The sequence below is a fragment of the Micropterus salmoides genome, unplaced genomic scaffold (assembly GCF_014851395.1).
Source record: "Micropterus salmoides isolate LMB-PRFRI ecotype aquatic unplaced genomic scaffold, ASM1485139v1 Ms_hic_scaffold_22, whole genome shotgun sequence".
Taxonomy (NCBI): Eukaryota; Metazoa; Chordata; class Actinopteri; order Centrarchiformes; family Centrarchidae; genus Micropterus; species Micropterus salmoides.
Window position 1 is genome coordinate 16,343,425 of NW_024041373.1, and position 112,693 is coordinate 16,456,117.

Consider the following 112,693-nt stretch of genomic DNA (forward strand, 5'->3'; position numbering starts at 1 on the left):
GTCCCAGAAGGAAGACTCTTCTACAAGAAAGCGCGCAAACAGTTTGCTGAAGACAAGCAGACTAAGAACATGGATTACTGGAACCATGTCCTGTGGTCTGATGAGACCAAGATAAACTTATTTGGTTCAGATGGTGTCAAGCGTGTGCGGCAGCAACCAGGTGAGGAGTACAAAGTCATGTGTTTCTCACCTACAGTCAAGCATGTTGGTGGGAGTGTCATGGTCTGAGGCTTCATTTGGGAACCATGAATGCCAACATGTACTGTGACATACTGAAGCAGAGCATGATCCCCTCCCTTCGGAGACTGGGCCGCAGGGCAGTATTCCAACATGATAACAACCCCAAACACATCTCCAATATGACCACTGCCTTGCTAAAGAAGCTGAGGGTAAATGACTGGCCAAGCATGTCTCCAGACCTAAACCCTGTTGAGCATCTGGGGGGAATCCTCAAACGGAAGGAGGAGGAGCCCAAGGTCTCTAACATCCACCAGCTCCATGATGTTGTCATGGAAGAGTGGGAGAGGACTCCAGTGGCAACCTATGAAGCTCTGGTGAACTCCATGATAAAAATAATAAACTCCAAAATAATGGTGGCCACACAAAATAGTGACGTTTTGGGCCCAATTTGGACATTTTCACTAAGGCGTGTTTTCACTTTTGTTGCCAGCAGTTTAGACATTAATGGCTGTGTGATGTGTAATTTTGATGGGACAGCAAATTTACACTGTTCAAAAATGTAAGCAGTGTACTCACTTTTGCGAGATACTGTAATACGTAGGGTTCTAATGTCCATTAAAGGTAAATGGAAATGCGCTCCTTGTCCACATGTGTACTGTATGACAACCCAGACATCAACTCATTCTGAAGTAAAGGCCAAATCTATGCTGTCATGAGAATGTAAAATGTGCACCAGCAAATGAGGAGAATGAGAATCCATGATGCCTCAGGTTGTTTTTAATTGCACCTAAGATTAATCCTTATAGTAAAAAAGTGCCTGACTTATCCTGTGATGGAATGATGTTTCTAAATAGGAAGATGATTCATACCTACTTAAAGTCCCCTTCCTCCTCCTCCACAAAAAAAGGAGGTGAGTTCATGAATTTTAAAGCCTCATTTTACATGGCACAAGATAGCAAGATGTGTTGAACCGTGCCATGATGATGAGCTGGATGTGGAGGTTTACAGACATGACTGCAATGGTAAATTCATCTTTGAAATTCTGTGTATTTATATAAAAGTGGGTGGACACAAAAACAAATGCCTTCCATCAAAGTGAATATTTCACTGTAGTCTACGTCAGCCTGATCTATGTGCGGTGGCTGAGGTCAGTAGCAACAGCTCTGACCTCGCTGGTCCATTTCTCTGACAGACATTTGTCACTCTGCGGAGGGCTGTGTGCCGTAATAGATTATTGACCACCTCAGCAGTGCCATCACTCCACACAGCTCAGATCCCCAGCACAGCCACCTTTATTGCCACACGGAAGCCAGAAGAAAAGACAGAGAGCATCAGCATGAGAAACAAATGTTATGATGAATGAAAAGCTGATACTTGAAACTGAAGCGTCAGTGTTACATTACATACATGCAAATTATTGTGTCTCTTTGTGCCAAACTAGCAAGCAAGCAAAACCACATACAGTACAATTAGATGGCTTTTCAGTATTAATATAAATCTCTGCATTGTTGTACACAAGCAGAACGTTTATTTTAACATTTCAAACTTAACTGCAACACATCAAATAAGCATAGGTGTAATTATTGAGCTAAAAAATCAAAGCATGTTCCTTTTAAAGATGATGAGACACTAGTCTGACTGATGAATTTGGATGAAAGTAGGTCTTTCCACCATATTGTGTGTTTTGTGTTTTGGCACATTCAGGGGTCCTTAATTGTATAATTCATCTCGGAGCACTAATTTACCCCCTGCCAGTCACTTTAAATGTTGGACCATTTTGTGAACCAGCACTCAGAATTAGAAATGAGCCGATGTCTCGAAAAAGTGTGTCTTCCAGCAATGAAGCATATTTGTACCCATATTCTTCAATGCTTTTTCAGCATTAGGGCTTTGGGCATATGAGTGCCCATATGTGTTATTTACTGGTAGAACAACATTGTTTTAATGTTTCATTTTTCATAATTTGTCTCTCTTCCCTCTTCACAAAAAAAGTTTAACAATGAATGTGTAGCACAAAGTAATGCTTTGGCTTTTCACAGTGAAGCGTGTATGCTGTGAAATAATTAGTTATTTAAAAACACTGGTACACAAGAAGGCAAGGCAGGGCAAGTTTATTTGTTCAGCACATTTCAACAACAAGGTAATTCAAAGTTCTTTACATAAAACATAAAAGCAAAGAGGCAAATATTTTGCAGCAAATGACAAATGTTATTTTCCACTGAAACATACCACGCACACATAATGATTCAAATCCAGTGTAGTGTGATGGTTTTGATGTGGCATGTTGGGTCTGCAATATGTCCCACTCCAACAATTCATAAAATAACTACCTGCTGTTCAGATTCTTGGGCCCTGTCTGTCATGCGATTGGGGGACATTTAGGCTTATTTCGCCATTGCTTATTTAACCACGGGAGGCCTATTAATTTCAGCAGGCCCTGTCCTCTCCAGGGGCGATCACTACCCGCAGCACGTGCGTCCCATTGTTTGGATCCATTTACATCTGTGGTCAATGAATAATGACAGCTCCAACACAGCACAACACATACTTGCACACAAATATAGAGAAAACCGCATAGACACAATCTGAACACAGATTTCTCAAATGTAGGGTTAACAAAAAAGGAAAATAAAATTTCTGGGATTGCTTCGCTTTATCTGTAGAGAATCATGATTAAAAGCTGTGTAATGCCAAGCGGAGCTGTAACTTTCCTTTGTGATTCTCCACCCTGTTAGAAATTCTGCTGCTACGGCTGTTATTTTGGCACCCTCCCAACCGTCTTTTGACCCATTAAATTAGCCACATTGGTTGATATGGTGCCATGCTAATGTTGAGGGTTTCTCTCCATCGGGTGCACAGACTCCTGGCACCCGGTATTTCACTCTGGCTGTGCAAAAGAGGCTGTGCCACTGCTACCACACATCATAGAATATTAACCCTTTTCTGTTCCCTGGCAAATGCACCAGATGGCACAGCACAATAACAGCTGTCAATTTCAAGGCAGTGCCTCTTTGGTGGATTTTTCCCCCTTGCTCTTTGGGACGCTGGGAGGATTTCTTAAGACATAATAAGCGAATTGATGTGCTGTTTCAGATCGTAATGAATCAAATGTTACAGCGGAGCAAGAAGCGTGTTTCCTCCCTGGGAAACCAAAGAGGTGTTACAGAACGAGTGCAACAGTCAGCTGCAACACACAAACACACACACACACACAACCAGTGATGGGGCTGTGGAAGAGATCTTGCACATGGAAATGTACTGCGCCAGGTTGAGGTTTCCCCTCCTTCCACCCGAGCGATCGTTGCAGTCATAAGATGAGGTCCCTGGTGCCCCCTCAGCTGCCACTCTAGTTAAATTAAAACTGAGGCCTCCAAATACATTCCTCTTTGTGGGCCTAAATTGCAGGAAAGTTGTATTTGGCCCAAGTGGCAGCTTGGGAATTGTCCCCCCAACCCAGTCCCGTTCGCCTTATTTACATGATAAAAGCTGGAGTCAGGAAGAGCCACAGGCCCCGGGTTGTGGAGGGGGGTTTTTCTTATGTTTTTTCCATTTATTCATTTCTTTACCAACATCACTTCTCCTTCATCAGAGGCGAGTGACAAAATGATAGTAGCAATTTAGATTTAGTCTAACACACTGTGGGAAACAGGACAGGGAATTGCCTCTGTGCCTGTCACGTGTCTCCATCTCCAGCTCGCCTTCCTGAATGAGTAGAAGGGAGTGTGTTTTACATACCTCTGACTGCCCTATCATTTTGTGATATGCCCATAGCAGGGCTTTTCCAGTCACATTTTTAATGGCACCCTTTCTCTAGCACTCTTATTCTCAAGAGGACTCAACCTGCCCAAAGATTATAAGAGTATAAAAAGTAATGTGTATTTTTACCTTAGTCTCCCTTTCAGTCTTTCTTCAGCTTGAGTTATGAAAGGCAGACACAAACTCTATAACTGTCACAGAGGTCATCTATCCCTCTCATGCTGTGCTTTGTAACTCAATTTCCCACCTGGCTTGAGCTGAGCGCGACACACAGAAGTCAATTCCAATAGCGACTCCTCCAAAGTGCATGTCCAATCGAGAACTGCAGTTTAACCTGAACGGACTTCATCAATCGCAGAGTTGAGGTAAATCAATTTCGAATTGACCTAAGTCCCAGGGCTCTCTCAGGTGATACTGCATTGTCTATATGTGCTAGCTGTCCCCACCTGACTCTGCTAAACGAATCTGACTTAATGACATCACACGTATAACTACCATGCTTGCCAGCTATGCCCGCACTCATTTCTTCCCAGAGAGTCTTTTATGCCACAGGTTTCTGGCCCAAGGCTAAGAGGAGAGAAGTGCCATCAGCAGGAGGTAAAATCCATACACATCTCCTGAGATCTCATCACACTCATCAGTGTAAGAACTCATATAATCCTGTTAATGTCTGGGTGCCTGTCAATAGCAGCTCTCACTGAGACAAAAGTATACTAATTAGAAAATGAAAGTGCAAACACACTTTTTATGTCTGTGTGTGTGTGTGTGTGTGTGTGTGTGTGTGTGTGTGTGACGGAGGGAGAGTTGGAGAGAAAAAGAGGTGATGAAAAGCTAGTTAGGTGAAGAGAACACTGGAACACACACATCATTGAATTTGCATGAGTTGATTGTCTATTTGTAATTTTCATAATTAGCAGTATACCTTTCACATCTACAAACGCCCTCTTCATATCCCCCCTGCCATTTCTCCTGAATGGTTTCCTCCCCCTTAAAGATTAATTGAAGCTGGGATAAAACAAAATGGTTCCCAGGGGGTGGCCCACTGTTTGTTATTCATGTGGGTCTGAAAACAGCAACAGTAAATCCTCTAAGTTGTTGTTAAGCTGGGGATATTACCATATGTGTGCCATTTCCATAGACTGACAGCTCCCTCTGGATCAACTGGGGACTATTGATCTTGCAGCACTCCATTTCAAGTTAATTGTGCTTGAAATGAGGTCCACACTCCCAGGCATACCTTTGTCTGAAAGGTGGATATTCATTTTTATTTGGCAGGATGTTGATATCAAAGACACAGGATAAATTCTATATTTACTTTATGTTTATCCTGCAGAAGCAGTTCCTCTTGCAGTGATTGGTCAAACAGTCAAACATTGATAATAAGTTGAAGAGCACTAGCGCTCAGTGTTAGTCGTATGTTTTTCTCAGTTATGATTGGACAGAATTAGTGCTCCTCCTACACTGATAAAGTAGGCAAAGGGAAGAGGAGAACGTTGTTTTCATCATGCAGTAGAAAATATACGCCCCTGTTTGTGTAACAGAGAGGGAGTTAAAGTGAAAGCAATGATTTCTTATTGACTTCAATCATGGAGGGTGGATCTTTTATGTTTTGAGACAGAAAAATGCATGGAGATCATTTCCATGGTCCTAATATTTTGTACAGTTTGCAATAATTAAACATTTTTGAGAACAAATGTACACATTTATTTTGGGTCATAGTCTTATTTCTGGTTGACGTGACCATGCATTTGTGTGCTCGCAATTGCTTTTATTTGCAGGTTTCATAAAATGTTGTTTTGTAATAAAGAGTTTGGTTTAGATAGTTATTTATATGTAAGTGCTTTTCATAAATGTACTCTTTTCCTCCACTGTGAAGTACATGGCACGCACAGTTTCAAGTAAAGGAAGCTAGACTTTCCCACTGACTGGCCAATGCACAAACAAACAAACACTTGAGCCAGTATTTCATCTACTCATTTGCTGTGATTATTCAGAGAAAAAGCCTAAACAGGGAGCCTTGAAAGCTACTTATGTAAAGAGTTCTTAGGATTTTTCTTCTCCTAGCCTTGTTTAGTTTTAATACCTAATCAGAGACAAACTGTCTGCCCTGCAAACTTGTGCCAGACTCACATGAAGGTGAACTTTGCTGCTGGAAACACTGAAAGTTTCACAGCTTTTACTGTACGTACACTATAATCCCTGTCATGATTAAGTGCAAATCGGATTAGCATATGTGACATATGTGTGTTTTCACAGTTACTTTTGACAGCCCGACAGGAACAGAGTGTGGGATGTAGACTTCCAACGAATGAAGCAAAGTACAACCTCATTAAGACAAAAGAGAAAATGGTGAGGTAAGCTCTGTTACGGCCCAAATACTGCCTTCCTCGCTGATTAATACTCTCAGTCTCAACTGCATCATAATCCTGCCTGGAACTCATGAAAGCGGATTCTTTTAGAGGAGAGAAAAAAACATCCAAAGAGGATACCAAACAAGTGTCAGTCCCAATCTGAAGACCATCTTGGACTATTCCCGTTGCTTGTTCCTCCGAGGCAAAGAGCACTTTGCCGGGATGAGAGAGGATGCAAATTCCATCTTCCCCAGTAATCACTTCCATACCAGTCTGATGTCCCCGGCTGTTGCTGGAACCATATCTGTTTGCAATATCAGACCACAACAAATAAAAGGTGTGTAATGGAGGACATTAGAGGGGCCAGTGCACGGAGGCAGGATTTAATTTGCATGGCAGATTAGCCTTCTAGTCCCACTGCTGAGGCCACAGCCTCAGGGGCAAAGTCACCCATTTTCTTCTTTCCTCCATCTCTTTTATTTCTTTATTAATAGGATCTAGTGTCTACAAATCTATTAAGTCCATTGAGCAGGCCCATATATAATTTGATTTGAAATACAGCATTTGCTTAACCAGTGGCCCTGGCTCCATGCTGGTTTTCCTCTTCAGGCTATTGGAATGTCATGTGAGAGATGAAAGAGATGAGAAGCCGAAGAAGAAACTGTCACCAAGAAAAACAAGTTTTAATCATTTTAGCAAATGCCCCAAAAATAACATATACCTCCCACAGAGGGACAATGTCAGATTTCATAGATGGGTCAAGAAAACATGATCCACAACCCTAACCAAGTCATTTTCATACCCAAACCTAACCAAACCACAACCTTCATTTTTTTTCTTTTTGCATTGGTGATTTGTAACTGTTTTGGAAGGTACAGACAAATGACATTGTCCTGCTGATATGCATGTAACATCAGAAATGGGGTCTATGCTTCTATGTGTTGCTCTGAAGGAAACAGAGTCATTAAAGAAAGCTTGCTTGAGTATTGTGAAAGTGGCCAATCTTATTGAATCATCCACAAAGTTGATCTTTCTTCCTCCACCAGCCACTGCACTGTGAGTAAAATGTAATGCATGTGCATTTACAAAAGGGTAAAGAATCCCTGAGTGTTGTGTACAAAATAAATACATGTTACATCTTCCGGGCTACCTATTTCTAAATCCCAGTGGATGAGAGAGCTATTGAAAGAGAATGAGAGAGAGCGAGAGAGAGAGAGAGAGAGAGAGAGAGAGAGAGAGAGACAGAGAAAGCACGGCTGGAGGCTTTTTGGTCTCTGCCCTCTGCTCACTGGCCTGACTGGGGCCAAGTTTCGCCTCAGTGCCCCAGCGAGCCTCAGCTTTACACAGGCAGACAAAACACACACACACACACACACAGCTGGGGTTACCAGTTATTAGACAGCAAGAGGAGAGAGCCAAGTACACACCTTCACAAAATCATGCATTCATAAATCCATTTACACACCCTGAACTCTCCTCTCTACAACACATAACTGAGTGACATGGAAGCAACCGGCTTGACAGCTTGAAATGCTGCATAAAAGGTGCAGCGATTACAAATACAGAGGGCTTGCATTGACTTGCAAGGGCTTTCTGTGTCAAAATGTTACCGAACATATGTATTTCATGAAAACAATATTTGATTTCATAAAAAACGTTTTTGATATTAAAATGTATGTATCTCATCTAAAATCATTTTGTCATCATTTATCCAAACTGCCTCATGTGAAATTATCATCTGCAATTGACTGCACGGGTAGGGTCTTCTGTATTGACTCAAAAAGTTCTGCCAAATTCATGATGTCCCTCACTATAGGTGCATTATGAATCTTGTGATGTCAACCTTGAATTACATCTGTGCGCCCCCCATGCTGCCCACCCCAATCCACGTCTTATTAACATAGAAGGCAACAGCAGCAGCAACAATGTTTTGCTAACAGTTCATGCATTACTACTCAGGGGAGGGTTAGCACCATGCATCCCTGCATCTCAAACACACACATGTTCCCCAGTGTGATTCGGTGTGAAAAAAAAATAACACAACACTGCTGATCAGAGCTGCTCAGCCCGCCTGCTCTGCACTTGGGGCCCCTGACAGAAGCAGTGATGTTTGAGATGCAGGGAGCCCTGAGTTTGTCCATCACTGATTAGTAAAAACTTCAGTTCTTGCTGCCGAGCTGCACCCGATATGCGCATATTTGGATCTTGACACAAGCTCTGAAAAAGCTTATTTTTACAATAAGACATAAGTGGACGCACACACCAGCACATGTAAACAAAGGCACACAAACACACGTGCGTGAGACGCGTGCGCACAAAGACAAATGCTCTGCAGTGTGCAAGAGCTGTTGTTTAATTTGTAAAACACTGCCCAGCAAAGCTGGAGCAAAGCAGGCAATTAGAGGCTCTTCTTCCTGAGCACTTGACTGTATTCCTTTAACCTTTACGCAATGATTTATGTCAAAGGATTTGTCACCTTCGCAGTGGGACCTTCACACACAGCTTTTCAAAACCCACAATAGGGAAAAAACTTAAATTCCTCCTGTGAGGATTTTGGAACTTATATAACTCCCAATTATCAAAACTTCTTGCAGCCTTTGCAGGCCTCCCCTCTGTTTGTAAGACTCACAAAATATCTACAGTGCCACTGAAGAGTGTATAATGCCTGTGTGCCCACATGACTGGCGAAAACACTCCTGCTCTTTCTGCCCCGCTGAGTCCTGCTGCATAATGGGGGTCTTGAAGGCTCTGGGCTCAGAGCAGGCCTGCCTAACAAAGCCTTGGTGGCTTGCAGCAGACAGCAGAGTGTGTTTGCGAGCTGGTTGCCAAAAACTAATTTTCAGGAGGTTTTCTGTGGGATGCAGTGGCAGCAGCATGACAGTGTGAGGTTTAGATATCTTGGTGTGCGGGGAGGGCTGGGGTTGAGAAATGTAGGTCTTTTGTGAAGGTCCAGGGACTTGGTTCAAGAAGAGGAAGTTCACAAATTGGTAGTTTGGAATAAATTTCAAAAGTAAGTTAGGTTTGTCTTTTTTTTCTTTCTTTTTTTTTTTTTTACTGTTTTGTTGGTTTCGTTGCAATTTCTACATTTCCAACACTTCATCAAGCAGTTTTTGGAATTAACTTCAGATTAACTGCGCTAAGGAATTCCCTTTCACTAGCCTGCCAGCTAGCCTCATATACATTTCACTCACCCTGTATCCATCTCTGGAGAGTATTTTTATCCTCTATCCCCTCACCATTCACTTTCCCTTTTGCTCCACAGTAATGTACCTGTTTACCTGTTGGGTGGTCTTGAGCCGGGCTAAACTAAAGCCCCAGTCTCTGCAATCTAAGTGTAGAGTAGCTGCTAATCCGATTTCAGGAAACAGCCAATCCCCCCCCCCCCCCCCCCCCCCCCCCCCCCCCACCCCTACACCATTCCAGTTTACCCCTTTTCCTCAGAGAGTAAAGGAAATAAAAGAAAAATGAGTGACAGTGAAGGACTTGAAGGTACAAATATTTAAACTGAGAGTTTGGTTATTGGAGTATTATTCAGCAGGTATAATAGTACTAGATAAAAGGGGCTTTTAAATGTCTCTGGCCCTTTAACAAGGTGTGACACTGAAGACATATTACCTGCTCACTGACTGGTCTCTCCTCTGAGTCCACTATGCCCCCTCTGGGCCGTTACCGAGGCCAAGCATAAAGCAGTTTTTCATGATGCTGGGGCTTATCTGGCCTCTGAAAGTATGTGAGACATGCCAGGAAACAAAGGAGCGTCTCTGCGCCCACTAGCAGGGTGAGCATATCCCTTTCACAGGCCACACATCTCCCTGGCTTTATTTATTTGACAGGCTCATGGTGGTTTTCAGTGAAGAAGGCCTGCACCTGGAAAGAGACTGGCCAGCACGGCAAATGGACCACCACTGCTGGGGGAGAGGCAGAAACCACAATCAGTGTCAGTCTCCAACACACAGGTAGTATTAAATATGTTAAGTGTAAATACATCATGTTTGTGATGCAAATCAATGAAATTCTAGTTTCAAACACTAAAATGGCCAAGGTTTTAAAAAGCAGTGCTAAAACCTGAATTCCAAGAGGTTCATATTAAACATATATCAAGCTATATATAAACTTCTTATTTGTTGGAATGACTTCTTCATTCAACAAGGACAACAGTGAAAACAATTGTTGAATCCTTAATATAAGTGAAATGATCAACATAATAATAGACAAACTCCAAGACCTGCATTCAAAATTTAAATGAAGTAAAACACACATTTGCACTAAAAATGTAAGTATACATTCTGAAGAATGGCCTCTTACAGATTGTTAAATTATTCATGCATCAACCTGGAAGAAGCATTTTCAGGTGCAAATCATCTTATTTTTGTGAGCGTAGCCTACAAATTATTTTTCAAATAAAACCATATTCTACAAAGAAACTAGTAACTATAAACACAGAGGGAAAAAAAAAAAAAGTGAAATGTAAGTCTAAGTAAATGTAAGTCTAAGACAGTAGTCAGTGCTTCAAAACTTCATACTGTACTTTCCACTGCTGCCCGAACAGTATAGATTGCAATATGACTGCACAAATGCTTCCAACTGCATGACCCATATGGGTATGGAGCTTTGCTGTGAGCAAAGAAGGGGGCCAGAGTGACAGAATATGTGGAGGCTGGAGTCAGACTCTGCTCACCCTGAGGAAAGCATGGCCTCAACTGGCCAAACATGAGCAGTACAACTCCCAGCACCTCACCTTCCCCTCTGTTTGTACAGACACTGAGACAGTATGAAACCTTGCAAATCATACAAACAAAAACATTTCTTTATCAAATGTATTCTTCAAAACACTCATATTAGGGATATTAGTGTTACAGAAACATTGCACTGTGAAGGTACATAAAGAGACAAGAAAGTGTCACACCACTGACATGAATAATTCTACTGTAGTATATTTGACATGATGAAATCACGCACATACACACACTGTGGTATGAGGACAGCATTGTGTGTGACATGAGGGGATCGGTGTCACTGTGTCACAGCTGATCCCCGGTGTACTGTCAGACAGCAGAGACCCTCAGGGCCCTCCTTCACTGCTGAGAATACAACAGTCCATACGGCATCTGTCGTACCCACTGAAACACAAGCAAGTGCGTGTTTGTGGGTGTGTCTGTGTTTGCCTGTGGGCACATTTGTGCATGTGTGTTTGTGTGTGGAGGGGGGGTGGTCTGCATTTTGTCACATTCAAATTTAGCCATATTTTTTCCCATACCCTCATCCGACCTCCTACACCCACACTTTTTCCCTGCTCATCCTGCCAGCCACCTGCCATTGTGGCTACCTACCTGATTAGTCCCATTCTCCCGAGTTCCTCCTGTGTTTATTTGTTCCATCTTTAACAACAAGTCACTCTGGTTGCAGCCACTGATGACCTTGGTCTAGCACTGCTTGACACAGTAGGATTGCTCCATAAACGGTGAGTAAAGACTGAGTGTCTGGGGGTTAAAAGCCTCCACTGTCACAAACAAAGGTAAGTAACGGTGACTTGGTTGTGACTGTGGTAGGGCTTCTGTTTTTTCTGGTAAGCCTGTTTCCTCAGATTCTTTTTAGGGAGAGTGAGGCTTTATGGCCAGATTCAAAGAGTTACCCACTGCTCTAAAATCAATAATTTGCTTTCTCTATAAAGGCTAGAGTGAGAATTGAACACCATAGATGTAAAAGAGAAGGAACTGGTTTTGCTCCCGTTTGTTTTACAGTTAATTTCATTTAATACAGTTTGTTTTTACAGTTTTAATATGGCACCTGTGTTTTATGTGTTCTTGCAAAATGCTGGTGCCTCAAATTAATGTTCATTCATGTTAACGGCGTGGTCTGAAGATGGCAAGGTCCAGACTGAAATATCTCAACAACAATAAGATGGATTGCCATGAAGTTTCCCCAATGCTGAGAGGAAGAAACCTCTGGGGATTGTTTTTAAAATTCAGGAATACTGATTTTGGTGATCCTCTGACTTTTTCTCTAGCACCACTGGCAGGTCATGTTTGGCTTTTGGGGAAATATCTTTACAGGTGTGGATTGCCATGAAATTTGGTACATGTGGGAGATTCATGTTGATTAAGTGTAATAACTTTTGATCCAGCACCATTATCTGGTCAAAACCAATACTTGGTTTATGACTATTCTGCAAAACTTATGACATCAGCTGTACTTTGTGTTTTACCTTGTGTTGTTGGGTGCTAATGCTAAACTAAGATGAACATGATAAACATTACATGTGCTAACCGTCAGCATGTTAGCAATGTCATTATTAGCATAACATGCATAACACATAAACTCAAAGCATGTGACAGACTGACAGACTGGCTGGCCACACAATCTGAGTTGTCATGTTACTTCACCATCAGTACTTAACCTTTCTTAAATTTGAAAGGTACTATGACAACACTTTGGCATTTGAGGGGAAAAGGGCATAGTAATAAACAGAAATTATACAGTAAATAAATGTGTAGTTCATTGATTAAATCAGCAACATTTTAAAGCCATCAAACTCCATAAAAGGCTAACTTCTCATTTGTTTAACCACTGTGTCTTCGTAAGGACAACCGAGAAAAGTGCTGATCTAACACTTCTATAGTTGCTGGAAAGAGAAGCCTCTTGAGAAGGCACCAAGGAGCTCGGTCCACTCCCTGGGTAGACACAGACAGAATGCTCCAGATTAACTGGTTTTCTTAATGTCTCCTCTCTGGCGAAGTTTCTTTCAGAGGGCTGAGAGGCAAACAGGCCCCGTTGAAAGACTCACTCCCCATTAGTGGAGGTAAATGGCTCTTCTGTGAGCAACCGGTTAAAGCAGGGTGGGATAAAGGACCTCTCCACACACTGCTTCAGCCAGATTAGAGAGGTGACTCTTGTCTCGAGGATGTAAATGTTTATACGCACACAGGGGAGCAGTCTACCGTATGAGCCGCAGCGGTGTCAGTATTACGTTTATCATCAGGAATTCACGAGGCTCTGGTCGTTATGAGCAATGAAACAGTTCATAATAATGCATTTCATCTTACATTCAATAATCTTGCATGAAGCTGTTTTGTTTTAAGCTACACTTTAAAAATATTCAATCTACTGCTTTAGTATAACACGTTAAATTATTTTAGAATATAAAATATGCCATGCAACACTGTTTGACCTTTAGGTGCTGTAACAACTGTTACAAAATAATTCTTGGAAAACATGGGAATGGAAGAATTTCACATGACTTGAGGGTAAAGTTAAGATTTTACTGGCTTTCTAATTTTTTCCCCTTTATGTAATGTGCGGTATAAGTTCATAAATGTAAAAACATTCATATGCAGTTCAGTGTGAGTTGCCAAACTATTACAATACATTTTCTCATTCCCAGTTTTTTCAACTCAAACTGTTCTTTACTTCTGGAGAGGTGGGGTTGGGGGGACTGCACCTAATCGCAGGCTCATTGCTTCCTTGCCAGCTACCAGCCCCTGATTGCATTTCAGCCGAGAAGTAAATACTACATGCTCAGTTACCAGGTGAAATCAAGCAGGCAGATGTGTCTGCAGCCTCAGTAGACACTCGCTGGACCCTGTTTCTGCCTACCTGTGCCACAGAGTTTCTAGCCAAGTCAGCTGATCCATGTTGCTGAGTAGGTATATGAGTGTGTGTGTGTGTGTGTGTGTGTGTGTGTGTGTGTGTGTGTGTTTGAGAGAGAGAGAGAGAGAGAGAAACTAGAGAAAAGGTAAGAGTAATTTAGCTGACAAATAAACATGGAATATGGATTTAAGGCAATGAATTTGTAAGATTCAAGAGGCCAAATTTTAAGCAACTAAACCACCTCCCTTTAATCAATAAAATAATAACTCAAAGCAATACTGACAACCCGCCCTCTGCAGATCATCCACTAAGCCTGTTTGTTATGAAGAGTGTACAAAGGACAAGAGAAGCAGAGGTATGTTTGCCAGAGAAGGGGTGAGAATACAATAGCCCTCCTTCCAAGGGTCTGTAACCATAGACTCTAATAAAGTCACTGCCTGCAAATAAAGAGCCACTGCTCGCATTACAACAACAAGGACAGCATTATACGACACGGCTCTCTTTTGAAGCACACCACCAAATGTTAGAGAGCAACAAACAGAGCACACTGCACATTATCTAATATTGATGACCCAGTAATATCCTAAACTATTCTCATAGTTAGAACAGCTGATAATGAATTGATATTATTGACGCTACTGTCGAGTGTTGGATACTTTCATGGGACAGCCTACTGTGTGAGGTTTCTCCTTCCTTAGAGGACAGTTTGTGTGTTATTCTTGCACTAAAAGATGGTTCAGCAAGAATGACTGTGTGAACTTTTACACCCACATGATGTCAGATCTAAATCTTGAGGAATAATCTGACCTAGAAAAATGCTCACAGTCATTTTATTAACCTTTACTCGCAGACTTTCACAGACAGAATGGATTGTGTAATTAAAATGTAATTTAACTGAACTACTAACTAACAATTCTTTGGATAATTGACAATTACATTTTAACACTTAATATTTTTGAAAGAATTTAAACATCAGACTTTAAGAGACTGACTCAGTGATCTGTGTCGCAACAACTTGTCAGAGCATTTGTCAAGATATGTATCACTTTACCACAATATTGAAGTAGCATTAAATTTTGAATTTAATAAATCTTACAAAAAGTTGAAAATTGAAATACATGTTGAAAATTAACCAGCAGCACATTTTTAACATTAATAGATTAAAACAATAGTATTAAAACTTAGTCATCTTTTCTGTGTTTCTTGTAATGTCTGTATTACATTCAATGAATATAACTGAATTAATGTAAAATTAAGCGCTAAAGCAAACAGAATTGGTTGAGGTAAACCCTAAAATGTAACAATGGCTGGATTTTCCTTAAAATGATAACTTCAACCCTCATAATGTGTCTACGTTGTGTCAATAGTTGCAATCAGCCAAAGTATGAACGAGCTTCTCTTTGCAAATTTCGGGCCTCCCTGTTGCTAAAGGTTGTGACCCCACTTTTTATTTTTCCCGGGGCTGTTGGGTTAATGAAGTAACAACAAACTGGGGCTGCAGCTAATTTGGAGTGGCACTTCCTGACCCCTCCTGTCTCCACGAAGACGCATTTCATTTTCTCTTATCTCTCCCTCGGTCATGTGGCTTTCCGCATGGACGCCCATGTCTCCCCCAGTTGCACGACTAATGGAAACTTCGTTAATGTCATTAATCTGCAGACCAGGACATGAACCAAACACATTTAACCTTTCTGGGCAGGCCTCTGCCTCTGAACCTGAAGTGACTGTCCGCACACTCTGTACTTGTGGCTCAGTGTGATGTGTAACGATATTAGATACTCTTGTCCACATCAATTTAAGCCACTGTGTGGGACTAAGATAGGACTAACATCCACAGCCTTAAACAAAATAAACTTTCCAAAATGTTTTGAATTGGTCTGCTGACACTTAAGTTTCACCAGGAAAAATGCTTTCTGAGAAGATTCCTGCATCTCTCAGTTTACACTGAATATCTATCTCTTCTAATCAGCCCCACTTGAGTGAACGGGTGTTTTTAGATGACAGCTCTCTCACTTCCACCATGCACATTTAAACAATGGTAAAGTCAAAAGACTGCTTAATGACTAATCAGGTGGCTGTGATTCATGCCACAGTCAAAGCCCATATTCACACATTCCACCAGCTCCATGAATGGACACTGTCAGTCCCACATGTCATATACTTTCATTCATAAAGAAGAAAACAGGAGAGGGGGGGGGCAATGTTGAAAAAAAAAAGGAATCTCTCTGGTAGGATGGGTAACCCAGGGGACATTTTCTTTTGTGTGGCGCTCAGCTTATGGGGCCAAATGCCAGCAGGCTTACCTCCACACTGTCTGTCTCTGTGTGTCCCCCTTTCCTTTGCACACAGTAATTAGGAGGATCTTAATGGAGAGAGGGTTTATTAGTGTCTGAGGAAGGCTTTAAAAGTCACTTTAATTAAGGGGGATTCTGCAGACAGCTTGTGTGGCGATGTCACCCGTTTTATAAAATCCTTGTTTGGGCACAACAGGAAGTGGGTCTTTAAAAGGAAGGGAAAAAAAGGCTTTCCAGAGGACGGCTGTCTAGACCTGCGGTAGATACTCTGACCCTGGCTCAGCATTAAGATGACAGTCATTATCTGCCAAGAAATTCCACATGTGTTCATGCGGGGAGCACCCCCTCACCACCAACACCACCGCTCCCCAAACAAACTGCCCGCCCCTCTAAAACTGTTTCATTCAAAGATAACCTCACTGCTAACATTTTGGGGGGGGGATTAATTTATTCTCAGCATATCCTATGGCCATTCATGCAGGATATAAAATCCTAGATTATTTCCTGCTTGGTTAACCCGCATCCGGCCAGTCCCTCTCACAAAGCCATTCTAATGTTGCCATTAGTTATGCTCCTCTGGTGGCCAAAAGATTGATCCCAGAGACTTGGAATCCAATAAATGTGTACATGAATGGCAGAGGGAGATAACAGGTTTCCCACAGATAGTGCGAGGGACCGATCAGTGCTGAAACATGATTGGAAAAAGATGATTTATGATATAATATTTGAAAATAATCTTGTCATTAAATTCTGCATTGAATTCTTCAATATACCTTTTATTAGATTTAATTTGATGAGGATAAAAAGAAAGATCTTGTCAGTAAAAAAACAAAAGGAAACTATAATCCCACGACTACAAGACAACATGCATTCACTCATAAAAGCTAGTGTTGTCACAAACATCATGGGGCTATAAAAGTAGAGTCTTCTACAATAACTGCAGCTGCTGGGAGCATACAGAGAGGATCTGATAATGGGCCCAAGGGGAAACGACAGCGTGCTCAGGGACCTGGGATTGTCAGGAAGACAGATAAGAAGACACAGGAACAGGTTATCAGCTAGTTTATGAGGTGTCACTCTGCTCAAACACTCACCTGTTCTGCAAGAAAATCATAGAATCACAAACAGGCATCCCCTTAATTCATGCAGGCATCTTGCCGTTATAGATCATATAAATGTAGATATCTTTTACATGTTTTAAACCAGGTCTCATACTCATATTTATTATAAAGAATTAGCTACATTTTGTTAAAAGAAGTTTAAAAAAAAATCTAAATAAATGTGCATTTTATTTTTACTTTATTTACATATAAAGATCTATTAAGAAATCAAAAACTGGCACCTACACTAAGGCATGTCATTTACTTAATGACTGAGTTAATTTAATAATATTTGAAAAACACTCAGAACAGGCTCTTGGGAATCACAAATACATACATATATATATACTGTACATTGTACAACAAGTCAGCTGTCACAATGCACACAAATTCCTTAATTGGTCCCAGTGATTCAAAAATGCAAATTCCATGCTGTATAAAGTCCCTAAAACACTGAAAAACATAAAAGCATGCAAATATCATCTGTCTGAATGCAATCCATATAATTTTATATAAAGCACTTAATTATTTTGGAATGACTTTATGTTTTGAGTGGACAATATACTGTTGAGCAATGAAAATGAATTAGCTGAAAGAGCAGTTTCACTGAGATAAATGGCAGCTGACCTGGGAGTACATGGAGGATTATGTGCCTTGTGGCACTACTGGACAGGTGCTTTCAAAACACTTCCTGTATAGGGGGAGAACAGTGGTGTCACCGCACACTGGGCCATTCTGAAAGTTGACAATAAATTTCAAGGACCTAGACAGCAGCCTTTTATACTTATCACTTCCTAAACATGGTATTGTACTTGTTTGCTGACAGAATGGATGACAACAGCAGATATTTTATATTTAATGTTTAAGAGAAATTGCATTTTCTGCAGTGAAATCACTCTAAACAGATAACAATGCCAATGTCTCGTTTTAAATGACTTCCTCTATACATGATAACAATCACAGCATCATGAATAATTAACGAGTATTTTTTGTTATCATCTTTAAGCAGCTTGTCCATAACACTAATATACAGGAACTGCTTACTGAAATGGTTAATTGCAAAATATTTTTGAAAACTTTGTCCTCTCACTCATAGTACATTATACTAGTAGTTTACTTTTAAATTAAACAACATAGTTACATGATATGCCTCAATGTGCAAACAATGAAGACACAAAATCCGAGAGAAATGTTCCTCTCCATTAAAAAATATATGCACAGCCTAACTGTAGACTGCTCAACTGCATGGATACATTCTCCAGATTTTTTATCATTATTCTTTCACCCACATAAATGATCAAAACAAATGACAATCTCTGTGCAAAGTAGATACAGAGCCCACAAAAGGGAGTCTGACAGCCATTTCCACAACAGATGTTTTTACAGAGGGGTGTCTTCTCTCCGCTGAGCAGTCTCACACATGAGAGACCCCCAAAAGCTTCAGAGAAACGTCCAGAAAACCAACATGTAAATTTGCAACTGCCATGTCTCAGACTAGCAGGCCCACGCCAATTTTATTTACTTCAGGGGGGAAAAAATTGGAAAACGAGAAATAGTCATAAAAGCATGTCCAAATATACATATCAGTGGGGATGATTGAAAAAAGGCGGAGGGATAGAATTAGAACTTCAATATCAGAAAAAGACAACAGACAACATCATTATGTGTTATCATGAAAAGATAAGTCCCTATTGATCCAGGTTGTGGGAAAAGGCTGCAGTATTGACAGGAAGACAGAATATGTTGGAGGGGCAATGTTTCATACATTTGACCTGTTCACTCCATCACTGTGAGAGGGTGCTTTTCTGGGCTGTATATAATAACACGTGTGCTCTTTATTTCCCTCAGATCAATGGTAATGCGAGGGAGGCCACACAAGATGGATGCCACAGGCAAGTTAACCTATCGACAGCTGAACAGAGACACACAGACCAAGACAGGGGGACCATCCCATTTACTGAGATGGACCTAAGCTAGTGGTGTTTTGAATCACCCCACTTATTGCACCCATCTGTTGTACCTTATCATGCCTAACATAGCTGTTGCTTTCATATTTTTTCTCTGATTATTCATCCACAGTATAGTCTTTTTTTCTGTATTCAATATTTAATTGTGGGGCTGGGGAAGTTGAAGGGGAGGGGGAAAGTGGCAATGGGATGCCTGGTGACCACTTCCTGGAGACAGTACAGGAGGCAGAAGGGAAGGCAGTCTAGCCCACACAGGTGGCCCGGATCTGGATCAGGTCAGCCTCGCCCTCAGACAAACAGCCAGCTCATCTCATGCTCATGCTCCAAGTCCCTCAAAGTCACTAACCTAAAGCCCCTGCTAAAGAAAATAAAAGTGTACGGGTAAAATTTAATTAAAAACATATGGCAACTTTGATTTAACAAGTGTTGTCAATACTGTACTTCTTTAAAAAAAAAAAAAGAAAAGAAAAGAAAAAAAAGAGAGGTGAAATTATTAGTGACTCTTATATTTGATTAAAGATGAAGCATGATTGTTGAGGAGGCCTTATATTGTAAAAGTTTCAATTAATTAAACTGTACTTTGCTTGAATTCACTCTGTAAATGCACCTTTTGTAATGCTCTGGAACAGATGTGTTAAGTGTTAAAAGATTTTAACAAATTCTCTCTCCAAATAATGTGCTGATCCCATCTCTGCTGCGCAGGTGATTCAACTGTCAGATAGTTCTGGGCCTTTCTATTGTAGATGCAATGCTACACATTCACTAAGAAAATACAATAAAATCTAAATATGAAGTCACTCTGGCTGAACTGCAAATCGAAAGTTAATAGAATAATACTGTTCCGACAGAAAGCTCTGAGCATTATTGTCTAAAGTTGGGTAAAAGGTAATTAATTTGGCAGTAAATCATTCAGTGTTTTGGTGACTCTGATGAGAATTGTAATTTTTCAGACCCCCCCCCCCCCAACCCCCAGTCCCTATTGTCTGTGTGAAAATGGAAATCTGTGCCACCAGTACAATATCCACATTATGTGCCCTGCCTCAACATTGTTGCATGACATGCTTGATTGTACCCTGGAATATAGGAACAGAAATGACTAAACATACCATTAGCACATATTAAGCTTTGTCTTCCACTTATGTTTAATGTATGTGTTTATAAGTTTTGAAATTATTTCTTCCGTGTTTGAATAAAATACCTCATTTGCAGAATAGACTTGTTCTTAAAAGCAGAAGAATGGCAATCACTTCCACATTAATTTACCTTCACACATACTGTATGCTTTGCAAATCGATGCAGTCCATTTCATTAAATGCATTTTATAAAAATATGCAAATATATTTAATTATCTGTTTTACTTGCAAACATGCACAAAACATTCGCAAGGATATGACACCATTTTAACTCAGCCACTCTACTTGTTTGTGCCTCCCTCAATGGCAGTTTTAAATAATAACGTAGCTTGAGGCTAAAGGTGAAATATGTTCCTTGTTATTATTGAAGGTGTACACCATTTGTATACATTGATTTGACTTGCTGTGTGTGCGTTTATGTGTGATTACACAATGATTATACAACTGCGTATCAGTATGTTCCGTAAGATGTTTGTTCCTGGTGTTTGAGGAGGTGTGCAGCAATGGCAGGAAACCAAAACAAACAGCCTAAAAGAATATTTTAACCTTTATCATTAAATGGTTTTATGGTTTTATCTTCAAATTGAGTTTAGGAGAGATATTTGTTCTATGTTTGTCTGAGTTAAACAACATCAGAAATGTCCTCTTTTGCACAATGTTACTATGCACTAATTTAAACATAACAGGAATTACTTGGATTGGATAAGTGCATCACTGACTGAGGATGCTTCATTACAGTCTCCCTCTCTTACACACACAGAAGCAATGACTTAATGTACAAAGTGCTTAGCCACTGCAAGTCAAATCAGAAAAACCAAAATGACTGCAGCAATCTGACAGTAAAAATGAAAGATAACAATTTTCCAACACAACATGGCAGCTGACCAAATTTAAGCACAAGAATGTTGCCTCTATACTGCTGAACTCTACTCACAGCTTCTGTGTTTTAAGGTTTCGGTGATTTACACAGTGAATAGCATTCTTGTTGTCATTAAAAATGACAATAAGAGTATTTTATCCCAAGATGTTATAAACTATTGTGGATCTGATATTAGCAATAAATCATGATTTGTTTCTGCTGGAAGAAACGTCAAGAGCAAACCGTCTATCACAGCCATGGATGAGTTCCTGTTGTCACTAATAACTCAATGTTGCCACCTAGTGTTGGGACATCTTTAGCTCTAAAAAGAAGAAAAAGGGAAGCCAGTTTCAGCTTTATTAGGTCTGTCAACATGAGTTAATATTTACAGCTGGATCCTGAATTGGAGAAGATGAAAAACATAATTATATAGAGGATCCAGGGTGGCTTTTAGATCAATCGTTTTTGTTTTGAGGCTAAATGTGACACTGCAGTTATGAATTTGCATTAGATGTGTAAGCAAATGTTGCCTGTTAATTTGCAGAATTAGATTATTTTTGCAAAATATAAATCAACAAAAACATTTTCATTTATTATTATTTGTTAAGCTACCAAGCAGTATATGAAGTAATTAAAATTAGCCCCATTTTTACTAGCTGTCACATTAAAATTATTTACATATTAATACACCAATAATTATAATCCAGGAATATAATGCATATGATTCTGGAATAGGCCATTCTGCATAATGAGTACATTTTGATGCTAATTTGTATTTTAAAAGTAAAACATCTGAATACTTCGTCCACAGGTGGTTATAAGACTTGCAGGCTGTTCTCGGTGTCAGCTGTTGACACACATGGAGAAAACCGAGATGCTCTCCTTTGCTGTAGATTTTACACGCTCTGCCCCGATACCTCAGCCCCACCTGTCTAGCCATGAGCTCAGAGTTGAAACAGAGTTCAGCCAAGTTAAGAATTGTTCTTGCTTGTTTTATCAGTAGCGTGTACCATATTTCCAGATGAAATACTACTGCCGGCAAGAGATACTGCCAAGGGAGCAGGGAAACAATTGAATGGGCATTAATGATTTACAGGTACATATCTGCTATAATACCAACACAGGCGGAGGTAACTGAGAGCAGGATCTGATGACATCATTGATGATGCCTCAGATAACACCTTGATCATCAACTATGTATGATCTGGCAAAAGATATAAGATAATGTCCAAGTGAGAGTAGACTATTTACTGGCCTAATGTAGCCTAGACCAGTGTACAGACACTGAGTCAGGAATCAAAGATGGGTGACAGAAAGCTTTACAATTATTGAGGACAAATTCATAACTAAACGTGTTAGCTGTGAATTAAATTGTAAATGCCTAGGTTTTCATGAATGTCTGGCAGGTATGATGTGTTCATAGCTTTACAACAATGTTGTTGTGACATATGAAATATTGTTGTATAGAAGCTGCATTTTTAATAATTTCAGTTAGTTTCTTTAGGGATTATCATAAAAAGAATGGAATTTGGGGATGACAAAATGGTCTTGAAGGCACTGTGGATGTCCATGGTGTCGATAGCTCTCAGATTTATTTGTCCACATAGTGCAAGGCAGCAACAAGCAGTTATATTTTCATTTCATTATTAACTAGCCGTTTGTTATATTTTATTACTCTATCCATCAGACGTCTTGTTTTGTCCCATCAACAGTCCAAAAGTTATTCAGTTTGGAATCATAAAACGTAGAAAAACAGAAAATCATCACATTGTCGGAGCAGGAAACATTTTAGTTTGGAAAATAACTAAGATGATTAATCAATTGTCAGGAGTTTGAGTTGTGAAGGAGTCCCGTAGTAAGTATGCGGTATGTGCAGGACAATAAATTGAATGAATAGTCCAGTAATTCGACAGAAAAAAACACGTGTTCTGTCGAAAGATAAGTTGATAAATCAATTATTTAATCAATTAATTAAATGCAGTGCTTTAGTGTCTAATCTCAGTATTGAAGTGGTGTAACGTTATATTGGAGTTTTCTTTCAGACAATTTAAAACTTCCAATCAATAAAAGAAGATTTTAAATAAAAAGCATTTCAAATCCATGAAATCATAAGATAATTTATGCATTTAACCAGGATGTTTACAACCAGAGGAAATGACGTGCCAATGTTTTGAATCGTGCAGGCTAACAAGCAGCACGGCTAGAAAGCCTGTAAGCACTGCACTGAGCAGCCTTCCCCGAAATACACTTGGGGAAGACTTTAAGCTTCATGTACCTATAAGTTCTGTCAGGGTAAGTTTTACTGTATTAAAAGGCTTTCCGATATATATAACGGTGGTTGGTTTGGCATTAATCGTTAGCTAGCAATTGTTGTTAGCTAACAAAAAAACACAAAACATTTAAGCTAGCGCCAGTTCGCTAACACCATAACCTCTCACCGTTATTTATCTTCGAGTATGCGTACCATAAGATGGTTAACCTTGTTGATGGATAAACACTGATGAAGTTGAGGAAATGTGACAGGGCGTGGAATAATTGACCGAAGTGGATAATCGCACACGGGTGTCCTGCAACGGGTTAGCTAACGGAAGCGTAAGGCTAGCCGTGGCGTTCGACTATTAACCATGAATGTCCGAGTATGTTAATAGCTGCAATGCTAACGTTGGGCACCAAAATTAACGTTAGCAAGTTTATTGTACTGCTGTAGTTCACGCCACACGAGTGTGATGCAAATGCACTGTTTGATGGCATTAGCTAAGTTACATAGATATAGGTCAACATAAGCGAACTGACTTTGTATAGATGTTAAGGAATATCGGCTTCCTCAACGATTTTAATGTTAGTTGTCGATGCATTCTGGCTAACTAGACTGTCAATCCTTGCAGAAATGAATCGTGAAGTCTATCAACTGATAAATGCTTGTAGGTCGTGCATCAATGTCAGTACTCTCCCCCACAAGCGTGTTATCATGACAGCGATGCGGCAGCTGCAAGCTTTCGTAAGAGATGCTTTTGTAAGTTAAAATGTCCATGTAAGTCTGAGCTTATGGTGTACCATAAATGTACATGGGTACACACAGTTATGTATGGTTATTTAAGGTGTGCAGTCACTGCTGCTCATAAGAACAGCCCGGCCATCTGCTATCACCCAACTCCAGCACTTTGACTCTGTATTTCCTCTGCTGGACAGTAGGAGCACGCAATGGACCTCCACAAAATCATCCATAGTGCGCTGCACGAATTTATTCAGGCTTACATTCCTAATGCAGATCTCAGGTAAACAATTCCTCAACATTTTTTTTTTGCATTCTTATAAAAAAGGTCTAGTTCAATCAGTTTTACAGTAACTTGTTTTATGCCATTTAATGCAGCACCCTGGATGATGTTCTTCTCTCTTACATCACGGGAGTCCTGGAGGATCTTGGCTCCCAGCAGAGTGTTGAGGAGAACTTTGACGTGGAGGTCTTTGCAGAGATGCTTGAAGCTTACATACCTGGCTTTGCTGCAATTGACAGGTAAACAGTAACCTTTTTCTCTATTGTCTGTGATAAAGTCATTTGTCTTTTGTTGATATTACAAATGTGTTTTTTTAATTTATTTTGCAGTGTCAAGGTCTGTGAAATGATGTTCAGCTTGGCTTCAAAACTAGCCACTGCTCGTACCTCAGGTAGTGTTTTTATTATTATCTCTAATACATACAGTATACAGCAATCTCACCCTTTAACCAACTGGTTTCTTAATTTTCATAATGTTGCAGGAGTCATTTAAACAAACTAAATGTTTTGCACAGTAGGGTTGGGTATCACTAAAAAAATTTTCCAATTCTGCTTATCGAATTCGGTTCTCATTGAATCTCGGTTCTGCAAGCGTGACATGTTGCTACTGTTTTGCATTAGCCTTATCCGGGGCATCATTGTAGCTGGGAGAACACATTGAACACAGTGCATTCCTTCAGATTCACGCCATGCTGAAGTAAATGCTTCGTCATATTGGAGCTGCATCCTCCCTTGCACAAAATATCTGCAGGTGTAGGGTTTTGTTGTGTTCTTTTTTTAGTGAAGCTAAGCCAAACTTTTACTGTGGTTCAGAAATGTAAACAGAAGTACTCTCTTCTCGCATGCTTTGTTGACGTATTGCGTAACAAATGACGTGACATTAGGCCTGCGTACCAGGTCCTGGCAGATAAGTGAAACTTGGACTGTAAAATACTCACTGACTTATAATTGGGAGCACGGCTGAAAAAAGTTAAGCAGAATCTAAATGCACTTGTCTTAACGATTCCACGTTTCTTGGAAATTTGGAATAGGTTCTCGATAGATAGATAGCGATCATTAGCCTAACATTTATACTACAGTATATTAATGTTAATTAATTTGTGTTGTTTCCTGCTTTAGCCGTTGAAGAAAACTGTGTGCCTAAGGCAAGGACAGAAGAGATTTCATTGAAACTCACCACCCTGCACAGTGAACCTCCACCAGGAAGAGAAACGCAGTGCCTTAAAACACAGACAGAGGGCGCCACTGCCAAGGTTATAAATTTCAGCACACATCATCACATTATTTTCTTTTTCTTGATGTGTCTGAATTTTTGAATTACTATAATTTCACATGCTCATTGTGTGTCCTCCTGCTGGTAATATTGTTAACATCCTAAATTAGAGGTAACATAAATGTGTGTATCTCCAGCTACCAGTGTCTGAGTGGGAGGCCCAGGAGCAGCACCTGCTGGAGATGTTTCCCAAGTGTAGTCTGTCGGAGGCTCGCAGCGCCCTGTCTATTGCCAAAGGAGACATGGAGGAAGCTGTGCGCCTTATCATAGAAGGCGACGTCCAACTCAGCCCTACTCCTCTTAATGTGAGTCTCTGCTACACTCAGAAACATTGCCACTGTGTTTCATGTCAGCTGCTGCCCACCTTGTGTATATTAGCAGTCTGATTTGATGGTATCCTGTTGCCTCAGGTAAACCATGGGAAGAGTATTTCCTCCCTGGCGGACCAGAAACTTAAAGAGAGCATTCTTGAGAAGTGAGTAAGATTGCTGTTATCCTGTGGAAAGCAGAATTGGCCTCACTTCTTTATTTCAGTGTGTTTGTGACTATGTTTCACCTCCACAGGTACATGCTTGTGGACAGTGAGGATGATAACAAAACACACCGTCCTGTCGCCCCAAAAGATGTAAGTCTCAGGTTATACTTCACATTCACACTATAGCTTCTTCAAATGTGTTAATGCAATAAAACTTTAAATAATATAAAATTAAAATTTATTTATTTATACAGGCTCCAAAGAAGCTAGTTCGCTACCACAGTAACCAGGTGGTAACCACAAAAGGGGAACGATATCAACTTGTGAAGAAAGACGAGGCAGAGGACATGAAGAAGACATATGTCAACCTCAAACCCGCGCGAAAGTACAGATTCCATTGATGACGAGCACAATACTGTAAGAGCAGCTACTGACAATATTGTTTACACTATTTTTTTTTTGTATTATTTAGCCTGCATTTGTTAGATTTTTCCCAAGTAAATGAAGATATTTGTTCATGTTACAGTGGCTTATTTTTAAAAAACTGTTACCGTTATATGCCTTGGTTGAAATTACAGTGTTTTAGTTGCATCCCTTCCTTGAGGAGCTTTTGAAATTTTGTGATATTTTGGTGCGGATGTTGTAACTTGTGTTCAACCTATCTAACCTTTCTACTTTTTTGTCATCTCAGCCGGTCTGATGTTGCACTGACAATACTGTCATATTTTCATTTACCTATTTTGTTTGTTTGTCATTTTTTTTTACTTCAGTACAGTATTGACCCAAAATTATGACATGAGTTTGTAGAGATGAATCAGTTGTCATTTCTGTAAATATGTTCTAGTGGTGCTGTAGAGTTTCTTCTGGACATTGACGTGGATGAGTCTCAACTGCTTTTCTATGTACATACTAAATCACTGATGCCAATTTCATTTAAAGTTCTATTTTTACATCATACAAGAATGAAACAGTTCTGTGTTGTCAAATGTTTGGTCAAGCCTTGTGTTTGGACATTTGTTGTGCTTCAAAATGGTCTTAAATGAAACTGACGTATAGATTGCCCTCATAACAGTAAATATTCTGCTAGAAGTCCACAAGAGGAAGGCCATAGTCCCGATTGGTTTTTATCACCTTCTATCACTGCCCTTACAGCAAATAAAGGGTTTGTGATAATATGCAATGTTTTACATAATATATTGTTTTTATTGTGTACAATTTCTATAATGGAAAAACCTAATTTAAAAAATGTAAACATGACGACCTTGGCTTAAAGCTATCAAAGTGAGAATTGCTAACCCGTCGCTATGACCCGAGAGACCCTGAGCAGCACAAGAGGAAGTGTTAAATATTTGTCAGTGACACGATTAAGCCCTGATAAAACAAGTGTTGCAAATATTTTGCTGTAATGGAAAGCACTGTATAACTCTAGAAATTCATTGGTAATTTTCTAGCACAACAAATTTAATTCTCAAGGGGTGCACAAACTATTACAGCACTATAATATTTTGGCATAATGAGGTGGAGGACTGCGGTTGCCCCCTAAATTTTAGCGAAACATGTCGCTGGAGGACTTGATTTTAAAGTTCATCTCAACAACATTGTCTTTATTTTTGATATAGATGTTTAGAGTTGACAAAGTCTCAGATCATGTGTTTATTGCGAAGAGGCCTGTTGCATTCAGGGTCTGTTTACATGATGTCACCAAAGTGGTCCTCTATCACGACTCCTTTTATCTCATCTTGTGGTGTTGTGAGTTTTGCTTCGTTTGTGATCGTTGATTGTGGAATTTTTGACTGAGTGGATTCTTATTTGACTCTTGTTAGTTGTATATTAGGATAAATTGGTTGGTCAGGTTTTTTTTACTAGTATATACTGTTGTTTATTATACTATTGATTATTTGTGTTTCCCGCTGCATCCATTTGGAGCAGATATAAGCAATTGTTTTTGATTGGTGGTATAATATAGTTTGCCCTGAGTGTAGGTGTAACACAAGTGTTGAAAAGATGTGTTGTTACTGATACTTGTCTTTATCAGCAGCAATGTCGTCTTTAAAGGGAAAATGTGGCACTTTTTATGTGGATGTCCAGTCGGTGTTGATAGTAAATGTAGTCAGTTGAAGCAGTAAATCCCTCTGTGTGAGTGCTATATTGACCTAGAAAGCAGAGTTCTCCTGCTCACGGAGCATGTGCCTACATGTATTTATTGCGCACGAGCTTCTACTTGGCAAACTCTGCTTTCTCGGTCAATATAGCACTCACTGAGGGATTTTTTGCTTTAGTCGACTACATTTACTATCAACACCGACTGGACATCCACATAAAAGGTGCCTTATTTTCCCTTCTACTAAAGAGCATGGACTGGATTTAGTGATGCTGTTCTGTCACAACTGAGTTTTAACTTGCGCTTTGAGAAACCGCTGACGCACAATTAATAGTAAATAAATAAAACTTTTTATAGATTATTCACATTGTATTCTTTGATTTATTCACTTATGTTACTTAAGATACTAATTCAAAACCATCAAATATTATTTCATAGCTTTGTGTGTGAGAAATTGCCTTTCAGTAGTCATTCAGAACTGCAGAACTTTGCAAACAAACTTTAATCGGAGGAACAAAGACAGCACGCACTGTGTTGAAAACAAACCAGGCATCCATTAATACAAACATACCGCTATCTCTATGAACCCTTAATAGGGAAAATAGGGAAAACCCTTAATTAGCCGTTTAATGAGTGAAAACAAACATTTTGACCATTTAAAAAAAAAAAGTTAATCATGTCCTTGAAACATTCAGTGGCACACCATTGTTAAGCAAGGCACATGTAGTAAACAGGGTTAACTTAGAAAAGCCATACATATCAAATCTTACATAAGGTCAATTCTTTTTTTCTTTTTTTCTTTTTTTACAGAGGAATTAGCCCTATTAATTGGGAGTTTTATAGTTCATCACTTGCTGATTCATTGAGTGTCGCAATGGCAGACAAAGCTTTCTGAATGTTTGTATGTTGGTTTGGCACATACAGCACAACATATGAATTGATCCTCCCTTTTTGTTTAATGTACATTTTTACAACAGCACTTCCAAGATCTTCAAAATATGGCTGCATGTAAGTAAAAATAAGTGCATTTCTGAGGATTGTTAACCTACAGTAACCACCAGAGCAAGTTTTCAACTTGAATTAGACTTTTGTACACATTGGAGCATTATATTATCTGAGATCTGCTGCATTTAATACAACATATTGAATATTTGTATTTTGCAGCAGTATAGTGCATGGACCGGGTAACAATACTTAAAGCTTAATATGCAACTGAAAACCTGACCTCTAGATGGTACATTATGTTGCACTGCAATGGCTGATACATGAGCAACATCCCAGCAGTCAGCTAGTTCAGACCGTTAAAAACATGTTAACATGAACATATCATTTCAGCACTTTGCTTTAACCACTTTTACACTCATGACCCTCATATTCCCAAGACCAGATCGCCTGTACGCACTTTGAGAAGTTTCCCCAAAAACAGTAACTTGAAGCATTTCCTTTTCATTCTTAAAGTTAACTGTATTTTCTAAACTAAAATTGCAGTATGTATTTATGTACATTTTTAGTGCTCCCTCACCTATTACTATAGCGCATCCAGTAAAGTCCTTGAAATATAAATCAAACAAGCAAGAGCATAAATTAAAACACAAAGTAATCACTCAGCTAAAATAGCAGTCACATATTCCTTCAACTGAATATATGAGCCACTTTTTCCACACCCACACATATTTCATCAGTTTTTAATCACGTCTGTGTTTTATTACCGTGCCTATGCGGTCTTCTTTGCAACAGGAAATTCTTGCAGATCACTCCCAAAGACCGTGTAGGTAGAGATAATGCAGATTACGGGGATAAATATTTCAAAAACGCATCATCACACTCACTCTTATCTTTCGATGTATGAACCAAATCAGCTGTCTTAGTGATAAAGATGGAGAATATAGTATGGTCATTCCACATTTAGTAACCTACAATGATGTTATTACATGTCCTGTATTTAACTGATGTACTGTATATAAAATACCCCTTGACTCATCCATTAGTGGTCAAAATATGTAGGCTGTTCCAAAGGTACCGATCTCACAACTTCTACTGACTGGGTGAGCAAATGCACCCAAATAACCTTTAGCTTGAATTATGAGAATGTTGAAGACACTGGTTCACATAAATCCATCCATAAGTCTATAAGTTAGGCCTCCTCTTCACAGACTTCATCAAGTAGGGCGCATTCCCATAAGCCAGTCAGATGTGTCTTCTGTAATTGTTGTATTTGCAATGACCATGGCACTCAGAGATGACAGCAGAATGGTTTGAAGATGGCTGCTTATTGCCATGCCGCGATACGTAGATCCAAAGTAAGAATGCGCATTACACACGCAGCAGTCTCACTTTCACACACATACAGTTTTCCGAAGCAGTTTAGTCTACAGTTTGAAGGGTGTGGCTCTAATTGTGATCCTGGTCGTATCGTCCCGTGATCATCGTTTTCAGTAAAGGTCCAACCTACAGAAATGATAAAGATAAGCTTCTTCATAGGTTCAGATATAGTGCATTGTTTTACTCACTGTCCCAGACTGCATATATCTTTCCTTTGTACTAAATCCAGTAAGCCATAAATATTCGCAGTAATTGGGTTGCTGGGAAGGGTCAGCATGCCCCAGGGATTTCATGCAACAGGTGACCTAAATGTGGGTCTGATTTGATGTTCTAGAAACTGGCGGTGTGACATTCATTTGTGACTTACGCAATCAGCACACTGATGACAGGAAAGAGTTTGTATTGCAAAGAGGACATAACATCAAGTGCTTTTACCTCATGTGGGTCTCCAAGTGCTTCTCCCAGCATCTTCTCAATATTTCTCATGATGGCCACCTTCTGATGAGCTCGCAGGGGGTATTCTATCCTCTTAGGTGTGGGGGCACCCTGAAGCAATAAGTCAAAAAATGGGTCATGAAATGAGTAGTCATGAAGAAACATGGAGTGGCAAAGACAGCACAAATGTGTGCGTAAGTAACAGTTGTAATGTATCAAATTATGCGTACTTTATACCAGAAGTTTACAGTGATCGTCACTCCGCCATTCAACAGTGATTCAATGTGATGCCACCTGGAGAAAGAAGAAAAATGTTAACTAAACTCATCAAACTCTTGCTGTCAGACAGCAACTTTCTGCAGCTCTTCCTTTAATTTAATGTCAGCATCATACGCGCAAGCAAGAAATTGATCAAGAAACTACAGGCTGAGGGAGGAAAATGCAGTATAGTAACTAGATAACACTAGAGCTGCAACAATTTACTGATTAGTTGTGAACTATTCTGATTAATTGTTTTAAGTAATCTTTTAAGAATATATGTCCAAATTCCCTGATTTCAGCTTCTCAAATGTGAATATTTTCTGTCTTCTTTTGTCCTCTATGCTAGTAAACTGAATATTGTTGGGTTGTGGCCAAAACACGACATTTGATGACGTCACCTTGGGAAACACTGATCAACATCAACGTTTTCTGACATTTTATGGACCAAAAAACTAATCTATTAATCGTGAAAATGATCGACAGACTAATCGATAATGAAAATAATCATTAGTTGCAGCCCTAGGTGAACCCCAGTTGTTTTGCAGTTTTTCTTAGTGGTGGTACATATTCATGGTGAAAACTCCCAAAAATAAATGCCAACCCAAGGAAATCACTGGGTGCAGTGACAGCTTCCAGGCCACCTTTGAGCTTTATGTACATGTAGGTTAATGCTTGAAAACTGCAATATGTACTTAGTTAGCAACAAACCATGTTGGTTAGAAGCCATTACTGTAGTGTTAACAGAACAGAGTTGTACATTTTCATCACCAAACCAACATAAATGTAGTTTATTCTTGAACTATAGCTTGTGCAAGCTTAATATGAAGCCCTCCCAGTAAATCAGTAGCTAAGCTGCTTTTTCTTACCTGTTAAGAGTAGTTTAAAAATATAACACCCGTGCCCTGTACTCATGCTCCAACACATAAACTTCATTACTAACAATTACGACTGCAATATACATTAGTTAATTTTGACAGCACAAATTTCTACCAATTCTGGGCCAACCAATAAGACACAGTTAATACTCAATAATAATAATAAAAAAACATTGATAAACAGCACAATGAGCTGTTAATCAAAGAATATCATACTGAAATACAGAGAGCATGAAAACACAACTGACAGTACATCCAAGAAACTCAATGCTAGGGCTTAAATATAAAACTTTTATTGAAACCACTTTATGGTCTCTTGTGCAATTTTCATATGGCTGGAGGCGTTAAAAGGTGAAAAGCATGTAAAAAATACCATTTAAAATTAAATACTGTCATTTTGCAAAGATGTCCTGGCCTACACATCATATTCTACTGACAGAAAACATCTTTGTTTGGTACCAATACCCTTAAAAATCACACTATAATCATTTTAATATGTTTTTCAATAAAAATGAGAATAATGATAAATATTGTTCATCCCTTCTCAATACACTAGAGATAATCAGCGGATTTGGTGGTAGAGCTGTTTTTTTTACCCAAGTAATGTTGGTATACATAATTTCTATAAGAAGTGTAATTTCTTACCAATACATGGGGATGTAGAGTACGTCTCCTGGGCCCACAACAGCCTCACAGCCAACAACATTTTGAAAATTGGGAAACTTCTCATAATCGGGATTATCAAAATCAACCTATAAATGAAAAGTATAGATGTGTTACAAAACATGAAGAATACCTCATACATCTGCAAAATACTTTTAATTCCTTCCTACTTTTCTGATAAATGTTTGAAAATAAGTACAAATGTACAAAATGTATGTCCTTATTTCAAGTAATCTTAACACAACATCTTAAAAATAACTTTTTTTAATGTGTAGAGACCATTGTATAATGTCTTTGAGGGGATTCCCTCTGACATCTTCACTGTGAATTATCTCTACCACTATTGATGAAGGTAACTGAACTAAATTACAAATGTGCAATTACATGAATAAAGTTTTATGGCTTACTTGGCTCTGTCTGTCACAGGGGTGATGCACAGGGTATGGATAGAGACACTCAAACTGGTCTGGGGGGAAGAGGATGCATCTCTTGTGGCCTTTGATCTGTGCAAAGAAGTTCTGCTGCTCATCGTAATGCGCTGGTGTCACATTACCTATGGTGAGAGAGTATTAATAGAAAATGTGATGTGAAACATTGAGGAGAATGAAAAGTGAGGAGCCGTGTGATCGTACATTATACAGCGGAAACCATGAAACAGCATTCCTTATGCCAGAACCCTTACCCTCCATGCCTATGAGCAGCAGGTTGGATGTCAGCTGTCCCCAGTTTCTCTTGGCTTGCTGCTTGTTGATCCAGTTCCAGTTGAAACCAAGGAAGTCAACAACAATCTTTTTCCCTACTGTGTCATTCAGGGTCTGCTGCAAATATACCCTTGAAATGCATGAGAAGAGAGATGTGAAAATGTTATGCGCCAGTTTGTTCTACGTGAAACAAGTTGCAATTCTGGTAATTTTCCAAAGTCCTATTAATTTGTCTGCAGGATATAAGCAATGTGCTTTGAAGACTACATCTCCTTCAAACCACAAACAATATGACATTGAAGGAAGCAGACCATGTAAATCTAAATAGATATCACCCACTGTGAGCGTCAGCGTGTCAAACAGCGAGTTCACTTTAGTAAGTGATCTGTGTTTGTGCACCAGGGCCAAGTCCGGTCACAGCAATGACCGGACTTGGTCATTGCTTCTCCCCTGATTCTCCTGTGTAAATGCTTAGTTATTCGCTCTACTTTCCTGTACCGCATTACATTTCATGAGAAAAATAAAAACACCTTTCACTGTCAAGAACACCCGCAGCACAACCACATTGTGGTCTGGCACACTTGGGTTACTAGCCTGTTTGAGCTTCCAATGATTGTGTTTAGATTGAGCAACAGCCCAGGCAGGGTTAATATAAACATAACTCACATCATATTCCTGTTCCAACTAAAATAAATATATCTTACCTCTCCTCTCCTCCCATCTCCTCTGTTAAATGCATTTTTTCCACAAATTCGGAGAATTTCATTTCCACTCGTTGTGACTTGGGGACAAAGTTCTCATAATTAGACATTTTTTTCTCATCATAGTAGAGGAATTTGTGTTTTTCGGCGATGTAAACAGAGAAGTCTCCATTTCCAATGTTCTCCTGGAGGTAGTCAATGTCCCATTTGAGGGCTGGATAAACAAGGTTTGTGTCTGTCAAAACCACCGGTTCCTGAAAACAGATAAAAGGACATTTCATTACAGTAATATTACAGAAATGTGTATTTTTTATAGTTTATGTCAAGTGAATTAGACTTGTAAAAACAAGCAATTCTCTCTAAAGAATTAATCACTGCAAGACTGGTTTCCTATAATATTTTAGTGTTTTTTTTATAACTATGTATTATCTCATGATTATAGCCTATTGTAAGATTTAAGTGTTGTTTTTTTCAATCTACAATTAAGTTTTACTTTAACATTTATTACTATTAATGTGGTTCATAAAAATTGGTGAAAAGAAAGTCCTTTAAAATGTCATTGTATTATTTTAAAGTAAAAAGACGTGTTACACAAACATTGCTGCATGTGTGTCATCTTGACTGTTTCACAATGCTTTTCCCTCACCAAATCCCGGAACTATTTATATTTTTGTCTAGAATAACCTTTTAATCAAAAAGGAACATAAACCCCCGGCACACACCCGCGCAGCACATCGATAGTGCAGTGTTTGGACACACTGAGCTCCGAGGGCTACGTGACTAACTGAACGTAGACCGGTGGGCGCGCTCCCGCCGCCTGTCTCTCACTGCACCGGGCTCTCGGTTTCACTTTCGCCGGAGAACGCGGGCACTGTTCGGTCTCGATAAGTTACAACGGCGCAGGAAACACCCCGCCGCCGTCGTCGACTAACTTTAGCGTGGCCATCGTTTAATTTGCGGCGTCTGGGTCAAAGAGACACGTCAGATATCAGTCTTTGTGGCTTTCACGTATTGTGTTGACTGTAAAAATCGGTTTTGTGTTCTGCCTTGATACGACGCGTGCATGCATACGGGGACATGCCCCGTGTGTCCTCGGGGTTCAGAGCTCCACACTGTTATCGTTTTCTAATGCTGCTACAGTATGAACAAGCCATTAGGGACTCGAAATTAAGACCGATAATTCCAGTTCTAAACTAAAATGAAAACATGAAGAGGTCACTGAATGTGAGCCACAATATCACTTTTATTTAGTGCGACGTATTTATTCATTCATGTATCAGAGTTCATGTTTGAAACTGACAAATTAGATTGCCTACAGCTACTGCTGAAAGTGACCATAACCTCTCCAGTTTCCTCAGGCCAAACAAATAACACTCAATTCCAGCTAAATTATAAATATGCAATAGTGCAAACCATAGTGTATAAATGGATCCATGGCCCACACATGCATGGGTTTTAGTCTTTCATTTTCCTGTTCTACAATAATATTAATCATACACTACAACAAACCATTATTTATTTACCCTCTGACTTCTTTTGTTGCCTATCACAACTTTTTTGTATTCATATTCTATATTAAGTGTAAATCATATGAATCTGTGTTTGCAAAAATAATAGACTAGCAAAAACCATTCTTAGTGTTTTAAATTATGTAAGAGCAAATCCAGTCAAATCATCAGGGTGTCACTACATAAAACACATTTATACTTTTGTTTTAGAAATCACATTCAAAGAATTTTCTTTCCTTAACATGTTTCACAATGAATTCACATTTGAATGTCACAAAGTTGCAATATGGCGTGTGGGTTAGTTTGACAAGACTGCTGTGTTGCTGTTCTTGTAAACCATTTCTCAAGAGCTGGCTATTGTGGGTTGGTGCGCAGTAGATTCAACAATATCTGAGTGGAGAACAGGAACCCGGTCAATTTTGAGAAACATTGAGGATGACGCATTTCTATTCATGTCTAATGACAAGATAGAAGAGAAAGGTTTTCTAACAAGGAATCTAATTTGTTAACACTCCTTTTTGGTCTGCATCTGGGTGAGACGCACTTAAATGAACTCCTGAATGTTTCCATTTTTCATCACACATTAATTACTAAGGTGAATAGGTTCCCTAATCATAACACAAACTAAGACTGTGGCTCTTTAATGGAGATAATAACATGGTCTGTACAGCACTAGCAGGCAAATGCAATCATAAGAAAACAAGCTGCTTTTTCTCCTAACCAGAACAGCATACCTGCAAAGCAATCAATTGATATATTGTTTTGTCATCAGTCAACCATCACCAATCAGATGTCAAAGGCAGCACTACCTGACCTCACTAATTGGAATACCCTTGAACTTGAAACCGAGTGCAGGCTTGCAGTTTTATTATGCTGCCATTACCAAACGTACAAAAAGCCCACTGATAGTAACCAAAGTCACACTTTTACAAACTAGTCACAGGTGGGCTGCTTATTTTAATGTATAGATTATCAAAGACTGAACAAATGCCTTTCTCTTGTTAATAAGCCTACTTTGTAGTTCACTGTCACTAATGGAGATTTGCCAAATCCTTCCAGCTGGGAAGCTGGAACTGAGACATTCATGCTTGAAAAATGACTTAGCCTAAATTATTAATATAGATATAATATTACAATAGCTATAGATAAGTATAAACATAGCTACAGAGAAAAAGTTCCAGCCCTACAGATTAATCTATTTTAACATTAGGTTAGGGTGATATCACCATTACAAATTGAGCTACTTGACTTCTAAAATTAGGATCCATCTCTGAGTAAATGTCCCTGGGATGATTTAACACCAAGTCTGAGAACAGGCTAAAAGAAAATGATACAGTTTACTGTCACTTTCAACACCTCGCTGTACATACATAAGATAATGTACACTAATGACTGTTGTTTTTTACCTAATATAGTTTCGTTTTGACTCATACTGTTTGTGGTGCAGGTCTATCTGTGCGGTTCTTGCCATGAAAAGCTCTGAGATCCCTTCACTGACAGGGCAAGCAATGCGTGTTCAAAGTTTCCGCGAGCCAACTTAGCCGGTTTACCTCATTGTTTATTAGTATCTCTGCCCTGGGGTCCGTATGAGACAGTCTAGGAATTGGCTTGGTGGGGAAAGAATATTTTCGGAGCTGGGACTCATCCCAGTCCCGGTTCTGGACGCCACTGAAAGCGGCGCCGCCTTCACTCGCCGCCGGCTCAGCCTCCGCTGCCATGGTCGTCAACAAGCGCTGATTAGCTGCCTCCGTCCACCTTACAATAAAACAACCACAGACTGGCTTTATCTTCCGGACTCTAACCTGCTAGGACCCGGACTCAGCAGCGGTGAAATCACAAAATCTTTCCCATTCACAGTTATTAAATTAATGAAGGGAATCCGCGCCGTCCTGGCGATAGCTCTCCTTCGGTTCCGTGTGGTGTTTATGGTTTACACACCGTGTTGACAACACGAAAACAAACGACACAAACTAAATTGTCAGGGAAACACTTCCATAATTGTAGCGCCAGAATATCGGACAGCGACGCATAGTGTACTGGGTGAGTAAATGCTTATGCTGTAATACTTTCTCTATACCACTAGAGGACGCTATTGCACTTACTTTGTATGCAGTTTTTCAGAAAATGATTGTCAAGCAAATAGGCTACAATTCCAGCTCTGAGGGATATTGGGCTATATTGCGCTCAGTGAGCATGATAAACGCATGCAAGGTTTGAAATTATATGAGGAGATTGTATCAAGTACTGTATTTGAGTAAAGGTTTGAGGTACTTGCAGTTTACTTAAATATTTCCATCTTATGCTACTTATTATATCTACTCTATTACATTTTTAGAAGGAAATATTTTCCTACTTTATTCTGAGTGACAATGCACATTGTACACTCATTTGAAGAGACAGAGTCAGAGAAACATATCTTAAGCCTTTTTTGCTACATTTATTTAGGCCTGTAGTAGAATAGTAGTTTATATAAATTTGTATTGGTAAATTTTCTATATATCTATTGCATTTTCATAGTTTAAACTACTCAAAAGTATATTAAGCATTTAAAATAAGCTCCACCTTTACCAACTACATTTAAAAAAAATTAAACTTTTTAAATTTAATTTTATTATTAAAGTCCAACAATGCAATAGTAAGACTTGGAGGGATCATTCTGTATAACCAGGCCTACAGTAGTATAATTTCTACTTTTGACACAAGGCCTGTACAAATTACTGATAATACAGCTACTACTTAAATAAAATATTGAATACTTTCGCCTAAAAACAAAGCAATATGAACAGCGCTCACCCGACAAAACGTTTGTATGGGTGGATTATTTTTTGGACATATATTTACTTTTTTTGTTAGGCTGAGACCTCTAATGGCAGAGGAAGTCATGTGACATCAACCCGTTCTCACTCCCAAACATCACGGGCGAGTTCAATCTCAAAACGTTTTGCACCGGTTTGCAACGTTTTCAGATTGAACGACATGTTTTTCCTTGAAACGTTGCGCAACGTTCTGCAACGGGCTTCGGGGTATGTTTTCTCCCGTTTGGTGGGCGTGTCTCATGTGTTACCCAATCAACTGCAACAAGTTTGTAAACACAACGGCGTTAAAAAGCCAGGAAAAAGTATTTTGGGTTAAAACGTGTAGCCTACATTGAGTCTACAAAGCCTTACTTAACTTGAAACATGTCACCTTCATTTTCTTTCATACAAGACACAAGAAATCTGCAAGATTTCTCCACTCATTCACTACTCCCTACCCCCTATGTAGGGAGTTGTATGTAGAGCACTATATAGGGAGCTCACTCGCATTATTAAAACAACACTTTCGGACCACTCCGATCGTTATTTCGTCGCCGTTAATTACGTCATTGCCGTCGGACAATCAGTTTTTTTCAGCACAATGCATGACGGTATATATGGCTTGGTTAGTGACCATCGGTTGTACGCTACTTTTCAAAATGCATTCTGGGATACATTGAGTGGACTATATAGGGTATAATATCGCTTACTATACATTCGGACAGCACTACAAAATGGCGAGCTCACTATATAGTTCACTATAGAGTGAGTAGTGGGTGATTTTGGACACGGTGTGTTCAGGGCCACCACCGTTTCCGTTGAAAAAAACGTTTTGCTAGGTTTTGTCTGTGCTGAACTCGCCCCACATATGGAGGCAGACCCATCGGCGTAAGTTTGTAACGCCCTGGGGATCCCTATAGCGTCATAATTCAAGGCAGTGGGGGAAGCCCTGTAGCATCAGTTTTTGAGGTAAAGGGCGGTATATGAGATTAAACAGAAAAGAGTGAGTATGCAGGTGGGTGGGTGGAGGGGCCAGAACCTGGACATTGAACCAGGAAACCAGGTCTGTGTCCTGTGTGAAACAAAAAGTTAACATTAATAATTTTTATTGAAGTTTCGGAGTTAAATTGCGTAAGTTATGTAAGTTAACAAATCTACGTAGTGATTTTAAGCCACACCATCATCTTTTCCTAACCTTAACCCAGCAGGCTACGTTTTGTGCCTAAACATAACCAAAGTGCAATTTTTCACGACTTTAATAACCTGCCATTTCGAATTGGTGATGTTTCGAAACGCTAGAGTCTTATTTTGAAAGTCTAACCGGCCGTTGCATATTTATTGCTGCTAACTTTACCGGACGTTGCATATTTGTTGTTGCTAAGCGTTGCTAACTTGACTACGAAGCCTTAAACGTATAATAATTGCGCTAAAGGGGTACCCAGGGCGTCAAAAAGCAACGCCAAAGGGCCTTGACCGAGTCGGGAGTGAGAATATGCTGGTGACATAGCGACATAGTCCATGTACTGTGGTTGGTGTGATAGATGAGTCATTCAAGAGACTGAAGATTTCTTGTGTCTTGTATGAAAGAAAATGAAGGTGACATGTTTCAAGTTAATTAACGCTTTGTAGACGCAATGTAGGCTACATGTTTTAACTCAAACCACGATCTCTTCCTAAACCCAACCAAGTAGTTTTGTTGCCCAAACCTCACCAAACTATGATTGTTTCGTGGCTTAAGTAAAGTAGAAGGTCCTGGCCTGTCACTGGACTGGTACAGGAAACACTCATGTGTCATTTTGGAGAACGGTCTGTATGGTTCTTCCACACGCTTCTACTGACCTTAATATTTGTCAAATGAATAAATTGTTTAATTGCCAATATGTCTATTTTCTTCGGACTTCAATCATCCAATCCACTAAACAACACCAAACAAAGTCAACAGCGAAGAAAAGCGGTTTGGCATTGTCAGAGAAGATTTGGCACATTTTTCATGGGAAAAACCTACTCAGCTCTGCTGCTCCTACAAATGCATGTTCCTTACAAATATGGCGCCATTTAAAAGGGACATTAACAGGCTATCCAATAGTATAAGATTTATTGACAAGAAGCATTGTTACAACAAAGAAATAATCACAAGTTTCCTTACTTTTTGCTTGTAGTTTATGTTGTTTTGGGACACTTGACAATCGATGTCTAGGTATGAGGACATGATCTAAATACTTCCTCCACCAGTGCCGGTCTGAACAATGCTCTGTACAGCATGAAGCAATACTTAAGAATTATAATAAAGGACAAGCCACATTATGTTTTAATCAAACAGGCTGAGAAGTTGTCACAGCTGTCATTCTCTTTATGAAAGATATGGTAATAAAAGACTGAGCAAAGACTTTTGAAATCATGAGCCAATATTTGATTTTGGTTATCTTTGCCTCAGCATTGGGCTACTGTATTGATCAGTGGGCGATCATTCTTCATGAGATAGCTGTGCACGCTGTACCTTGCTGGGTGGACTTAATCAGTCGATGGACCCTTGCTCTGTTTCATCAACATCACACTGGCATTGAACTAAATAGAGTGCATGTATTCTATCACTTTGATCACTGCTACTTTGTAATTTTTAAACTTTTTGTGACAGCTTTTTAAAGCCACACACAGGCATAATTTTAGCTCAAAAGTCATAAAGCATCTCCTAAAACATTGGTAAAACTTGATACATACATCTTGTATGTTTTCTCTTGAATCAGGCTTTATGAGCAGATTTCCACTGCTAGGACTAGTTTGGGCTCCCTGGTGGGTTCCCATGCTCTGTGTTTCCTGTGCAGATCAGTGAGCTGAGCTGATCCCCCTGATGCTCCTCTCTCCCCATTCTTTGCAGATAACCACAGCCAGGAGCTTGACCACCCTGGTGAACCTCAAGGAGCTTGTATCTCAATCATGCTGATAGCAACAAACACACACACCACTGCTGTCTTCTGCCCAACAGATTGACTGCTGTCAAAACAAAGGCCTTCTCAAGGAGCTACTGTTACAATGAAACAGTTGTTAAGTGAAAGCAAACATGCAGTTTTTGAGCTTACAGGTAATGCCATAATGATACAACACAGGTAAATACAGACTTCAGTTTTGTTAACCACTTTAAGAGCACATGGTGGACGTCCCATTCATCTGCACTCATCTGTGTTGGCTTTCTCTCACATTCATACTGACCCTCGCACCTCTACGTGTTGTAGGTCCGGAACTCCTAAGCCATAAATCCTATTAGTCAAGGATTCTCTGAAGTATTTTAGTCCTTTTTCCCATCTTTTATTGATTGCATGATCACTCACTACCTGAGAGACATCTGATCCCTTTGTGTATTTATATGTTGCAGAGCCACAAAAGTATTAATTAAAATAATACTCGATTCCACCTCACACCAAAACATCAAAACAACCATCTTTCAATGATGCCACTACTGTATAGAAGAAGAAAAAAACACATACACATTTCTGTCAATAATCTCTGGTGTTCTCCACAGAAGTTTAAATTGATCGGTCAAGCTCTGTGAGAAAGCATCTGCTTAAAATCCCTACTCTTCCTCTGTGGTGTCACCTTTCTCTCCGCCACCTTGAGCTCATGTGTTATCGCAAATTCAACATGGCAGGCCCAGCTTGAGAGACGGAAGTTCAAACCCATCGGTCGAAGGTCGTGTCACTCTCTGGATAGGGGTGGGGGTTCTGTAGTCTGAGTCACGATCAACACTATGTGATATTTCACACAGCATTATTTCATTCCGTGCATCTCCCCTTTTTGCATTTGTGTGTTTGTTAATTTGAGGGAATGACATCAAGAGAGAATGCGGGTAGAAAATAAGAAGCATAGTGAAAAAAGGTGATAAAGACATGTTGGATTTCTTTGTATGTCTGTAATCCAAGTTTTAGCCTCATACTGTGGTCTCTGGTTGTCCATGTGAATCTCATAGCCTTCTAATCTCATACTCCATTTTGTTATGAACATAAGAACACATATAGAAAACTGTAGTACAGCAGGGTAAAGGGTAAGTGTTACAATAACCTGATACTGCGCCCCCCCCCCCCCCCCCCCCCCCATTTCTGCTGCTGGTGCTCAACTGATCTTGACTGAATAAGCGAACGGTGTCACAGGTGTGTCAGATTGTTGAACTCGTTTTCCTGTGTTTTTTTCTTTTCCATACATTAACTGATTACTGTGTCAGCAGGCTTTCCTTTTGTGGGATTTATTATTTACATGTGGGTATACGTGGGACATTTTCTGCAGAGGGTGAGCCGGCGCATGAAAGCATGACTCATAACCCCCCCCCCACACACACACACACACACACACACACACAAAAAGAAAAAAATTGATGCACCAAGTTTAAAGTGGCTTTGTTAAATTTTATCCAACATGCACATCCAAATGAACATTTTGACGTGACTCTGTTGTCCTCCCTATCTGAGTAAATTGCAGAACATCCACAGAGCCGCGGGGCAAAAGCTTGGTATGCTGGTTCTTTTGTTGGTGAGAGGTTTTTGCTGAATGCCAGGCAGAGCAATCCAGCCAGCCCACAGGGGTCATCAGAGGAGGGAGGAGTTTTGATTATGATCATTATTTGGTAAATAAGATGTCAACAAGGTGTTTCCTTGACACTTTATTGAGAAAAAGGAGGAAGGTGCAGAAATGAACGCCCCCTTCTCAATGGGACCTCTAATCTTCTCTTTCATGACCCATCTCGTCTAAAGGGTTTCGGTGTTGGCTGCCATGTGCTAGTCTGCCTGGGCCTGGCACTTCTTACTTGCAGGTGGGGTGAGTATCCTGGCAAGCATGTGTTTATAAAACCCACTTGTTTGGGCACAATACTTGAACTAACTTCTTTTGAGAGAACAGTGTGAATCTGTGCAAAGCCTTTTCCCAAAGTCCTTTAGAAGGCGACAGCCCATTGAGAGTAGAGAAGAAGGGATTACCTTCCTCGACAGTGGTGCATTTCCGAGAGAGCTGATTAGCTCTGCATTCATTGTTAAATCGAGCAAAGGAAGGCCCTAGAGGAGTGAAAGGATCCAAATAGGTGGGCCCAGAAATAAAACAGCCACAGGAAGCCCAGCACAGGCAACCCAAAGTTTTCCCAACATTTCTTTCCCCCACTCCTAAGGAGGTGCGGCGTGAAAAAGGAGATTAGCATACAAAATTAGAGGCGGGATGATTTTTAAGGGCAACTTGCCTCATGCCCTCCACCCCCATGGCCCTACTCTGTCTGGACAAAGTTAATTAAACTAGTATTAAACAGTAAAGAAACTTCCAAGCGCTTGGGAGTTAGGGGGCTCTTTGAGGATTACCATGATGAGGGAGAGAACGGGAGGCATTTGTTAAGGCGAAATTGAGAAAGGCGTGATGGCGCGAGGAAAGATTTTTATTCTTGTTTGTTTGCCCCAGTATCCTAACCCCAATGTGAACAATGTGAAGAGTAAGGTTGTGTTTACTGCAAACCATCATGTATTACTGTCTCAAGGGGTATGTTAAAGAAGGATGAACACTTTCTTCAGGTCCAATGATATATGATTGACGGATTTATTATTATTTCATTACATTTTATTAGAAAACAAACCACAAAGGCAACTAATAATAAAGCAAAACTAGGAGATGCTGTGCAATAAATTAACAATGTACAGTACAAAGTGCTTGATTTTATATACAATTAAATACATCAAGAGGGCAGGAAAGGTCAGGGCAAGCCAGATGACGGGAGACCAGAGGTTCCCCAAAAAATGTCAAAAAGTTCGGCAGTGATAGTTGGAATAGACGAAGATTACTGCTATGCTGACAGTCTTAGGCAGTCGTGGGAATACAACCTGATGGGTTATTGAAAATTATTATTTTAAAAAATAATTATGCCATTGCTCCAGTAGTCCGAATATCTATCGCTCAAAAACTAACTAAAAAAATAAATAAATCTTGTTGGAGAATGTGTAAGTCAGAGAAAATACTATTCAAATGCCCAGTGACTTTTCAAAATGTTGTAAAAAGTATAAAAATATATCTTAAATACATTTATACCAAAAAAATCTACAAAGTTGTAAGCCCCCCCCATGTTCTCTTTCTTGTGGCTTTGTGCACATCACACAATTAACTTCCTAATACAAAATTGACAATGAAAATGCTGAAGTTGCATTTTTGCTAAGTTTCTGTCTATTTGAAAATGCACAGAGAGTCTGAGTGCTGACAGGAGCTGCAGCGGTACAGATATGACGACAACAGGGGAGAAGTGATGAAGATTCTCAGTGCTTCTTCCTCAGTCTGAGGTTCTTCCGGCGACTACTGGCACTTTCGTTCCTTCCCCTCTGGCCTCCTCTCTTTACACAAAAGTACTTGGTCACTGTCTTCCTGCACTGCTCACACTTGACCGCGCAGCACCAGTGGAATTTACAATTACAGCTCGACACCATCTCAGCTTTGCGCTCCTCCACAGCCAGCCCGCACTCCCCGCAAAGCCTCTTGCAGCTCCGCTTCTCCCATTTGGTCAAGTTCTTGCCCTTCTTAAGGCACTCGCGGCCCTCTGTGCCCGGCAAGCCCAGCGTGCGGTTTTCCAGGCAGTAATCGGGGGAGTCTTCGAGGTGTACCAGCTCCTTGCGAGAGATGGAGCTAAAGGTCTCGGCGATGGCCCCCCTGCTGGCAGCGCTGTTCCCGGCTCCTCGGAGGAGATCCACCTTCAGAGCCCTGTGGTACTTCTCCTTCAAATAGTTCCCCACCTCCCTGAAATCTGGCAGCTGCAGCCAGCAGGTCTGAGTGGTGCAGCTTCCTGATACCCCATGGCACTTACATGTTTTCTGCATGGTCCCCTTCACAGCCTGGAGACACAGTAGGGAGGTAAAGACGGAAAGGTTCATTTTATTAAAATGTATTTGTAGTTCACTGTATTGAAGAATATTGGTGTCATGTAAAAGACAGTGTCAGTTTCCAAACATGCGTACATGTGTGTCTATCTAATATATATGAGTAAAAGACAGGATGTCCATTGTCTCTTGATTGATGTGTTGTCAAATTAACTGATTGTATTCTCAAAGTTTTGAAGTTAAGTTTAAGAAAAGGTATGAATACACTGAAAGGAAGAAATGATAGCTTCAAGGCCCGTTGCTGATTTTCTTTGTCGTCCGCAGTGTTTCCTGACTTTACCCGAAACAAAGCAGCTGTCGGTTGAAAAGGGACATTTCTTTTCGCGAGGAGGGGATGAACTTTCTGCTGAGGTTAGGCTGAATCAAAGTTTCACATTGAGTCCTATTGTCCCCCCAGAAGAAATAGGAGTATTTATTTAGCATGTTCATTATCAACATGTTTTCTAGTGTGAGAAGACCCAATGGAGAGTCCCATTGAGTGAAGAAATGAAAAAGGAGTTTTTCTCTCTTTCTATCCTCATTTTTTTCTGTTACAATGATGCTCCAGGTGCCATGGGGATCCTAGGGCCCAACAGGGGGGAGCAAAGGCACCGTAAACAAAGAGCACTTCAGCTGCACGCCTGTGGTCCCCTCAGACTCCCTTGGGGCCAAACAAAGACCAACATAAATGTGGGATCCTTATTGCAAGAATAAAACTAAACACTTATTTTAAAAAGCAGCATAATACAGAATGCTGTGCAATGTCTGGCTCCCCAGGATCTCTAATTAAGCCTGCACCAGCAATCCTGAGATTCTTGAGTTGAGGTATTGTCATAAGGGGCATTCAGCACTAGTAAATAGGCCCTTCTGGTACACCGAACACACTGTTATTATTGGGGACGAGTGGCACCTCACTTATAGCGACGTGAAAAGGATGCTTGGGTGGCACACTCAGTGTAATTCTGAGCAGGGAAAAATGATTCAAAAGATGCTTTACACTGTGCAATCAGTTGGAGGGCCCACAGAGATTCCCAAAATTTAAACCAGGCTGCCACCCAGTTTAAATACTGTATGGTTCAAAGTCGAGACCTTATACTTAAGGCCCATCTCTCATTGCCAAATGGATGGCATGACTTAAGAGCACCGACTGTACCTTGCGTCCAGCCTCGTTATTATGGAGATTCATAGCCGCCCGTGCATCCTGCCCAGTCTCCAAGGCATCCACAAACTGTTTGGAGATGGCCTCGCCAAAGCCAACATTGTCACTGCAGCCGCCCCAGAGCCAGCCGTGACCACCTAGGAGAATAAAAAAAATAATTAAGTAAAAATCCACCTGTGTGTCAGCCTCTGCTGCTGTGGGTATTCATGTACAGATTTGTCTATTTTTCTGACCCCGCTGTCCATTCCTGCTGTCATCACAGCCGCAGTTGTCAAAGTCTCCAAGACTGCAGTTCCTGGTTAAAGTGTACATGACTCCAGCGGAGCTGATGGCATGGACGAATGCTGTCTCCCGATTTGCTGTCAGCAGAGAAACTCTTTAACCATCTTGTCTCATCACACAGATCACTCATTGTATGTTAGGAATATATTTTAATACCTTTCTCTCAGTACCTGCAAAAAAAACTTTAATTATCATATTTATTATTTAGTTGTACTTTTAACTGAAAAAAACCTTAATTACCTATATTCTGTTCTGACCATGAAACCAGCGTCATTGGTGTGCCTACATGTTCACTTTGTATTGCCAAACATATTGATTCTTTCATAAGCTGCAAATACAGGCAATGATTATGGTGGGCGGGGGGGGGGCATGGATTATTGTGTTTGTTATGCTTCTAGTGCCCGTGCCAACTGTAACTAACCCAAGGGGTGGTGAATGTTTTGACTAAGCAAACATCCCTATTTCACAAAGGGCAAAAACAGCCCCCTCTGACACAGAAACTTGCAACAAACAGGAGCAGACAGTTACAAAACACTTAAAACATCTTTAAAATTCCATTAGGCAATTCCCATTAGTTTCCCATTTAGAAGTGGAACGTCTGTCGAGATGTCTGAGCTGGTGTTAAGGCCAGCTGGTCTCTGGGGACTCTAGACTTACCGCTGCGGAGGCTGCTGTGCGTGGACAGCTGCAGAGCTCGCTCGGGGCAGTTCCAGCGGTCCCATGCAAACTGGTATTTGCACTCCTCAATACCACTCTGTGCTCCTGCTGCCACACTGCTGGAGTAGATCAGGTATGCCTGCAGCAGCAAAGACAGGGATAATATTAAACTCATAAGATAATGCACAGGTACCCCACGTCTTGCAACAAAGACAACACGATTTAAGATGTTGAGGTGGTTGCTGGCATGATTTGATACTCAGTTTATCCACCTTAGATTGTTAATTAAAATTAGATTAAAATGTGAGCATTTGCACCCTAATAAACCCAACCCAATCAATCTAATATAAGTGTGACATTTTAAATAAATGACACAAGCCTGAGCCCAGATCACAAACAGATGTCACTTTAAGAGAGTCCTTTGTCACAGCTTCACTTCTGGTGCTTCTGAACAGACTCAGGGTTCACCAAATCAAAAGTTATATGTGAAAGAAAAGTAGGAATGGTGATGGGAACCAGTCTCAGGCTCTTTTACATTTATATCTTCCTACTGGTGAGAAATGCTTTACTCTCAAGTCTTTCACGTACCTTTCTTGACCAGGACATAAAGCCCAGACTGAAACACTATTACTACACTAGGAAGTTTTAAAATGTGTCTTGGCACAAGTGGGTAATATATCAATAAGTACTTAATGTTCTGGAGACTGACATTTTTTTCATGACAAAAACATTGTGAAATGCATTCAAACATTGTACTTTTTAAACGATGTTTCGTTGAGTTGTCTTTAACCAGTACTCTCTGTCCTTGCCTTTCGCCCGCCTCTCCGCTGCCTGTTCAAACTGTGTGAACGATAATATAACTAATATGTCTCAAGTGGCCTTTGGTGAGATGGAGTACCACCTCTTTCACAGGGGTCTGGCTCACTAATGATGACCACCCACTACAGCAATGCCAGCCCTCAGCTCTTAAAACATTCAGCCTGCTGATACACAGAGCCTCTGAATAAGGTCAAGTGTACAGAGGGGGGGGGGGGGGGGGGTTCCAAAGGGCTAAGAATATCACTGATATATCATTAGTGCCATTGTTGCATACAGACAGGTACCAGAGCTTGTCCATACACTTGAGTTAAGATATCACAAGGACAACAGGCCTTAAAAAACACAGAGTCCATGTTTTCACTACCTCTCTCTTTTGGGCAAAGGACAGGGAGAAAAGATCAAAAGAAAGTTGGCTTACCTTGGGTCCAGTCATCAAGAAATTATTCACTGACCTGGAAAAGAAGACAGCTTATTCACTCTGGGAAGCTCAGTGTCCTTCACAAATTCCTCTGCTAACATCTCTCATTAGTGCGCTTTGTAACATGTTAAACTGTGACACCAGTAGGAATCCAAACCTCAGCAACACGGCTGAATTTGTTAAAGCGCTTCTAGAAATGTAAGAACTAAGGGTAACACTAATGTTATTAACACTTGATTACTTACATGTTGGGTTGCCAGGATTGGAAAAATCCCATTGGCTGGTGTTTATCCTTTCTACTTGGAAATAATGCAGCTCTATTATATAGGCTATAGAGGGTAATCTATTTATAAAGGCTTATAGGTTTCTCACCTTCTAATAAACCATCAAGGCTGCCATTATAAATGTTAATAAATCATTAATAAATGGTTTTAACCCATCATGTCTGCAGTTTTACGTGTTGGTAGGTTGTTAAGAAATTAATTTTGTACCAGATTGTCTGCAGCCCTTTTCCAGAAATAAGGAGTCAGACCAGTCAAAAGGAGTTTTTTACAACCTGGCAAACCCAAGTTATTTTTTTCAAACTGCTTACAACTGATGTATAAAGCATTAATAAATTATGTATTCACCATTACTAAATAAATAATAATTAGTTAAAACCTATAAACCCTTTATAACAGGTGCCTTATTGGAAGCTGTAGGCTACTGGTGAAATTAATAAAATATATTCTTTTACAATTTCTGTGAAAAAGTATTCCTTTTGAATAATACTCTAAGTCCTACTACTGATGAGAGAGATATATAAATAAGGGTTTACAAACAATTTTATAAATGCTTGTGTTGCATATATTGCCACCACCATGAAATGAAATGTTTGGAGATGAACATCATCAGGACAACAAAATAATAATTCATAATAAAAACGGGGGGGGACATAATAAAACCAACTTACCAACAGCAGTATGACCTCATGTGAGTCAGGAGAATGAAAATGTAATAAAAAACCTCCAAATGCATGAACATCCTGTCAGCTGAGGGTGATGATGGTGACTCTGAGCCTGTCCAAAGCCTGCAGACAGTCAAACGATGGAGAGGAAACTGAGCTACCAGCACATGAAACTTCACCAGGGCTTCCAAGATTTAAGGAGGGGACTCTGAAATGGAGCTGCTCTTGTCCCAACAAGAGATTATCTGCTTAATTAAAGATTTTCCCCCTTCTTACTCTCTCGGCCAATCAGAAGTATTGTACCAAGGAGAGACTGAAATGATCAAAAGGGCACCCTGGGCCTTCAGGGCCGGGCAACGGTAGGTTCCCTGCCTCCTTTCAAGAGCAAAGGAAGATCTGTTTAATCCTATAGGAAAAGTGTAACAGTGATCCCTTGAATTTCTGGTCAGAAAACTCGGCCTATCTAATGCCCAGCTGATTGTGGGGGATTAGTGGATGGCAAATTGTCAGTTTGATAAGAGAGAGAGAAAAAAGGCCCATACTGCTTGCTCTTGGGGAAGAAATTCATGTTTTCACAAAGTGATTGAATCAATATTTATCTCCCTGAAACAGAAGGACCATTACTGAGACGGAAGTCGACAGGCATTGCCTCAAAAGTGTTATTTAACAGTTTCATTTAAAATGGGGTCACACTGCCACGACAAGTATCGGAAGATCATTTATTTAGGGATCAGCTGCCGGTAGATGCGTAGGCCTAACTTTTACGATGATCAGGGATATTATTTCCATTTTCCCACATCTGTGCACCTTTAGTCGCAGAATTAGATGCGACGATATAGATACCTGCAAATAAGAAAGTGACAAACTTGTAGTCTAATTTTCCATTTAGGCTAATTCAATGTATGATTTAGGTCGCTGATAGGATGCTATCAGGTCATAGTGAATCATTATTGTAATTTGCACACTTTTTCCTGCATTTTCAATCAGCTAAATATAAAACAGGATGACTTTTGTTTAGTTCCCCGGATCATTTCAAAGAGAGAATTCCTCCGAGTCATGTTCCTCCATCAGAAAATAGAAGGTGGATTTTTCCTAGCCATTGATCAGATAGCGTATGGGACATTTGCATCACTAATCCAGACGGTCCCTACCTAACGCTGGATGAAGAGTTATTCCCCAATAACCCTGTCTGACCCTTAGGACCCTTTCCTTCGGCACAGGCAGTCCTTTAGCGATCTTCTTGTGTGCAAATTAGGATTAGAGAAGAAGGTGATTTGGAGTTGGGGGGGGGGGCTTCTGAGGGATGTTTTTGGAATAAGATTTAAAGTGGCATGACAAGTAAAATAGTAAAATGAGACAACCGCAGGACCCACTCCACACTTCATGTTGTTTTAGCATTTCATATAGCCTACGCTACACAATAAATGATCCCTTCACAGAAAGCCTCAACTAAAACGCGCAGTCATGCCTATTCTCTAGGCAAATCAACACTAGTCATTTCTCAAGAGCAAAGTATTAACGTTAGGCCTATGTGCTCTATGTTTGAAACCCAGTTTTTACACAAATGCAAACGCCTGAGCATAGGCTGCTGGAAAGTGGGCATGATGACAATCAAAAATGTAAATCCTAAGCACATTCATCCTTTTTCTGAATCATTTCATTCTACCAAATGATCTCCTGAAAAGCGGCCAGCAACAGCAACAACATCAGGCCACTGTAGTTAACAAGTCCTCTGTGTTGCACATGTTTGCAAGTGCCGAACTCAAACAGTCTGGCAGGCCACAGAGACGTGTCTGAGCTCTCACTGGGAGTGTGAACACGCTGAGGTTTTACATGTCGTGAAGAGGATGGCCTGACAGTCAGCAGCCAATGACCAGAGAGAGGGCTGATGTCACGGTTGGGGCAACCGAGATCAGCAGTGGTGGGGCCACTTGCAGCCTACATTTGGACCGGACTCAGACTGTTGGTGGCGCCGCTCTGTAGCAGACTCCAGCATTTTGGCACAAAATCACCAACTGCAACATGCACGTAATATTTTGTGACTTACCCAGAACAGAAGGATGATGCACCGCGTTAGCCGTTTATTTGACTTGCAGTAAAGTAATTCTCCAGCAGAGGGAGCAAGTTCACAGATCCTTACAAAAGTGGAGAGATGTGATCACAAACACTGAAGCGTCTTTGTTGCCCTCAGCAAGGAAATTGTTTTTTTGGTTGCCCACCTCTAAGCAAATTGGTTTTTAAATACTGGGAGCTGGTGCTTTGCTCAAAGGTACTTCAACAGGCCTGGTAGTGCATGGAGAGGAGGAAATTTTGAACTCAGCGCACCTGACCTCCCTGCTGCTCCAATCATGGATTACAGACATGACCACAGTTAAAACAAAAAACAAAAGCCTGTTGTAACATTTAAGTCTTGCAGTAGTGGAGATTTAAAGCTGTAAAACATTAAGTACCATATCTACAGAAAGCTGTCATCTTTGGATCCCCAAGGAATGTTCATACTATATCTGCACATATTTCAAATAGGTGTTTATGGTGGTGTGACAAGTTCGGCGACCTTGCAACAATGTTAGATGTACGTAAGACTGGTGAGCCAAGCATGAAAAGCTGAGGTGGCCTAGATCCCCATCAGTACAGGCATGCAGACAGGAGACAAGGCTTTCAATTAGCAAGTACAATGTGTGTTCACAAACAGGAAGAATGGGAGATGGCTCAATTATGACAGCAGAAAGATGAAGATAAAAACGTGCAGACCTGTCGGACCAACTCATGGGATCACTATATAAAAGCATGTTGTGCACATTCAAACCCACACAACTGTCAGTGATGCTCCAAAAATGTCACACACAAAAAAAGTAGGCCTATGTCAATGCAGCATCTCAGATCATTAATTTACATACTCACGCTTGGTGGGGTGGTATGTGTCATCCTCAAGCTCAGGTCCTCCAGAGGTCTGGGAGTTGAGGGTTCTGCACAATCTCTTAGCTGTTCCAAGCCTGCACTCTTCTGGACAGAGACTTTCAATGTTGTACCTGGAATGTGGTGGAGCCACTCTCCCAGTTTGGGACTCACCCCAGTGCTCCGATTATTACTGGCACCACTTCTGTATTTACCTATTTTCCTTTAGTTTCTATGATTTTTTACAGTGATTTATGTTTTATTCTTTAGGGCACACTTTGTTAACGATTTGATGCTTTTGAATAATTCTTGATAGTATAGGTAATATACTAACTTTAAAATTAGTTTATTATCATTATCAGTAGTGGTTGTTATTCTTGTAGTATCCATAAGCCTCTGATGAAGAATGTAACAGAAATAGTATGGTCATCATTTTTATTCAGTATACGAATAAGGAGTTTTACAGAGTTCCAGCAAAAACAGTAAAACATACCTTTGTCACAAGTAGAAAATTTGGTTTATTTATGGTACATACAGTGGGCAAAAACATTCTTTGAAAAAAAGGTGCCATTTTTTAAGGCATTTAAACTCCCAGAAGGTAACACTGTATACAAGTGTTGCTCTGTAAAAGATGGGGTGTGAAAAATACTCTGACAGTATCATTAATGATATCATGACAAGTTTGGATCTTGGAGCAAAGTATTTGTTTGGTTACAGTTAAGTTAAATCATAGTAACCCATAAATGTTTTAGGAATTGTTGAGCGGTCCCTCTTTTTTCATTATAAATAAGAGATCAATTTTTGAAGTGTTCCTTAAAAACAGACAGACGCCACCAACAACCGTGAATCTAAGCCCTAATTTAGTTCCATAACTTGCACTTATAATCTTTTTTAACAGGTGTGCAACCTACATAAGGCATTGGGTAAGAGTCCTGACACATTTCAGTAATCACATAGCACACAAGGTAAATTCACCTAGACATGCCTCATTGGCCTTATCTGAGGGAGAGGAATACCTTCAAATTTGAGCGTGTGATGTGATTATATATATATATCACAAGTATTTGAAATTAATACAAAACATCTGAAACTCTCCTTTCAGATTAAGAGTGAGAATTCTGGTTCTATGTTTCAGTCCAGAGGCGTCTACATGAAAAGGGTTAATGATGAAGTCTGTGGCGGCTTCACTACTTAACCAGAGGTATAGACTGCGTTACACCGGACACCTTAATCCTCATTCGAAGCCCCATGGACAGTTGGAGACAGTGGGTGTATCCCAAAAGTTCAACCCATCTGAACTGTATTCACCCATGCGTTTCTCTGGTATGATAAATGGGGAAAGTTCAGTAGAGTGTTGACAGTCTTGGTGTTGGCCTTGAACACGGCAGCTTATGGTTTAGTAAGACTACTAGCTTACCAAAAATAAAGAAAACCTTACATTAAACACAGACAAACAAATATCAAGCTGAAACGCCACTCCCTGTGGAATGAAACAAAGCACTACTGACAGAAATTAGAGCAAAAGGCCCTCAACCTTGCCTGTAAAGAAGCCTCACTGTTAAGGGTTTCAATAAAGTGCCAAAGACTACAAATAAATAGCACATTAACAAATAAGACATACAGTAAATTTTTCTGTAATTACTGCTTAAACACACCGCTCACATAGACCTGTTTGGTTGTCCTACTGGTGCCAAAAGAGACTCAAATCCCAATTAGCCCTTTTCATCCTCTTCAGTTTTATATTATGGTGAAAAAGCTGTGCTTGAACATGTAGCCAAGTCGCTGTCTGTGGCTAACAGTCGGTGAAGACACTTCAAAACTTAAATAGAGACCCAGACAATTTATGGAAAGGCCTAAAACTCTTTAAAAGCCAATATTAGTTTCAGGAAGAGGTTTAATTTATAATCAGAAGTATGGTAATCACCCCCTTGTCACTGAAATGCTGCTATCCCTGTTGCTATGTTCTGTCTTATTTCCACACATCAGTATCAATTGTAGAGTTTGGAGCTCGTGTGACTCAGCCACTTTTGTGGCTGCCGTCACCCGTCCGCTGAATGCGAGCAATGATCAATTCCTTCGACACCTTCTTGGGGTCATTGGCCAAACCCAGGAAGCACATTAAGTCTATAAAGGCGGTGGTGATATTGAGCTTGCAGCCAAACTCGCTTGTGGCGTAGTCGAAGGGGAATGTGTGATGGTAGTTGTGGAAGCCTTCCCCTGAAAACCAAAAAAGAAAAACTTGTGTTTAGTGTTTTGCTAAAGCGCACAGGCATAACTTGAAGGAGTGGCAAACAGCTGTGGGCAGAATGCTGTCTGATGAGTGAATGTGATTTGATGCTATGGGAAGACTTCAAGGCTGACTGCCCTGTGATTAGATTTACAAGCAACCGAAAGATCTGTTAAGTTACTCTTTGTTATCGTTATGATGCTGTTCGGTCGTCAGGGTCACAACAACAAAGTGTATATATATATATATATATATATATATATATATATATATATATATATATATATATATATATATATATATATATATATATATATATATATATATATATATATATATATATATATATATATATATATATATATATATATATATATATATATATTTATTACTTTTTTTACATCTGATGTTTACATTTTTTATATTTGAAGCTTATTTTACATCTCTATTTATCGTATTTTTATTTATACTTATATTTTATTTTTTATTGTAGGCATTTGAAGTGGACAGCAAAATAAGAATTTCAGTGTAAATGGAAACTTGAACATCTGACAATACTTTGAATCCTTGAATGGTCACAGCAAAGGCGTGCCCACAGCTCTAGGAGAGCAACTATGAATCCCACAGATTATTGCAGTAGTAAACATTCACAGTGCATAGTTGTGCTCTAGACTACAATGACAAAAGTATTCTGAATATGCTACAACTTCTGATTCACACCTCTGGTACCCGGAAGTAAACAATCCATCCTTGTGTTGAAGAACATTGAGGTTATCATCAGAAACTTTCAAATGTGAACTTAAGTGAAAAATACTTCCAGAACAAGCAGCAACAGACTACTCCATTTACTAAGAATGCGTTTACTAAAGCTGTTCTGGAGGAACAAGCAAGATGGAACATGGAAAAACGATTGTAACTAATTAAAATGACACAGATGAGATTTAAAAGAAGGTGAAAATGCTAGTGCTGTTTTGTAGCCAACTATGATCAGTGCTGTTAGCAGCATTATGCCCCCGTGGTGTCAGCCACCACAAATGAAGTCTTGACTCGTAAGAAATGATGACACTGAAAATACCATCAGTGGCCAACTCTAAAATAAAATGGCTAAACACACAGATAGAAAGCTGACCACCAAATTTCAAAGCTAAAACTGGGCCAGCTGGGACAAAATAAACCATCAGCCACTGGATTAGCACACTGTCCCACTACAAATGCCAGATTGAATCAGCTCTGAGAAATACTCCAGCGTGGTTGACTTGATAAGCTTTCAACAAGTGATGAAAAGATCATTCAAATATCCATCACGTGCATAAAGACACCAAATAACATAATTACGTAGTCACAAAACAGTATCAGCACATTTTGGCGGGCCTAATATTAGTGAATAATGAACTTGCTGTTTCCTTACCTATGGCACTGAAAGCAACCAGTGGGTTTTCCCTCGGGTTAATGGTCTTGTCATAAGGCCTATTGCCCCATATGTGTGCAGCGCTGTTGACCAGCCAGGTGGCATTGAGCACCACAGCGTATCTCAGGAGTCCAGGGATGAAGTATGCCACAATCAAGGACTCACCCCAGAAGTACCAGGGCACCAAGGTGGGCACGAGGAAGCAAAGGATCAACACAGAGAGCTTGTAGTGCCTGTAATGAAATAACAAAATGCATCTCACACAGATGCTCTGCCATAATTCAATCTGAGACTAAATCAAATAAAAGAAGATATTTAAATAACGTAAATAGTTTGTTTGTTTGTGTTAGATTAAACTGACAAGAAATCATTTTTTGTTCTTATTGGAAAAGTCTATACATTCTGTAAGCCCACAACACACTGGAAATGGGAGTGTAAAATCATACTGCATCTCGTGTTTGATTTAAACAATTTGACAATTTGATAAAAATCAAAGTCTGTACCCACGTCAGAGTAAAAGGTCCCACAAAGGCCACAAATGTAATCCTACATTATTTTGAGGGCAATTATAAACATATTAACATGATTAACTCCAGACGATTTGCACATTAATTCACTGTACGCAGTTGATGGGGCATTCTTATTGGTTGGCTCTTGCTGATGTTAATCCCCTCTGGCTGAGAGCAGAAGTGAAAATCTGGGACTGCATCCAGAAGAGCAGAAATGTTGACAAATGACCAGTCAGTGGACACTACAGAGGCATGCTCTGATTTGGTCCCTGATGCAAAAAGCATTACTTATCTGTAGATCTGTAGTGTGCTATCATGGTCACTATAAGCCCAGACTACAACATCCTGTTCGGGTTGAGCCAGAGGGAAAATTACTTTTAATAACAAGACGCAAAAGAACAACGAACCCTGCAAATACCTTTCAGTGTTTCCCATTAATTAACGAGACCATGGCGGCCCACCACAGTCCCGAAAATATTTTTACACATCTCATAATAACATTATATCTAATGTTGTGTTTTATGGGCGCTGCTGTAAGCTCGCTCGCTCACACACTTTGGCATCCGACTCAAGACAACCACGGCGATTAACCTAGCCACACCTAAATTTTGAGTGCACACATATTAATGCCTTTATGGTAAATCCACTGAAACAGACCAGTGCAAGCTGACAAGCAGGTTCGCGACTTTATCCTGTCATTTTCTCTCTTTACAAAGACAAGTGTTGCAGTTTGAGTGACCTACCTGAAGAGAGGATTTGAAATCTTCATGTTACGCGATACGAAAACCGCATTCAATATAATTTATCAAATTGGGTCGGACTTGATGAATTTAGCGCAAGGATACACAGTGACAATGTCCAGTTTTCAAAATAAGGTGTCTCTACAGTATGGAAATAATATTAATTATTCTATTTTCTATTCTTTGATCTTTAATTTGATGACTTTTGTTGCCGTTTCATCACCATTATACAATGGGTTTATGATCAAATAGTTTACTAGAGCACAACACTGTTTACAAGAGTGCAAAGTTCTTCATAGGTAGCCTCTTAATTTTGCACCATATGAATGCATTTAACTTTAAAATGTACAAAATTTTCCTCGCCAGCGGCATGCCCCCGGAGCCCCTGAGAGGGGGATAAAAAGACCACTCATCACATTGTCACACTATTTCCTGCATAGCAATATTTTCTGTGGCAACATTCAGTGCTAATGCAGGAAATAGTGTGACAATCATGAAGGCTTGAAGGACAATGTGATGGGTGGGCATAAGTGTTAGTTGTAGGGTTAGGGTTACGGTTAGTGTTATGATCAGTCTCAGACTAATAATCGGTTTTGACATTTTTATTTTTGAAACTTGTTTTCTATTCCAATTTCTAAATTAGTTGGGAAATTAAGATATCAAAAGTATGAAAAATGCTGTATGAGCGTTTCGTGTGACATGTTGAAGCAAGATCTAATGCAGGTAGTATTCATTTTTGCAGATGAGTTTAGCAAGAATGTCATATTACAGGTGGTATTTCATTTCCACCAAAAAACATATCTTGCTAATGCAACAGAACTGCACAGGTGACAAGATTACAGTGAAACAATGATGATATACCAGGCCTTGGACATAGCCTGCAGTGACAGCACCTGATTACATGTGGACTTTTGTTATGGCTGGCTAGAATCGATTTAGTAATGTTTGCTTACCTTCTCTGGAACATGACCACTTTATCTGCCTTCAGGTCTGACATATCCAGTTTCTTGCCTTTTTCAATGACGTCGGGATGTTTGCGAACCAGCAGCCAACCGATGTGAGCGAAGAAGAACCCCCGTGTGGCATTGTGGGGGTCTGCGTCCGTCTCTGAGTACTTGTGGTGGACACGGTGGTCCCTTGCCCACTCGAATATGTCATTCTGCTCACAAAGAGACAGTCGATGAAAAGGATTACAGAAAGGCACCCATAAATATGCATCGTAATTGCCTAATTGAAAATTGTCAAAAGTATATATACATACTCCTTGTTTAGGGAATATAGAATCTGTAATTATGCAAATATTTTTCCATTTCAAAAGTTTAACTGCTGGACACAAGATGTCTCTGAAAACAGTTAGGTCCATTCTCAATGTTTGTATACTGGACCCCGATTGACTATCAAACTAGTTGTGATGTCACGAAATCCTGCTCATATATCCCTGTGTTAAACTCCAATTTAAAGGTGACGACAGGGAAACTTTCCACCTTCAGTAGACGAACGTGAAAACAGCCTTCTAGTGTCAAACTCTGCACATTCAGTACACCACTCTTCACAGTGAAGCTTTAACATTCACATCACAGTCTAGGAACAATAAGCAAATCATAAGTTTGAGTGGAGGACTACTTTAAGATGAGGCAGCAACTTGGAATAAAGGGGAGTACTGTACACATGGAATATTTACATATTTGTCTGTTTTACCTGAAAGGCCATGGAGTTGGCAAGAGCGAGGAAGACTCGCAGTGGATTAGATGCCTTATAGGATCTGTGGCTCCATAATCTGTGTGCACCAGCAGTCACGCCAAGAGCACTGATGAGGTAGCACACGACAGCTGGAAGAAAGAGAGGTGGAAAGAACAGATATCTTAGGGGAAACTGTCACCACTACACAGAGATTAATTTTACACCCATGAGAGCAGAGTCACTGGGACACCATGTTCTTTCCATGACACCCAGGCCTCTTTGTTCAGAGAAAAGTCACTTATGTGGAGAGATGGGATGGTGAGGGCACGCAGGTCTGCCCCCTTGTTGTTCTAAAACTGCTGAATGTGTTTCTATGTGAAGCCTAGACAAGACTACCCAGGATTTGAGGACCGGGGGCTTCTGACTGGCAACGACCAGTCTGTTGTGGTGCCACGCAGCTCACAATGGGATGTCTATGGGAATGGTGATTGTGCTTTGTCTTCCCCAGTGAAATAATATGCAGCTCAGCATTGCAAAGAGAGGGAGAAATTATGCAGTGCCAGAGTGGAAACAAAGTTGAGACTGTTCAGGAATTTGAGCTATGCCTCAACTGTCTACATATATAAGACACAATCATAACAAATTAATTCCAATTATTCAGTATTAACAGTTTGGCTTTTATCACTCAAATGCAAATTTGGGAAATGGTGCACAAACCAACAATCCCAATTAGTTCAGCCACAGCAGGGATGTGTATAATGAAAATTACAAGAGTCAGAGTGATTCTTTCTCCCATTATTCCAACAGACAAGACCCCTCAGGCTGTATGTACTGTAGTTAACAGTGATCACACAACATCAGCACATTCTGTTCTCTGTCTGTGGCCTGGGGGGAGGAAATCCCTAACAAAAAGCTGCGATAGTATTTACTAAATACTTACACCATGCAAGAGTTGAAGCCGATGCGGAAGGAAGGAGAATCAGTCCATAAAGCGCAGCGACATGTAGGAGGGCCATCAGTATGATATTTCTCCACACCATCATCTTCGGCGGTTTGGGACCCTCTTTCTCTTTATAGGTGTCGTCAAAAACATCCTCCACTGTCGATATTTCTGCCATGGCACCTCCGTTCTGTTGCTTGCCAGCGTGGTGGTTCCTGGTTTCCGTTTCAGTCATTTTTGCCGAAGTGGTTCTGTGGGAGCAGTGCGTTGTAGGGAGAAAAAAAAGAGAGGGATGTTGCTCAGTTAAGTGCGTACAGCGGGATGCAGAAACAGAGAGGAAAGTACGGCGGCTGGCTGTGTACATACAGCAGTCTGCGTTTTCAGCATGCAGTCTTGTGTTTTTTTTCCAGCAGCGCCGAGATCGCGATCTAGTGGCATACTCAGTCATGGCACTGTTGCTTCATGGTATTTCGCTGCCGCTCTACTGGTTTATGATACTTACTATCTTATCTCATCTTATGGTACTTATAAACGGTAACGTTATGTATCTTATGTGACACGGCCATAAATATAACCACATCCTACCGCCATATAAGTTACCGATTCATTTTGGCATATCCGGGGGTAAAATGAGTACGCCACCGCTATGTGCGACACAGACTCATGTTTCACTACTTTTACCGGTTGTTGTGTCTGTCTTTATTAATATCATATCCTGAATCATAGCGGCATGCTGTTCCACTTGTAGATGCACTGTACAAACAGGTAGCTAAGTTACTGTGTAACACTTGTAGCATGGTAGCTAGTTGCTACAGAGATGCCCACTTCCTGTAACGATGATGTTATTAACAGTCATTGGTTTACTGAACGTTATAATTATTTTAGTGGTGGCTAAGCTAGCTGGTTATCATATTGGACAAAGTTTGACCATTAGCTCGAGCTATGGGCATGACAACCCGTTATTTCTTTTTAAATGAAATTTAATAAACAAATAAATTATACTTCTTACATTAATTTCAGTAGAACAGCACCTAATAATAGGTTAAAATGACTCGTATCCCGGTGTACATCTGCCAGTAGCGACATACTTCTAGTCAAATACCATGTGTAATTTGCATGACATTCGGCGTCTCTCTGAAAAAGTCCATTCAAATTCGAGTTCTTTTAAATGGCTGCTGAAGGTACCCAGGTTGAGCCTACTCACCGTGTGCTTTCCAACCGCTTCTCACCACAGAGGACCAAATCTGCAAGGGGGATCCGGGCGCTCGTGAGATGTAACCTGGAGGTAAAGATGCAAAAATTAAAGGGAACACTGGTGCGTTGATCCCCGGTTAACTTACTGAAGTCCTCTATCGCCTTATTCCGAGGTCGTTTTAAAGCAATCGGTGGATGAGTCAAGTGATGCCACAGGGTCTGAATATCCCATTGGCTGTTTACTTAACATCCTGTTTACCACCCTCCGTTTTTTTTCACCCTCATAAAGACCATTATATGAGGGATCAATAGATGTTGCCTAATTGTTCCAATCAACTTCTTGATCTTTATATAACTCTTTAATCTGATGAAATATTGCAAGATATCGCAAATACATGTCAGCTCATCTGAAACCGTGATGTCCGTTAATGACAATCTCAGTTTGAGGTGGGGCGACAAAGAAGCAAGGTGCATTCACAAGACATTTCAATGGCAGATTTTTGATTTAGTTAACAATTGCAAGGGTGGTCTGACATGGTTGAGAACTGTGAACAAATATCCAAACTTTTGGTAGATACAGTACATTTTCCCAGTAAAACACATTCTTTTTTTTCCAGTGTCATGTAGACATCAGCAATCAAAAATAGTATGGCCGAAAGCTTCTTACTGAAATTGAAAAGTGGGAGTTTTTTTTACAGCCATGGTGTGATTATAAATAACAGAGTTTTTACATCAGCACATGCTTTTGATCAGTACCCTAAATCACAGAAATGTCGCCACAATATATTTGTGTGTAAATTTTGTAAAATGTCTTTCAAATCTTGCTAAAGTTGCCAGAACAGAAGCACAGAGAAGTAAAATATGAGACTGAATATGAGAATACAAGTTCATTGACATGCACTTACAGCACCCTGGCAGTGCTGTGGGGGGTAAAATTAGTTCATTCCCCTGTCTTTCTGCTAACCCTGGCACACCCTAGATGTTTTTTGTGCACGAGTAGCATCATCCCATTACTTCACTCAAGAGATAAAAGAACATCCTATGAGCCAAGGCCTCCTTGTTGCAATGGATTACCTCACATAATGGTGGTAGCCTCTCACAAACAAAACTGGGTCACTCATAATGTGATGTTATGACCTGTAGTGAACTGGAATAGATGGGATGTTGCTTAGTGGGATGGTCATTCTAGAAGTTGTAATACCGCCATCTACTGCACAAATATAGGTACTGCTTGTGAATCTGGCTCAATGAAACTACCTATGAAAACAAAACAAAAAATCAAAATCAAATCAACATTTCTTTGACAGTGTTAACAAGTTAAAACTATACTTTAAGCCTGACAAGAGTATTTGTCACAGGGCTTTTGTACTAGGCTGCATTGTACTGTCCACCTTCTTTAGTAAAGCACAGTCTGTCAGAGCAGAAGAACATCCCACTGTTTAAAGTGTGTTTAAAGTGTTTTCAGTCTTTTTTTAATAATTACCCCTCTGAGTATTAAGTGAGGTACTACTAAAGGAACTAATAAGATTACAGTTTGTTTGGTTTTTTTTGCTATGGTACTATTCACAAAAGTATGCAGTAATATTTAACCACTATTTCACAAAAGACACAACAGATCAAAAAAGACATTGGAATACAAAACACACATAGGAAGACATGCTTTACATTGAAATACATTATGTTCATAATGTAAAAACAGTGAGATTAACTAACAGATTACCTTTGGCACGTCAAAGAGTCTTTTGAAAAGCAGAAAATGTTGCTGACTTCAACTTTGGCTTGTGGGTTGGACAAAACATGCATGTGAAAATGTCACTTTGGGATTCATTTTCTGATATTTTATACCAGATAAGTGAAAAAAAGAATTGACAAATGAATCGATAATCAAAATAATAATTTGCTGCTGCCCTACTACCAATCAAGGTCTAATCAAGTAAATAAGTGAAAACACCTGTGTGGGTGAACCATGGGTTTAAGATTATTGTAAGCATTTACAAACATTTGCATTATCATCGAGCATACAATGCATCATTACTCAACTCCCTATTCGTTTTCTAAGGCAAACAGAGTTGTTGTTGAAAGGATGGAGTCCATCTCTATACAAAAAGTATGTGCTACCTCTCAAAAAGTAGCACCAGTTCACAATGAGGAGTATGTGGGAACATATCCACAGGCACAGCCAGAGTTGGAGCAAATGCCTCTCCTGTGAGTTTCTTCTGCGGGTCAGGAGCACAACAAAGTTCCCTGAAGTTCCTCATAGCCTCTCCATCCGGTTTACAAGACACATACACCAGCCTGCGGATAGCAGGATGATTTCGTAAAGCTCGGACCACTCTGTGGTGCAGGCCAGCTCGAGCAGGGTTCACGACAGCTGCCACGAGGCCTCCACCTGAGGAGCTCAGCTGAGACATAGGGCCAGGAAGCACCACCTCTGCCTTCCCATGGATAAACTCACAGTTCAGAACATTATTGAGAGCTGCGTTGTGTCTAGCATCTTCCACTGCCTGTTCTATGAGCTCTATACCAATAATTCTATCTACTCTGGGAGATATAATAATGCCAATGGCACCTGTCCCACAGCACACATCTAGCAGAGTACCACCAACTTTTGTCCTCCCTCTACCTTCCTCGTGGTTTGGTACGCACAGGTCTCTCACTGTGCCATACAGCACCTCAGCAGCTGCCTGGTTCACCTGGAAAAAGGCATCGGCAGAGATGCGGAACTTGAAGCCCTGCACCTGTGAATGATAAAACGTAGGGACAGCAATTAAAAAACAAACATTATGTACATGCATTTTGTGCTGCACACTCTTCTCTGTCTATTGCAATCAAAACTTCTATGCTTATAGGGACATCACCAAAATTAAATACAGATGTGAAAACAGCTGTATAGGCCTACTGGAATATACCACGAAATAATACTACTCATCTGTAACAGAAAGCCTGAATTACAGTGTGAGGAGAGATTATAGAGTTGCAATGCTGGAATGTTACAATGTGTGCTGTGTGAAGTCCCTTACAGATTCTCATTCTCATTTTTCCCTGATGGTGTATATTACCTCCTCATATATGTGAGGCTGACCATGCAGGAGCTGGTAGGGGGATTCCTCATGAGTGCAGCGAGTCATGGTGCTCTCCTGGAAAAAAAGTGAGTCCAGCTGACAGACAGATCCTGGCCCCCGCATGAAGTAACCTGTCAGCTCAGCCTTATGGACTGCCACCTCTTCTGGGGGGAGCGTCTGTGGATGAAAGTACACTATAGCCATGGTGCGGCCCTCTGCGTTGGTCCTCACTGTCACCTCTCTCCAGTGACCCCCAGTGTGGAACAGCAGGCAGGGCTCTAGGGGAGAGAGCCGGATGAAGTCCTGGTAGCACCTGGCTACCAGTTTGTGCTTCTCCGGCATGTTGAGCAGATGGTCTCCATTGACGCAGACGATGTTTCCCTTCTTGCCTGTGCCCACGTAAAATCCAACAGTTTTTGGATTTCCATCCACTCCTCTGTTGACAGAAAACGTGGATTTGTTGCGGTAGCCATCCCTCACTGGCGATGGCATTATAGGCAGAACAGGGAACCTGAGTTTACTTCTGACAGGTGACGAGTATTCTGATTGTAGGTCACCTGAAAGATACCCAGAGAGCTGACACAGTATCTTTTCCTGATGCTTTTGCTTGAGCTCAAGTTGCTCATCATAATTCAGCCTCCAGAGAGGGGTGACCACATCGGCCAGCCTTTCCTCCCAGGACAGATGATCAATCCAGGGAGATTTCTTTAGACGTTTTCTCCCCTGTTTCTCTGATGGTAGTCTCCCACCGTGGTCAGCTAGAATAGTGTCATTAGTTGAAATGAACAGACTGGTTTGCCGCAAAGTATGCAGAATCTTGCGTCTGACAAATATGACTGACCTGCAGCATGTAGCTGCCAAAACCATTTTGAATTTCGAAGAAGAGGTATTATGGCCGAGGGTGATGCTGGTGTTAGCTAGTATCGCGAAGAAGAAGCTCGGAGCTGAAGGTTCACTCACTTTGTTGAAAGGAGTCATTATTTTCTGAAGCTCATGCTGAAGGTTCAACTGTTGTGACGTGTTATTTACGTGCCAGATAGCTCCCAACGTCGTTTCCATGCGTCCCGGGGCAAGTAAACATTTCCGCTGTGTCGCGATGGACTCAAACAAGGACGAAGCAGATCGGTGCATTAAAATAGCCCTAATTGCGGTCAGCAACAACCAGCCGGACAAAGCCAGGAAGTTTCTGGAGAAAGCACAGCGCCTGTTTCCGACAGATCAGGCCAAAAGTACGTCGAATAAACGTCTGTTTCGGCCTTTATTTTATGTCAGATAGTGGGCCATCGCTGTGAACCCGAATCAGCTACCGTTACCGTTAGCATAGACGTCTTAAAGTTACACAAGCTGCTCCCAACTGACACTGGTATTTGTAGTTTTTTCAGCTCCCCCACCCGCTATTTCTGTTGAATATTTGGTTACTTAATGTCCGACATTGGCGCTTGCTTGTCCGCATTTACATCTTTAACGTCCTTGCTAGCAGCTAACGTTACAGTGCAGTGCTACCCGTTAGCTCACTATGCTAGTGAAATAACTAATTGGGGAAACATCCTCAGGTGGCAACCTTGAATAAAATGACACCACTTCTTTTGCAGACTTATTGGAGACGTTAGCGCAGAATGGTAAGCCGCCGGACGAGAATGGCGGTCCTGTGAACAGAGACGGACCCGCTATGAGGCACCGCAGCCACCGAGAGGAGGCTAATAATTCCGCACAGGGGGCCACAGACTCGGCCAAACCATACACTGCAGAGCAGCTGGATGCCGTCAGAAAGTCAGTACACATGTGGATCTTTTGTTTTAGTAATGTTATATTTTAGTGCTATAAAGGACACAGTGGAGCTGACTAAATTAAATATTATAGCACATTCAGTCTATCATGGGGTGGGGGATGTGGTCTAAAATAACCTTATCAGTGTGTGATGATCAAGCTCAGCTAGACCACTCAAATACATTCATTTTAGTCCTGGCTATAGTGAGAAAGATCATTTGTATTGCGATGATAAGGAAACCCCTATTCGAAAGCATTTAATGTTTTAGTTATGATTTTTGTTGAAGGTTTAGAGTCAGAAATACTTTAAAGCTGCACAGGTTGGCTGTAATAATTTCATACTTATAATATGGTTTGCTGATGCATTGATAAGTGTTTGTGTCTTTAATGTTAGCTGAATTAGGTACTTGATTTCACATTCATTACTCAGGGATGTATCTCTATGTTGTTTCCAGTGTGTTGTTTTTTGATTTTTTTACTGCAGGATTAAGAGCTGTAAAGATTATTACCAAATTCTGGGAGTTGAAAAGACAGCCTCTGAGGAGGATCTTAAAAAGGCTTACAGGAAACTGGCTCTGAAATTTCATCCAGATAAAAATCACGCACCTGGAGCCACAGAGGCATTTAAAGGTAAAATTAAAAGCAATCTCCTGTGGTGTTCTATGGAAGACATGCAAATGTAAGCATACTAAATGCAAATTTGTGTGTGGGGGGATTATGTGTCTTTCAGCTATTGGTAATGCCTATGCAGTGCTGAGTAACACTGAGAAACGAAGGCAGTATGACCAGTATGGAGAGGAGCGATCCAACCCAAGCAGACACAGGCACCATCGTGATTTTGAAGCGGACATCTCACCCGAGGACCTCTTCAACATGTTCTTTGGTGGCGGCTTCCCATCGAGTAAGTAGAAGGCAGATGAATTGAGGTTATTGTTGCAGTGCTATCAAGGCCCAAGAGTATTTTGGTTTTCATGTGTAAATGCCATGTAAACCATTTAAACCCTTCTTAAATATGGTCTGCATGACCTGTGACAATGGGACTATGCTGGCAGTATTGCTTGTTTTATGCCATTACCTACAAAAACTGTATACCTTACAACTGTAAAAGTTCCAGGGCATACCAAACATTTTTAGATTCCCTTTCTGCCTTTAAAACAGCAACAGCGCATAATACTGATATGGTATGGTAAACAATGTATTTACACATTTGTCTCCATGTAATGCATTTGCTAAGAGGGACTGCTTAGTGTGTCTGTCTGATGCCCTCATCTGATGCCTATTGTTCCTGTCTGCCGCCCTTATCAGCGGCCAGTCTCTGGTCACAGTCAGTGACATAAACCTGTCTTACCAGGTGTTCAGCCTTGAAGATTTCCTTATTTTTTTGACTCTGCCTTTTCTTTTCAGCATACACAAGCAAAATAAAGACAGTCTTTTATAGTGACATTATCTTATCATTGACATCTTACAAGCACGTGAAAAAACTTTGTATCAGATTCACAGTTGCATGAACATGGTTGGCTAGTTGCAATGCTTTCCCCTCTGTGATGTTTACTGGAGTGAAAATGCTCACTGCTTAGTAGTTAATTCCTTTCATTTCTTCTATAATTACTACATCCATTGAACTGCAGTGTATACACACTATTTGGAGTGAACAGGCTAAAACCAAAGGCTAAACAAATAACCAAAAAATGGAACTCTGCCTGTAAACAGGCTAAACAGTACCTAAATACTTACTTCTGTCGGGTGGAATATATGATTATTAGTGAAATCAGCTGTTGTAATTGATTGGGTTAAAACCTGCAAATTGTTGGGCCTTGATTTCACATGGCTTAGAGTCACAGCACTACTGAGTGCCCTGTAATCTTTCTTTATTATGTTTTTGGGTTCTTATCTAAGAAACTCTTTGAGGGAATTTCTTCAAATTTGAAAACATCTTCTTGGACTCAAGGAGAATTTGGTATTCAAGGTCACTGTGACCTCATGTCCGTCCCATTCTCGTCTCAGGAACATCTGGAACTAATTTCTTCAAATGTGGCACAAATGAACATGGTTGGCTAGTTGCAATGCTTTCCCCTCTGTGATGTTTACTGGAGTGAAAATGCTCACTGCTTAGTAGTTAATTCCTTTATCCTTTAATTACTACATCCATTGAACTGCAGTGTGTACACACTATTTGGAGTGAACAGGCTAAAACCAAAGGCAATATCCTGAAAATAAATCGGTCTAAACAAACTAAAGGACGATTTGTTGGTCAAAGTCATTGTGACCTCACAAAACACATTTTTGGCCTTAGCTCAAGAATTGATGACCATATTTTCCAGTTGGTCGGACAATAAATTGGTGTAGGGCTGGGACAATTCATCAACATAGAAAATGTAATCGATTACGAAAATACGTTTATTCGTATTACGTGCATCGAAGAGTCGCTGCAGATACAAGACCGTTATATATCAGCTGTGCACGTTTATAGGTGATAGATATTTATTAGTCCTTTTCGGAGATTCATAGTGTGTCATACAGCAAATATCAGACCAACAACCAGACAGCAGCTTTACAAACACAAGCATCACCCCAGTGCCATACAGGTTATAGGCTCGTGCAGACTTGTATATCTTGCCGTCATATGACGGCAGTCTTGAAGTCGTTGTGGCGTTCACACTACGTGATCCGTGAGAGGGATACACACACTACAGGGGCTGACAGCTGGTCTCCAAACCACGTTTTGCCAAGAAAACAAACATGAAATGTGAAACGGGAAATGAGCGATCCTGCACATGAAACAGCTTACTAGTTATTATAAAGATGGCAAGTATAAAGACAAAGAATCTGGGTGAAAGGACGGATTAGCACACGCAGGTAGCAGGGATTGTCTGAGCTACAGAGGGAGCTGCAGGTGAGTTAAAAGGTGCAGCTCCCCGACACCCAGTTAACTCATGACTCTGAGGTTACAACTCACGGCCCAAAAAGACAACAAACGCACGTGTGCACATTTTCAGCTGAGGTCTGTGGCTTACTTTGGCTAGCCTTAAACTCAACAATCAATCATGATTTCAGTTAAATGCTAATTTGCTGTTACTGTTACCTTGTCTGTGGTCCGCTGGCAGAACACAGGCTGCTTTTTGTTCAGGTGCTGTCGCCAAGGCAACATAAGTTTCGTTTTACGGTGGACGGACGGTAACATTACAGAGTTGTTGTTATTGTTGTTTTCTTTAGCTTGAAATAATCCCATACTTTGGACACTTTCTTCTTTGTCCCTTGCTATTTTCTCTCTCTTCCTCCACTTTGCAAACAGCTCCATTATAATCACGTCTTGTTCACAGCGTAAGCGCGATGTGCGACAGTAATAAATGTCCGTGCGAAACACTATGCTGTAAAGTTAAATGGATTAAACGAAGTAGCGATGCAAAGAATTTGTGTCAATGCATTTTATTAATCGATTTTATCGATTTAATTGTTATATTAATCGAGTAATAGGCTACATTTTTTTTCTTTAGAATACACACAAATTACTCGTTCAATCAATAGACTAATTGAAACAATAATTAGTAGATTAATTTATTTGAAAAATAATCGTTATGTGCAACACTAAATTGGTGACACTTTTGACTCGAAGGTCGAAGTCACTGTGACCTCAAAAATAATCTTGACAAACAACTCAAGAATAGATGCGGTATTTATGATAAAATCTCACACAGATGTTTTACGGGATACAAGAATGATACAATGACATTTTTTACCTTAAAGGTCAACTTCACTGTGACATTATAATGTCCTGCAGAAAAACTATTTAATGTTTTTATTTAGATCCTTCCAAGTGTTTACTACATATGAGTCTGTACATACATGTATGTAAACTGCAACTTGACTGGTTGGCGGATGCATACAACCGCAGAGCAGTAATCTTTATTTTCTTTAATTCTTTTTAGGTAACGTACACGTTTACAGAAATGGAAGAATGCACTTTGCACATCATAATAGGCAAGAAAGACGAGAACAACAGAGAGATGTAAGTCCTGTCTGTAATACTTGAATTACACTTTAATTTAATACCAGCTGATGTACTATATGATCTGTAATCAAACAGTAATTAAATGTTTTTTTCCCTCTATGGACAGGGAGGTCTTGCTCTTTTTGTCCAGCTGATGCCCATCTTAATCCTCATCATTGTTTCCGCTCTCAGCCAAATGATGGTCACCCAGCCTCCCTACAGCCTTAGCTACCGCCCGTAAGTGGTTCGCCAGTCAGAGAGCTTTTCAGAGTTTGTGTGAAAATGCTCGACATCTGTCTCACTCTGTTATTGTATCCCCTCTATTCCTCAGGTCAGCCGGACATATTCACAAAAGGCATACTTCAAACTTGAAGGTGCTTTTCTATGTGGGAGACCGTTTCAATGAAGAATTTTCTGGGAATAACCTGAAGAATGTTGAGAGAAGTGTAGAAGAAGACTACATCTCCAACCTTAGAAACAACTGTTGGAAGGAGAAGCAGCAGAGTAAGTTCTTACTCGACATTATGTTCCTTACGTGAACCTCAGGAAGAGTGGGTGTTGCCTGGGGATCCAAAAGAGCAATCAACAACAGGGCTCCACCCAACAATTATTTTAATTATATATTCACCTGCCTCTTTTTCTCAATTAATCAGTTAATCATTCGGTCTATAAAATGTCAGAAAATGGAGAAAAATCTCAATTTTACAGATCATCATTGATCCCAAAACCAGCAAATCTTCACATTTATAAAGCTGAAACAAGTGAATTATTTTGTTTTTTCTTCAAAACTCACTTAAAGAGGTGGTTTATGCTTTTTGGCTTTTTCCCTCTCCTTTATTGAGATATATATCTTTTTTGTGCATGTAACAGGTTTGCAAAGTGAAAAAGCCCAAAGTCCAGCCAAAAGGGAGTTCCCATCTCCGACAGAAAGCTCTGCTCTGAACTGCTTGAAAACAGCTCGTTTGTAGTCCAGCCCTTCACTTCCTTTACTTGTGACATCACAATGAAAACGCATCATAAATCTAAATCAGTTGTGTGTGGCGTCGCCGTGACGACAAGCTACGTACTATCTGTGGGTACTATCTGCAATGGAAAACGGAGCAGGGCAGAGTAGAGTCGAGTCTATCGATTTGCGCTATGGTAGCATTTTTTGGCAAGGCAGCAAAGATCGTCAGAACACCGGCAACAGTTCAACGTTTAGTCCTAATGGTAAGATGTGGAATAATGATGTTGTGGACTTGAGTAACTTATACCATCTGCTAGGTTACGGTCGCAGTCTGAAGCGGCTTTGATTTGGATCACACTACCTTGTTTCTTACGACCCGCCCTTCTCTGCTTCTGATTGGCTAGTAGTCCTTACCTGGGAACTGCGCATGTGCAACTCCCAACAAAGATTTTGTACAAGTAAGATGCATCACTCTGTAGCTCAAGATCGGAGCGTACAACACATAGGATGAAAAGAGGAGCTGCGGCAATGTGCAGTATGAGTTGTATATATGGTGTTTTTTGAAAATTAAACCATGTAAATCTGTTCTGGTACAACCCCTAAATAAGATTTAGAACCTGAAAATGAGCATAATACCACCTCTTTAAATAATGAATCTGTTATCAGCATCATTTTGATTAATTTTCTGCTGATAAATCCATCAACTAATCATTTCACCTCTAGTTTAGAGTACTGCAACTGGACAGTATGCCGCCTAGATTTAATCTGATCTGCCTAAGTTTGGTATGGACATATAATATATATGTATAATATATAATAACACTTAGGTTTACTGTGACATAACACAATAATCTAACACTTGAACTGTGTGATTTTGTATTTAGTTGATTTAGTATAGAGTAGTTGATTGAAACCTAGCGTACTTACACAATGTCCTCTTGAACTTTCAGAGGAAGGCTTACTGTATCGTGCTCGTTACTTTGGGGATTCTGAGTTGTATCAAAGGGCACAGAGAATGGGGACTCCCAGCTGTTCCAGACTATCGGAGATTCAGGTTATGTTGGATGGCTAGAAACCACTCGCACACATACGGGTAAGTTTCCACATCAAAGTGACCTTACAGTACAATTGCTCTTCAATACAGTACATGAACTGCAAAGACTCCAGAGTTTGACAATATTTATTTATCCCACTGTCTGCAGATCAGACTCTTGATTACAGTTGACAGTTTTCCAAAGCATACCATATGTTTTTGGAGTGATACCCAACCTTCCATGGTGGTGTTGCCATTCATTTGAATTAAAATACTTATTCAGTCCATTACTGCCAGCACTTAGTCAGCTTTGTTTTTGTCCGTTGACTTATTCACACATGTTAATACAGTTGCGAGCCGGGACTGATACCTGATATTCAAGAGTCAGCTGTGTTTGTCTCAGGTGTCGATGTTTTCCACAAGCACGTCACTGCACCAACAAGAAGAGTTTTTAAAACAGGCCCCCGCTCACAACCGCATTACCACGTGAGGACAGACGTTTGATCAATAAAAAGGCAACTGATAGGTAATCCTTGACAGTGGACCATCTTGAGCAAGAGTCAAGTCTCTGCAAGTTGTTTTTAATAAATAAATACATTTTTTTTTAAAAACATATTGCACTATTTTAAAAATGTTGAACAGCTATGTGAAGTTTGAAATAGTGATAGATCCTAAACTTGGCTAAAACATGCAACATTTTCAGTATGATCTCTTTTTTTTTATGCTGAGCATTGCACGAGTGATGGTGATAATGAATGATTTGTGTAGAAGTTGGTGTGGAGTTTTTTGTCCGTGCATGTATAGTTATCCAGTAAAAGACTGTCCTATGTAGAATAACTATGACTGATTATTTTTGTTTTTAGGTTCGTCTGTACTTGAATCTAATTAGAAGAAATCGGTCGGAGCCCACTCAAATTGGAGCATTTCTGCAGCAAACCAAGAGAATCAAAAATGCCTTACGTGCAGTGGGCAGCAGACCTCATCAGGGAACCTCTCTGCAGCTTGGTGTAGATTGACTTCCTGTAGAACTGTGAGAAGCTTTGAGTTGACTGCTGACATTTTCTTACTCTAGTGTCTTCAGGATGGTGAGAGTCTGCTTGGCGTCACGGTAGAAAGTAAAAGCATAGTTGTGTATCTGAACGGTAAACGAAGCTGCTAAGATAAGCTGTCCCACTCTTTTTGTTTTCCTTTCAACATTTTGAGAAACCTCATGGCCTTCTCAAAGACAGACGTCTGAGCCACTCACAAGGAAAGTGTGTAATTTTTATAGTTCTTACCAATGTAAATATTCATTTTACTTTTAACAGTGCAGGGTTTGTTGGAGTTAATATCATTTACTATAATGTTATTATGTGGATTTGCTTGTAGCCTGTTGGATCATAAGTATTGAAAATCATTGCACAAATGAAAGTAAACCATATTTATTAAATTAACATGCTAAAACTGTATGGAAGTTTCATTGAATTAAATTTGTCTGATGGTTGACTGGTGCATATTTTCTCCTTTTAAACAAGACTCGGACTGCAGCCATACAAGCGGCTCTTTCAGATAAATGCTGATGCTAAGCGTTCTAACAAGCATTAAGCCCAAAGTACAACAGAAGCTGTTGGAAATGTTAGTTTTGCAGGTATTTGTTCAGAAACTTTGTATATATTTTGACCTGGTGCTGGCACTAGATGAGGGATCAGTCATCCTGAGAGGGACTGCAACCAATAGTTGTTGAGACATTTCATTCATAACCACAAATGTGAACCTGGCGCCACAAGAAAAGTTATGGGTCATTAGGATTCATCCTCTGGCCCTGTCATGACAGGCCAGTAGTTGTTGAGATATTCCCTCCCATCCCTAGAGCCACACAGGTAGCGTTGCAAACAAACACACACTTTGTGTGTACTTGTATGATACTGAGTCATAGTCATTGATTGCTTACTAGTCAGAAGAAAACACTTGCAACAAATTTATAGAAAAATAATTTATTTGTTCATGTTCTTGAAGTCGTAAAAAAAAAAACAGAATGCACACTTGAGGTAATACATATACATAAGCCATTCCTATAAAGGTTGGAATTTCACATTCATAGGAAAGAAACTGACTCATATTTAAAGATGAGCCAACCAGGTGAGCAGCTGCCATAAGGCATATAAGTTGGTTCCAAGGAAACCATGATACACAAATAAAGGCCGGTACACCTCAGAATTGTCTGAGCCGTACCATATTACCATATGGTGTGTTGGGAGTCAAACCAGCCTCTTTTCACAGTACGTATGAATTCAGTTCAGCTTTTCAGAGGCAGCAGCGGTTGGTCAACAGCACTCCTCAATCAGCAGATCCCCTGAACAATACAGTTTTCTCTTGATAGCCCTGAAGCTCGGGCTTAGCTTCAGCATGTTTTGGTGCTTTGCAGATGCCTGTGGTGACTTGCTAGCATTGAATAGTTTCTGGACCTTTGGCCACAGTCCACTGGATTCGAGCCTCAGTACCAGGGTCACATGAAAGGTTGGGACCAGGGTGGCATCCACCGCTATTTGGTCCACAGCAGATAGAGAGCCCTGGTCCCCCCTGTCAACACAGAGGTCAATGAGCGCACCCCTGAGGCCGCAGGGCTCGCTGACAGCCAGGTGGAGCAGCTCTTGGCTGATATTGTGCAGTAGGCAGTCGGGTAAGATGAGTTTGGAGCAGCCCAGGATGTGTGATGCATCGTTGAGACTTTGTGTTACAGTTGCTACAACCTCTGTAGCCAAGGTCTCCTCCAGGGGATAACAGAAGAAACTACTGTCTGATTCTGACAGGGAAATGTCTGCCACAGATCCTAAAACAAAAGAGAACATAGGAGACAGGTTAAAGTCTTGTCTGGTAGTGCAGGAATCACTGTAAAAAAGGAGCTCATCAGTAAAAGCCTCTGACAAACCTAACCCATTTGGACTTTGTCAGTTCATGCTCTCTCTCTCTCTCTCTCTCTCTCTCTCTTTCTCTCTCTCTTTGTGCAAGTCAGCGAAACTAAAATTGTAGGCTAATACTTCTTGTTTAAAATCTGAATCGACCCAACAACAAAAGGTAACAGAGCCTCCTCAGACAAAAGACTTACCATTTTCACTCCTGTTGCACTGATCTGCTGCGACCCTCTGATTGATCCCCTTCAGCTCGGTCAGTCTCTGCAGCAGACTGCCCCAGGACAGCCGATTTGAACTCCTATCCTCCGCTGGAGAGGGGGGGGAAACTGCCGTCCAGAGACTGATTGCAAGAAAAAGACATATCTTCAAACAAACAAAAAGATCTGACTGTAAAATAAAAAAATAAAAAGTGTAATGGTGTCCTCAAAGAGTACGTCCCCCCTCTCCTGAGCCAGACCAGCTGGAAAGCACACTGCAACAATGGAACAAAGCGTTAAATACCAACGCCGGCATGCTCCGCCCACTGTATTTCGTAACCAATGAGGTTTCAGCGCACGTTCTCAGCTCTCTATCCTGCCTGGTTTCATGTCTTGTCCCTTTGATGAGGCAAGGGCCAGGACCTCCGACCCCGCAGACTCCCTACCCCCAACAAAAGTTGTTTCTCTAAAGTAATTGAAGTTCCAAACATTAAATTAAACAGCCAAACCGACCCGCCAATTAAGGCCCGTCGCAATAATGCCAGTGAAACAATGAAAAGACACTCCCTCCCCGTTTTAGGACAAAAAAAAGACATGTTGAAAGATGTGGAAAGAGTCATTCCAGTGAATGGTAGTTCAAACGCACAACACGTATCTCACGTAGACCTTGTTCGCAAGTGCTGACCATGACTTTTGGAGCTTTAGGCTACTTCTTAACAAATACATACAAAGTAGATTCAGTTCATAACAAAGCCCCTGTTTATGACCCTTACCAGCTCCAGACGAACGAGTGAATTAATTGATATGGAGGATTGTGATGTATTAAAAAAAAGAGAGTTCCACCTTCTATTTAAAAAGATATTGGTGTTCTTGCCAGAAGTTGTTACTAAGGTAGGTATTTGGGCTACATGTGTTAAGTCAATAATTTTGTGTTTGTGATAGGGTGTGGGCGACCATTTTTATCAATTAAATGCTTATAAACATTTTCTAAAATCAGTTTAGATACTGAATTCCAGACACATACAGTAGCCTAGCCGAACTTTGGGGAAAACTCATCTGACTCCTGATTTCAAGCACGTACACACACACATACCAACCCCCACTCCTTGAAAAAAAAAAAACTTCATTCTTGCTTAGGATCGAAGTTAACATCACCATCATCAGTTGTTTGGTCCCGACATGTCATCAGTAACCTGTGTGTTTCTTGTTTTTGTAGGATATTTTAAATTAATGGTATTTCATATAGTCTCCCACAGCTGAGCCATTTTTGCAAGGAAAACATTTTCAAATACTGGTAGAAATGCTATAACTTTATATGGACCCATTTAATACTTGTTTAAACAAGTAAAACTAGCTTGTAGGAAAGGGAAAACAGGACATCTAGAATAGCGTATTTTTGTAGATTATTTAGGGTTTTATTATATATAGGCCTATATGTGTGTATATATGTATAGGCCATAGACTGTATATAAAAAGGTATAGGCCTATATTCTTCTCTGAAGCGTGGTCAAATAGTCTTTCTGGGTGTGTCCTAAATGGTGTAATGCACTGCATATGCAGATGATGGCGCCACTGCACCAGCTTTAAATTAGTAGATTAGACAGTGATGTGCTTCAGTCAGTTTGGTGTGAGTGCATGAATGCATGTCAAATGTTTATGTCTGAGTGGCCTACTGTGATTGAATGTGCCTATGAAAACAATATTTGACATTTATTCGTCCATTTGCACGATAAGGGTCATGACATTTATTTTGCTGTTTTTTATTATGTGGCTCTGCACTCTGCATATGGATGGGAAATGTATCATTTACCTAAACTTAAGCCAACACACCACACTGTTTGGGGTAAAGCATTATTTGTGTCATGTCATTGAGGAAAAATGGGAAATGGAGAAGAGGAAATAAAGCGTGACATGCGCTGTGTTTTGCAATTCAAACAGGCCTGAGAGAGCTGTTAGGCTGGCCAGCCTCAGGCTATGTAATTCATCTATAATAAATCCACTACCAAATGAATTGTTAAGAATGGATGTATTTTTTTTCTGGAATAATTTGCTTTAATCTGAGGTACACTGGAGTGAATCACGAAGAAAAACTTTCTGTATATTTCATTTCAAAGAACTATTTCTTTCAGTAACTAGTGTGAAAATAACCAGAACAATTATGCGGCACTTAAATGGAGAATGCAATATATTTACACCTGAACTAGCTCACATACAACCTCCTTCTCCAGATGATTTCAATATGCTCATGTTAATTAATTCAGCAAGAGGTAAAAGGGTCCCTGAATTGTGTTTGTCAGGCTGTAGCTATAGCAACAACACGCTGTTGTGAGCAGGGGCCATCTCACTGAGATAGCTGAAATGTTTTGTTGAGGCTACTGTATGACAATCTTGGTTGCCTCGTATTTTTATCATTGTTCATAACATGAGAAGTTGGGTGTCAGCCACTCAAACAACATGATTCTAGCAAAAGAAGAAATAAAGTATCATTGGTAAATATCCCTGCATGTCGCCCCTCATTGCTCTATCATTCTGAGCCCTGTGTTTATCTGGAAACCCTTTAATTCTGCGTGCAGGACTCTCTGTTTGGCTTCATGCGCCTGCGTCACCTGAAGTTGGAGCAGGAACAGCATTTAGGTTTTGATTTATTGCTGGAGGAAGCAGAAACAGACCTGCACTCTCAAGGGGAGGCAGGATAAACTGTGATGTATGGCAAGGTTTGCTGAGACACACTCTTCTTTATCTAAGCATTAACACTTTACACTCCTATTTCAAATATTCTATATTTTGAATATTGGCTTAATGGAAATGTAGACTGAATTAAAATGAAATTGTTTTGGCACATTAGGAAAAGTGGACAATCACAATAAACCAAATGAAATAGCTCTTTAGACAAATTAACACTCAACATTACACTTTTCAGAATAATGTTTCCAAGAACACCGAATACCAATTTTACATTAAAAAAAAAGGGCACAAAAAAGCAAATTGCAAAACTGCAATTTCAGAAACTCAGAGCGATATAGTGGACTGATTGCATGAAAACTGTGTGACATGTTAAGATGCTGGTTCTTTCAAAAGTACAAGAGGTAGTTACGACCGTATCTCATTTATATTAACTTGATTCAGTGAAAGTTACCACAAGTGATGATGTACTTGGGTCATGAGATGTGATGATGCACGAGAACACGACGAGAAGATTTTTAACACTATTTTGAAGAAACAGGAAATGCTGAAAGATATGAGTGGGGGGTCTGGGGGTCCTCCCCCAGAAACTTTGGACCATTAAACACTTCCTGCATTCTGGAGACATTTTCGGCTCCAATTATGGTGGAAATGTCTTTATTTATATGAAGAAAAACAAGAAATTCACCTGGCAGGTGACTATTCATAAATATAAAAATATTACAGAATATAATGCAGTTATCAGCATTTTTTTTTTTTTTAGCTTACTTTTTTGGGGCATTGCACATTTGTTTCTTCTATATTTAAATTTCATTGCATGTTTTATTATTGTGCAAATAAACCCTTCTCAAAACATTTGTTAGTTAACAACATTCCTTGGTGGAAGCTATTTTTCAGAACATTTTTAACAAATGCTTTCAAAATGTGATGTGGACAAAATCATCCATTTCAAATGTGGTGGGGACATGTCCCCAGCATGTCCCCAGCGTCCCCAGTGTAAATGACACCTATGGTTGATGCATTGTTATACACCTTTATTATGTCTCATACTAAGTTGTTTTGTCTTCTACATGCACTTTACCATACTTTATAAATGATAAAAATACAATATAAAATCTGTCTTTTTTCATTGTTGTCTGTGGCAGAATATGAGAACTGAATGCAAATGTTGTATCGTTTACATTCACTGCCTACAGACTTGATATAGAACACCCAGAGGAACTGGATTATTTGTAATTTCCAGTTTGATTGTCGTGTCTGTGTATGAGCCGTATTATTGATATTGATTTAATGTCATTAGGCGCAGAGACTGCATTGCTAAGTAAGTAAGTAAATGCATGATGAACTACATGATATCAGACAGAAAAAAGGATCCAGAACATTATTTATTTACTCTTACCGTGACTTCTCCCAGAGTGAAGCTATCTCTCATTTTAGATCCACGTGCATTATTTAGCAATGCTGCCAATGTTTTGCTTTTTGTGTTTGGTTTTGAATTAAACAAGACTTGTAGGGCTGTTGTGACTGCTATTTGAATGTTAAGGTATTCTGGATATCAGTAATGTTTACCATATTTAACAGGACCTTAATGTTAAACGCACATAATAGTTAGTATTATTTTACTATAAAGGAATAGTTCAACATTCAGCCAAATCTACTTGTTCATTAGATGAGTCGATTGATACAAATCTTACATTATTTGATTATAGCTGCAGGAAACACTGCAAACAAGCAATCAAATAAACAAGTAAACTGCATTATTATTTATATTTTGAGTCTAGAGTCTCTACCATGATTCTGACAATCATATCAAGGTTCATCAGAATCTGCCACTGTATACAATTCCACTTTATTGACACAATTTCACAATTTACACACATAGAATACTCAGTAGGATCACCCAGATCAATATTATAAGTTTTATCTTGTATAACAAATTGACATTGTTTTCATAGTGAGTTAAAACTGTTCATGTTGAGTCTCCTTTTTTAAATGCATTTCTCTCACAGTGTACCCCCTACCCCACCTCTTGCCCACATTTGCTGCATATTTTCTGTTAGCTAGCTTCTGAGGTGTAGGTAGGCGTATTTTGTCGGTCATGTTTCCCCTTTTCCAATCTTTGTGCTACTCTACACTAACCACCATACATAATGGAGCTCCTAACAAAACTAAAGTCTGTCAAGTAATGGCCACTGTTATATCACCTGAGGTTTGGTGCTTACCAGGCCGTTAGAAATTATGAAAAGAGTCTACAACCATGCAAGCGTCTGTACTGTAGCCTATAGCTAACTGCTAACATCAGCATGCTGATATGCTCACAATGACAGTGCTAACAGTGCTAACATTCTGATTCTTAGAAGGTAATGTTCAACATCAACATCTTAGCTTAGCATGTAAGCATGCTAACATTTGCTTATTAGCACCAAAAACAAAGTATACCTGAGGCTGATGGGAATGTCATTAGTTATGCAGCTATATGGTCAAACCAAAAAAATTGGACAAATTAAACTTCTGATGATGGCGCTAGATGAAATATCAGTGGGTCAACAAAGTTATTGTAATTTATCCTGGGGGTAACTTATTAATCTATATTTGTACCTAGAAATTTCTCAACATAAAACACAAAGCATTTTTAATAAAGGTAATATTATTGAGGTTTGTGAACTTTAATGAAATGTACAATTTTAAACTGTGACAGCCCTACCTAAACACCCAACTAGGTAGGGCCACAGTGGGTTATCATGAATGGCCCATGGCAGATATTATTGTATGTCTAGGCATCCAAGGCACCTAGTAATGACAGTAGCCAACATGTTTTTTTAATGAGCATCATCTGATCTTGACATTTCTCCACCCTGCAGCCATTCCAGCCTTAGCTATGAGATTCCCTCTTTGCTTCACAAAGCATCATATCGAGGGGAAACCACGCTCACATGACTGACAGGAGTATTTTCCCCACCTTTTATAAGGAGATTACCTGAAACCCCCCATGGCGCTGTGACTGGATTACTCAACCATTTTCTCTTTAACTGGCTCCAGTAAATGAGATGGACATTGTTGGCCTGCTATACGCTGCCCTCCTCCCTCTGGATCCCTGCTCTGTGACTGTCACACCGCGTCTGTCTGTGGGTTCATGACCGGGCCTGTGCCTGACTCCAAGTGTAGAAGCCTCAACTTTTTCATCTAAGATGCGTAATGTTAATCACACCGCCATATTGCTTCATTTGACTCTCTATTCTTATGTCACACGAGGATGAAGCAGGCTGATTGTAGCAGCTGCAGAGCACTGTGTTAAAATGCATCTGTATGAGTATATGTAGCATTAGTTTATAGCAGCGAGTACAAACTGAGGACAGTCAAGTTCAAACCAACCAATTATGCAGATTTGTTGTTTGCACACAAATCATTTGTGAGTGTAAAGCTGTGCTGTAAAAAAAAGAAAAAGAAAATATACATGAGCACACTTGTGTCCCACTTGCTGTATGTATCAAATACATGTGCGTTTGTTGCTTTCAGACACTGATTTTTATCACATCCCTGCATTATGTTTAATTTAAACAACTTCCTCTCTCTTTATCTTTGCTCGTAAACTTGATTGAATTCAGCTGAGATATTAGATGACGTCCTGTTTCATGCCTGCCTTTATTAAGAGGGCCTCAAAGACACTCTTTTCAGGATGAAGTAAAGATGGCATCAATCCAGCATTTCAATTACAAGATGTCATTCAGTGTGTCTCTCTGGAGACTGGCTGAGACTGCAGCAGGGAGAGATGCACAGGCAGGGCAGATACTGTAGCAAATGATCTGCATCCCAGTAATGTATCAGGCAGTACTGACATTATCTCTGGTGCCATCTGAACACAGCAGAACGGAGATCAACAGCTACTTAATCCAGATCCACAAACCTCCTCTTTGTGTTTTCTCTTAATTAATACAGGTAACAATTCTTTTTGGTTTGGATAAGGAGAAAAGGGAAAGTTATTCTCTTTTTATGCAGAGGTGGACATACTGTAATAAATGTAATGCCTGTATAATCTAATGCAAATAACAATCCAGACCACAGGTTCTCAGTAACATCACAAACCAGTACAATAGCCCTGGAGTTAATACCAACAAATATGTGATTCAATAAATGTGCGGTTTTTGCTAAAATTGTGTCAGAGGGGTGTTGATTTAGCTCAATGATGATAGGTCTGCATGTGATAGCAGGAACAGCATGTGTGTAATTAATAATATTAATTGTGGTTGCATTGCACTTAACTGTTCCAGTTCCAGGCCCTTGATATTATGTATGGGACTTACTGGGACACTTGAATGGAACAGAGCCATCGTTAATTATGTTATTAATTGCACATGTGCTTTTCCTACTATGACAAATCTAAAATGTCTGCTTTGAAAAAAATGGTGGCCATACAGTACGCTAAATAAAACAACGGTCTGATGTGATCAAAAGAGTCAGAGTCTGTTTGGACAGCAAATATTATTCTATGATTTAAATTTAAATTATGCAATCTATGTATATCATGAAGCCGCTTGTCCATGAAACCACATGACTTTTAAAAAATGTTTTCTGTTTGATATTCCCATTATCTAAACATGTTACACACAGTGGAGAAGCTCTTCTCGTGTAAATTTGGACACTTTCTACTATTTGTGCAGTTAAACCTCAACTGTAATTATTGTAATGTTACTATTACAAAGCCTAAAATACTTGTAAATAAGATGTGCAGCTCTGATGTCAATAGTTTAACCTGTCACTAGATTGACTGATGAATTATATAGGGAGTATATAGTCTTAAAGAGGTGGTATTATGCTATTTTTCAGGTTCGAAATTTTATTTAGGGTTGTACCAGAACAGGTTTACATGATTTAATTTTCAGAAAACACCATATTTTTGTCATACTGCACATTGCCGCAACACCTCCTTTCGCCCTGTGTGTTGAAGGCTTTGTTTTGCTATGGAGTGATACATCTAGTCTTTAAATGATCTTTGTTGGGAGTTGCACATGCACAGTTCCTAGTTTAGAACTACTAGCCAATCAGAAGCAGAGAAGGGCAGGTCAGTGAGAAGCTGGTAAACACAGCTTTGGTTCAGCTGTACATATTGTCAACTCAGCTAGACTGGAGCAAGAGTTTCAGGGTGGTGAGTTGTCAATCTGTACAAATGTATTTTCATCCAAAAAGTTTTAACTGAGCTGTTTCTCTACATCACAGTAACAACTTTATGTCCATTGACTGCCTGGAGGGTAGCTAGTATTTGGGAGGGAGAGGAGGTGTGTGCTGCAGCTCAGTGTTTTTCCACCTGTGTTTTTGAGGGTGTGTCAGACTAGCTGCTTGACGTCACAGGGATGAAATTGAAACTTCTGGACTACAAAGGAGCTGTCTTCAAGCAGTTCAGAGCAGTGGTTTCTGTTGGAGATGGGAACTCCATTTGGGGTGGTTTTTCACTTTGCAAACCTTTTACATGCACAAAAAATGTAAATAACTCAATAAAGGAGAGGGGGAAAGCCAAAAAGCATAATACCACCTCTTTAAATGAAGTTTACAGGTGCACAAGACAACACATCTGACATAGGCTACTGATGTGTTACTTATTATTAGTTGAGTATTTGTGGCATTCACAACAAGAATGTACAAGAAAAAAATATCAGAAAAAATCCTCTGCAACTAAACTGATTTAGTGACTCAATTATCAAGACCCAAATACTAGGCTACTAGCTAACTCCAGCTTTTGATGGCATCACCTTGGAGTTGTAATGGGCATTTTTCACAATTTACAGACAATGCAGACCAAATGATTGCTCAATTAATTGAGAATAATTACTCAACAATATTGGAAACAATCCTTATTGCAGCCATAATAATAATAATAAGCAGAAAACAAACTGTCCCACCTGAACACGCGTCACGTGACATTTGAAGGCGAACCATGTAAACACCAACTTCCAACATTAAAATGCAAATAAGTCTGTGACGTATTATACAAACATACCAACCAGTGTCACAGCACCAGGATTTACCCTAAATACTATCATCAAATAGGCTTCCTCTCTCTCTTTATCTCCACCCTCTCTCTCTCCACCTCTCTCCCTCTCTCCCAGTAGCAGAAGGAGCATCCTATAGGCTAATCAGTTGGTAGTTTCAGTCCAGCCTCAGCATCCTCCCCCTCCTACAAGAAGAAAGCCGACAACCGGTGTGCGCGAGGAGTTTTTGCCCGCTACCATGGTGGAAATTACGGATATTGTGTGCCTTTTCGTCCCTCTGGTGATGCTCGCGGGGTCTACCTTCCAGACCGACGTGAAGAGCGTCAAAGAGGCGGAAAAAACTGGGAATTTCATGGAAGACGAGCAGTGGCTGTCCACCATTTCACAGTACAGCCGCAAGATCAAGCACTGGAATCGCTTCAGAGACGTAAGTCCGCCGTGTTGATTGAGAGATGCGCGGTATTGCGGTAGATGAGATGCGCTGATGGGGAAACACTCACGGCCATTTGGAAACGGTAATAATAGTTATCACATACTTTCTTGCCTATAGCCTAATGATAGAAAGTTGGTGCTGTTGTTGGAACATGGCTCACACTGAAGAAACGCACAAGCTTTGAATCAATGTCTCAAAACAACAAAAAAAAATCTCACTTTATATTTGGGTGGCCAAAATAGCACATATAGGCCTAATGGTATAAGTAGATGGATGTGTTTACGGTGTAGGCCTACAGGTTTTACCTGATTTGTTTTGTTTTTTTGTTTGTTTGCTTAAGAATTACTCAAAATATATTGTAGCTATATTATGTGTGAATTGGATAGTTTGTTATAATGGTGAATGTAAATGGTTGTCCTAATGCCAAACACTTCCTCCTCAAAATTCAAAAAGTGATATTTACCTGGAGAGCTTCCATGAGGGAAAACAAGCTTGACCAGGAAAGCTAGGTTAAAATAAAGCTACAGCAAACACAAACCATATATATATAGGCTGCTGCTCTATGGGCCCTTGGTTAATTATAAGCTATTCATGTTTTAGCCCCACTTGCACAGCAGGAGCACTATAGACCTATTCCATCATACTGCCCTTAATATGGGTTACCTCAGATGTATTTCCAGACATGTCCCAGGAGATTTGACAAACAAGAGATTTAAGCAATTAGATCAGACTGGCGGTGATTGATTGATGTGCATATTCACCTACCGAACAGACTGAACTGGGTTGCATGGATTGATTAAAGCCTGCTGGGTATCCACGGTGATATATTGCTGTGTCTGTGGATGTATGGACGTACCTCTGCCTCCTGCTGAAATGATTACTGATGATCCCAACTGGATTTGGACAATAGTGCAGTTGGATTATGTGTCATATAACTCCTGCTAATCGGGTTTTAATTGATCCAGGGTGGTTACTAGCACATGATAGGTATCTTGATTGGATTTGAAATGTGAGCAGTTGGCTTCAGCTTGAGCATCTATATGAGAACCATATCTTCTGATGAGGAGATGGTGAGCCTTTCTAAATAGTAACCATCCCAGAAAGGCTGTGGTGTCTTTTTTGATCCGCTTTCTTGCGCCTCCTTAAATCATGGTTCATGGACGTCCCTGAAGAAAATGTCAAAATTGGCAGCAGCCCCTCCTGGGGACAGATTATTTTGACTGTGATTACTTAAGAGAATCTCCTCTGGAACTGTACTTAGGGAAGTAATGAAATTGTGGGCATAGAAAGATTTAGTCAGAATTATTGTGGGATTATCACTCACTGGATGCTGCTCTATATTTACACAGCTTTAATCCAAAATGTTAGTTACAGCAGTAACTTCACTCTGAATTCAGCTCATCATGATTGGCTGTGCAAAAAGAAAAAAACTCTTCAAGAATGAATAAAAACACTAACACAGAATATGTGAGCATCCCAGGATTTAAACGGTACAGGGAAATTGGGATCCTCTTCTTAACATTGCTTAAAGGGTTGCCATCCTGTATGAAGATGTCACTTGCTCTGTTTTCCCCCCTTTTTTCCTCAATTTAACATCAAAGCTGCTGTGGAACACAAACACCCCCTACAGTTCCACACTGTATCTCTTTCATGATCATTACTCCCAGAGGGGATCATCCTAATGTGTAAACGTGTATGAGTGCGCTTACCCACATGCACATGTGTAAGTGTGATTTTTGTCAGGGCTGTTGCATCTGTATGTGTGCGAGTGTGTTAAAGGGCAGAAGTGGTGGTGTCTCTGGGGATGAGGAGAAACATCAGAGAAGCGAACCACTGAACCTCCCAGTGGAATCGGCAATAGAAACCACTTTGATTTCAGCATGCTGCCGTAGCAACAGCAGTCTCTGTGTTATGGTTGAAATGGAGCATGTATCACTGGGGGTGTGATGACTCTATTCCCATCACCAGGGCTGCCAGTCCTGCTTCAGGGCGGAGGAATAAGTGGAAACATTCTTTATTGGGATTTTTTTTACATTATTCAATCTGTAAACTTATTCAACTCAAACACCATTTGCGCAAACAACTATTTTCTTGATGATTCTTAATGAGAGCTGCTGAATATTGAATATAATGAACATTTAATTGGTGTTGCTTCATGTTGGTCTTCGAGCTAAAAAAAAAAAATCTGAACTAGAAAATGAGCAGTTCAATTTTTGGTAATTATTTGGTTGGTGTATAAAACACTGCCATTGACACAATTATAGGTATTCAGATTACACCACTTGATGTTGACTTGCACAGTCCTCTGAGAAATGATTGTTGAATAATAATCCAACACTGGAAGGCAATAATCAAAGCTGCACAACATGAAAAAATGATTTTTTTCATTCTCCCCTTTGTGTGCACACAAACACATGCAGATGCACACAAGCACATGCAGATGCACACAACCCCTCACAAACAAACACACCAAATACATAGGCTGCAGAACCCACACTGTAAATATTTCATAACTATTCTCTTACAAAGTGTAAAAGTGGAATCAGGATAAGAGGCTTTTTCACTTCCAATAAAAATAGCTCCCACACTTCAATTTATTTAATCTATTTCACAGGAAGACAAGGCGATTAGATTTAACAGTTACAGTCAACAAATAATAAAATGGGATACCTTCAATCCTTTAATCTGACAGGTGCACTCAGCATTTCATTCCGCTAATGCACCAAATCCAGGGAGAAAAAAAAAACCCAGGGGAGCAGGGAAGTCAGTCATGGTAACTGATTGCAGAGTTTTTATTTTTGCACAAAGACTGACATCCTTGGTGTCATTTTTAGTAACTTTTAATTACAGTTTAAACAGGTACAACATTACAATTGTTTGTTATTTCTTTATTTTGCACTAATGTAAATTCATCATTATGAATTTCTGACTAGAGAGGGTGACCAATTAGAAAGTTCTTCTTACTAATAATGAACCTTGAATGTGGAGTTCAAAATACAATTAAAAAGCTTTACAATGGATGAATAAAAGATGGAGGCATACAATAGCTACTAAAAAATGCATCTTGTTGTTTATCATGTACTCATTTTTATTTTAAGCACTGTTTTTCAGACGCAGTTTGGCACACACAAATTCAGAGACTCGATTACAGGGACAATTAGATGTCAACTGGGATCATCCCTCCAGCCGAGGTTCTGTCTATTTTCATTTCAGTATGAAATTAAATGGCTTGAGACTACTGCATGTTATGCATAGTGGATCCAATTTGGTATGCCTACTAAAGGCAAATCAACAGTAGATTAAATTTTTTGCTCAACTTCCCTTGTAAAAATGATACTGTCCATGAAATCACTAAGCCATGAAATTGGTCTGGTGTTTTATTCCTGTTGATTTAAGATAAACTTCAGATATGGGGCTGAAAATGGATGATGATGAAAATGCAATACAACTTCGCCCAGAAAGAGGCTGTTCATTGTCTGCATCCATCACTTATGCTAGCATGAACATGGCAGAAAAGGCTCAGTGTTTCTGCTTGCCATCCAGCGTTGTCTGTGCCTGGTAAATCCAAACTTAAAAATGCATGCCTCTACAATCAGGCACCTGTTATTCATTCACTTTATTGTTAAGAAACAGAAAAGGCTTGGTGCCAGCACAAACACATCAGATCCCCTGTGAATGCCAGTGAATGATATGTGCAGAATCGTGGAAGCACCTGCAGCAGGTCCTGGCAATCTGGCGAGAACATTTGACGGGTGGTTTACCTTAGCTGCTTATACTCGCCTGCCTGATTTTACCCTCTCGGCCTCTTAAACTGGCTACAGTCCAGCAGAATGTTAACACTTTGTGATTGTGGGTGCACCTGCCAGTGCTCCTTTTTTATCATTTCACTGTAACATACAAAACATAATTGTGGATAATGGCATCTGTAACACTGGAGCCAAATACTCCATTAAAGACTAGCAACACTAGCAGCACAGTGAATTATCATCACTAGCCGTGAGCTCAGTCTGGCTTACATATCGCACAGCCGCTCGACTACTCCATGATGTTAGAATAGAATGCCACTGATGCATTAATGCTATGAATGATAACAACAGCTTATCAGAAACCCATTGCTCTATCTAGTCATGCTTTGTTCTGGCATGAGTTCTTCCTTATCAAAGTCCAGATTCTCTACGAGGCTACAAACAACCAGAGCTCTGTTGGCAGCGCAGATGGAGCCCATCTCGAACACCTCTAACAGTTTTGGGAGAGATGGTGTGGCTCTTCTGGATTTGGATGGACTACTGGTACGCTGCGGGGTGTCTTGGCTGCCTACCAGAAGCCTAGGTGGGCTGTAATTGAGTAGAGGGAAAAAAGAAAAGAAACAGCTTATCATCATGCCCTGCTTGCACGGCTACATCTGCTTCCCACTGCAGTACAATAGCCACAGCTGAAGGGCACAGGTGCCGCAGAGAGACAGGGAGACGAGTAGTGATGAAAGGTGATAAATATCACACTTTTAGCAGATGCAAGTGTATATAACATTGAATCTTCATTCAGAAATCCATACAGTTGTAACTAATAGCTGCAAAAGACAGGTATTTTAAAGCATCCCTTTGTACAATACCCTTCCTTACAGATGCTATAAATCCCTGACTGCCAGCAGTTGCATTTCAGCATTTCATATGCATGACTTCCTGGAGTGACCTGCTTCTGTGTTGGCTACACCTGGGAGTCGGTATGCCAAATGGGTTGTTTGCTGCAGAAAACACCTGGCATCCAGGAATCTGCCTGTAATGAGGTCTTTGTGGGATACTTCCAATGTCTTCATGTAGTTAGAAAACCTATATATGGTATATAGTACAGTTATCAGCAAAAGTAAGAGCCCCGAAATAGTTTAAATGGTGAAACCAAGTGATGGTAGGTTGAATGAATTGAGATGCAAAACAGGACAGTTTAAAACTCAAGAGTTGTATTTGTTTCATGATTAAATGTCACCTCTTAAATTATTATGAGATTATGTGTGGGTATTAAGGTTCTGTAAGGCAGGTTCAATAGATCACACCCTCTTTTTTTCTTTTAAAACTAACAATAATTTTAAGTGGCAGTGGCTGTCCCTACAGTAAATGCCACCCAAGTGTTATTACCTCTGGGCTTGAGCCAGACTGAGTCACAGCCTGTGTGAGATAAGCTCCTGTGGGTACAGTAGCTGAATTTAGAAGTGAAAACACCTATGACAAATCCAGATGTTTTAGCACTGTGCTAAAACATCATCCCATTGGATTACAGGTTATGAGTGGCATTTCCACCGTGTAGTATTTCCCCATTGTGGAAGCTGGTCCTGGATGCTGCTGTATTAAAGTGTAGGCTAACATAAGCTCCTCTGCCCTGCTGTTTATCGGATTTGGTGCAGTTTACATTCTGAATAACATTATCAGAGATAGCGTTGCATTCTCCAAACATATAGTTGCCTACCAAAAAACCCTTTTCTCTTGTACATTTACCTGACGCTTTTATCCAAAGCGACTTACAATTGCCAAGTATGCCAGAGGTCGCATACCTCTGGAGCAACTAGGGGTTAAAGTCCCCCTCTAGCCAGTTTTAACTGCCGTTTTTGAGAAACGTTCTTTCTCAAACAGAGAATGGGGGTGTGGTTAATAGTTGGACGTAATACATTACTATGACAACCGAAAACTGACTGGCTGGAGTGTTCACTAACGATATGCTGTGTTAACATCACTACACTGTAAAGTTTAGTACACTTTACTGTCTGGCAGGAGTAGCCGTTACTTACCCATGATAGAAACTAATCTAACGCTTCTAGGACATCAAGGACCCAGTCTTTCAAAAATCACAATGAAAAATTCTGCTCTCGTTATATATAATCAAATAATAAGGATTTTGAAAAATATTAGTGACTTTTAGGATGTTCAAAAAAAAAATGTGTAGCTCAGAAATGATACAAAAAAGAATACAGTAATCATGTAAATGTATTTTAAGGGATTATAGCAACATTAGATATAAGTAACATTGATGACTTGTTAGGCAGCAGTTTGCCTTTTCCACAAGACGAGGCAGGTTTCAGTCCACTGTTGCTGCTGATCTGTTTGTGACTCTCTTATTTGATGACATTGTTTCAGACTCCCCTGTCTCAGATCATTGGCTGATTCTTATCCGTCTTGTAGCACCTACTAGGCATCGTCATTGATTTTCCATTGTTGTACATGTCTGTTTTTCAGTAGAGCTTGGTGTTTTCGGTGAAGTGTGAAAGTTCTCATTGTTTGTACCAGATTCTCCTGTGAGTTGCAGACTGTTTTCTTATTCCCTGCAGGGCCCTGAGGGACACAAGGGTTGATTTTATTTATAGGCAGTGAATACAGGGCTGGCACGAGCGCACAGAGACTTTGTGGACTAAGTGTGATTTTTATAGCTGTATCTCTCTGTGTGTGTCTGTTGTCTGCACTTCCTGTGCGTGCTGCACAGGAAGAGGACAAGAAAGTTTACGGAGGCAACACTGCACATGTCTGTCAAATTCAGTGAAACTCCATTCTCCATCCTTTTCTCATCCTTTAACTTTGAATGTTTATCCAGTGAAATGGAAAAAACATTTCACCATTTACATAATTGAGTGCAATTTTCAGTCAGGTTTTGTATTTGACCTTTTATCCATAATCACAGTATTTCTGATGTCACTCATTCCTACTTGAGTGTGAAGAGTGGCATTAGAGCGTTTATTGAACAAAACAGGGAATTATGTAAAATGCACAATATCTATAGGATTTAAGTATCACTACAAAGTGCAGATACTTTTTGCCTTTGCTCCAGCACCTTCAGAGATTATGCATGTATGAACCAGTAAGGAGAAGTTCAATGTAGACAATATGTTTATTCATCCATCAAAGTATGCTTTTTGTAGAAATCCGTCTGCAAACTGAAGCATAATAAATATGTAAATTATTCATTCTAAATTAGAATTTTAGTCTGGCCAACGCTCTCTGCTGTAATTGCTTTTTTTTGTGCAACCTGGTGCATCTGTTGTATCATGCACAGAGTCTGCATTTCGAAGTGCTTGGCTTACATTTCATATCTGATCTTAGTTAAGTGTGGACACAAATCTGACCACAATCTGGATTTTACATGGAGCATTACTTTCTCCCTAGCCCATGTTGAAATGCTTCCATGGTACACAGTGAACAAACATGCAGAAAACCAGTCAGACTCAAACCTGCCATAAGATCCACAATCACTCTCAGTCTAATATTTTCAATTTGGGGTTTCTGGTCTCGCTGTTATGAAATACTAAGGAAAAAACACATTTAATACCTCCTTGGGTACTTTTCTAGATCCGCCATATCATTAAAGACTCACTCTACATTATGTAAATAGGGATTTTTGTACCATTTTAACTTATTTAAGCCTTCATTTAAACAGATAGTTTAATTAAGAGAGGCCCTGCACATGAATAAACACAAGCACAGAGGTACCCAGGAAATCCCAGAGTCACAGCTGTGACAGTATTAGAAACACACTAAAACACACAATTTACATACAAAATATACAGTGGTTTCGAAATTAACAAAAACCATAATGTCTTAAAAGGTTCAAAAGCAATTAGAAATTGCTATTTCTAAACTTCTTGTTACTTGTTCCATTTGTCAGGAGCATAGCATTTAAAACCAGTTTTCCAAAGCTCTGTATGAACTGAGGGATTATTAGAAACAGAAGCGCTCTGTAATAATGAAGCTAAGCTTGCAGTAACGCTTCATAATGGCAAATGTTTGACAAATTTCATAGCTCATAATGGCATCAAATAGAGCCTGAGTAAACCTGTGCTTTTATGAGCAGGTACACGTGGGAAGTGTAGTTTACAACTGTGTTCCCCAGAGTCAAAATAGCCTATATCAGAGCCTCTGCAGATACATTTATATGGAAAAACATATGAAAGAATCATCCACCAAACTCCATCAATAACCTAATGCTTACATCAATGTCTAGGTTTAAACCCACAGGTTGTAGAGACTCTAATGTGAAAATCAAAGGGCTGAGGTCTGGTTTCATGACACATTAGACACAAAGATACAATGGTTTTATGATACACTGCAGTTTTTAAAAAGTAACATATATAAGCTATAAACTAGAACTATGGCACTTTTCATGATAATGGTAGTATAAAAATAAATGTTTTTTAAAATTTTTTTTATTTCCTCTGAGTCACAACACCTCAGATTATCTTCCTAGTGGGAACTGCTGTTCTATATCATTGCTTCGTCCCCACCCTTTTTTTGTCCCATTGATCAGGTTCCCAAAAGTACTAACCCCCGCTTCACCTTTTACTTACTCAGTCCTCCCGGCTCTCTTACATAAGCCTTGCTCTTGACTCCATCCTGTAAGGGAGGCAGAGCAGACTCTTTGATGCTCTGCTTCTGCTCTGCAATCCTGAAGCATCAGCTCAGAGCCCTGTGTGCATGCAGAATAGGAATCAGCAGGCTTGCTTCTCGTGCCCTGCAGCCCAGTGTGCATGAAGATAAGAGGAGAACATATATGATGAGAGTATTGTTGAGGGGGTTTTGTTTCATCTCAAGCGTGTCTGGTGTGATCTGTAAACCAAAGCTGAGACGCTGTGAACAGCAACGAAGTCTTTATGTGAATCTCTAGGTGGGAGGAAGTGCTACGATGCTGAATGTATTCAGCTTTATTTCATCAGATTTTTCAGTTATTTTTGTTTTAGTATCTTCAACCCAGTCCAGTTGCCCTAGATTTTAACCTTCTTTGGGTGTTATATTTTTTCACTGATCATCAGTAAATGAATTTGTCTTGTAAAGATATAAATTTTGCTATTTCAAAATAATACAGATGCACTTTTTGAATACTGAATCCACTGCAAGTCTCCTTTGTCACTATTTTTAGCTGAAATTTTGCCACTTGCTCATCAGCTTTCCATCTCTGAGAGAAATCCTCATTGTACATGGTCAGCCTCTCTGCACCCTCATCTCCAAGTGGCCCTCGTCTTTGAAGAGATTGTTGTATGTGCCTAAGGACCTTTAACTGCTGACAGAGTTGACTGGGAAGAGGATGAAAAAATTGAGACCTCAGTAGCAGAAGAAGTGGGCATGCAGCCCGGTCCTCGACAAAGTCTAGAGGGGGTGGCGATGGAGCAATAGATAAGACTATACCTTTGGGTTCAATCCCCCACTGTGACCCATCCACCAATGTGTCCCTGAGAAAGACACTCTCCAGAGGTGTGCGACCTCTGACATATATAGCAATTGTAAGTCGCTTTGGATAAAATTAATAAATGTAGAGGGAGATTAGAGTAGTAGTATAGTGGCACTCAGTCTCATTCTGCAAATCAGGTGACTGATCAAACCCTTCTTCATTGTTAAGGAAATATATTATTTGAGACTGTCCTCTCAAGAAAAATGTCAGCATCAGTCTTTAAGCATGTTCCCATAAACAACATATGTTGGGTTGGGGAGGATGGATGAGTCAACGTTAGATTTTAACACAGTCAGGAGATCACCATTAGTTTCCTACAGACAGTCAATGTTTGTTTATGTAACCAACCGTTCCATAACCATAACCAAGTGGTTATTATTGTGACCATGACAAGGAATTGCCCTTTTCTTGAACAAAGTAGCGATTTTACCAAACCACAATGTTTTCCTAAACAATTACTCATTTTGACCCAATCCATGACCTTTCCCTAACCTTAACCAAGTGTTTTTTTGTTAGGAAACCACACACTCTACTGCCTTTTTTTAATCAATCCTGAACCACTGTTTTGTTTGTCATCAAGAAGCAAACACAGAAATCAAATTTGTACAACCAAAAGGTTGAAACTAGCTTACGTTTACAGACATTTGATGCTTGTACTTGTGCAGGTCTAACCGTACTCTTTATTAAATCACGAAAACACTGTCATACATGAAAACTGGAGATTGGTGTCTGTGTGGGCTGTGTGTGAATTTCATGACCCGTGGTGCTTTCTTAATGAAGAGGGTGTTACGTAGATTGTAGCTCTGTGCTGTTCTGTGTGGGTTTGATGTATCCACTGAAGGCAGATGTAACATTGATTGTGAGAAAAGGTCAGAGAGACCTCACAGATCTCCACATAAGAGTGTTATTACTGTGTCCTTTGTTACTGATGAGGCTGTGGTGCACTCCGCTGTCACCATGAACAAACCCCTCAGGATAACCACAGTGGACGCAGAGAGCATCTGACAGCTGACATTTACCTAGAAACATCTGTCAGTCACTCACATGGCCTGTCAGATAGACACACATACACCCATCAACCAGTTTCCTGTTTGTTCTTCTTTTTCAATCCACCCAACAAGCACAATATCTTTTGACTGACTTTTCTTACGTGACACTGTTCAGTTCCTCCTGAGCTGAGCCCAATTTTACAGTGTACAGGCTCATCGGGTCGTGATCCTCAGATATGAGGGATTGTGATCTGTCAATCAGTATTGTGGAGCTCGGCGGCAGGGTGAACAGTCTGCCTCGTTTGATGTGGAGGGTAAGCTTCCCCGCTCTGTTTTGCAGGAGGAGATCTTTCTGATGTTATCGGGTAGATCACAGAGCTCCTGGATACAGTTGAGGGTTTTCAGCTCCTAGCTTGCTTCCTCTAATCACTTCTGTGTAAAAGCCGGCAGAATTTTCTTCGGAATTTTGGTCTTTTCGAATGATGTAAGTTCTCTGCTGTGTGCCAAAATTGTCACCGTGCTCTGTGTCTCATGCTCACTTTCGTTGTACACTCAGGAGAATTTATTTCCCCCGAATACATTTTCTGCAGTCTCTCTTTTGTGAAATTATTGATTTCCAGTCCTGTCAGCGCAGCAGGACACTTTCCTCATCGGTCCTGGCAGAAACACAAATACAGAAAGGGTGCTAAATAATGCAGGAGCTGGAGCATCAATAAAGGAGACATGGGAGGCATCAGATTAATGGCCAGGTCGTAAACTCTTTGACGTCTTACTCTGCTAATGCGTGACTCTATCAAGCCCAACAAGGTTAAACTACATAACCAGCAATCATTCATGAAGCTGAACTGGAGTGTTGAGTTCAAATCTAGACACAAGCCAGTTTACCGGAAGTGATTTTTCTGTCACTGAGCAGAGGAAATGAGCTCGGTGCTGCAGCAAGGAGAGGTTGAGCAGAGGAACAGGAGCGCAGTGTGGTCGATTTCAGCGCTTGAGTGGTAGTCCTTGCCAGTGATGAAAATATTTACCTCTGTGAAATAAAACTGTGAGGGTCAAAGAAGAAGGTCCCAGCTTCCACGAAGGCTGCTTATTTCACGTGTTGTGTCAAGATATATCACCCTGCTGGTAGCTGTTTGGCACACGCTTCCAGTATAGTAAATGTTTACAGTGATGAGTAAGTCATCGCTTCAGGAGTGAAAGGAGGGAGTGAGTTGCCAATTGTATCTTGAAATGATGCATGTTTGTTCTTATTATTATTTTAAAGCAGTATGACCAAAAAAGCTTTACATCTGTGCTGTCTCCTGTGGGAATCCCTTAAATTTGAAGAAAATACAATAAATGTGTCTAATTTAATGCCCTAACGATAACGGTACTTAATCAGGTAATCAGCTTCTTATTATGAATGATGGGGTCCTACAAGAAGGTTTCAGTTTTGCATTTAGCTGTTTTTCTTGACGCTTTTAATTGAGCAGGGGTGAAGTCATGTATACATGTGTGCCAAACAGAGTTCAGCAACATTTGACTCAAAATGTGATGACAGTTGGGGTAATGTTTACTAATGTTGCTAGGCCACTTGAAGTCACAAAGGAGGTAATCTGAGTTTTTGAGTGTTAAAATAAATAAGGATGTTTTGATTGTTGCTTATTTAGTCATGAATGTTTCATGTTACAAAGAGAGTAATGTTATTAGGACAGTTTAAAATGAACATGCGGCCATTATAGTGTCCCTGAATGCACCTTAATGCTCTGTATCTAAAATTATACTTATCTTCTTCACTAATATTGTCTCTTTTTTCCCCTTGTGCTGTCATTTCACCAGGAGGTAGAGGTCAGTTCTCTCCAGCCTTTGTACAATGTCTTTTTCATTCATGACACATTTGCCTGTCTTACGGTGTGTCTTTACCGCTGCTTCTTCATCCATCTTTCTTTTCTTTTTTTTTTCTTCAACTTGCCCATTTTAATTAGAACGATTAATGTTCTAATTAAGTGGGAGAAAAGGGCAGAGCACTTAAAACGCAGCTCACCCTCGATGCCATATGTCTCACATACAGGCGTTGTATTTGTTGGGCTCATTTCCATACAGATGTATAGCCACAGTACATACCCATCTGTCTCTGGTGTGACTTGATTGGCTAATTGTCATGCTGCAAAACTAATGTACACATTATAATCAGTGTGCAATGATAATGTAAACCACTACTCTGCCAAAATGACAGAGTGTTAATATGTTATGCTATCAACAACACTATGCACTAAGGCCTGCAGTGTGAATTTACATGGCTTCTCTTTCTCTGCAGCTGCTAAAAAAATGATTGTTTTTGTTTCTGCAGGATGATTATGTTCGTACCTGGGATGAAAATCAAGGCTCTAATGACAGTAAGTCTCTCACCATCTCCTCGGTATCTCACTGTGTGATTATTTAAATCCCATAAATGCCATTTAATATAAAATTGTTTTGTTGGTTTGTGCTAGCTTAATATTGGCCCATGTATATGGCATCAGGCTTTTTCCTAGTCTTGTTCACGTTTTCTTCAGTGAAAGTGAAAGACAGAATACTTCCATTAAAGCATAATGTAAATCCACGGTTGTATAGCTTGTTGCAGTTGCATCTTCATTCTGTTTCTATCAGTCACAGACTCACGCACTTTCCTGTAAGGCAGTTTTCAGACTCTCTTTTTGAGCATGCCATTGTAAAACTTTTCATTCTTGGCTGCTTGATAGATTCCAAGCCCAGACATATTTTACAGTAAAGATGCTTTCAACTCATTCGTCAGGAATGTATTTCATCTATGGCAGCAAAACACGTTAAACAGACATTAAGAAACTCTCTAGCCTAGCAACATTAAGGCAACACTTATTGCTCACGTGCTGTTAAATGAAGTGGAAACACTATCCTGTAAAATACGTTAAACATGACATGTTTAACAGCTAAAAAGTATATCCACATCTCTGTCCAAGATCAAATTAAGACCATATTAAATCCAAGCAGTCCATATTGAGACAAAACCAAGGGCATGAAGGTGATAAGTTATGCTAAATCGAGAGCATGAATTATTGAAGCGTACACAAGATTTGTGTTTCTTTTTTTCTCCATGGCACCTTCCGGGCTCTGTATAAGTCAGTAATTTATGTGCTTTAAAAAAAATCTTTTTCTGTATATAGGATTGAGGCACAAACTTAATTTGACGAAATAAGGAAAAATGCTGATGCAGTGAAAGCAAAGCCCCATGATTTATTGAATGTGAATGTCATTAGCTGCACCGTGGCCTGTATTTGAACTGTGATGCTTCCCAGGCCATCAGTGGTTCATCGTTCTAGACAGCGTTGCGTATGTTCTGTGTTTGTATTCTGGGGTCAGCCTCTCGCTGTCCACACTTGTAGTGGTTCCTCAGCGAAAAGGTTGAAAGATGTTAGCACTCTGTTTTATCTGCTTGAGTGGATCTGATGTGCCCCCCCAGGAGACGCTCGGCATTGGCTCGTCTTCTACCCCTCACCGCTTCGTTCTGCTTCCTCCCTTTTTCTCTTTCTCCGCTGCATTCGAGCAGGAGCCGTGCTTGAAACTGAATGTCTGAGGTCTCCTCCTTGACTCCTGCCGCGGCTCCAGCCATCATCAGGCCCCTGCAAGATGAAGTCATGACAGAGTCGTGTCCTCAACCATTGTCGTTTGATTTGCAGTTTAAATGAAGTCAGCTGAATCTCAGAGTCCATTAGCACAATTTCCAAGGGCTTAATGAAGGACTAATTATGGTTCCCAAAGAAAGGCCAGACAGGGGAGTAAATGCACGAGGAGCGAGTGAGACAGGGGTGGGGGCTAATATGCCTCGATTTAGTGTAAAGTGACCAACATTATTCCTGCCAACTCTAGGGCAGTATGGTGATGAGGAAATTGTGGACTGGTGGGATGAAGCAAGTTGGCTAGTGTAGGATGGTTTCATAGGATGAAAATGAAACAAGGGAAAGGGAAAGGATGGCTCTGTTTGTCTCTAAAGAGGAAGCGGTTTGTTAGGAAGAATACAAAGAGGAGGTCATTAGCCTGCAAAAGCAAAAACATGACACACTGAAACTGTAATGCATCATTTTCATTTACATAAATTATTGACCTCAATGTAATTACACTGTCAACACCTGGAGAAATAGCATTTATACCAGTGCTGGAATTTGTTTCTTCCAAAAGAAAGTCATTATAGAGACTGTGCAGCCCAATTTTGGCCCAAAGTCGCCTCTGAATAATTTTAGTATCAGACTAAATTTCTGCCAGATCAGTAGATTGTCATTTGACGTTCAGTTTAGGGGGCTCGGCTGTCTTGCAGTTTGAAGAGCTACACAGCCCGATTTCTCACATAGCTGGCATATCTGAACTATAATGTATTTGCCATAACCATTATCTTTCCCAAACCTTGACCATACCATTATTGCCATGCATACAAATATTACAGAATTTAAAAAACACTGAACATAATCCTGGATTTTGCGGAATTGTCCAATTTTGATGTTCTTGAATGGCAAAACACCAGTTTTTATCTGGGTTCAGAGTCAACCTAGCCGACATAGATCAACCTCACAAGTGGCGTCTCTGTAATGTAGGCGTTCAACTGTCTGTGCTTGGCCTTTACGAACCTTTAGCAAAGCTTTATATGCTTGCCTTAGGTTGTCATATGAATAATACCTCTCTACTTTTATTTCACACAGGATAAAGCCCTTCATCTATCCATTTCCCTTTTCTCTCATTTTGACATGAGTGTGCTGTCTCCCTCCATTGATCTGCCTTTCTTTATGAGTGGCCTAATGAAGCGAAGGAGCAAAAAGAGGAGATTTGTCCCTCTGAGACATCAGTAAATCAGTGTGATGTCTTTACTCCTAGGCATCAGATGAGCCTGCAGGCTTCATTCCTCTGCCAGGCAGCCCAGAACGCTACGCCGCCGTGCGGAGGAAGACAGAGCTTTTGAACTGTCAACACTTCTAATACACATCCAGTCAACGCCCACAACCGACCGGGGTGGAAATTTGCATTCAGACACCACACTTCACTTAAGCTAGTGCTGTGCTGAGTGAGGGAGAGGTCAGGGTAATTTGCTGTCGATTTCTACAGTCAATTTATCAATCAAGCAACTGATTGAATCGCCTCGCTCTTAAGACAGTAAACACTGCAGGAGAACAGTTGTAAGTGGAACAAACAAGTGTATATGCACACACGCTATTGCACAAACGTGCCAACACTTAAGTGTCTGTGTACAGCACTCACAGAAGACCTGATCCTTTATACATTTACTTTCTAGTGTACCTTTTTGTTTTCTAGAAGCTTATATCAGCCAGAGAGGCCAGGTGAATGGTGAATGGACACTTTCTGTCGTATCAATGGTTTCAGATCAATGGCTGATACTAAGGAGACAGGAAAACATGCTGAGTCCACACTCTACAAGGTCTAGAGTTTGATACCTCTAGAGACTACTACTGCTTGAGTAGCTCACTCACACATATAAGGTAGATTGCCATTATCTGACCACCTGCTCAAAACTCATCGTCAAAGAAATCGAGCAACTTGTTTATATCCATACAATATCCATCAAATCAGCTTCTTCTCCCACCAGGGAGTCTGCCCAGCTTTACACATCTTGTGTCTGGACCACTACAACCTTCAACCTCCAAAACTAGCCGCTACAATTCTCCAGAGAGTACTTCTGCCTTCTCACCTTCACATTCTACAAATTTGTCCTTTGTCTCCCCTTCCTGCTCTCCCTCCTTGGGCCACCTGGGGCTGCTTCTATCAAATTCAAAACCCCACATAGCAGCCTGTGAAGGGATCAGCATGTTACTCCAGTGGGGAGCCGCGTTTTTAAAACTAATCTTTTTAAGACATGCCTGACATCATCATCTTGCTACTGAATCACCTCCATTCAGCATTCTCTTTTTAAGCTCCAAAATAAATCCTTCATGTTAAATTTACGTTATTTCCCTTATATCATTTTTCACTTACATGGTCATTCTGTGGTCACAGGAATGTTTTAAGGAGATTTTAAGCTGAAGTAATAAATATTTGTATGTGTTTGGAACAGTTTGAAATTTTGGGGAAAGACCTTTACACTTTTTTGCAAAGAGTTTGTTGATACCAATCTCACGTCTGTATGCTGAATCAAAAGCTAAAGGCACCCGTGACTAGCTTAGTTTATCATAAAGACTGGCAGCAGGAGGTAACAGCTGGCCTGGTTTAAAAAAGCCGCTTCTAAATTTGACAAATGAACACCTTGTATCTTTTTTGTTTAATTTGTACAAAAACAGAAATATATAAGCAACAAGATGCATAGTTACCTGCTGGAGCTAGCTTCATATTTAGCGGTATTCATTTATTCATCCAACTCTCAGCAAGAAAGTGATTTTCCTAACATCTGGAACTATTCCTTTTACAATGAATCAAATAGCTATTTGTAATTCAAAAGGTTTCCTTTGTAGTCACAAAGCCACAGAGATCCTGTCTCACATCTTCCATCAAACTTGTTTCCAGCCACAGTAGTCAGCAGTTTTCAGTGAACCCACTGTATGCTAACGTCATGTGCTCAGCACCACACAGCAGACAGAAAAAGTTACGTTCTAGCTGGTTAACATAGTGGAGCATTTAGCTGCCAGGTATTTTTCTCCGCAGTTGGTGGAGACTAAAATAGAGCTAAAAGGAGAGGGAATATTGGCCTTACATTCATAAGGTGGACAGAAATACAACTGAAAATAATGCTTTGTGTCTGGTATGTAAATTTTGACTTTCACCATCACAGGTGAATGTTTTCAATGTGTTGCACTCCCCATAGGTAGATGCAAATAAATCATTTTCTTAACCTGCTGGTTATTTTTTGTCAGTGTGGGAATTCAAGCCATTGTTTGCATTAATTGGACTAATAATTCCCGCGACCCTGTACGCAGGATAAGCGGTTGACGATGGATGGATGGACTAACAATTATAGACATGCCAGAGACTGTGTGGACTCCAGAAAGAATAGCCAATGAGCATGCTGGTGTTAATGGGGATCCTAAGAAAGAAAGACATGTCTGGCTTCACTGCTACCTAGAAAGCAATTATCACTGATGATATTAGAGACTGAGTGTGTAAATAGTAGATAAGAAGGTTGATGATGAGGATGTGGCCTGAGCTCTGCTTCCGTTATCCTCAATCTGCAGGGATAAACCTCATGCAAATCTGGATGGGATTAGACTGAAGCACAGGGAGCCTAATTAAGAGAGGTTTAGTGCTGCAGGCATTAGTTTAATACCAAAGGAGAGACTTTCAAAAAGTAAAAATGGAAGTAGGTGGGTGCATCTGGGGTTGAACAGAGAAAGAGTGGATGTGATGAGGAAAATAATAAACACTCAGTCAGAGCAGGAATAAGAATACACAGAGAAGATGTCTGATATGGGGAGAAGACAAAGAATGTGAAAAGAAGGAATAAAAGTAGATTGATAAACATGATTGCACAACAGGGGTTTCAGAAGAAAGAGTTCTGGGAAACACCAGATTGAGCTGCAAATCACAGTCAACCCAGAGATGATTCCCGGACCATGGAGAGCCTGTTGCTATGGAAACGTCATCATCACAGGCGCCGCTTTAATCCGTGGAAGCCTGTTAAGTTAACATGAGGCTCAGGCAGCCACCTTATGCTTCTGTACTCACAACACAAAGCTGTGCCAGCATTGTAGCCGCTAGCCACCAACAAGATTTATTTACAAATGTTTTGCTATTAGAAGGCAGGATTATCTGCTCAGTGTTTGTTTACTACATCTTTTAATTTCTTTTGCTTAAGTATTGGTTAAATCAATCATTGGATGGATTGAAAAATACATCGTTGTGCATGCTTAACCCCCTGGCCTGAATCCCCAGTAGTACCTTAATCCCCTTGTCCCCCTTTGTAAGTATCGTAAGAGTTTAATTGGCTGCAGCACCTTGATTCTGCTGATGCACTGGTGTGAATTAGACATGGGGATAAAACATCAAACCTTCAAGGGGGCGAAAGCAGGCAGCGACAAAAGAAGAGAGAGTTGAGAAAGAGCAAGACAAAAGCAGAGACGGACAGAGAAAAAAGCTGGGAGATGTGTGTGTGATCCTGTACACTGAGACACACCGAGAATAAGGCTCCACTGTTGACAGTCTAAATGGATGAGGAGTCTGCATCTGGGCATTAATGCCTCTGAGCCTCACTATTTCTCAGTCAGAACAGTCAGTCAGTCAGTTATACAACCAGCTCAGCCATGACGGGGGGGTGTATTGTTTTGGATTTGCTTCTCAAATCAGATATCTGTCGATTTGCTTCAGTAATCCTGTGATGTAGGCAACATTAATGTATTCAGCCACTGGAGAGGACAAGAGAGGAGATCCTAAGCCTGCCTGCTAAATTATGATGGTACCATAAAACAGGATACAGTAAGAGCGCAGGATGGATACAAGTACCTTTGCAAATCCGGGTTTACTGAACTGGTTGATAGTGTAGGTGAGGGTTATATGAAGAGAATAGTGTGTAACATCCAGGCCTGGCTTCGGGCGGCCTGCAATGAACAGACAGCTGTGACATATAAGTGAGTGTGGGGTGCTGACACACAGTAAAGCATTAGGTGCTAGCAGAGGATGTGATGGATGGGCCAGAGTGAGCTAGCCTTGCAGGCTTTAGCCTACATTCAGAAAAAATTTAATATTAAAATTGTGTAAAATGTATATTATCCCAAAGATAAAAACTACTGCAACTGCATTAGAAACAAACTAATCTGCTTCATCCTGTTAGAAGATATTTTCATGCTCAGTAATAGGCTACGATTTTTTTCTGTAATGACAGTTCTGCACCGCTTTAATACTTTAGACTCACTCTCAGGTTATGCTGAGCAAATAGAGTGGGAAGATTTGGATTTGAGACTGGGAATGAAAAGGAGAATGATGTGCAGAGATAGATAAAAGGGTAAAACGTGAAGCTGTGAGGATCCAAACAGTATATATTCATTTTCAATTTTTCCCCCCCAGATGTAGACACCACCAAGGACCCCTGTCAAAAGGTTAAGTGCAGCCGACACAAGGTGTGTATCGCCCAGGGCTACCAGAGAGCTGTATGCGTCAACCGCAAGAAACTCGAACACAGGTGAGTGTGTGTAGCCCCTTGGTAGGAATTGACTAACTCACAAAACACATACACAGCCAAAAATTCTCAGTTCTTCTCAGTTAATTCACACTTATATGAGGTCAACACAACCAGGTTTACAGTCAGTGTCCTGTGCTGATCTAGGATGAATTTCCCTGCCGGCCACAGCGGTAATAATAAAGCTTGTTTGTGCACCAGTGCAGTACTACTGCCTGCTGTTTAATGATAAGCTAATACATTCAGACAACATGGAGGAGGCCTGTTCAGGTTGGTGCTGCTGGGTCTGTACTCTGAATTAGCACAGCAGTTGCTGTCTCAGCTGGACTTAGTGATAGCTGAAGTGTTTGTGTGTCCTCTCTGTCCTGCAGACTGAAGCAGCCTGCTCTCAGGTCTCCTGATGGAAACTGTCAGCCCTGTCCCATCTCCTCCACTGGGCCTGTGTGTGGATCAGACGGACACAACTATGCCTCAAAGGTACACTCAAGCAAACACATACCCATAGGGCTGGGCATTAATTCAATATTATCTGCGAGTCTACTGGCAATAGTGTTGTGTTTCAGTGATTTGATCATATAATGTAATTGTACCATCATCATTTTCTATGTGATTTTGCATCTATTTGCAATACTGTGATATACACTCAGTTGCCAGTTTATTAGGAACACCAGTGCAGTTTAAAACAGCAATCCTGCAACAAATCCTCCCTTTGTGAAGATTATAATTATAATTTAGTTTTTGAGAGGTGCTGATTCAACTTTATGATCACTTTGGAAGCTGCCGTTTGTGGTGCTGTTGAATCACACTGAGAGGTGTTATATTACCCATTCATATCAATGAGGGTAGAGTAAATAATAAAAGAACCTGACAGTATTACACAACCCAATTCAACAGCACCGCAGACTGCAGCCTCCAAAATGATCATAAAAGTTGAATCAATCACCCCTCTAAAAATAGTTTCAACAAAAACATTACCTTATAACCTTCATTAAGGTGGGATTTATTGCAAGCCTGTCTGCATTAGTTTGGCATACATGTAAGTAATAAACTGTAAACTCAGTGTATTTTGATATTATATATGTTTATTGCGATATTGATTTCAGCCATACCCACCTCATATACAGTATCTATTTCTTTAAATCATGTATGGGACAGTTAAAAAGAATGAGTTACTGTTACACATCAGCTTTTCTTCTTTGGGATGATAAATTGGGAAATATTAAATGACCCACCCAAAATAGTTTGTTTATAAAAATCATAATTATAAAAATAAAAGAAAGAAAGTGGATTAGTCTATCTGCATAATGTTTTTGATTAATTTAAACCCTGCTGCTATGTTGCTAATCCATTTGCCCTATCTTTTAAGCCGCTGTAATAAAATGTTGTATATTAATAATGCATAAAATGTGTAATGTGAAAGAGGTTGCTGGTGATGAGAGTTATCACCCGCCTTTGTAGTTCACGTCAGCTCTGTGGAGCGTTTAGCTTCCTTCAGCTCATTGTTTTGGGGGGATTTTTGGCCCTCAACTTAATTACTACTACTCTAACTATTGTTGTTTTCAGGAGCAGCAGGCAGCTATTATCAATCAATCAAATCTCTAATAAACCCACAGTACACTCCTTGCCCAGCACAGACAAAGTTAGTAACTACCTGGTGAACATAGTGGCTCATTTAGCAGCTAAAAGCCAGATATTTCCCTCAAGAGTTGGTAGGGACCACAAACAGAGCGACAAGGACAGTGACAAATTGAACATGTCTTCATTGTCTTCTGAACAGTTTGCTATTACCATAAACTTTATGAGGTGTTAACACATCAAAATGTTATCTTTTCTTGGGCTTCATCAGTGTTAGCTTTAGCTTAGCTTTTCTCTGAATGGAAAGAAATAAACATAAAAATAATCATCACAGGGTACGTGTAGGGTCAGAATCATTGGTGAAAAATATACTCATGTACGTGTGGATTCGGTATCACATGTAATAATTTAATGTAACAATATATTTGTAATAACATATGTTGTGTTGGTAAGAATTGCTAAAATAGTCTTGACACATATTACAAATATAGCTTATACTAACAGACACGTGTTAAAGTCTCTGCACTGAAATTCTATACAGCACATATGTATAACAATATGAGCATCAGACAGGTGCTGCTACATTTATTTGCAGCTTTGACGTTGTGTTATACATAATGTACTATGCATTGTGGGGTAAATAGCATATACACCTTACACATTCAGAGCTGACCAGTGTGAAGAGACTCTCATGGGAAACACTGAGACAAAGAGCCCTGATATATGGCCTTAGGAGGACCAATTGGTGGCTTGTGGTGACAGAATCCCATGTGTTTATTGATTTATGCTTTGTCTTTTGGATTACTATTCCTGACCTTGTGTGCAAGCAGAGGTAGGAAAGCGCATTCAGGAGCAAATCCCATACTTGAATTAAGGCGTACAGTTGTTCACCTCATGAATATTTGATCTGTGTTGCGGCAGTAATCATTCTACTTCACCTTTGTGTCCCCTTGTCGATGTCGTGTGTGTGTGTGTGTGTGTGTGTGTGTGTGTGTGTGTGTGTGTGTGTGTGTGTGTGTGTGTGTGTGTGTGTGTGTGTGTGTGTGTGTGTGTGTGTGTGTGTGTGTGTGTTAATGCATGTATGTGTGTTTTTGTTGCAGTGCAAGATGGAGCAGCAGGCGTGTCTTACGGGGAAGGATCTTACCCTGAAGTGTTCAGGTCTGTGTCCTTGTCCAACTGCTGCCCCTACATCCATGGAGAGTAAACACGGTAAGGTCAAATACACACACCAACATGCATAACAACTATGACAAATAATAAATAAATATGTTTAATGTGAATCCACTGGTAACCACTGAAATGCAAGGCTTTCCATCTCTATTTTATTCTGTATCTCTGTCTCTCTCACACACACACACACACACACACACATACACAATCATCATAAGAACATGAATATATTATTCTAACTCTCCATGTGGCCTCCACAGAGAGCTGTACTGGACAGGATCTGTCTGATCTTGGGGAGCGTCTGAGGGACTGGTTCCAGCTACTGCAGACCAATGCCAAGCAGAACAACAAAAGCAAGCCTGGTGCCAGAACCACTGCAGCCAGCACCACATCAGGTTACTATTTAATGAATCCAGACTGCATGAAGGGGGAGTTACAATATTTGTGGTATAGTATGCTATAAAAATGTCTAAACAAATTGTTAAGTCCTTTATTGTATCTCAGTATAGGCAATGGATGTTATTGTCCAGGAGCTACTACTGACATAAAAGTTGACAACAGTTCTTGACAATTTTATACTACACTCTGATTGTGTAATGTCACAAAAAACTCATTGGTGCCTCAGACTTAAATAAACTGGCTATTTACCGGCTGAAGACACAGCAGCCATGTGCAGCAGTAATTGTGCCATGTAGTGACTGCAACTAGAGTCCAACAGGGAAAATAAAAATTTTAGCTTTATGGTTCTGCTGGTGCTGCTTCCGCCTTCATGTTTTCTCTCACTGGAAAGCTTTTGCGACCAATTTCTGGATATCAAACCTCTTTGAAAACAATTACAGGGCTGGAAACTCTTGACACTCTTGGGTGGATGGACTAAGATAAAACATTGCATCACATAAAGGAGCACGCTGCACTTCAAAGCAACAGGAAGTGAGCCTCAGGATCTGGTCGGCCACAAGTCTGAGTCATGTCTGCAGTGGGAAATTCTTATAATAGGATGATAAGTTCTAATGCCGTTTTCATAGAAGAAACCTTTTTTTTTTTAGTTGAATACAGTAACGTAAATTAAGAAAATAGGAGAAAAAGGAGATATTTCTGAGCACACTGGCATGGTTTCATTTTTTATTTGTGCAGCTGTCCCCTGATAAAAATTAATGTTTGTTTGTCTGGCTTTGTGTTTGCAGTGCTGGACAGGAGCCTGGTGGCCAGCTGTAAGGACTCCATAGGCTGGATGTTTTCCAAGCTGGACACCAATAGCGACCTGTACCTGGACCAGGCTGAGCTGGCTGCCATCAACCTGGACAAGTACGAGGTCTGCATCCGGCCCTTCTTCAACTCCTGTGACTCCTACAGGGACGGCAAGGTTTCCACTGCCGAGTGGTGCCTCTGTTTCTGGAGAGAGAGTGAGTATTCTGGAGAGGATGTGATGTTTGTGGGCTGTGTGTGCGTGTGTCCACCGGCATACACACATTCATGTGCCTGTGTGCTGACATATTTCCCTTGGCGCATGCATTCAAACTAAAAGGCGCTCAGCTGCCCTCAGGTATAGCCACTTCTTGTGTCATGTGCTGGTCCGTCACTATTTGTCTTCCTATTCATCCTCCTGTTCCCCTATGGGGTGAAACGGTCACCTCAAGGAGCTAAAAACATTCCTGCTGCTTGTTGACAGCCTGGTTCTCCCACAGCTCTCAGAGAGTGCGTCTGTCAGCTAACCAGCCAAGCAGAAACTAGGTCTAAGGCTCATACAGTTCTTCGTTTTGGGAAAGAAATACATGGGGAATTATTTTAAAATTTGCAGGAGGTTTTTAGAAAACATTGATTACACTCACAAGAGAATTGACTTTTTACTGTTGATGGTCATCTGTTCTATGTCTAAACGTACCCAGTGTGCCTTGTTCCTTTATTTTCTCAGGTAAAACTGATTTTCTTTCTGTTCTCCTAAGAGCCACCCTGCCTCGCTGAACTCGAGAGGATCCAAGTACTAGACGGCGGCAAGAGAAAACTTGGTAGGTATCAAAACAATTGGATCTGTCTTTCCTGGGCGAGGGGTTTCGTCGAGCAGATGACAAGCAGGAGGCGGGGATTAGTCCATGATCAGTCTTGTGGATTAGAACTTGATCCTGACAGACGGCATAGGGAAGCAGCCATCAGTGTGTCTTACATGTACATGCGAGTGGGTGAATGTGTATGTGTGTGTATTTGGACACGTGTGTGTACGCACTGCAGATTTTGGCTGTCTGACTCGGCTCTGAGTCAGGACTCTCCAAGGACACAGAGTGGCGAGCAGGGGGCAGCCTGCCAGCCTGACGCTCAGATGTTCCCTTGAAAGACTGGACAGACAGTTCTGTTTTTCCCCGTCTCATCTTCTCCCGTTAATTTTCTTTTCTTTATTTACATCATTGTGAAAGTAGCCTCTCAAATATTTTACGTCATGACAAATCATTCCATCTCCAAAAACAGCCTACAATGTTAAGTTTTGCCTCAGTGATAGATGCCTCTACAGTATTTTGTGCCCTTTACCTGGCTTGTACTCTTATGTGTAAATGCAGAGTGTATTTAATATTCATGTAACAGATCAGAAATGTAAAACTTTCCAGTCGTGTGTCCTCTCATCCCCTGATGATTAGCTAGCCACCCTCAACACACACCCCTACACCACCCCAATATGCTGCAGTACGCTGACCTAATACCTATTCACCCCTGTCTTGCTCCTTGAGCATATTTGTATTCATTCAATATGGGATGGGCTGCAACATATGCTGCATGCATTACATTCTCACATGGCTCGGTGCCATGTGTGATGAAGGCATGATTCATGGGGGTTTGGAGAGGTTACGCAGTATGTAAGTTAAGGTTGCTTTTCTATACCTGATTTATTTGTGTTTCTGCGCCAGGTCGATTCATCCCTAGCTGCGATGAGGACGGCTACTACAGGAAGCAGCAGTGTGACAAGGGAGAGTGCTGGTGTGCTGACCAAAACGGAGGAGAAGTAGCTGGATCTAGGATTCGTGGCAAGCCAGATTGCGGTGAGTCCTGTAGGTTTCAGCTTTACATTTTTATGAATAGAATTTAAACTTAAAAGCTGAATCTAGAGCGGGGGGTGGGGGGGACTCAAAATTTCTGCTGCGGAGTTGCCCACTTCTTCACAGCACCCCCCACATGCATTCTGCACAAGCGTTCCTTTATGTTAAAGGACTGAGGCCCACTGCAACATAACTTACTGCAGGGACCAGCGCCACATTCATGTGTCCGGAGTCATTTGCATTCTAAAGCTCTGCTTGTCGCTGTGAGAAAAGTCTTTCAAGATAAATGAGGGCTGGTTGGACTGAACCTATGCCTGATAAGACTGGGTCCCCTGGCAAGGTTTAGAAATAGCTATTAAAATGCAGACAAAGTCAAACGCATGCCCCTTTTTTTTGCCAATGCAATGTTAAATTGATTTCAGCATTTCTCATTGGTATAGAAAGGACTCCATCAAATTTGAGAGGAAGACATGCTGAACAGAATTCACTACAATATATACAACACACAGTGGCCACAGTGGATAACTCAGTCTCCCTGCATTCCCTCTTGCCCCACATGTCTTCTCTCTGTCTCTCTACAGATGATGAAATGACATATTCAGGTGATTTTGGCAGTGGCGTTGGATGGGAAGATGAGGAAGAGAAAGAAGCCGAGGAGACTGCAGAGGAGGCTGAAGAGGAAGAGGGAGAGGTTGGAGAGGTGGATGATGGGGGTTATATCTGGTAAAGGGCCAGCATTGTAGTCCAACCTCAATACAGGAGCATCTTGATGGACCCAAACACGCACACACAAACACACACACACACAGATCCCGCAAAGAGATGGACGTGGTGAAGCTCTCAAACTCAGAACAACACTGGTTTATGAAGATGTGAGGGAGATGGTTGCACGGGTTGGGAGAGGGAAGATACATATGTTATGGGAGTATTTATTGTTACAGGATGTTCTTAACATAGGCGGGGGATGGGGAAAATCACTATTAAGAAATTATGGGTCTGGAGTCAAGAATTTTGTCCCCCATACTTGTGAATCTTTGTTGTCTTCTGTTGTATGTCCTTTGAACCATCCTTGAGCAGTTTTAGCTGATGCATAATGGAGACTTTAAGCAGTTGCAGGTGCTTGTCATGTGCTTGCATACAAAACGGAAAAGACTGGGTGCATTTCAGTAGTCCAAATTGGCCTCCTTCATCTTTTTTCCCTGCAGATTAACATTTAGATAACCCGTTTTGGTTTTTAGGCAGAAATTAGGCCATAAACAGAGTAAGCCACATTAGAGTATTGAAGAGCACCCTTTGACTTTACCGTTTCTATGTCATACGCTTCAGCTCATATGTGGCAGTAGTGCTCTGTCTCATTCATGACTTATAAAAAAAAAAAAAAGTTTCTCACGCATCACTCTTTAGCTTGTATATAATGTGTGTATCAGAAGACAAATTGTCACCTATTAATCCCGTTATCAATGCCTTGAAAGACAAGTGTACATCGTATTATAATGTGGAACAATTATTGTGTTTAATAAAAAAAAATCAAATTAAATAAACTGGTCTTTGTGGCCCAGCTGGTCACCCTACATCTGTGCTTTTGTTCTATCTTCATTCCTTGTTGTGCAGCTTATAGGTAGATATGTGCAATATACATATTTTTTTCACTAAGTGTTGACCATTCTCAGTACACTAAGTCATTACAAGAGAAACAAAGGTCTACAGAGTACACCCACTAGAGCTAGGCTGGGTTTTTGAGGCAAATATTGACATCTATATTTGAGATTAGACAAGACTAGGAGTCTACAGTCATGCTAGCATCTCTATGAGGCTGTGTTAAAGCACGGCTGTGCTTTGAGCTAAATGCAAACATACTCACAGTGACAATCAGCTACCTACCTATCTTGACAATTCAGACAATGCTGATGTTTAGCAGGTCAACCATGTTGACCATCTTGGTCTAGCCTGGTGGTTCTCAAACCTTTTCTGTCATCTCATCCGCAGCCGTCGCCATTCTGTGTACAAACTTTACAATCCTGGCCCACTAGTAACAGCAAATTTTCACTCATCCACCAGTTTAGTTGTCTGGCGTGACGGTTATAAATCATTAATTGGGGGAGCAACAAAGGAGCCATGTTGAATTTGATTGAAAGAAATTAAATTATTCAGGTAAGCACGACTAAATCAGCTCTCCTGTTTTTTTATTTCCCTACATAAATCATGTTCATTCAACTTAGTTGCACTCCATGTTTTTCCCCCATTATCCACACCCCTCCTGCGGTGGCTCTGTGCCCCACCAGGGAGGCCTGCCCCCCACTTTGAGAACCACTGGTTTAGCCTATTAGCATACTAGTATTTGTTAATTACCACTAAACACAAACTCAGCTGAGGTTGATGGTAATGTCATTAATTTGTTCAGGTATTTGGTCATAAACCAGGTTTCCTCAGTGGTCTCTGGTGAACAAACTACGTAGGCACTGTTGGTGATCTGCTGTGTTGTTTCTTGTTATAGATTGACCTACATGTATACCTCAATATATGTCCTTGATAAGCCAAAATTATCAGATAACAGACAAGCTGAAATATTGGTCAGACTCTAATTACCACATCTTTCCATCACCGCCACACCACTGTCCCTGAGCAAACATGTTAAGCAATTGCCTCAAGCAATTTCTATAATTGATAATACACGAATGACAAGTAGGACAGTTTTGTCCATAGAAATAAAATGTATTTCCTTCTTTATACCTGTGGTTTCCTCATTTAACAGGTTTTACATGTAAAATCTACCAGTTTGGTGATGTGATGGATTTTCAGGTGACTTTAATTTGGTAATAAACAAATACTTGTCATTTTAAAGCATCAGTTTAAGAAAAGCTTTCAAATTCTATTCATGAAACTTCAATATTAAGGACAAACATTATAATACATGTTATGATGAACATTTTTGTGGCCCATCTTAAAACTGCCATTTCAAATACATAAACCTCATCTCTGAGTGACTTATCCCCTAAGGAACAGATGAACAGATCTTATTGTCAGCTCACTTCTACTCTTGCCTTACCTCATTCTGCAGTGGAGTGTAGCTTATAGCTATTGGAAAGCAGCAGAAATGAGATACCGACTCAGGTCTGCATATCAGCAGTTCTAACAGCACAATGCCTACAGAAAACTCTCTCCCCAGCCTCCTCGGGACATTGCTCCAGCCTCTTCACAGTGAGCTGTTCAGTCTGGGAACAGTGAAATAGAAACCTTACAGATTGTTACATTGTATGAACATTATGGGGAGCTCAGGCCAAGAAAGCTTGCCTTAACATTGTAGAAACTG

The 112,693-nt window shown here is 40.3% G+C and overlaps 7 protein-coding genes, 1 long non-coding RNA gene and 1 pseudogene across 13 annotated transcripts; 4 read left to right on the forward strand and 5 right to left on the reverse strand.

Moving 5' to 3' along the window:
- The first annotated feature begins 23,390 nt into the window (after positions 1–23,390).
- cuedc2 (CUE domain containing 2) lies at positions 23,391–28,711 on the forward strand. 2 transcript variants are annotated; one of them, XM_038737130.1, is made up of 9 exons: positions 23,391–23,519; positions 24,420–24,502; positions 24,598–24,741; positions 24,832–24,893; positions 25,621–25,754; positions 25,912–26,079; positions 26,185–26,249; positions 26,339–26,399; positions 26,504–28,711. In XM_038737130.1, exons 2-9 carry the CDS (start codon positions 24,429–24,431, stop codon positions 26,648–26,650), a joined length of 855 nt encoding a protein of 284 aa, XP_038593058.1. In that variant the 5' UTR covers positions 23,391–23,519; positions 24,420–24,428; the 3' UTR covers positions 26,651–28,711. The 2 variants fall into 2 exon arrangements, with proteins under 2 accessions (XP_038593058.1, XP_038593059.1); XM_038737131.1 differs by having other exon boundaries at positions 23,392–23,519; positions 24,417–24,502.
- Positions 28,712–28,837: 126 nt separating this feature from the next.
- hif1an (hypoxia inducible factor 1 subunit alpha inhibitor) lies at positions 28,838–40,929 on the reverse strand. Of its 2 annotated transcripts, none has more exons than XM_038737128.1 (8): positions 40,758–40,929; positions 34,312–34,562; positions 33,589–33,737; positions 33,314–33,459; positions 32,889–32,995; positions 31,338–31,401; positions 31,108–31,218; positions 28,838–30,798 (listed from the first exon to the last, which is right to left on the reverse strand). In XM_038737128.1, the coding sequence occupies exons 1-8, from the start codon at positions 40,818–40,820 to the stop codon at positions 30,742–30,744; spliced, it is 948 nt and encodes a 315-aa protein (XP_038593056.1). In that variant the 5' UTR covers positions 40,821–40,929; the 3' UTR covers positions 28,838–30,741. The 2 variants fall into 2 exon arrangements, with proteins under 2 accessions (XP_038593056.1, XP_038593055.1); XM_038737127.1 differs by lacking the exon at positions 40,758–40,929 and adding an exon at positions 37,367–37,741.
- Positions 37,722–44,934, forward strand: LOC119917054. The gene is made up of 5 exons (XR_005447211.1): positions 37,722–37,856; positions 41,487–41,690; positions 43,079–43,223; positions 43,351–43,414; positions 44,810–44,934. It is a non-coding gene; the product is annotated as an uncharacterized LOC119917054 (long non-coding RNA).
- Positions 44,050–52,980, reverse strand: wnt8b (wingless-type MMTV integration site family, member 8b). The gene is made up of 6 exons (XM_038737126.1): positions 49,762–52,980; positions 48,810–48,843; positions 47,573–47,711; positions 46,867–46,992; positions 46,628–46,770; positions 44,050–45,450 (listed from the first exon to the last, which is right to left on the reverse strand). The coding sequence occupies exons 1-6, from the start codon at positions 49,830–49,832 to the stop codon at positions 44,881–44,883; spliced, it is 1,083 nt and encodes a 360-aa protein (XP_038593054.1). The 5' UTR covers positions 49,833–52,980; the 3' UTR covers positions 44,050–44,880.
- A 91-nt stretch (positions 52,981–53,071) lies between these two features.
- Positions 53,072–61,518, reverse strand: scdb (stearoyl-CoA desaturase b). The gene is made up of 6 exons (XM_038737129.1): positions 61,359–61,518; positions 60,155–60,405; positions 59,233–59,363; positions 58,488–58,693; positions 56,286–56,518; positions 53,072–54,867 (listed from the first exon to the last, which is right to left on the reverse strand). Exons 2-6 carry the CDS (start codon positions 60,387–60,389, stop codon positions 54,668–54,670), a joined length of 1,005 nt encoding a protein of 334 aa, XP_038593057.1. The 5' UTR covers positions 60,390–60,405; positions 61,359–61,518; the 3' UTR covers positions 53,072–54,667.
- A 1,944-nt stretch (positions 61,519–63,462) lies between these two features.
- trmt2b (tRNA methyltransferase 2 homolog B) lies at positions 63,463–64,902 on the reverse strand. The gene is made up of 2 exons (XM_038738117.1): positions 64,408–64,902; positions 63,463–64,086 (listed from the first exon to the last, which is right to left on the reverse strand). The coding sequence occupies exons 1-2, from the start codon at positions 64,900–64,902 to the stop codon at positions 63,463–63,465; spliced, it is 1,119 nt and encodes a 372-aa protein (XP_038594045.1).
- Positions 64,903–65,347: 445 nt separating this feature from the next.
- Positions 65,348–73,629, forward strand: dnajb12a (DnaJ heat shock protein family (Hsp40) member B12a). Its single transcript, XM_038737125.1, has 9 exons — positions 65,348–65,639; positions 66,003–66,180; positions 66,662–66,807; positions 66,908–67,078; positions 70,104–70,183; positions 70,293–70,402; positions 70,497–70,669; positions 72,062–72,204; positions 73,008–73,629. The coding sequence occupies exons 1-8, from the start codon at positions 65,468–65,470 to the stop codon at positions 72,181–72,183; spliced, it is 1,152 nt and encodes a 383-aa protein (XP_038593053.1). The 5' UTR covers positions 65,348–65,467; the 3' UTR covers positions 72,184–72,204; positions 73,008–73,629.
- Positions 73,630–74,096: 467 nt separating this feature from the next.
- On the reverse strand, positions 74,097–75,465 carry LOC119917053 (annotated as a pseudogene).
- An 8,501-nt stretch (positions 75,466–83,966) lies between these two features.
- spock2 (SPARC (osteonectin), cwcv and kazal like domains proteoglycan 2) lies at positions 83,967–110,956 on the forward strand. 4 transcript variants are annotated; one of them, XM_038738090.1, is made up of 11 exons: positions 83,975–84,325; positions 96,334–96,342; positions 96,845–96,890; positions 103,504–103,618; positions 103,987–104,092; positions 106,291–106,399; positions 106,621–106,755; positions 107,545–107,763; positions 108,304–108,366; positions 109,255–109,395; positions 109,965–110,956. In XM_038738090.1, the coding sequence occupies exons 1-11, from the start codon at positions 84,137–84,139 to the stop codon at positions 110,108–110,110; spliced, it is 1,278 nt and encodes a 425-aa protein (XP_038594018.1). In that variant the 5' UTR covers positions 83,975–84,136; the 3' UTR covers positions 110,111–110,956. The 4 variants fall into 4 exon arrangements, with proteins under 4 accessions (XP_038594020.1, XP_038594018.1, XP_038594021.1 ...); XM_038738091.1 differs by having other exon boundaries at positions 83,991–84,325; positions 109,255–109,386; XM_038738092.1 differs by lacking the exon at positions 96,334–96,342 and having other exon boundaries at positions 83,967–84,325.
- Positions 110,957–112,693: the final 1,737 nt, after the last annotated feature.

Coding starts and splice junctions, on each gene's coding strand:
- cuedc2 (XM_038737130.1), top strand. CDS start 24,429: ATGGACCTCCACAAAATCATCCATAGTGCGCTGCACGAATTTATTCAG. Junction 26,250..26,338: donor AAAGAGAGCATTCTTGAGAA/GTGAGTAAGATT, acceptor TCACCTCCACAG/GTACATGCTTGTGGACAGTG. Junction 26,400..26,503: donor GTCCTGTCGCCCCAAAAGAT/GTAAGTCTCAGG, acceptor TTATTTATACAG/GCTCCAAAGAAGCTAGTTCG.
- hif1an (XM_038737127.1), bottom strand. CDS start 37,534: ATGGCAGCGGAGGCTGAGCCGGCGGCGAGTGAAGGCGGCGCCGCTTTC. Junction 34,563..37,366: donor AGATACTAATAAACAATGAG/GTAAACCGGCTA, acceptor ATCTGTTTTCAG/GAACCGGTGGTTTTGACAGA. Junction 31,219..31,337: donor CTGTAAACTTCTGGTATAAA/GTACGCATAATT, acceptor TTATTGCTTCAG/GGTGCCCCCACACCTAAGAG.
- wnt8b (XM_038737126.1), bottom strand. CDS start 49,832: ATGTTCATGCATTTGGAGGTTTTTTATTACATTTTCATTCTCCTGACT. Junction 46,771..46,866: donor CAGCAGGAATGGACAGCGGG/GTCAGAAAAATA, acceptor TTATTCTCCTAG/GTGGTCACGGCTGGCTCTGG. Junction 45,451..46,627: donor ATAACGAGGCTGGACGCAAG/GTACAGTCGGTG, acceptor CTGTGTCTCCAG/GCTGTGAAGGGGACCATGCA.
- scdb (XM_038737129.1), bottom strand. CDS start 60,389: ATGACTGAAACGGAAACCAGGAACCACCACGCTGGCAAGCAACAGAAC. Junction 56,519..58,487: donor GTGGTCATGTTCCAGAGAAG/GTAAGCAAACAT, acceptor ATTTCATTACAG/GCACTACAAGCTCTCTGTGT. Junction 54,868..56,285: donor GGTTGCTTTCAGTGCCATAG/GTAAGGAAACAG, acceptor TTTGGTTTTCAG/GGGAAGGCTTCCACAACTAC.
- trmt2b (XM_038738117.1), bottom strand. CDS start 64,902: ATGCCATCGCCAGTGAGGGATGGCTACCGCAACAAATCCACGTTTTCT. Junction 64,087..64,407: donor AGCCTCACATATATGAGGAG/GTAATATACACC, acceptor TATCATTCACAG/GTGCAGGGCTTCAAGTTCCG.
- dnajb12a (XM_038737125.1), top strand. CDS start 65,468: ATGCGTCCCGGGGCAAGTAAACATTTCCGCTGTGTCGCGATGGACTCA. Junction 70,403..70,496: donor TACAGCCTTAGCTACCGCCC/GTAAGTGGTTCG, acceptor TCTATTCCTCAG/GTCAGCCGGACATATTCACA. Junction 70,670..72,061: donor TTGGAAGGAGAAGCAGCAGA/GTAAGTTCTTAC, acceptor TTGAACTTTCAG/AGGAAGGCTTACTGTATCGT.
- spock2 (XM_038738090.1), top strand. CDS start 84,137: ATGGTGGAAATTACGGATATTGTGTGCCTTTTCGTCCCTCTGGTGATG. Junction 106,756..107,544: donor TGCAGCCAGCACCACATCAG/GTTACTATTTAA, acceptor TTGTGTTTGCAG/TGCTGGACAGGAGCCTGGTG. Junction 108,367..109,254: donor CGGCGGCAAGAGAAAACTTG/GTAGGTATCAAA, acceptor TTTCTGCGCCAG/GTCGATTCATCCCTAGCTGC.